Raw genomic sequence first — 144,179 nt, forward strand, 5'->3', positions numbered from 1 at the left:
GAAGAAGAATCGACTTCTTTGATCTTAGAACATCATTAACGTATGAAAAAAAAATTATACAATCGAAAGATATAGCACAAATTACACTATCATTGACTTTAAAACCATCAAAAACAACAAAAAAAATAGCCCTTTTCAATTCATCTAGGGGATGTTGTACCTGAAAGGAAGAAATTTTGGCGGAAAGAAAATTTGGCGGATTTGGCGGAAATCCGCCAAATTAAGTTTCCGCCAAAATTTATTTTTTCCTCCATCCGCCAAATTCCAAATTTAATTTATTTCGTACGTTCACCAAATTCGTGCTTTTTAAAGCCCGAAAACAGGTTTTTTTGCTCATTTAATAACGCTTTTGGCCAAAAATATCCTTCAGCCGCCAAATTAAATTCCCGTCAAATTTAATCTATCCAGCTATCCGCCAAATTAAATTCCCTATGAAAAAGCTTTTTCAGCAATCCGCGAAATTAAATTCCCGCCAAAATTTCTTCCTTTAAGGTACTTCAAACCCGTTCTTCAAATCTGCGAATTTCTTACCAACCAAATAATTTTTCGAATGGCTGCCACTGCCTGCCACTACTAGATATGGACCCTTGTGTGGAGCAAAGTATAGTTCCAGCTCTTCATGAGGGAGGAGTCACTTGCCCTAGCACCCTTATTTTGTATCTACATGCCCTACGCACCCCTGCGCCATAATATCTTCACGTGCCTAAATATTTTCGCGCGCCTTTAATTTTTTCACACTTATATGGAACTGGTAAAGAGGAAGCAAATAATAAGGCTCGTAGGGCGCGTAAGACACGGAGAAAAATGAGGTTGCAGAGGCGCGTGATTTAGCAGTCCACAAGTGAGTAACATTTCTAACTTCCCATCGTTGTTTTCAAGTATTAGATGTTTACAAAGTATAAATTAGTATTACACTGGTTATTCTTGTGGAAAATAGCAAATAGCACCCTGCTCCGCAAGACTAACAAGTCGTTATTATTGCGGAAGATAGCAAAATAGGACCCTCCGCAAGACTAACAAATCGTTATTCTTGCGGAAGATAGCAAAATAGGACCCTCTGTAAGACTAACAGTAACAAATTGGTGTTGCACTCATCGTTATTCTTGCGGAAGATAGCAAATAGTACCCTCTGCAAGACTAACAAATCGTTATTCTTGTGGAAGATAGCAAAATAGGACCCTCCGCAAGACTAACAAATCGTTATTCTTGTGGAAGATAGCAAAATAGGACCCTCTGTAAGACTAACAGTAACAAATTGGTGTTGCACTCATCGTTATTCTTGCGGAAGATAGCAAATAGTACCCTCTGCAAGACTAACAAATCGTTATTCTTGTGGAAGATAGCAAAATAGGACCCTCTGTAAGACTAACAGTAACAAATTGGTGTTGCACTCATCGTTATTCTTGCGGAAGATAGCAAATAGTACCCTCTGCAAGACTAACAAGTCGTTATTATTGTGGAAGATAGCAAAATAGGACCCTCTGTAAGACTAACAGTAACAAATTGGTGTTGCACTCATCGTTATTCTTGCGGAAGATAGCAAATAGTACCCTCTGCAAGACTAACAAATCGTTATTCTTGTGGAAGATAGCAAAATAGGACCCTCTGTAAGACTAACAGTAACAAATTGGTGTTGCACTCATCGTTATTCTTGCGGAAGATAGCAAATAGTACCCTCTGCAAGACTAACAAATCGTTATTCTTGCGGAAGATAGCAAAATAGGACCCTCTGTAAGACTAACAGTAACAAATTGGTGTTGCACTCATCGTTACTCTTGCGGAAGATAGCAAAATAGGACCCTCCTCAAGACTAACAACTCGGTGTTGCACCCTCCGCAAGACTAACAACTGGGAGGGTCCGGATTTTTCGAAAAATGCAAAGACAGCGGACCAGTAACGACTCTGGGAGAGGATAATTACAAGGTCTCAAAAGAAGGTTGTCTATTGCTCATTCCGACATCGACTTATAATCTGACTGAAATTCGAGCCGTTACTAGCAACCCTGCGGGGCCCAAGGCGCCGAGTATGCACCCGGCACAGTGACAAGCCGTTACTAGCAACCCTGACCCTACCTAACTGTTAGTTAATCAATTCCAAACAACAAAACCCCTGGAAAATTTAAAATGTCGGAATGACCGATAGACAACCTTCTTTTGAGACCTTGTAATTATCCTTTTCCAACGACTCTCGAGGGATGGCAGATCCACAATAATATTTTAAAGACCAGATCTAATTAATTAGATTAAATCGAGGACGAATAAAATGAAAGAGAGGCTCCCACGATGTCCCTCCCAACGACTTCTTGAGCGAAGGGCGCCGCCCCGACCCCCGACAACTTCCAAAAGTCAGCGACTTGACCCACGACAACCTTCGAAAGTCGGTGACCCGACCCACGACGACTAAGTCCGGCCGGACCGACATATTATGAGCCGAACCCCCCTCCTCAAACAAGATGGCGGAGAAGTTGTGAGCAGTGAGGTTTTGTAATTTGCTGCGATTTGTCTTCTTTTTAATATAATTTAATGTCAAACTTGGCTTCAGTATCTGGTACCAGAGCTAGTGGCGGTAGTAGTACTGATGGTATTGGACTATGTTTAAGTTTCTTCTCTTTAAGGTGTAATGTAGATGTAAAGTAGTGTACAATCGAGTTAGCTATATAGCTCTCGAGGCTAAATCAATAACAATGGACCATATTCAAGAAAATTTTTGTTACCCCCGTCGGACAGAAAATCTTTTTTAAATTTCTTCTAGCCTCAAAAATATTTTTTTCCACTCTGGGTTAGACTTAGGCGGTCATCGAAAAAATGCTCTGTTCGCGTCGCAACGGGTGTTAAAAATGCATGCGGGCGGACGCCAGTTTGCACTTCATGGCACTTTTGCTCGAGATCTCGAGTGCAGCACCCGTCGAAAGTCAAGTGCAAGTGCAAAAAGTCCCTTCACCAAGTGCCAGGTGCAGCAAGTTTTTAACTGTCAAGTGCACAACATTCCGAAATTCTAGACACTTCAAGTGTAGGTGCACTTCGTCGGGTGAAACACTGACTTCAAAAAATTGCTGGGTGCTGCACTTGAAAACAGATGACCAGATTAGTTCCAGGCTAGCGCTAGCGCAGCGCGCGCATGGAGACGCTGAACACACACATATTATTGAACGCGCATTCCCGCCCAAATTTCATCAGTGCCGCCCTTCCACTGCACCGCCCACTATCTGGATGGCGCCAGCTTTCAATGCACCTCTATCAGACTAAAATCGCATCAAAACAACTCAATCTCGGTACCAAAATAAAAAATTTTTTTTTTTAATGGCGGAAAGCCAAGTCGAGAAAACAAGCGATGAAAATGTATGTAAAGTTTGCTTAAAAGGACTAATTGATGAGGTGCAACGATGTGAAAAATGCCGAAATCTCTTTCATTTTGATTGTTGTGAGACAGCTCGAGAGACACTTGACCACGATGAAGAAGAGAGAGTGCAGCATATTTGTTTTTTGTGTCTTGACACAGAACCAGAACCAGAAGAAACCCAAGAAAACTTAGTACAAACACAAGAAAAACATGGTAAGTCTACTTACATTTTGTACTCTTAACACTTTTTTTGCATCCTTCTCAACAATTTTCAACTCTTAGAAAAGAGTTCTGAATAGCACTTCTGTACACTTTTAGAGTAAACATGAAAGTGAGTGGAATAAACAGGGAATAAAAAGCTCATTATATGTAGATCCGCTTGTTATATTTTACACCCTTTTTCTCAAAAAAATAATTGAACACTTGGCTACTTTTTTTACCTCAATTATAAGGTTTTACATTTTTGCAATTATTTTGGAGTATCATTTCATTTCACTGCTTTTCACCCCCCCCCCCCATTATATGATTATAATGAAATTTTCCTGTGAGTGCCAAAACTTTCATTTTCTTAAAAGATTTCTGCAAAATCTACACAGTTTTAATAAATACATGTAAATTGTATAAATCGAGATGAGCATGATCATTCACCCTTGCGATTCTTGATTTTTTTTTACAAATTTGAACTTTAATAGGGGAGGGGGTTTACTAAAGGGGAACTCAAGTACATAGTTTGTCATTTCATTTTTTCGCTGATTTTTAAACGTATAAAAAGTAAGATTATTTCATTTTCATTTAAGATTTTTCATGGAAATTCTCTGCACTGTAAAGGTCCGATTTTGGAAGGCAAATTTTGGGCTGAACGTATGGTCGTTCTCAGATCGAGTACCCCCCTGGGGGGTAAAACAGACCATTAATTTCTAGCAAAATCATCAATACTCTTCTGTGCTTAATTGTAGGGGGGTCGAACAAAATTTTTTTTCTAGCGTAGTTGGATCAATGGCTTATACAAATTATTTCAATTATTTTTTGAAATAGAGCATTTTTTCGGTCAAAAAATGGTCAAACTTTGGCAATTTTCCCCAAAAACGGAAAATGACCCCCTACAATTAAGCACAGAGTATTGAGGAATTTGGCAGTTTTTGACTTTATCGTCACATCAGTCACAACTTTAGGCTGGGTATCTCGATTTTGGTCTTGTGTTTCTCATAAAAAATAATTCTTGAAATAAATTGGGTACTCAAAACCCTTTAATAAATAATATTCAAAAAGTAAAATAAAAAAGGTTCAAAACTTAATTTACCCGATTCCTAACACTTTATACAGTACTCGGCTAGCATTTAGGACAATATTTTGAATTCTGAGATGCGTCTTAAAGTGCCCATGAGAAATGTTAGATAGATATTAATACGACTTTTCTACGCTTCAAGGCGTAGACTTCTCTTCTTCACAGGCTGACGAAAAAACTGAACCCGTGAAAAAGAAAGCAAGACGATCAAATTCTGTTAAAGTTGAAGGTAATTAAATTTATCAAAACATTGCTATTCAAGTTCCTTGCTCTGAACAACTTTGGTATTGACGAGAAGAAGTGCTGTTTCTTGTTTTAGAGATACAAATATCTGACGCCATTCTGTATAGGTAAACTCGATCCAATCCCTTTCATGGCGCTTTTAGGATTGATAGGAGTATTCATTCCTTCTTCTGCATGTCCCATGCATGTATTCTTTTTTGCAAGAAGTTAAAAAAATTTTCTTCTAGAATGGAATAAACTCATGAATGGAAAGAAGAATGAGAGAAAAGGAGCCTCTGGAGCCTCTTTACCGACTTCTACGTCGTCAAAACCAACATCTGCGTCGTCAAAACAGAACTCTACATCATCAAAACCTAAGAAGTAGTTTACATGTCTAAAATGTGGAGTGACTTTAGCGCGGGGAGGTGAATCATACAAGAAAAGACATTTTAGACGTTCTCCTTCCATGGGACACGTCTCATTGGATGGATTTGGCGATGGAAAGCTTGAGAGAGTCGTCAAAGTCATCTGAATTTCTCAAGAGGCTCATCAGCAGATCCAATCGCTTCAACACTTTTTTTCGGAGTGGCAAAGGACACGAGGAGTACCAAGGACTATCAGAATCACTTAGATTAAAGTCATTGGAAGTTGTAAGCTTTTCGACAACACGCTTTTTTTCGTCAGCCTTTGAACAATGGGAAAAAATCTTCATTTCTTATCCAGCTCTCATTGAAACGTACAATCGATTCCGTGCCAGTGATGATGATTCTGAGTAAATCACATTCCAGGTAATTTTGAGGAAGCAGATTCATTTACTTGACAGTGATTGTCTCAGAGAAAAGCTGATTCAACTCTATATCGATTGTTTTTTCTGCATCAATTCAGCCCCAAAAAAACGAGGAAAATGGGGAGGCTTTAACCCCATACCACTTAGCCTCCCCACTTAACAAATTATACTTTTACACTTGGAAGACCGCTGTTTGGTTTGAAAGGCTGATCTCAATCTTAACATCGATGGAAAACAAGCTGGAAAATATTGCGATAGAAGATTTCGTTTTTGGCTCAAACTTCCCAAACTTGTCAGAGCATTGGAGTGATATCACATGTTACGAACAAGATGTTGATGAAGAGGAAAAGGAAGGAAAATTCAAGCTGAAGGATCTTCTACTCGGTGGAACAATTGTTGAAGAGAAAGAGATAAGTCCTGAAGGAAACGAGCCAGGTAATTACCAGTTTTCAACTTGTGTTCTTACCATTACATTACTTACCATTCATTCCTCTAACTTTCAGACGGTGGGAAAAGCGAAACCTTTTATATGGCGAAGAAAACCACTGAAAAATTTTAATTTACATCCTAAAGTAACATTTTTTAAACTGTAAATTGTATAGGAAAACAATATCATTCATTGGAAAATTTTATTTCATAATTTGAAGCTAAGGGGCTATTTGTAGCCTGAAAGTAGAATATTACAATCTAAATCTTTATGATGAGGCCTTTTCATTATTTTATTAGATCAACCGACAAACAAGACAAAAGGAAAGAAGAAAAAGAAGAAAGACAAGAAATATACATGGAAAAGCCGAGATTCAGATATGTGTATCGATGATCTAAAGGTTCTCATCAGCGATGCAAAGAAATTACTGGAAGATCGCTTCAATAATTCTGTTTGTAAAGAAGTTCATGACTTGGTTCAAATTTTTGATTTAGAGAAGACAATCTCTCTCTTATCGAACTTTAAAGTTTCCGGCCTTAAAATAATGGCTTCTCGTTCAGCGAGAACTAAATGGGAACGTACGGGGATCGTTTTCTCACATTTTACAGCAGCATATGAACAAGCATTTATTTTTTATTTATACATTATTAGTTAGATGTTTGTACTCAGCTAACTCCGAAATCGGACCAATTCAGTGAAATTTATCGGTAGGTATAGATTATACCCACAACCTACACCACTTCCAGGGGTATATTATCACCGAGTTTCCTCATGGATCTTGAAATGTAAAAATCTTGGTTTGCTTATTTCAGATGCTTTTTCAGAAGTTGAAATCGATGAACTTTTGAAGAAACACAACATGATTCTCAAAGATCAAGAGTATGCTTTTTCACTTTCGTGAAAGGAATGTAGTTTTTTTCAATTTTCCCCGAACATTTATTTATACTCATCATTGTCCAGCTTTCCAATCAACAAAAATGTGAGAGCTCAGCTGAAGTACGTAATTCAGTTCGGTTGCTTGTCATTTCACATCCGAGACTTTCCATAGACTGGGAGTCGTTTATAATCCGTGTAATACGGATGTTATATGATAATACAAACCTTAAAAATAGCCCGGGAAAAAATAGGTCAAACCTTGACACTTAAGGGCTAGAAAACACATCACAGAGTCCTTCGGGCTAGTAGGCGTGCGTTCGTTTGAAAAGTTTTCCGTATTTCGGTAGGAAATTCCACCGAGACATTACAATAGAATCTCAGCGCTCGACCAACAAGAAAGCTTTTGCGACTTTTCGAAAACATAGACAACAATATTTTTTGTCATATCCACCTGTTTTTTGCATGAAGCTCAAAGCATGTCATCTAGCCCCTTGAGCTTTACAGAAATCTGTGGAAGACACTCCGTTTCTTGTATGTGAATGAGTTGGACGACATGAGCGGACACGCCTTTTTACAGAAATAGTCGATTCCGTTTCCATTATGATTATAGAAAGCGACAATCAGAGAGGACGAATCTTCAGACTGTGAACAACTAATGAAAAGAAGTAATTTTCTCTTACACGTTTTTTTAACGAACAAAACTAGTCTTTATAAGACATGGTTTTGTGGGTCTAAAACACTCAATGTCTTAGGAAAATGGATAAAAATGCTAACAAAATGGTGAAAAATAGAACACGTTTAGAACATTGTAGGCTTGCAACTCCAATATTTTGGATGTTCTTATAAAAAGGCATGTATTTCATTTTTTTGGACACGGTAATTGATCGAAAATAATACAGCTTCAATTCGAGTAGTGCATTGGTTATAAACCGATACGAGGACGGCTAAAGCCTGCGTACTGTATTCTTGATGGCTGGAACAAATTGTCAAAAGGAAGTTATAGAGAGCATTTTGGGTTGATGATTTTATATTTTCAAAATGAAAATTATTTGATGTTTAGACGCGTTGACGTTTGATGGCTTGTTCAAAGTCTTCATTTTCATCATCACTATCGCATACTCAACATTTAACAAAGATTTTCTCTTCATTCCTTTTGAGCTGTTTGATTCAACACCGTTCAGGGTTTTAGTGACAATGTCGGTTAGTGTGAAAACGTGTTGGTTTAGCTCTTTCCTACTGAATAAACGTCTGTTGAGATTTTCAATTTGATGAGCTGGTCAGCCAAATCATTAAAGGCTTTGTCATCTACTCTTTTGAAGACCGTTGCTTCACTATTATCACCTATAGATTTTATCTTTATTTAATCGTTCATGTTTGGCGTTTCACTTTGATAGCAGCACGAGCCTCAGTAAAAGGTTGAGATTTGAGAACGGCGTTCTTGTATGAAGCTTTCAGAACACGATGGTACAACTTCAAATTGATTCGAGAACGTCCAGTGTTCAACTTCTTGATGTTTGAATTCTCCAATGCAAATGCCATTGCACGAGGATTCTTGGATTTTCCGATTTGATGAAATTCCATCTCGGGATTCAAATTTTGAATGCAAATCAACAAACTGATTTGCGTTTTATTGGTGAAAACTTTTGCACGTGTAGATTTCAACCTTTGTCTCAGAATCAATCTTGAACAAAGATTTCCTCAAAACATTCGAACTTTCACCAAAGACTTTCATTTTACTCAAAATACACATTTTTGCAAACTTTCTCGCGACTGCTTTCGACAGAAAATATTCAAAATAACTTCGAATTCAATTTGACGTCAAATATTTATTTCATTTGAAGCACAATGACGTTGATTTAATATTGTAATACAAAGTTTCGTTACACCTTTTAGTCTGTCACTGCAATGAGACCTCTGTCTTTGCTCATTAATTGCTTTGGCTGATAACACATTTTCCATGAATATCTACAATGGCCGAAACATATTGAGATTTTTTTTGAGATTTTAAAAGTTTTTTAGAATCCCAAAGTTCAGGATAAAGTAGCGATTTCAGCATTTACTTTAGGCGTACAAACTTTCGCGAGGTTTTTACGACATTTAATTCGCGAATTCGAGGAAAAAAGTTTTCGCGAGCATAAACTTTCGTGAATCGTTGGATAAAAAATGAGAACTTTCGAATAAAAATTGTCTTAAAAGTGAAAAATACTCCTTAAATCCTCCTTACTCGCTAAAGACGGTTGCTCTTCGACTTAAAATAACATTAAAGGATAATGATATGCCGAAAATTTTTATTTATTACGATTTCGAGGTTCGCGAGCATAAATTCTGTTAAGAATTTTTAAAAAATTGCGAAAAAGGCCAAAATTTCGCGTTTTCAAGTTTCTGCTTGCGAAAGTTTGTACGCCGGTTACTTTATTTTATTGAATATTTAGATTTTTCTTCTATTTGCTTCTAGGCTTCACTTAGCCCTAGAGCATTTACTAGTTCTTTGATCCTGAGATCCTAAGGTATTGTGTGTAATTTCAAAACTTTGATACTTCAAGTTAAAGCACGGAATTCCTATTTTCCTCGAATATTACGACCATGAGTGTACTTTGCTCGGCAATAGGCGAATCGGATCGCGTACGAAAATTTACATTCCCTAAAAGACTTTAGTGAAATTTGAAAGCTGATATGAAAATTAAAATGGGTCAGCAAAAGATTGGTTCAGAGATTCCTCAATATATTTTAAAATTTTGAATTTTCTCTTAGAATCAAGACATCCGACAACGACAGTTGGAACAGCAAAACCAACTAATACCAACACCAGTATCAATAAGAATAACCAAGCCATAGCATCCTCGTCTACTCAGACATCATTGATGATCCTACTCCTTCACCAAGTCAAGGGGTTCAAGCGTTTCGGTTGATTCTGTATGTTCATACATTTAAAAAAAATTTGTACTGTCTATTATGTACGCATCCAAAGGATATAAATCATGTCAATAGGTAGCCTGTACCACCCAGCCCACAGGTGTTTTTATATTTTGAAAAAACTTGTCGCGTTATCTTTTCAGTCAGCGAAGAAGAGTTTGGTACAGGCTAGTCAATAGGACCCAAGACAGATTTTCCATCCCATTTGGTTTACAGAAGAATAGAATTCGGTTAAATTCTTTGCATACGTTTTTCTATACGTTATAAGAATCAGCAAACTCATTTTTTTCACTCAGCTTAGAAATCACAAAATGCTTTTTTTCTTTACTTTTAAAATGCAATAAAGATGACTAAAAGTTTCTCATTCAGATTAATGTCAATTCTCAATTTGTTCTTATAAAAAGCTAGTTTGTAGGTATGAAGACATTCTTTTACACTACCGACAGCCTTCAGAATCACCAAGAAAAACAACCAGTATCTCAATGTATTGATGACGATCCTGATGGAGACACACAAGATGAATCAATGATTGCTCCAAAACTGAGTCCTATCAAAAACAAAAGACCTGTAAAGTAAACGTTTTGATAGTCATTACTATATCCAACAGGGTTTATTAGGGTAATTTAAATTCAAGAGTAAGGAAAAAATGCCTAAAATTTAGGACCCTTATCATAATTTTTCCTTTCATTGTAACCTTGAGGGGGAAACTAGACCATTTTTATAACTCTTAGTGGAATGTTTGAAGTTCCAAGAGGCACCCTAAGAATAGCATATAGCCATAACACTCCATTTACCAAAGTGCCTCCCTCCTCTGGACTTTGTCTGAGTGTCCTGGAGATCGGTGGTTGATGGATGTTGAAAAAACGGGGCATCTTATATAAACCTAGATGGAGCTACTCTCTCCCTGGTTGAAACAAACCAATGCGTGATGTTAGTAGGCCACTGTCTCGCATCCTCGTCTCCCGCCATGCCAGTTGTTTGTTCTAATTGAACAGACTAACTTTTAGTATTCCCGATAAGAAAATAAGGACCATGACCTATCTCTATAGTACCATGAAATCTAATACTAATATTAATTATTGATTTCTGAATATAATTATAAAATATCATTTCGTAGAGGTAATAGACCTGTGAAATATAATTCCATGAGTAATTCTTTTAGAGGGGGTTGGGTGAACGAATTAGAGTACTGCAGCGCAGACAACAATCGGATTTGACCTTTTGGAAGCACATAATAACAGTAAGGCTTCTTTTGAAACTTGTTATAAACTGTTATGCTCTTCATGACCCGGGGAGGAGAGCTATGCACAATATTGTGCTGGAATGTGGGTGGTAAAGGGTAGACTTTTTTACTTCCCCAAGTCTCTCTAAGGGTTACAAAAACAAAACAAAAAATAAAAAAAAGTCATAATATTATCTGGACGGACTGGGATTTCCCCTTTTCGGTGCTCTTCAGGGATACAAAAACCATTAAATCTAAAAGATCTCTAAAGATAGGCAATTTTTCGAAATTATCCCTCTAGGGGTCACTTTTTCGCCGACATTCTTCAATCCAAGTGCTCCCTCGTTTTTATGAAAACTATATCGCGGGTAGAAATTTCTGAAACCACGCTGTGCATTTTGTTGCAACCAACTTGTCTCGCGTACATAGAATCAAAGGTGTCTGGGAATATTAAAAGAGGAATTCCTACAATCATAAGGAACTCTTTTAACTTGTAAAGGAAAAACAATATCCTACTCGACACTTGATCAGCTAAGGTTTATCAAAAAACAAGACAAATATATCTATTGAAACTTTTGGAGAGTACAACCAGCGTAGTTGTATATTAGCATTATTATATACCTGTAGGCAAAAACAGCCATGATAATTCCTGATATACCATGGCTATTATACCACGGTAGAATTTTTTTTTCAAATTTTGCTTTCAAAGTTTGAGTTTTTTTGTTGCTCTTGTTGTTGCTCATTAAAATAAATCTATTGTCAATTTCATAAGCAAATTTTATGGAATCAAGTAATTAAGAAATCATTAAAAAAGAAAACATTCGAACGTTCGATTATGGTAGTGTTTTAAGTGAAACGTTCCCGCTATTGACATAATTAATGTTTCATTTTTGCCTCTAGTATATAATAAACATATATTCCATAGGTTTTCGTTGGTTATTGGATTTATTAACCCTCGGTGATGTATTCAACTCGGCGGCTTCGCCTCGTTGATATTATACATCACCTCGGGTTAATAAATCTCAATAACCAACTTTTACCCATTGAATATCTGCTTAGTATACCCCCGAAAATAACTTTATAGTTTTGCTAAATGACTGCTTTTGCCCCTTGGCCGCCGACTTCAATTTTAGGTGAGCCAAAAGAGCTAAACACTGTTTACTGCCAAATGTTCCAGGGCTGGTTCAAGCATTTGTTTTAACAAAGTAGCGGCCGTAGCATAAAAGTAGGGCATCTGGCTACGGCGCGCAAGGTCGTGGGTTCGACCCCTAAGATTCCCAAAATGGTACGTGGTGCCTCTCTGCTTGATGCTCAACACACAGATATCTGTAAAGCCCGAAGTTTTCGGAGCGTGAGATAAAAAAAAGTAGGCGGCAAATGCTATTTCGCATCTCTCAAACCAGTGAAATTGCTTGTCGTCACGTGATTTCTTTGTAGGGAATCCTACCAAAACTTGCTTCACTTTTCAAGGCCGCGGATCTAGCCCTTCGGGCTTTACAGATATGTGGCTCAACACCTAAAGAGACGATCAAGGGTAAGTGGAGAAATCCATGGAAAGGAGTGGCGCCCTCCCCTACCTTCGGGTAGACATGTAGAGAAAAGGGAACCTTCGGGTTGCTCTCGACTGCTATCGCAAACTTACTTTACTTAATTCAATAAATAATCTGTTTCACTTTTTACTACAAAAAAGAGAATGAAAGCCGAACCGTTGAAGAAACATTTCAAACACAAGTTCTATATCCGTTCAAAGCTCATATGGTATCACAGCTATCTCTTGTAGTATGAAAGACGATATTGAAGTAACTCTCCTCATACCTGATGATATGTTCAAAGATATGGGAATAAATGAACGATCCAAGTTGGCCGTCCATCCCCCATGGTAAGTATAATAGCAAGTTTATGTATTTGCATTTTTGAGGACAGTAGAGTGACTAAAGCGATTTGGAATAAAACCACAGTTTGAACCGCAAATCGAGGACAGTAAAAGTGCTGATTTACCGTCGTCCTCAGTCAATCAGGATCTAGTTAAATAGGAAGCTAACTGTTTCCGTCACAGGCAAAGTCCGTGGGCAAAGACTCTCTAAAAAGAGAGTAGCCTCGATACCTACATCACATTTATTTCCGTCGCAGAAAAAAAACACTGAATTGATACATAAACTCGGAAATGTCGAAGAGATTGTGGTAAATTTTAGTAGTCGAAGACATTGAAATAGTTGGTAAAGCTTCATTAGAGTTTTGGAAGTTATAAATCGACTGCCTAGTTAAAATATCTGTATTCGGTAACGTCCTATGTGATTCCAAGCAAATAAAGAGGACTGTATTTTTCTATTAAATTTCACAAGATGTTTCTTATATAACTTCAAATTTCAACTAAATAAAAACGCTAACTTCACAACAAAAAAACATGCTTTATATACTAATTGTCACGTGACTTCATCAATTATTCACACTCCCCCGGCCAGTGGTACGGCGTTTCGTAACCGTTTCTTTCTTGAAAGTTTCTACGGGATAAAGTTTATTCACGGGGCGAGTAATCAAAGTTCTAGTCTTTCCAACAAATATCTTAGCACCACGAGTACCAATCAGTTCTCTTACGCGACCGAGTCGCCATTTGTGTCGTGGTTGTTTGTCGTCGTAAATTAAAACTACGTCATTAACGCGAATTAACTGTCCTCTAGGTCGATTTTGTATGGTGTATTGACGTAAGGTGTTCAAATATTCCTTTCGCCAACGATTCCAGAAATGATCAATCACAGTTTGAAGATACTTGTGACGTTTCGACAGTTCAATTTCGTCATTCAAATTTACTACGTTTTCGTTTGTATTTCGTAGACTCAACTTTCGACCAAATAATAAATGATTAGGCGTCAATGGTTCCTCTAAATCATCATCGTCGAGTTCATTCAAAGGACGCGAATTTACAATGTTTTCAGTTTCTGCAAGGACAGTTTGGAATTCAGTAAAACTAAGGCAGGCGTTGCCAATAGTTTTCTTTAGACAACGTTTAACAGTTTGTACAAGTCTTTCAAACATTCCTCCATGCCACGGAGCCTCGGCAATGTTGAAACTCCAATCAATATTACGTGAAGTGGCGAAGGATTGCACTTCTTGAGCAATGAACATAGTCCCGTTATCACTCAAGACTTTCTGAGGGCATCCTCGTCTAGCAATAAAACGAATAAGGCTAGAAACGAATGCTGTAGCTGTTGCATCTTGGACAAGATCAAGTACCACACCTCTAGTAGTAGCGCAGGTGTATAGTGCAGTGTAGGATTTGTAGAGTTCATCTTCTAATTCGTCTTCAATGTAAACGTTCTTACAAAGGATAGGACCGAAATAATCAACACCAGTACCACTGAAGGGTACATCGTCTCTCAAACGAAGCTTTGGAAGGTCAGCTTCTTCTGGATAACGATAATGTCTAGGGTTGAACTTTTTACAAGGGCACGGATATTTTGCGAGAACGCCTCTTACGAAGCTACGACCGCGCGTAATCCAAAAACGATTTCTAATTTCAGCAAGTGTTTGTCGAGCACCGAGGTGTTGTACTATATATGACAATCAATTGTAATCAATTCAGCGAGTTTGTGTTCTCTGTTTATAACAATAGGAGATCTGGTTTCGTATGGAATATCTGCGTTTTTAATACGGTCATTTGTACGTAATAGACCTTTTGTATCGAGGGTAACGTTCAAGCATTTTTCTAACTGTTGTCGGTCTTCTTGATCAATTATTGTCTGGTTTTCTTTGATCCATCGAAACTCCGCCTCTCGTATCTCGTCAACATTCAGTTCTGACGTCATAACTCTTTCTTCTTTAGGTACTCGAATATTTCTCAAAAATCTCAAAACATAAGCTGTTATTCTGTACAGCTTTTGTAAACACGAGAACTTCTCAATAACAATAACTTTTCCAATTGAATGGTGTACCTCATTAATATTAATGAGAACAGATTTCTTCTCCTCTCTCTCAAACTCAATCAGGGAATCCTCTCCCAGGGAAGGAAGATTCTTTTCGTGTAAAGTTTTCTCAATGTTCTCCAACAGGAAAGATGGCCCTTGCCACCATAAATCGTCGTGAACGGAATTCTCTTTGCGTGTCGTCAAATCAGCAGGATTGTCGTCCGTACTGCAGTAATTCCACAAAGATGGCGAAACAAATTTACGAATTTTGTTAACTCGATTTTCAACAAAAGTTTTAAACTCTTTGTGAATAGCTTTGATCCAACTAAGTGTGATCATTGAATCACTCCAACAAAAATAGCCATCAATAAACATTTCTCTCGATAACGACGAATAAACATTTTCAATTAAAGTTGATAAATAAAATTTCCAAGTAACTCTTTTCGTGGAATCGTAAACTCTTGCTTTTTCAATGGAACGACTCGCGATTTCGACGTAACAAATTAATAATAACATTCTCACATTTGGTAACTCCTTTAATATATACACAACAGCCATAAGCTAAATCAGCAGCATCGGAGAAACCGTGTAAATAAATCTTCTCAATCGGGTCATCAATCGAGCAACCAGTAAAATAATATCTATTCACAACAATAGCTGGAATATTCATAAAACTTTGAACAACTTTCAACCACTTTGTACAAATTTCGTTTGGGAGTGTTTCATCCCAGCCAACATTCAATAAACAAATTTCACGAAAAAGCAATTTCAAGCCAATAGTCAATGGCTGAACGAAACCAATTGGATCGTAGATTCCAGCAATAATTTTCAAAATTTCTCTCTTTGTTGGCATTTCTTCTTTGACGTTCTCGAATAGTCCTTTGACGGACAAAATCAATTTGTCGTCAAGTTCATTCCAGACAATACCAAGAACTTTACTATTTTGTAAATCGGTTTGTGTAATTTACGATGCGCGATCCAACGATTCACGATGCACGATCCATGCATGATTTATGTCGATTTATGTTAATTATTTTAATCATGCACAAATAAGTTTTCATAATGCTAGCTACAAACATCATATAACAATAACGAAAAAAAATTAAAAAAAGAAGGGGAAATAATTTATCATAATCAGAATGATTAAAATAACTTATATCTTCTGTGTAGAAAAACCAAAAATTGATAGCGAGAGTTTGTTTTTAAAATGAAAGAAAAAGCCTTGACTTGACGTCATAGAAAAGTTTTGGCGCGAAAAATTTATTAAAAGAAAACTCATTTTTGTACGTTTATTATTTTTTTAAGAACAGTGAATAAGGTAAATAAGGAATCATTGGCTACATTACTTTTGGCATGTTCTTATAAAAGCCTTTTACCAACAGAATGACAACTGGTGTTTTCATTTATTTGATTTTTTCTCGGTTTGATGATCAAGTTAATTCATTTTATTTGATCTTTCTCAAAAAAGGTGAGTTTATACACGCGCTAAACGTCTTCCCCTACTTTACCACAACATTGTAGATTTTTGTTTATAACCCTGTCTCAATCCAATGCATTTGGTTGGTTTAATCGGAGAAACGTTTTTTTTTTAAGAAAGAAAGCAAAAAAGTTACAATATATTCAATTCAAAGCATGGGCATGTTTTGATTTGATTTGATTGTTGAGGTTAAAATTTATACACGCATACTTTACATTGATTCTCCAGGAATACAAAAGAAGGAATTAAAATATGTGATTACTAAAACCTATAAATGCATAATTAGAATAATTAGCATAATATATGCATGGATCGTGCATCGCGCATCGTGAATCGTTGGATCGTGCATCGTAAATTACACAAACCGTTTGTAAATCTTCGTTTTTGTATTCTACTTTTTCTTTCTTATTTATTTCATTTTTCTTATTTATTTCTTTTTCTTCTTTCTCATTTATTATTTCTCTTAGTTCTTGACTGTTCGTGCGCCACTTTCTCAGAGGAAAGCTCGCTTCCATAAATCTCAATTTGAATTTCTTGTACAAATCGAGACCATTTTCAACACTACTAGTTCCGGTGTTTAAATCATCAACGTAGAAATGATCACGGACCTTTCTACTGAACTCAGGATCAAGTTGCTCATATTTCTTGGCAACTTTTCTCACACACCCATTTAGTAAAAATTGCGAACTTGTAACACCCCAGATAATACGAGTAAAACGAAATGTTTGAATTTCTGGAAATTTAGCATAAGGATTTTTGTACCATAAAAATCTCATAAAATCACGATGTGCAGGATCAATTTCAATCTGGGTGTATGCTTTTTCAATATCAGCACACATAGCAATGGGATGTGAACGAAAATTTAATAACGAGTCAAATAACAAAGGGTTTAAGCACGGACCCTTGTACAAAACATCATTAAGACTGACGCCGTCACGATACACGCTTTTTTTTTTATAAGAATGGTGTTTTTTCATTTCATCATGGATATTCTTAACTTTTTGGCAAAAATCATCCATAAATATTCTTACAGTATTCTTAGGTTAAGATCGAAATTGGCAATCTACAGGTTAAAATGCATTAAAAATGGCATTCTTAGGTTCAGTTGCTAAATTTCATGATGGTGATATTCTTACCATATTCTTAATTTTTTGGCCATTTTCATCATGGACATTCTTATAAAGTGTATTCTTATAAAAAAAAAAGCGTGTACTTAGCACTTGCATCAAACACGACCCTGACTTTGGTTGTAATTTTGTCAGGTCTCACCACTTCTCGATGTGGTAGATACGTCACCATGCCGGGCTCGCCTGGGTCATCGTCAGGTACGGGCTCGATCACCCCTTTACTCAATTGATCATCAAAAACAGCACTATACTGTTCAAAAAGTTCTGGATTCTTTCCAATACGATTGTGTAACGAGTCTAAGCGTTTCTTGCTCAGTAAATAATGGTCGGGTAGCGAAGATTGCGAATCTTTGAACGGAAGTTTTACGACAAACCTTCCTTCAGCAAAATCGATCTCGTCGTTAAACTTGTCATAAACGGAGCGTTCATTCTCCTTGATACCGATAGTTTCTAAATCCCAAAAGTTTTTCACTTCCTCTGACAGGAGTTTATCTTCACGAGTTTCACAGACAATTTTCATAACGTGGGTTGACACAACATTGGTACTACTTTCTGGAAATTTCATTGGGCCACTCAAAACGTACCCAAATAACGATTTCAATAAAGTCAATCCACTTTTATCTTTCTTAACATCACCTGTCATAAGCTCCCAATAATAATCTCCTCCTATCAATACGTCAATAGATTTCTCCACAGTTTTGTCATTCTCAGCAAGGGTATATTGCTTCAAATGCGGAAATTCCTCTAAAACAGATCCTATATCTTGTCCGCTGACGGGGGCACAGATTGTTGGTACAGCAAAAGCTTTGATTTTGACGGTGGAATCTCCTTTCAAACTCAATTCATACTCTTTCACGGAGGAAATTTTCTCTTTCGACGAACCAAAAGTTTTTACACACATGTTTACTTTGCGAATGGGCGATAAATTCAAATCTTTAACAACTTTCTCAGTAATGTAGGTTTGCTGAGCACCGGAGTCAAACAGTACACGAACTCCACGAGCTTTATTATCACTTTCTGCAATTCCGTTGGCGGTTTGCAATAAAACAGTTCCTGAATCATCAACTAAATTTTGACTTTTCTCAATAATAACAGCAGTTTGTAATTCTGTGAGGGAGAGTGTTTCATCATTTTTCTCCTCACTTTTCTCGTCAGTTTTTTCTCCTTTTGTGTTTGTTTGTTGACATAAAGCGGTAGGGTGATTCCCCGAGGTCCCACATTTGTAGCATTTGATCGTAGTTTTACACTCCTTTTTCGAGTGTCCCGGTTTCAAACAATTAAAACAACAATGGTTTTTCTTCAAAATTTCTCTGCGAGCACTATTTGTCGTAACAATAGTACATTGATCACTGTAATGATCTGTGCATTGGCAAAATCTGCAAAACTTTTTTCTTTGTTGTGCACCTCCAAAGTTCATCGAGGAGCGTTTTTTCGAATTCGAATTTTCTGCTTCGGGACCTTTCAAATAATCAAAGTTTTCTCTTGCTAGAATTTCCTCATTAATAGCTTTCAAAAATTCAGTTATGTCCCAAGTGTTACTTCCAAGAGTTCTACTGAGATGTAAACGAACGACATTTGGTAATTTCTCTAAAACAATAGGTATCAACATCGGACCCAAAGTTTCTTTCTCAATTCCGGTTGATTTTAACGCACGGACGTTGCTTTCGACTGTGTCATACAATTTTCGAAGTTCTTTAGCTGAGCCGTTACTTGGCTTTTCTAATTTAATCAGTTTATTCATAAGACTCGAACGGATGAGTTGCGAATTTCCATAACGTTCAGTTAGGAGTTGCCAGGCTTTATCATAATTTTCTCCACTAAGTGGAAGTCCTTGAATTGCTTGCTGAGCTTCATCTCGAACGTAACTTTGCAAATACGTGAATTTTTCAATGTCAGACAGTTTCGAATTTTCGTGGATGGTCGCAGTAAACGTGTCTCTAAACGAATTCCATTCTAACGGGTCTCCTTTGAATTTCGGGATTTCGATTTTCGGCAAGCGGACACCGTCGTTCTTTCTTTCGATGATCGGTTGTTGTACTCTGGCAGCGATTGTACCCGTAGCGATCGGCGTGACGTTTACGTTAGCGTAAGGTGCTTCAAGTTTTCGTTCTAATCGTTTAAGTTTTGAAACGTACTTCTGTACTTTCAGTTCAAATTCAGTGTTGGCATTCAGTTCATCAGCCATTTCCTCGTCGTCAGACAGGAGCTCCAAAATTTTCTCGTCAAGTTTCTTAATCGTGTCGTGCTTACTTTGTATCGTGATGATATTGCTATTCAGTTCATCCATTACATCGTACCGTTGTGTTTCGGTGAGCGTATCAAAATTCGGGTTGTCGAACTTGGCAAACAATTTACTAGCGTTCAGTCGGTAAGCGTTTCTGCTTTTCTTCAATTTGGCAAGGTCAGCCATATTTTCAAAATCAAATCAACAATCACGTGTAATCAAAATCAATCAAATCAAATCTCAAATATCTGCGATCGGTAACAAATCCAAAATCAAATCAAAATTTCAATATCCGAACCGCGTATCAAAAATCAAATCAATTCCAATAAATCAAATCTCATAACAACAACAAATCAATTCCAATATCCGGGTCGGTCAGGACCATGTGATTCCAAGCAAATAAAGAGGACTGTATTTTTCTATTAAATTTCACAAGTTTTTTTCTTATATAACTTCAAATTTCAACTAAATAAAAACGCTAACTTCACAACAAAAAACATGCTTTATATACTAATTGTCACGTGACTTCATCAATTATTCACATCCTACATTATCTCATAGCATGTCCTACATGTTTTTTTTTTTATAAGCAAGTGTCTGTCCCTATGTCAGGCTCGCATTATGCTTAGCATTCTATTGTTCTCAAACAATAGAGGCATTGTTTAGGTACCAAAAACTGAGCCTGCATATGCTTATAAACGTTATGCTTATAAAAGAAAAAACATGTATATTTATTCCCAGTGAAGACGGTACGCCTCAAGTTGTTTCCACTCGATCAATGACACAGGGAATGACACAGGGGTGTATTGAATGAGAAGAATTTGCGTTTTAGCTTATTGTAACGATCCTTTATAGTTCGTTCTGTTTATTCCAGGTCAATCCTTTGTGCAAAAGAAAGTTCAAATCTTACGTTACTAAACGTCAGAAGAATCATTGTTTTGACAACAAATTCTTCTATACAATGGACAAAGGCCAACCAAGGTATTGCAAATTTATTCTAAGTCCAGTATCTTCTTTTAGCCTACATACTGGGTTCTATTTAAGAAATTTTGAAATTCCTTATTAAATTTAATTCTTTTCGCCTTCCACCAAAGAAAGAAATATTACTTTTCTTGTAAGACTACTTGTTGTTTTTCTGTGTCAACGAAACAATAACATCCACAAACGACTCAATTCTTGTCAATTCCAACCAATTACTATATCCACGGATTTCTGTTAAGTCCGAAGGGCTAGACGGCGTGCTTTAAGCTTTTTCCAAGCAAAAAATAAAGTTAATATCGCAAAAAATATTGTCGCTGTTGTTTTCGAAGACCCGCGAAGATTCTGATTGGTCAAGGAATGAAATACTATTGTAATGCCACGTGACCTAGGTAGGATTTCCTACCGAACCACGGCACACTTTTCAGCCAAAGCACTCTATCTAGACCTTCTGACTTTACTTAAATCTGTGACTATATCACTAAATTATTGATCAGTCACTAAATTCAACTCTTTTTACTTTTTAGATATTTTCGATTATTACAAAGAGCAACGATTGAAAACAGACGAGCTCATCTATCAAAATGAGGTATGTTGTCTGAGAATTTCAACCAACATGGTAAATGGTAAAAGTGATTTGACGTGGGTTTTAGTGAGAGGTCATTTATTTACGAAAAGTTGAAAATGGAAATCCGCTTATAGAGTTTCTTGTAGTTTTATTTATTTTTTTCTCAAGGGGCCATCCATATAGTACGTACCCAGTGAAGGGGAGAGAGGGTTTAGCAAAAGCGTACGTCTATTGTTTAAATAATGTCATTTCTATTGTTCTCTGCGTACAAGGGGGAGGGGGTGTCAAATATTTGGAAAACTTTAGCGTACTATATATATGGACGGCCCCCAAAAGCACTTCTTTTGGATATAAATACTAAAAGATATTATAAGTTTTTCGTTTTCTTATAAAGTTATAGTTTATAGTTATAGAGCCCAGAGGCACTCCCGGTACTCTATAAAACAATTTTAACGGTTAAGATGTAAAAACACTTTATTTTTTCAAATCAAAGCTAAACAGAGCTAAATACCTTGACCAACATTACAACTTGGTCAAGTTGAACATTTACAAGAATTTTTGTCATTGGATTGGTCGTTAACTATTCAAACAAAAACTTTTATTATATTTTTCTAAAGAACGCGTCATCTCTATTGTTTGAATAACCAATTATGTGAGCATCTTGTAAAAACTTCAATACAACTGACTTAGTCATTTCAACCCGATTGTCTAACCCTAAATTGTCCAAAAAAAATGGTTTCCTTCACTAGCCTGGAAAAATCTCGTAAGTCGACGTTTAAAGCATCAATTTCGGTTAATAAAGGCGTAAAAGTTATTGGTTTGAATTTTTTAATTAGAGTATAAAATTTCAGGTGAAACGTTTGGTCGGGATAAAAAAAACTGGGTCAATCTTCGTCCGGTGATGAAAAATTGGGAATTTTTTTCGACGGGGAAAAGTTTCGTCACCCTCTCAAAACCTCACTGTCAACGGCAATTTTTTTCCTGTTGTAAGGTAATAGAAATAGTAATGAGCTCTATCGTAGCTGGGAAAATTCACTTACTTTCAGGATGAAAATGGTGTAAATGTGGAACGTGATTTATTGGAAATCGATCTTGAAGAAGAAATTGAACAACAACAAACAGAAAAACCAACAAATACCATACTCGACAAACAAATCCCAAAGATACATAGTTTCACAAAAGAATCTCCCGTCATTGGTTGCGTTCAAAGAGTTTTCTTAGAGAGTGTGACCACACATGAGGACTTATTTGTCAACAGTTTACGGAAGAAACATTCTCAAGATGAAGAATGTCATAACGAGAAAGTTTGGTAAGAACACAGATATCTTATATGCAACACTAGATAGAGCTACTCCATTTTTTCAAAGCCAAGGTTGCTGAACTGAAGCAAAATAAACCATCATCTTTGCTGAAAGTAGACCATAGTAGAAGCCTTGGTTTTCACTGTTGAAACCTTTTTTTGACTATACAATAATTGGAAAACTTCAAGGATCGCGAATTATCTTGATTCAGATACGATAGGAAAAGCTCTATGCAGTGTTTTATATAAGATATCTGTGGGTAAGAACCATTAATCTCAAACTCTTTCTACGCCATGATGTTTTCTTTTCGGAATAGAATTTTGAAATCAAAACGTTCGAAAATTTAATTTAGAATGGCACAGAATGGGAAAAAATAAAGCTGACTGGATTAGTTAATTTGTTAGCTGCAATAGTGATTAAGTTAAGGCGGGAGGGTACTAGGGTTGCGAGCTGACGGGGTGTGTCGCCCGACTTTCGACCCTCGGACCCTTAGCGGGACTAAAAAGGAGGAAAAAAAGGAAAGATTATATGAATTTTACGACCCTTTGGGACAAATTTGACTAAATTTCGATCTTTTTTGGGCAACAAGTTGAAATCTTCGTATTTAAGGGCTGCACATACCCGTACCCTTCACTTGTCTAGTCCCCCCCATGGGACTTAAAGGTTTTGTTTTGATTGAAAGGTCTGATGATGCTGACATAAACAAGACGACTTTCAAGTCGAAAATTTCGCATAATATACTCGAACATCAACGATGAAGACGCTATGCATTTTGAATGAAGCGTTACAGAAAATATACACAATGTATTGTACACACAGGTCATATAGATACCCGTTTTTTTTTTAATGAAAAATCTCGATCCATTAAAAAAAAGATTCCTTCAAAAATGCGACTAAAGAATTCCATTCTATAAAGCGTAAACAAAATCTTTCAATTCAGAATAATTCAGAGAACTGCAATATACTTGAGAAAAATAATTTCAATTTTTTTTGAAAATGAAGAAGAAAAAATGAACTTTTCATTCTTTGATGCTAGAAACCTCGTTTTGTGCTTTGAAGGAACTTGTGATAAAGACTTCTTTCACTTTCACATTGTACTTTTCCAGAAAAAAATTGAATATGGGGGGGGGTGGAGGGTATAACATTTTTTGGAAAGCCGCCCCCTCCCCCTGGACATTGTGACTTTTGATCCCCCGGACAACAGGTCTAACCCCCCCCCGACCCGGACAAGCATCAGTTGATCCCATCGAGAGCAAGTTTACCCCCCCCCCAGGACAACACTACCCCCCTCCAGACACTATATCCTCCACCCTCATATACGGTCATTTTCTGGAAGAGCCAATTAAAGGCAAAAAGCAGTTGAGTAGTTGAGCTCTAGCTTCTGGACTAGAAAATTGCAGGGTAAAAACTAGCCAACTTTAAGCTTTAAAGAAATAATACTCCTTGAGATTAAACTTTGACTCCTTCATAACTGCTTTAAACTGCATCCCATTAAACAAACCCTTCCCAATCAATATCTTGTCGTTTATCCCGTGGAAAATATATAGAGGAAAGAATCCAGAAAAGTAGTGCGGAAATGGGAATCTTATACAAACAACGGTACCATGATTCAAAATGAAAATCCTAATTAGCAAAAGGTGTATCAAGATCGGTGAAGTTTGATTGAAGCTCGATTAGTTTGATTTATTACCTTGTTGCCCATTCTTTTTACATTCCCAGGGCTAACTAGCAGACACCCACACTAAAGCTTAAAGAGCAAGCCAATATCTATCATCCCATCGGGAAGGAAAAGCTGGAACTTTTACTACCAAACTCATCTAACACCAATCAAACTTCATCGGATAAAAAACTGTCATCATTAACGAGGGACTACTGTACATTGTGCGGTGGTGTATGGTGGGCTGGATCTAAATGTCCTTTGTACGGCGGTGAAAATAGGTTAATTTGAAATCTGCTGTACTGTACACCCCACCTTACCCACCGTAAATCACCGCCGTACAATGACAATGTACGGCAGTGTCTTGGCAGGGTCGTTTCAACTATTATACAAAAATGATTGCTGAATTTCAATTGACAAAAAAAAATTAAAAAAAATAGAAATTTGTTTTGAAATTTTGCTGCTTTGATTGGTTAGTCATTTGATGATGGCTATGCTATGCAAGACCCGACTTCAGTTCACGGTACTTGCTAAAACTGACTGTTTGTCACAACTGGTTTCACTATTAACACATAACTATCTGGTGAAAAAAGGAAAAAAATATCATACCTATGTGCTGTTTGTAGTTTTGGTGAAGAAGAGAAGAGAGGGTTAATATAATGTTGTTGTTCTGGAAAATTAACTCTTTTTGTACTACTTACTGAGCATCATCAATTTGTTGGTGCATTCACTAACTACACAAATATAAAATACTTAGTAGTAAACAAATATTAAACCTCTTTAAACACTCTACAAAAGACCAGAAAACATGATAAAAATTTATACAGCAGCATCAAGTTTCAAAAGCATGTGCAATCAAGCAGCCATTAAAAAGTTCTCACGATGAATGATGTTTACAAAGGCTTGGTTACACTTCTTGCACTAGCGTATTTTATTTATTAAGAAAAGCCCTGTTTTTTATCACTTTTTATCTTTGTGAGTGAGTCCACCTTTAGAATATTGGCCGTAGTACGCCCGCAGCCAAACGCCCACGCCATAATTTGCGCCCCAAAAAATGTCTCGCCACATACATACACGGAAGCCTATCGTAATACTTTCGCTAAGCGAAATTAAAAAAGCAACAAAAAAACAAGCGCGACAAGATTAGAAAAAGGATTTGAAAAAACAAACATTCCTCAAACAAAGGGACTTTTACTGATTCTCTTTCGAATGTTTTTATGTTTATGATAAATAGAACATTTTCTAACTTATAATCAAAACATTCGATTGTAAATTTGCTCGAAATTAACTTTGCTATTTTTTTGTTTACAAAAGCAATAGAATGTGAGGTATAAATGTGAGGTCACATCTCGAAACAACTTTCGATCTTTCACTTGTTGTGGCGTAAAAAAGTAGCTTTAATTTATCTGACTCAGCATGAAGACACTGCCTAAAATAAGCTCCTTTTATTCCCGTAGAAAATCTTTAAAGGAAATTCTTTCAGAATTTTTTATTGGACCTACCCCGGTGGGATGGAGGTCCTATAAATTAACCTTTGTCCGTTCGTCCGTTCGTTTGTTCGTTCGTTCGTTCGTTCGTTCGTTCGTTCGTTCGTTCGTTCGTTCGTTATTAGCTTTCCTCGTGATTGGCTCATTAGTTTTTTCTGTTTTTTTGCACAAAGATGTGTAACTATAAACCCTCGAATGTGATGGAGCCCGATTTTCGAAAAAAATTTTTTTGGGGCAAATTTGGGCCAAAAAACGGCTAAAAAACGAGTTTTTTGGACTTTGTGAAAAATTGGATCATTAACTTTTTCTGATTTTTTGCATGAAAGTAGGGTACCATCATAGGTAAAATATGGCTCAAGCAGATTTTTTCAAAGAAAATTTTTTGGCTCAAAAAACGCATGTTTATCTATAAGAATCACTATTAATAAGCATACATCAATGTTCTTAGCCAAATTACTCAATTTTTTGATAAGATAGATGTTTTTTTTACTCACAAAGTCTTGAATATGAAAGAATATTTCAAGAGCATGAAATTTTGGTTTCTAAACGTTTTTTTTATAAGAAACAAACAAATAATTTTGATAGATCGTCACTATTTGTGTTCTGAATGATTGTTTAATGGTCACGCTCACGTAGATATCAATTATATATGTGTTAAATGCATAACCAGGTAGGTCCATAAAAGTATCACTTGTTACAATTTAATCGAAGTGCACTATTAATAATCAAGGTGGTTGTCACTTAAAATACGAAATTCCAGCTGAGGGGGTCAATTCTTTAAATTCGATTTACTCAGATACTCGACATAGACTGAAGCAAACCGCAGCATACACCATCACATCATTAGCGTCAATCCTTTCTTGTTCCAGAAATATAACAGTTGAACCTTATTCAGACTATAGGCTTTTTAAAGGATGTTTTTTAAAGAAAAAGGTCCCCTTGCTTCAGGCTTAGAAGATTTTGGTACAATTTGAGCTAGCTGTCGTGCAGGGTTATTCCTAGAAACTGTCAACCATGATTGGAGAAATTCTGTCTCTGTGGGTGCTATGAAATGGTCATAGGTCGCGACGCTCCTAGATCCCTAATGGTTGTATCCAGTCAAAAATAAGCGTGACATAACGTACCTTTTCCTCTGGAAAGGCTGTATATTATTAATTTTTGTTAACCGGTTACTTTTTCAAAGCCGGGCTACACGGCCTTTTGCGCAATGCAATTGGTTCTTTTTGTATGACGACGGGCCTACACTGTCCAGAGTTGCCCGTCGTTAGGAAAATTCATTTTGACGTCACTTTTTCAAAGGAAAAATGAACAATTTTTTTTTTCACTTTAAAAACGTATTCCAACTATAAATTTGAATATAAATAAAACCATATATAAAACACTCCTATAACAATCATATAACTCCGGAGGCTTTCCCGGCACGCTATAAAATAAATTTTTCATAAAAAATATACGACTAGTCTAGTCACCGTTTTAGACAAATTCTAGATATATGTACTCCTATTTTTTTTCCATAAATATTTCAATGTTGTCAATTTTGTAATAATGCTCTTTTATTGTTTGGGGATCCCCGTAAACAGAGGATTGCCGATCTCAGTAATTCGAACGCCAACTTTGCGTTTACCCATTGTCCCATTATGGATCTTTCAATGTCTCTTTTTTCAGAGAGTTTATTTATAAGCACTGTAATGGCTTTTGAAGTTTCGTGCCCAAAATCTCCATATGGAGTAAAAATTAGGGGTGTGAATGAGCCGTGCTCAACTTCGACTACCCGTCTTCCATAACTTCTCTTCTTCTCTTTTTCGTTGGCTCGAAAGACTTTGTCTAGGTCCCTGTTAACGTGATTGAAAATGGATTGAAAATCCTTACATCAAAGAATGCACGCTCTCCGCGTTGCCAAAAACCTCGAACACTCAAGTTGAGTCTTGCTTCATCGCTTGTAATTCCCATCAACTGCTCGCCTGTGAGCTCCTGAAGGTGAGGTTCGACCTCAACATCTTTAGAAATCCCTCTAGCGAGCTCTGCTATTAAATCTCGAACACCATTATGCCTTGCAATCATGTATCCCCTTTGTGGCAAGACAGGGCATGGTCGACGTCAAATGGTTTACCACAAGCGCATATAGTTGGCAGGAACTTGTGTGGCCATCTGTACCTCAAGGCGATTGCGTGGTGGATGTTTTGGATGCTTTGTGATGTTAAACTTCTTGAATTTTCGTATTAATGAACGCACGCGACTGAGAATATCGGCAGTCCTAAACCTCCAAGTTTTGGTGAAAGGCTTAATAGCTTACGCTCATTTTCAGTCAAATTTTTCCCCAACATATCATCGGCAGCAAATTTTGGTCGATCATTTGGTCCAGCAACTTCAATTCGTTTGTGAAGTCAGGGATGACTCGTATGAAGTAGTTGAGTTTGTGTACCCACCCATGTGTGAAGCACTCGAGTACACAGCTTGAGGTTCAGCTTTTGCGATCTCTGACAAGGTGTTTATTTCAGAGATCCATTTCTCGACCAGTTCTCTCTTGTATGCATGAATCCCTTCTTGATTGCCGATGAAGCCTCCCAGATATCTTCTACCAGATGAGGTGATCTTTAGATTGGTGTTTGCAAACATCACTTTGGCTTCCTCCAGCTTTTCGTCTTTCACCACCAACCATGATTTGGAAGCCTTTGGAAAGTATCCAAACAATGGACCTGTTTGTTCAATCCTGGCCCACCATTTCTGAAGACTGGGAAGAGAACCAGCACCACTAAGATCGTCTGCGAAAGCTGCTTGTTTGGTATCACTATCGTCTACGATGAGTGGAAGCATCGGAACAACTCCTAATAGCTAATGGGTCACCTTGTGTTGTGCCTTCTGCAGACGAAATTTCTTGATTGCTGCCCGAAATGAATAATCTTGATGCAGTATGGTAGCAATTCTTTACGTACGTCGACATCGGTGGGCAGATATACTTGATGTTGTGAAGCAATACTTTTCGATTCAGTGAATTGAATGCGTTTTCTGCATCAACGAGGAGTATTCATGATATGCACCATTGCAATGCCTTCCATTCCACCCAATAGCTGATTGGTTCAAAGTGACGTATTCCGTATTGACTGATTTTACGTCACTTATTACAACCAATGAGCGATTGGTTCCGTGATGTAATGTCAGAAGACATTGCAGTGGTGCATATCATGAATTGCATCAGTTTCTTGCTCCTCAAAGATATCTTTCATGCTATGTACTGCTGTGGAAAATGAACAATGCGTTGACATCATTTCTCTCATTTTTTATTTCTGACGTCAGAAATTAGAACAATTTTTGATCTCTTTTCGCTTGTTTTTTTCGCTTTATTTCGCTATTTTTCCTGGATATAGCGCGAAAAATTAATCGAAGCTGAAGGAAACGGTTAACAAAAACAATAATGACCGGTTTTTTCGGGCTGTACTGAAAATACTCAAAATACAACCCTCACTAACCGGTCATTATTGTATTAAAAATGCAACTTTCATCTGATTTTTAGCGTGAAACTAATGTTACAAGGGCAAGAAAACGAATTAATTATGGTTCAATTATCTTTGGAGAGAGATGAGATGAAGTAAGGTTTCGGTGATGTATATTTTGATTAATTCATTTAACTTAATTCATTTTTTATATTTTATATTTTAAGGCTTTGCGCATTCGGTTTTTTTCTAGGAAAATGGACAAAAATGCCCACAAAATGGTGAAAATACAAGCATGTTAAGAACATATTCGGACTTGAAATTCAAAAATTAAGAACATCCGGAGGCTTAAAAAATTATCGATATTCTTATAAAAAAACTTATTATCCGACGCGCGTAAATAGCGACATTTGATTCGCTTCTTTGCTGTCCAATATTTTCGAATATATAGCTTCCATGGAGGCTACATATTTCAAAAATTGACGTCACACAACGAGTTCAATGACAATTGAGCATCTTCTTTTTGACGTTACGTCACAAAGTAAAAATAAGACTTTTAAATAAAAAACTACCAAGAAACCAAAATATATACAAAAATATATTTATATATATTATATATAAATATATTTATAAATATATAAAAAAATATATACAGAATGACCATTAAAATGTTATTTAAATTATAATCTACATTCGTATCAAAAGTATGGCACTAAAGGCAATTACCAAGAAACCAGATTTACGAGCATATAAATCGGAATTATGTTTGAAAACGAGAAATGTTTTAGCGATGAGCGGATAATAAACCATTTATTTGGACGCAGTCTCATCCAATATGAAAAATATTGGGCTACGAGTAAAGATATCTTATCTCGCACGCCCAATATTTTTGCATATTGGATTCGACTTTGTCCAATAACTGCTTAGTGTATTTCCCGTCATCGCTATTTTTAGATGAACACAAATGGGTTCTTCTTATTCGATTCGAGCTTTAGTGTGTCCCAATTCATAATACATTCTGAAGATTTTTAAAATGTCTAGGCTATAATAGGCTTTTCGTTTCCAGGGGGCTCTCTCCTCATAAACTGACATCAATAATCACTTTCCAGGCCCTTTTTCACAAAATTTCATTTTCCAGGGGTGTTGACCCCTAACTTCCAGGGGATAGTTTGTTATCCAAAATTTCCAGGGGGGTCAGTGAAAAAGTTCTTCAATACCCCTGTACATTTTTTTTGGAATAGCCCAATGACCGCTTGTCTTTTCACCGTTTTCAATTTTGTTTATCTCCATTGTCAATAGGTCCTATTTGTTTGAAAATCTACTGATTTTTTAGACAATGTTCAGACGTTACGGTTTCGTATCGCTCTGGTATGGCATTTGTCACGGATAAGAATACTGATTTCGGAATGTATCGCAAAATCGAAACGGAGCAGTTCCGTTCCGATGAAAATAGTGCTGGATGAGCGAAACCGTTTCAACCTGTTTTGCTTTATTCTTTACTCTTCTTTTTTGACGTTTCAAATTTTGACGTTCACACAGTGTTTCGGAATCGTTTCGTTTCGGAGCGCGATACAAAACTGTAACGTCTGAATATGGTCTTAAACTCTCAATACGTATTCAGTTTACTATTCACTGGAGCCTCTGTTATGTTTCCAGATCAATAGAATACCTATGCAAGCTTGAAGGGAAGATAATGGAATTTCACAATCTCATTTTTTTGAAAAGCATTTCTTATAGACGGTAAGTACATATTTTGTAATGAGAAGTGGGATTATTTTTTTGATGAAATCTTATCCTTATCAAAATAACAATATTTTTCGCTCAATTTACTGAATGGTCCGCCTCAGCACTTGTCATTTACAAAAATGATAAGTAGATATATTCTCTCAACCTCGGTTCCAGATCAATAGCCATCATATGATGAGCATACTTTCAAATTCAAATTCAAAAATGATTTATTTGCCTGCATGATTTAAACTGAATCATACAATATGTGAAAATTACAATATAATTAGGTTGGGGAGCAGGCCAGGCTCTGGCCATCCATATAGAGATTACCAGACTAATCAATGGGATGACTACCTGGTTGCAAGTATATGTTTGGGATTTTAATAATAGGAGAGGGACTATTACACAACAACATGAGTAGCGATAGAACAAAAAGGAACAAAAAAAGTATGCTATTTAACAATTAGTACTGTAAAAATGAAAAATAAAAATTTTAACCAGTTTTTCAAATAAGTCTCAACTTAAAAAAAAAGGAAAGGTTCTCAAAGTTGAAGTACAGGTAAGGACATAATCAGAGTTAGCTGTGTAGGAGATTATCGGCTCTTTACAGCAGATACAGAGACAGTGAACTTAGGTCTTCTTTTGAGTGCAATATTAGTTGGTTTCAATTGAATATCTGGTATTTTACGACTTTACGCCATAATTCAAGGTGTTAGCTTTGGGGCGTTCTAGGAGCTTCAGGTTCATATTTCTTGTTTGATATGCATGAGAAAAGACTTTGAAATCAAGGGATTCCTGTAGTACTGGTGGAGAGATTATGTTAATAGTTTGGTGTACAAGTATTGATGTTACACTTGAACACAGTTTGGAGCGATTGTAGGTATACCAGTGTTTTAAAGTTTTTCCGTCCCTTCAGTTAACAATACCTTATAAACCTTACTTTCTATTTCATAAATTTTATCTGACTTTCTGAAAAAAGTATATTGTCTCATAGAGATGCTTCTTTGAAGTCGATGGTAAAAATGTTTATTGATTGCTTTGAAGATAGTCAACAATCCATCAAGTCACAGGTATACGTTTTTTTATTATAAGAACATCCAAAATTTTTGAAGCTTTCGGATGTTCTTTTAACTTTTTGAGTTTTTAAGCCTAAAAATGTTCTTAAATGTTCTTATTTCCCCAATTTGTGAGTTTTTTTGTTCATTTTCCTAAGAAATCGGGTGTTTTAGAGTCCGCAAAGCCTTAAAATTTTCTTAATTCGTTCTTAAGTTTTTTGCCGTCGAAGCCTCATGTTCTTATAAAAAAGTGTATATCGTACAGGTGGCAAGTTGAAAATTTCACTCAAAATTATTCTTACAGGATTTGCCGATCATTTCAAAATCTACTCTGATGTTATTCACTTTTTTTCAATATTGACACTTTGAGTTTCTTTCAGATACTCTCTGGTTCTTTTCAGATAGTCTTGCTGTTCTTCAGAGTAATTCAGCTGGCTTTTTGCTTTATTTCTAATCTAATATTTTTCTAAAGAAGCTTCCCATTGAATAATCATTGCCTTCGTGCGTCCACAGAAGGCATCTCTTCTCTCTTTCTCTGAGTCTGAAAGCCCAACCGTCCGGTTCAAAGATCGAGAAAGCTAACTTTCACTGACACAGTCAGTAGGGACACCGGGTTTCATTATAGTGACCTGGAGACTGCCATGCGCGACCGCGATTCTTGGCGCTGGAGGGTGGAATCCATCATCTTGACCGCGGTTGAATAAACTATTTTTCAGTAATGTATACTAGTAATTTTCCTGGAGACTGCCATGCGCGACCGCAATTCTTGACCCTAGAGGGTAGAATCCATCATCCCGACCGCGGTTTAATAAACTATTTTTCAGTAATATATACTAGTAATTTTCAATCCAATAGACCGATTCGCAGTTTTCCGTTACCAGTGGCAACCAAATCTGTGTTTATGGTTTAAAGAAAGATGATACCCTGGAAAAATGCTTCAAAATATCAAATGCATCGGAATTCGGTAAAGTAATCAAACACCGCAACCGCCCCCTCCCCCAGCGGTTGATTTTTTTGTGGGGACGCCGAAATACGAGGGGTGTAAAATGGAGCCTTCGATTACTATTTTCGTTGCCCCTTTACTTTTTACACTAGCAGTTTTCAGCCAAAAAGAAAAAAACATCCATATATGTTTGATAAGGAGGCGCCGAAATGAACTTTCGAAGATTGCCTCCACAGTGCACCCCAATTTTTGGTCCACCCACGCTTGGTACTGATCATAAACGATTGATTTGACAGTATCATGACCATAATATGTTTAGTGGAAAAGATTTGATATCGTAAAAATCCTCATACATAGTGCCAGTTTCATTAAGGGCTTATACAGTTGACTATCTGAAATTTGATTTTCAAGGGGTATTGGATTTTTATCGAATAAGGGATCGTATTGTGTAGTAGAGCGTCATTTATGAGAGTTTCTTGTTGAAAGGGACTTCCAATATTATCGGAAAATGGAGCGTATGGAGTAGTAGACCGTTGAATTAGAGAGCGTCAACTGTCATTCTTCATTCTTTTCAATGCATTTCGATAATTGCAGATTTTGATACACGAATTTTCGTTTCGATAGGTATCTCTCATATCATAAGCAAGCCACCTAGCGAGGAGACAACAATAGATCGAACAACCATAGACATTCGGTTATTAACAATCGTCAATAAAAGCATCATCGCAGCAAATGAAACCCCTAATAACCAACAAGAAGTTTCACCAAGACAAGACAATACACTACATCTTAAAGATGCCGTTCTTTTCGCTATCAACCTCGCTGGAGATCTGGTGACTATTTCGTTTCAATCCTCCTGTTTTGTACCCAAGCATTTTGTTGCAGCCATTATGGAAGGAAAAGAGAATGATTTTGTACCGTTGCATTTGAAAGATGTTAAAACAAAAGGTTACTTATGTTTTAAAGTCCACTCTCTTTAAGTGTGCACTCTATTTCGCTTTTGGGCTTTTCCAGAAAAAATTTTTACCCCCACTGTTGAGGATGTTGATTTTTCGAAGTATCGAACCCTCTGGATATCCTACTTTATAAGTAAAAAGACCCCCTGGATATCCACTCTTATTAAAGATATGCTCAACCCCCTGGATATCGTATTTTTTACTTGAAAAGACACTTTACCGCCTGGGTATCTGCTCTCTTGTAGATATCTAACCCCCTGGATATTCACTTTTGAACAAAAATTGTTAACCCCTGGATACCAAATATCCTCAACAGGGGTGGGGGGGAGGCACAGACTATTTCTGGAAAAGCCCAATTACGCTGACATGGTAACAACGAAGAGTGCATTCTTAAAGCGAATAGACTTTTAGTTGGTGCATCTTTTTCCAAATTTTTGCCGCAATTTTGGCGAAAAATAATTGCAAAAATAAAAGCAAACCACCTTCTCATTGTACAGTTTTGCATTTTAAAGGTTTTGTTTTTGAATAAAAGTGATATCGTTTGCTTACTCATCACTTTCAATTCACAAACTTTTTCACATTGAATTGACACGGATGTGGAGCAAGATTGGTCAGAAAAATGAACAGACATTTTTTTGCTCAACATAATATAACAATAGGCAGACACTGTCCTGATATGAAATATGTGTCTGATATGAAACGGAAAACTTATGTAAAACTAAAACCTTTAATTACTTTTCAGAAAAGAATCATTACATAGCTGATGGATTTTCACGATTGTTTTTATTGACACCACCCGCACATCAGAATGACAACAATAATAAGCTACAAGTAATTTCTTGATTTTCTTTTCACCAAGAGACATGTTTTTTTTGTAAGAACAAACTATATAAGAACATAAGGCTTTATGGCAAAAAATGTTAAGAACAAGCTAAGAACATTTTAAGGCTTGCCGGACTAAAAAAAAAGCCAATTTCTTAGAAAAACGGACAAAAGTTCATAAAAAAACGTGTATTGACAGGGTTGGGTACATGATACATTCATAAGGTTTTTATGTGTTCTACCTGGTTCTACAGAAAAATCACCGTCCGTTTTTTTCCAATAAATTGTAGATTTGAAACAACTTGCCCTAAATTTACCACTACTGACAAACCGGGTTATTTTCGAAGAAAGATCTACCTAATTGAATATTAGGAATGCAGATGTCTCATCATTGAGCCTCGTCGAGTCGGATACCCACTAGTTCTATGGATGGATGGTTGATACTACATTATATTGACGTCTATAACGATATATGAAGGTCGAAAGAAACAACTCTGTCTATCCTTCTTTGCATTGCAAATGAAACGTTTGAAAATCGAATGTAAAACAGAAAATGATATGACGCGGACTAGCTGACTTCAAAAAATGGAAACACTATTCAGTGTGTTAAGATTTATGATTTATGTGTTTAATAAAATATGTGGCTCTGAAATTTTTTTCAACTCGAACCAAGAACCACGAGTCAGCAGCAAAAATACCAATATATAATAACTTTTTCTAACAGAATTCATGATATGCACCATTGCAATGTCTTCTACGGACCCAACAGCTGATTGGTTGAAAGTATTGACTGATTTTACGTCACTTAAAAGCCAATCAGCTATTGGGTCCGTGATGAAATGTCAGAAGGCATTTCAATGGTGCATATCATTAATATAAAAGTATAAATCTTGAATTTGAACTATGTGAACTCACTATAATGCTGGTGCTGGATACTTTTACCAAAGAATTTCTTTTTCAGGCTTTTTACATGAAATGTTCATGTTCGTTTCTCTTGCTGAAGAACCTTGCTGTACCGTATCAATTGCCAAAACTGAATGAACATTCGAAAGAAGGTGAACTGGTCAAAATAACAGGTTTGTTGCGGTGTATATCTCCTTTTTGGGTGTATAACAAAATGTGATGGATTTAATTTTCAGGTTTTATAATTATTATATTTTCAAATGTTTCAATAAATTTTTGGGGACCATTTTATAAAAACATCAAACTAAAACCTCAACTCCATTAATTTTCGCGCGCCTTTTAGCGCATAATACGTGTGCGAAAATAAAAGGCGCGCTAAATAGTCCTATGAACGTGTAGAAATTTCATCTTAGGGGTCTTTCACTAAAATGGGACCTCCCTTTCATGGTAAATATGCCTCTGGGATGTAAGATCTAGCTTGTATACACACTGAAAGTGAGTAAAGCTCACTTTAAATCGTCAGAAACACTCAGAAAATAATCCAGAAATTGCAAGATGCGCGAAAATTAAAGGATGCGCAAATATTCTATTTTACGAGCTGCGCGAAAATTAAAGGCGCAAAAATTGGAGGCGCGAAAATAAAAGGCGCACGGAAATTAATGGAATTAAGGTAAAGCGAAGTATTTTTGAGTGAATTCTTAGTGGGCTATTCTACAAAGATTTTCCACGATTTTATTGGTGCCAAAGCTCACTAGTTGTTATATAAGTTATTGAAAACCGCTACTAAGGAAGATTAGGTTCGAGTTTACCGGGAGATTGCTGACGTCAAATATCTGACGTCATCGTGTCAACTCTCTCACACATTTACAGACATTTTTTTTATACTATGCATTGTTAACCGGTTACTTTTTCAAAGCGGGCTACACGGCTTTTTGCGCAATGCAATTGGTTCTTTTTGTATGACGACGGGCCTGCACTGTCTAGAGTTGACCGTTGTTAGGAAAATTCATTGTGACGTCACTTTTTCAAAGGAAAATGAACAATGCGTTGACATCATTTCTCTCAGTTTTTATTTCTGACGTCAGAAATTATAACAAATTTTGATATTAAATATGTACTAGTTATCGCATGACTTTGAGTGCAATACGAGAAACATTTTACGAGTTCCGAGATTTTTCCGTAATATTTTTCCGAGCCTTTAGGCACCCCGCTGATTTTTGTTCAAAAGTGGATATCCAGGGGGTTAAATATTTACAAGGGAGCGAATATCCAGCGGTTAAAGTGTCTTTTCAAGTAAAAAATACGATATCCAGGGGTAAACATCTTTATAAGAGAGGACATCCAGAGGGTTCGATACTTCGAAAAATCAATATCCTCAACAGTGGGAGGTAAATTTTTCCTGGAAAAGCCTAACACAAGAATGAAGAACAAGCGTCTTTGATTTTATCCAGGGAAAGAAGGTCTAATCAGGTATATGTCTCACTTACAAATCAAACTTGATATTGTTACTAAACTTCAATTGTACACCATTTGAATTTCATCGGTATTTAGAATCTTTAATGCCGTTGATATCGGAAAAATCTATGTTGTAAAAATTTGTGACCACTTGTTTCTTGGGTATATACTCTTTTACACACCCCTGTCTCACAGCCCCGGTGAAGCTTTCCCCAACAGTGGATAGAAATTTCTACCGGAAATAATGAGGATAAAAATTCTATTGTTCCAAGATTATTATAAAATCCAGTGGGGGTGGTTTTGGAGTGCAATTTTTAAACATGGTATTTCAAATGGGGATGAAATCAAAATGAATTTACTATTGGGGCTGAAATTATTGGGTATTTTTCCCACCGGGGACGAAATCTTTGCAAAATTTTCCTGTGGGCCCAAGCGGGTGTGATTGATTGATTGATTGATTGATTGATTGATTGATTGATTGATTGATTGATTGATTGATTGATTGATTGATTGATTGATTGATTGATTGATTGATTGATTGATTGATTGATTGATTGATTGATTGATTGATTGATTGATTGATTGATTGATTGATTGATTGATTGATTGATTGATTGATTGATTGATTGATTGATTGATTGATTGATTGATTGATTGATTGATTGATTGATTGATTGATTGATTGATTGATTGATTGATGATTGATTGATTGATTGATTGATTGATGATTGATTGATTGATGATTGATTGATTGATTGATTGATTGATTGATTGATGATTGATTGATTGCTTGATTGATTGATTGATTGATTGATTGATTGATTGATTGATTGATTGATTGATTGATTGATTGATTGATTGATTGATTGATTGATTGATTGATTGATTGATTGATTGATTGATTGATTGATCGATTGATCGATTGATCGATCGACTGATTGACTGATCGACTGATCGACTGATCGACTGATCGACTGATCAATTTAGCTAATAAAGTTTATGAAATTTGTTGGCTCAAAAAACGCATGTTTATCTATAAGAATCACTATTGATACGCATACATCAATGTTCTTAGCCAAATTACTCAATTTTTTGATGAGATAGATGTTTTTTTGCTCCCAAAGTCTTGAATATGAAAGAATATTCCAAGAGCATGAAATTTTGGTTTTTAAACGTATTTTTTTATAAGAAACAAACGACTAATTTTAATAGATCATCACTATTTGTGTTCTGAATGATTGTTCAATGGTCACGCTCACGTAGATATCAATTATATATGTGTTAAATGCATAACTAGGTAGGTCCATAAAAGTATCACTTGTTTTATCTTTTTTTATCTTTTTTATACATTGCCATCTAATTTGCTGAGGGCCCCTTTTTAATTTTCTCCATCATCGCAAAGCATTGCTACTGATGAAGGGGTGCCTTCTTATACGTGACCTATCTGTATTATGTTTACTGACTGTAATCGGACGACATTGTATGGTAAGGTGGTGGGAAGATTTTTCATTTCCTCCTCTGAAAAATTAATGTAAATCTTTTTCATTAAAGGCTTAGGGACAAGAGAAGTTTTTTTCGAGTTGGTGCAATGCAACATGCTCCATCTCACCAACACAAGAGAAAAGTGCGTGTTTCATGGGACAAAAAGTGAGGGAAATACCCAAAAGACACGCTGATTTTGTCCCTGGGACAAAAGTAAGAGAAACACTAATGTTATTAAAAGAAAAATGGGGTGGAGCGTTTCAGGTTGGTGGGATGGAGCATGTTGCATTGCACCAAACGCGAAAAAAACTTCTCGTGTCCCCAAGCCTTAACTGACGAAGCAATTAAGTGAGGAACGAGGAGTTAAAAACTATTACATGTATTTCATTTATATAAAAATGTTCTTTATAAGAATATTCATGATTGGCCAAAAAACTAAGACTATACTAAGAATATCACCATCATGTCATTTGGCAACAGAACCTAAGAATGTCATTTTTAGCGCATTTTTACTAGTATTATTTCCAATTATTCCCCGGTAATACTCAAAACTGTTCCAATATTAGGTAGAATTTGGATCGTAGCCTAAGAATATCTTAAGAACATTTTAAGATGATTTTCCAAAAGTTAACAATATCCATGTGCACGGTGAAATGGAAAACACAATTCATTTAAATGAAGAGTGTACTTTATTTAGTCTACACAAAAATTTACAGCCGCTTGAAGTTCAAAAACATACCGACGTCAGTACGATCAAGACAAGAGTTAACGTCAAATCACAGTAGAGCTGACAGTTAGTTGATCTTAAAGCAGCTGTGTTTCTTTGTGTGTTTTAGTCAGAGAGTTGTTGTAATACATTTTTTTGCTCAGAATTTTATATGCTCTTTCAGATGGTACCAATCATTTTTGTTTATTTTGAAATCAGCTTTTTTACTACCCCTTATTTTCCCTTGCAGTTTTGCTTATGGCGTCACTATTTTTGTCATAAAAAGTTTTCCCGGGCCTAATCCGTGTCCTCCCTCTCAAAAATATATTTTAATATACTGTTCTTTGGAATAGAATAAAAATGGTTAGGTCGTAGAAGATATGTCACGGAACTCCAGGCTTGGCCCCCTACTATAGCGCGTGTTTTTTCGCAAATAAAATTTTTACAATTGTAGTCAAGCATACACTACTGGGTCAGAAACCGTTCGATTCGGACACACGAACGCTTTTCCATGCGTGACGAACGGGTCACCCGTTCGTGACGAATGCTTATGATTTTTTTTAATAAAAGCGTTCGTCACGAACGGGAAACCGTTTGTGACGAACGGTTTTTATAGAAAACCGTTCGTGAAGAACGCTTTAAAAACTTCAAGATATAAAACCATACGCGAAGAATGCTTTTCCGTTTACCGCGAATGCTTTTGAACAATCGTTTAAAATCGCTCGTCACAAACGGTTGTAAGTTTTTAAAAATGTGTGCTGAATGGCTCTTCTTAACAATTGTCAAAATTGTCGTCCTTAAAGGTATTCTATAGGAATAAAAGGAGCCTTTTTTATGCAGTCTTTATGCTGAGCCAGATAAATCAAAGCTACTTTTTTACGCAACGATATCCTGTAAACAAGTGAAAGATCAAAATTTGTTTCGAGATGTGACCTCGCATTCTTTTGCTTTCGTAAACAAAAAAAACTAAGTTGATTTCGAGCAAATTTACAATCGAATGTTTTGATTATACATAAGATAGAAAACGTTCTATTTATTATAAACATAAAAAGATTCGAAAGAGTATCAGTAAAAGTCTGAGGAATGAGGAAGTGTTTTTTTATTCAATGTATTTTCATTTTTTCAAAACCTTTTTTTAATCTTGTCACACTTGTTTTTACTACATCCGCATCATCAGACCTTTCAATCAAAACAAAACCTTTAACAGAGGTTTTCCTCACATTGACTGTTTTTAAAGTTTAATGATGATAAAAATAATTTGATTTTTCTTTGACTTTAAACGGAGTCACTGAGACAGGGGTGTATAAGGAACGTTTAATAATAATTAAAATCATTTGATTATTCTTTGACTTCAGTCGGAGTCACTGAGACAGGGTTGTAAGGAAAGTTTAATCTACTAAGGATGAAAATCATTTCATTTTATTTTGACTTCAAACGGGGTCACTGAGACATGGTGTAAAGAAAGTTTCTTTGATACTGATGAAAATCATTTGACTTTTCTTTAACTTTTTACATTATTTGATCGGGTTCTTCGATTTGGGAGGGCTTGGCTTTTAGGCTATAATTTCAGCCACGTTGTAGGCTGTACACATCCCTTCTGATATGAGTTGTTATAGGAGATGCCGTATCGTCTGGAATGTCGGTGAACAACCCTTGTCGAAGTTCAAGGTAAGAAAAAAGAGCTAATCCTCTGTGGAAATTCACTTTATAGCATATTTCATTTCATCAAGGATTTCATCGATACTTAACATGTCATTTCTGCTCTCTGTGAAGAAAAGGAAGACAACGCAGTGTCATTTTATCAAGATAAAAAAGACCGCCATTCTTGGGCAACATTTTCTCTCCTTTTTTGCAACATTTAAAAGAAAAAGAAGACATTCTAATGCTTATTACGTGATAGCAATCTCCCACGCTCTAAGAAAAGATCTGATTTTCATTTTTACAATTTATATAACCTTTTCTTAAAATTAAAGAAGGACGGAAGTAGAAAAACGTGCAAGTTTTCGTACTAAACGCTAGTGACGAACGCTAGCTTCTTAAAACGCTCGTTGCATAAACGAGTCGAATTCTACGTTTATAACGAACGCTTTGGAAAAGAAAGTCGCTCGGAAAGCATTAGTAATAGTCATTGCATTGTTTTTCTAAAGATTTTCGTGTTCGAATGTTTTTCAATATGTACAAATTAAAACATTCGAAACTAGAGAACGTAAATTTAGAACGGGATCTCTCCTTCAAAAATGGTGGGGACTGATAACTTTTCACCATCTTTTGTTTTTGGAGAACAAATCTTACATAAACCCCTGTCTCTTACTCTATTCTTTATCGAATGCTTTCTCCGTAACTTTTATGAGTACATGTTTTTTTATAAGTATTGCGCTTATAAGCATATCTAGGCTCATGAGTTTTTCAGAATTTGTTTGCTTTTGGCTGGATTTTCGAAATTTCTCTAAAATTTTGCTTAGGATATAAGCATCCTTCAAAGCATTTTTCAGCTTTGTAAATCTCTCGATCTAAGCATTTCCGAGCCAGCTTTTGGATTTTTGTATGCTTATAAAAAATTAATTGTATTTCTAAGATCGCTTTTATTGAATCGCTTTTTTCGAATCGCTTTCTTTGCAACTTTTAAGAGTGTTTCAAAGATCACTTTTATCAAATCGCTTCATTTGTAACTTTTAAGAGTGTTTCTAAGATCATTTTTATCAAATCGCTTTTTTCGAAACTTTTAAGAGTGTTTCAAAGATCACTTTTATCAAATCGCTTCATTTGTAACTTTTAAGAGTGTTTCTAAGATCACTTTTATCAAATCGCTTTCTTCGTAACTTTTAAGAGTGTTTCAAATATCACTTTTATCAAATCGCTTTTTTCGAAACATTTAAGAGTGTTTCTAAGATCACTTTTATCAAATCACTTTCTTCGTAACTTTTAAGAGTGTTTCAAATATCACTTTTATCAAATCGCTTTTTTCGAAACTTTTAAGGGTGTTTTCTAAGATCACTTTTATCAAATCACTTTCTTCGTAACTTTTAAGAGTGTTTCAAATATCACTTTTATCAAATCGCTTTTTTCGAAACTTTTAAGAGTGTTTCAAATATCACTTTTATCAAATCGCTTTCTTCGTAACTTTTAAGGGTGTTTTCTAAGATAACTTTTATCAAATCGCTTTTTTCGAAACATTTTTAAGAGTGTTTCTAAGATCACTTTTATCAAATCGCTTCATTTGTAACTTTTAAGAGTGTTTCTAAGATCACTTTTATCAAATCGCTTTCTTCGTAACTTTTAAGAGTGTTTCAAATATCACTTTTATCAAATCGCTTTTTTCGAAACATTTAAGGGTGTTTTCTAAGATCACTTTTATCAAATCACTTTCTTCGTAACTTTTAAGAGTGTTTCAAATATCACTTTTATCAAATCGCTTTTTTCGAAACTTTTAAGGGTGTTTTCTAAGATCACTTTTATCAAATCACTTTCTTCGTAACTTTTAAGAGTGTTTCAAATATCACTTTTATCAAATCGCTTTTTTCGAAACTTTAAAGAGTGTTTCAAATATCACTTTTATCAAATCGCTTTCTTCGTAACTTTTAAGGGTGTTTTCTAAGATAACTTTTATCAAATCGCTTTTTTCGAAACATTTTTAAGAGTGTTTCTAAGATCACTTTTATCAAATCGCTTTTTTCGAAACTTTTAAGAGTGTTTCAAAGATCACTTTTATCAAATCGCTTCATTTGTAACTTTTAACCCTTTGAGTGCCAGGGTCCTTTTTTTCTAAGTTTTTTTAAAAAAATCGCTAGTTCAAACTTTAAGGGCTTATATCTCCTGATCTAGAATGAATTAGAAGCTCGTATATGGCTCGTTGGATAGCTTAGAGTCTCCTCTTTCTTTTGGGCGCCTTCGGCGCCGCCCGATTTAGGAAGGGCGTGGTGGGCGGCGGCCAAGGGGGGGGGGTAGGTTAGGGAATAAAGCAGTCAGGCCCGCTGCGCGGACCTGACTGAACTGATGGAAAGGTGCCCAGTGGTAAAACTTCAAATCAATTCACTAGAAGACAGAATAAAGTAAAACAGGGCCAAATTTGGAGGTTCTTGGATCACTCGTTGACCAAAAATAGTCAAAAAACGGTCAGAATCTCAAAAAAGTGAATTTTTGTCAATTTTTTGCATTTTTTTGACTTTTTTGCTTAAAATCTCGCTGGAAAGACTCATTTTTGAATTTTTTTTTGCTTGACCATAAAGGACAATCTAATTCCTACGAGTTCGACCAAAAATAACGATTTCTAACTCAAACTGGGCATTACAGGAGGGCTTCGCCCTCCTATATAGCCCATGTCGTATATATACGACATCGGCACTTAAAGGGTTAAACAAAGTGAAAAAAAAAAAATTGAAAATGTGATTTTTTGGTGTTTTTCAGCATTTTTGAGTGAGTTTAGGCCAAAAATTGAGAAATTTAAGAAAAAAAATAATTTTTGTAATTTTTCTTTAACCCTTTGAGTGCCAGGGTCCTTTTTTTCTAAGTTTTTTTAAAAAAATCGCTAGTTCAAACTTTAAGGGCTTATATCTCCTGATCTAGAATGAATTAGAAGCTCGTATATGGCTCGTTGGATAGCTTAGAGTCTCCTCTTTCTTTTGGGCGCCTTCGGCGCCGCCCGATTTAGGAAGGGCGTGGTGGGCGGCGGCCAAGGGGGGGGGGGGTAGGTTAGGGAAATAAAGCAGTCAGGCCCGCTGCGCGGACCTGACTGAACTGATGGAAGGTGCCCAGTGGTAAAACTTCAAATCAATTCACTAGAAGACAGAATAAAGTAAAACAGGGCCAAATTTGGAGGTTCTTGGATCACTCGTTGACCAAAAATAGTCAAAAAACGGTCAGAATCTCAAAAAAGTGAATTTTTGTCAATTTTTTGCATTTTTTTGACTTTTTTGCTTAAAATCTCGCTGGAAAGACTCATTTTTGAATTTTTTTTTGCTTGACCATAAAGGACAATCTAATTCCTACGAGTTCGACCAAAAATAACGATTTCTAACTCAAACTGGGCATTACAGGAGGGCTTCGCCCTCCTATATAGCCCATGTCGTATATATACGACATCGGCACTTAAAGGGTTAAGAGTGTTTCAAATATCACTTTTATCAAATCGCTTTTTTCGAAACTTTTAAGGGTGTTTCAAATATCACTTTTATCAAATAGGTTTTTTCGTAACTTTTAAGAGTGTTACAAAGATCACTTTTATCAAATCGCTTTCTTCGTAACTTTTAAGGGTGTTTCAAATATCACTTTTATCAAATCGCTTTTTTCGAAACTTTTAAGGGTGTTTTCTAAGATCACTTTTATCAAATCACTTTCTTCGTAACTTTTAAGAGTGTTTCAAATATCACTTTTATCAAATCGCTTTTTTCGAAACTTTAAGGGTGTTTTCTAAGATCACTTTTATCAAATCACTTTCTTCGTAACTTTTAAGAGTGTTTCAAATATCACTTTTATCAAATCGCTTTTTTCGAAACTTTAAAGAGTGTTTCAAATATCACTTTTATCAAATCGCTTTCTTCGTAACTTTTAAGGGTGTTTTCTAAGATAACTTTTATCAAATCGCTTTTTTCGAAACATTTTTAAGAGTGTTTCTAAGATCACTTTTATCAAATCGCTTTTTTCGAAACTTTTAAGAGTGTTTCAAAGATCACTTTTATCAAATCGCTTCATTTGTAACTTTTAAGAGTGTTTCAAATATCACTTTTATCAAATCGCTTTTTTCGAAACTTTTAAGGGTGTTTCAAATATCACTTTTATCAAATAGGTTTTTTCGTAACTTTTAAGGGTGTTTCAAATATCACTTTTATCAAATAGGTTTTTTCGTAACTTTTAAGAGTGTTACAAAGATCACTTTTATCAAATCGCTTTCTTCGTAACTTTTAAGGGTGTTTCAAATATCACTTTTATCAAATCGCTTTTTTCGAAACTTTTAAGGGTGTTTTCTAAGATCACTTTTATCAAATCACTTTCTTCGTAACTTTTAAGAGTGTTTCAAATATCACTTTTATCAAATCGCTTTTTTCGAAACTTTTAAGGGTGTTTTCTAAGATCACTTTTATCAAATCACTTTCTTCGTAACTTTTAAGAGTGTTTCAAATATCACTTTTATCAAATCGCTTTTTTCGAAACTTTAAAGAGTGTTTCAAATATCACTTTTATCAAATCGCTTTCTTCGTAACTTTTAAGGGTGTTTTCTAAGATAACTTTTATCAAATCGCTTTTTTCGAAACATTTTTAAGAGTGTTTCTAAGATCACTTTTATCAAATCGCTTTTTTCGAAACTTTTAAGAGTGTTTCAAAGATCACTTTTATCAAATCGCTTCATTTGTAACTTTTAAGAGTGTTTCAAATATCACTTTTATCAAATCGCTTTTTTCGAAACTTTTAAGGGTGTTTCAAATATCACTTTTATCAAATAGGTTTTTTCGTAACTTTTAAGAGTGTTACAAAGATCACTTTTATCAAATCGCTTTCTTCGTAACTTTTAAGGGTGTTTCAAATATCACTTTTATCAAATCGCTTTTTTCGAAACTTTTAAGGGTGTTTTCTAAGATCACTTTTATCAAATCACTTTCTTCGTAACTTTTAAGAGTGTTTCAAATATCACTTTTATCAAATCGCTTTTTCGAAACTTTTAAGGGTGTTTTCTAAGATCACTTTTATCAAATCACTTTCTTCGTAACTTTTAAGAGTGTTTCAAATATCACTTTTATCAAATCGCTTTTTTCGAAACTTTTAAGAGTGTTTCAAATATCACTTTTATCAAATCGCTTTCTTCGTAACTTTTAAGGGTGTTTTCTAAGATAACTTTTATCAAATCGCTTTTTTCGAAACATTTTTAAGAGTGTTTCTAAGATCACTTTTATCAAATCGCTTTTTTCGAAACTTTTAAGAGTGTTTCAAAGATCACTTTTATCAAATCGCTTCATTTGTAACTTTTAAGAGTGTTTCTAAGATCATTTTTATCAAATCGCTTTTTTCGAAACTTTTAAGAGTGTTTCAAAGATCACTTTTATCAAATCGCTTCATTTGTAACTTTTAAGAGTGTTTCTAAGATCACTTTTATCAAATCGCTTTCTTCGTAACTTTTAAGAGTGTTTCAAATATCACTTTTATCAAATCGCTTTTTAAATATCACTTTTATCAAATCGGTTTTTTCGTAACTTTTAAGAGTGTTTCTAAGATCACTTTTATCAAATCACTTTCTTCGAAACTTTTAAGAGTGTTTCAAATATCACTTTTATCAAAGTCCGATTGCAGCCCTGCATTGTCGAAAATAATAACAAAGAATTTCAATGAGTGGAACAGGGCTATATATACCAAACTTAATTTTTTATTAGGTTATTCCGATACAGGTGTTCTCTAAAAGATCGTTCGTGGTGAGACAGGGGTATCTTCAAAGTTTTTCTTTTAACTACTTAGATATTCTGGTTTTGACTTTCTGGACGGAAGGAAGATTTGATTTGGACTTGAAAAGAAAAGTTACAAATGATTTTTACTTAAAGTTTCCTTATACCTTATCGACCCCGAACAGTTTTTTAAAGCAATTTTGCTGCAAATTTTTAATGACTTTTATTTCAATTTTGACCTCTTCTATAAAGTTGTCCTTTTGAAAAAAACATTAATGAAAGAAGTAACTCAATAAGTAAATTCATTCCCCGTTCCATAAATCCAAGTACATGCTAAGTAAATTTTCTTAGAAATCTTTCCCATTAAAATCCATTCGTTGCGTTTGTGACGAACGGTTTTTTGAATAATTCTTTAAAAGCATTCGCGGCAAACGGAAAAGCACTCTTCGCGTACGGTTTCATTTCTCAAATTTTTGTAAGCGTTCTTCACGAACGCTTTTCTTTTTAAGCCGTTCGTCACAAACGGGTTAAAAAGAAAAAGCGTTCGTCGCGAACGGTCGCAATCAAACTTTTTTGTAGGGCGTTCGCGAAGGATGCAAAAGCATTCGTCGCGAACGGTTAACCCGTTCGTCACGAATGGAAAAGCGTTCGTGTGTCCGAATCGAACGGTTTCTGACCCAGTAGTGATAATATGAACCCTGAATCTTTAATGGAAAGAAACTTAAATGAAGGGGGTACATAATAGATTGTACAAGCTAGCATGTGTAACGTACAAATTAATATATTGCAAAATTTGATCTGATACGGCTAAATCTCATGTTTTGTGAAAAGTGAGATCCCAATCAAAAATAAACCCCTGTTTTGTGACATTTTTATTGTCAGCCACTAAATTGACCATAATTTTATCTTTAACTTTAACAAATTAGCTATCCATTGCATAAAGGGCGAATTTTTGTGGCTTACTTAAAGTGGAGTTACAAGCAAATGAAGTGTGGGCAAAAAATGTGATATAATGGTCATGTGGCTTACCCTACCAAGAAATTCTGAAGGCTGAGTTCTCAATAATGGAAACAGTCAGAAATATACTTTCTTTTCAGCATTGCCAGTAGGGGCTAAATTTTTCTTTCACTGCACTGATTTGTGCCTTACAGTTTGTTAAGTGGCCAAAAATGGGGCTTACGAAAGGGAAATGTAGGTGAATAGGTGAATATAGGTGAATAGGTGAAATTTTATGTCTCCCATTTTTTAAGCTTTTGGCACTAAATCATTAGTAAAAAATTACAAAAATTTTGTTGTAAGTACAATTTTGTGGCTTACAAAGTCAAAAATTATCGAAAAATCTTCTTTCAAGTTTTAAGAAAGTCACATTCTAAGATCTCTTATTTCATTTGTGTGGCTTACATTTCTAAAAAAGATACAAATATTGAGTTGAAGCCATATTTCTAGCCCAATTAACGAAAAAAGAATTTTTATTCATAATGTCTTAGTATTTCCCACAACATTGTAACATTTCAAGACTTATCGATTAAGACTTCATCAGCTATGACAAAAAGTCGTACACTGAGCACACTATTTTTAATTCGTGACCTTTAAGTAAGGTTATTAGCACTGTGGTCTCACAAACTAGATATTTGGTTTGGTTCGTTTGATTGACGATTCTTGATGGGGCGAACACGGCGAAGCAAGCGTTTACAAGCAAGTCTGAACCCTGCATCTTTCCACACATAAATGAAAGGGTTGAAGCAAGAATTGGACAAAGCAGCATACGCAACGAACAAATTTGTATACTGTAAAACCTCTACCGATACAGCGCTAGGCATTGATCCTTGAACAAGCAATAGCCCTTGGAAGAATAATGAAGGGACAAAAGCTGCCAAGTAGAAGGCAATCAAGATCAACACTTTATTGACCAGTTTTTGTTCCTGCTCATGCCTTTTCCTCTCTGCAACTTGATTGGGCCTGTTCGAAAGGAGTTTCCCACTCTGTCGAAATGCTTTCCAAACGAAATAATAGCTACAACATAAGATTATCACGGATACAATTATAAGCAACTGGCCACCAAATATGTAAACTACGGGATAGAAATTGCTGCTTATTCCGAATATCAGAGTTATGAACCAAATCAGGCCGATGATGATGTTGATTTTCTGATCGGTCAAAATATCATGATATTGAGCGTGTTTTGTGATGGAGACATATCGTTCATATGCAATGAACATTATTGAACATGTTGAACAGGTAATAAACCACAGTCCCGTTAAGAAATAACCTTTGATGAGATGGCAGGTTGTCATATCTCCGTCTTGAGGAAAGTTTATTAACCATATAGTCCATGGGAGGCTCACATAACCAACCAAACAATCACTCAAAGCGAGAGACGTTAAAATTTTATTCGATTTTGATCGTTGTGAAGGTTGCCAAAGAACAATGAGACAAAACGTATTCCCAAAAGCTGCAATAATACATGAAAGTGTATAGAAAATGGTTGCAATTATTTGTATTGTTGATGGCAGCATATAGAAGGAAAAAGCAGGACAAATCATATCGCTTTATGGCTGCTAGTATCCAGTGTTATTACAGTAGTATCGGTAAATTTCTTTATAGTTATTGACTTTCTATTTTGAAGCAATAGTCGAGCAATTATCTCTTTGAGATGGGTCGGTTGAAAACGTCGGGTACCTCAGTTGGCATCCAAATTTGCTTGCCTAAGAACTATAAATAAAAATTGTTCTAGCCTGTTCCATCGTGTTCTATGACTCAAATAGGCGAAAAAACAGTAGAAAAAGTAATAGAAAATAGTTCCTATACACGTTTTTTTTATATAAGGAACACGTGTTTATAAGGAACTCGAGGCTGAAAATGGTCCAAAAAATAAGGAACTGTTTAGGAACTGCTCAGGCTGAGAATAAGAAAACAAGTTTTAAGGAACAGGAAGAGACGGTTATCAAACCTTAGCAGGTATGTAAATAAGGAACTCGATAAGGAACTTTGAGGCTTAAATTCTCTGTAAAAATAAGGAACTCCAGGCTCAGAGCAAAGTTAAGGTTCCTTATAAAAAAAAACGTGTAAGGAAAAAAAAGAAAACTCGGTTTTGTTGCGTGGCATTATATTTATGAGATATCATCTGCAACAATTTGAAAATGATATGGGATGACTTGTATTTTGAAGCAATACATCATATTTCTATAGCAAAACATCATAAAGTTTCTGTCTTTCGCATTATTACAGAACATTATGTCACCTCATTACTTCGTTCTGGATTTTACAAATTATATATTTTTCGGGTCTTCAGATTATTCTAAGTACCCAAATAGATACCCAAATTTGGGTACCAAATAGGGTACCCAACGTTTTCAACCGACCCCTTTAAAGTCGTTGTAATGGACTTCTTTCTAAATTAATTGAGTGTCAAAATAATAAAGAAAAACAGGTTTCTTAAAAAATTCAAATGAAATAATTTAATCGAAAAACAATATCCCACTAGAACTGTTACTCAAACTCAAACTTAAAAACACATGTGAAAAAATATATGGGTTGTAATTCAACGGTTGGGGAATCTTTCGGGCGGGAATTCACCAGGGGGGGGGTTGTCCAAGAATCGAGTTATGGTGTATGGACCTCCATTTAGAGGTTCGTGGTTCGAATCTCTGCTCATTTCAATGTTCCTTTCAGTTCATAGATAGCCAAGTCAATTGACGGTGGTCCCCGTGAAAACGATCGAAAGACTGTCTAACTTTCTTGATTGCAGGTCTATCCACGTAAAATATCTACTCTTTCTATATATCTATTTATTTCGAAATCCTGGCGATTTTTAATGTTTTCCTTTTTTCCTACTTATTAAATACGAAGACGACGTATTCCCTATGAGTTTCGGACAATTCCACTAAGAACTTTATTTTCTGCCTCATTAAAATTTTTTACTACTTTAAAAAGCTTATTAAAGCGTTCTCACATCTACGACCGGTGGTAGGAAACCCTTTTTGATCATTCATCTCAAAACTTCAATTAAAAATATCAAAAATGATTTTTCAACCGAAAATAGAATTCGTCTCCATAATAAAGAACAATTAGCACTCGCTTTTCAAACAGATTTTTTATAAGAACAATCAGACTAAAAAATAAGAACAATTCGAGAATAATGCTGAGCCTGGATGGCTGAATTTTCAAGAAAAATAACTGTCAAATAATTAGTAAAAAATGGGTAAATTGGATTACTATTAGAACAATTTTTGGCCCAAAGTGCCAAACAATTAGAACAGCGGAGTCTCGTCAAAAATTTACTGGTTCTTATGAAAAAATTGTACATCTCTAAAAAAAAACTCATTGAAAAGTGCACTCTACTCATTTACACCTTGCACCTTTTTCTAACATTAGGCCCAAACACCTTTTTTTTAAGAACATCCAAAATATTTGAAGCCTTGGCATGTTCTTAACTTTTTGGCAGACGTCTCTTTCTACTTCTGGTAAAATTGGAGTAAATATGATGGATTTGTCTAAAGCCTTTGACTGTTTGCCTCATGATCTTCTAATCGCAAAACTTCACGCTTATGGACTTGGACGTAAAAACCTTACTGTTATTAATAGCTATCTTTCAAATAGGAAACACAGAGTCAAAGTGGGATCATCTTAGAGTAATTTGCTACCTTTGGTATTTGGAGTGCCACAAGGATCTGTTTTAGGTCCAATTCTTTTCAATTTTTTTGTTAGTGATTTGTTTTACTTTGTAAATGAAGATGACCTCTGTAACTTCGCCGATGATAATACTTCTCACAAATGTACTTCTTCCTTGCAAGAAGTCATTGAAGCTTTGTATTTAGACTTGGAAATCATTCTCACCTGGTTTGAACTAAACTCTCTTGTTGCGAACCCGGAGAAGTTTCAGATATTATTTCAAGGTACAAAAAACGCAAATATATCTTGACATTTTACATCTTTTGAGAATGTTAAACTTCTTGGTGTAACCATCGACAGTGTTTTATCATTTTATCCTCATATTCAGGAACTATGTAACAAAGCCTCTCATAAAACTAAAACTATCCTCAGAATTAGATCATATCTAAACCAAGAGCAGGCAGACTTAATATTTAACCCTTTAACTGCCCATGTCGGCATTATGCCGACATGAGCATTTTTGATTTCTTTGCCGATGTCGGGATTTGCCGACATGGGCACTTTCCATTTCTTTGCCGATGTCGGGATTTGCCGACATCGGCATTTTCCATTCCTTTGCCCAAAAATTTAACACTTCTACAAAGATTTTGTATTAGATGGTTTGAAATGAAAAGAGATAATAGTTAAAAGCTTTTCTATGTTGAAAAATAACTATTCAACAATGTTCAACTCAAAATTATAGTCCTTGGCTGATACTTCATATATTATTCAGAAAATGAAGTCAAAATCGCTACCTTTTTCCCATGTCGGCATATGCCAACATCTGGCAAATAGGCCGAAGCTTCTTTTTTTCCCGTGGCAAATAGGTCGAACCTTTTTTTTCCCGTGGCAAATAGGTCGAACCTTAAAAAATACGACGGGCAGTTAAAGGGTTAATAGTTTTATATTATCTACTTTTAAATATTGCCCTCTCATTTGGATGTTTTGCAGTAAGATGGCCCATAATCTTTTGACTGAAGCTCATTACAGAGCCCTTAGGGCTAAGCAAAATCTTCTCCATCTTGATTATGATGAGCTTTTGGTCCATTCATACTCAAAATCTCCTACTCATGCTTGTGGAAGTTTATAAGAGTGTCAACAATATTGGAAATAAATTAGGCTGGAACCATTGTGAAATCATCCAGCGTGATACTGAGAACGATGATGAGGATGTGGATTCCCCACATGCTCCAAAACTCAGAAGATTGAAACATCAGACCAAATGAGATTAAAACATCAGACCAAATGAGATTAAAACATCAGACCAAGTGAGATTAAAACATCAGACCAAATAAGATTAAAATATCAGACTCAGTAAAGAGCTTTAAAACCAAAATTTTGAAAGCAAAAATATATTGTTTTTGCAAACTGTGTTCAATATTTTAATGATCTTAATATTTTAATTTTGATGATATTATTTACTATTCAGTAAATATTAGATTGTCATGTTTGTTTTAATTATTCTTTTTCTACTATTTTGTTTCGTACCAACGATAAATAAAGAATAAATTAAAAAGAAAAAATAACTTTTTGAATTTCAAGCATAAAAATGTTCTTAACATGTTCTTATTTCCGCCATTTTTTAGTATTTTTGACCATTTTCCTTAAAAAGTCGGTGAGTCTGCGAAGCCTGAAAATTTTCTTAACTTGTTCTTAACATTTTGGCCATCGAACTTATATTCTTATATAGTTTGTTCTTATAAAAAAACGTGTAGTTTACTTAAACAGCTGAAAACTATTTCAGTTTTCCGATTAATATATTCTGAATTTTTGAGCCCGACGTAAATCGAATACGTAGAGAATTCCCCTCTCACGTTGTTAACAGCGAGTTGTATCCATAGATTTATAAAGCCCGAAGGGCTAGATGTCGTACTTTTGCTGAAAAGTGTGCCGTGGTTAGGTAGTAAATCCTACCTAGGTCACGTGACATCACAATAGAATTTCAGCGCTTGACCAATCAAAAGCTACGCGGATTTTCGAAAACAATAGAAACTATATTTCTTGCGATATTCACTTTTTTTGCCTGCGATGGCTTAAAGCACACCTAGCTCTTTGGGCTTTTATATATCTATGATTGTTTTTCTGCGCCGGAGACGGTTAGCTTGTCTAGATCCTGACTGACTGAGGAAGACGGTAAATCAGCACTTTCGTCCTGCGGGTTATTCCAAATCGCTTCAGTCAATCTGCCGTTCTCAAAAGTGCAAATAGATAAATTCGCAAACTCACCAATTACTACCTTTCTATGATCGTTATCGTGGAAGCCAATTCGGACCCTAACTTGTAATTTGTTTAATATTGATGATTGAAAAAAATGCCAATTTATTTATTGAAACTTAAGCTGTAAATAAAATGAAGGGATGTCTGTCTGTCTGTCTGTCTGTCTGTCTGTCTGTCTGTCTGTCTGTCTGTCTGTCTGTCTGTCTGTCTGTCTGTCTGTCTGTCTGTCTGTCTGTCTGTCTGTCTGTCTGTCTGTCTGTCTGTCTGTCTGTCTGTCTGTCTGTCTGTCTGTCTGTCTGTCTGTCTGTCTGTCTGTCTGTCTGTCTGTCTGTCTGTCTGTCTCCCAGTGATTTAATTATTTCAATTTTACAGTGATTTGAAAACGTGAAAACCTACTTCCCACATGAAGAGAATATAAAATCGGTCCCTCTTTTTAAGCTTTATACGCAGAGTAAGGCATATGTTTTTGTTGTAGGTAAAATATCAGAAAATGAAAAATTGTGAAATTTTCTTTATTACTAAAAGCTGTAACTTAGAGGTGTAAATGGTGTAGCGTATAAAGAAATAGGTCCCACCCACACTGTACGAGTGAAGGTTCACAATAAAAAATTACACGTCTTTTTATAAGAAAAAAACTATATGAGAATAAACAGGAATAAAGGGCTCTTCGATGAACAAAATATTATAGTTGAGAACATTTTAAGGCTTTGTGGATGGTGAAATTAAGAACATTCAAGAACATTTCAAGGCTTGAAATTCAAAAAGTTGAGAAGATTTTGGTATATGTTCTTATAAAAAAAACATTTAGGTCCTACAACGTACTAATCGAAGGCTCGCAACAAAAAGTTAAGAAATAAATACTATTTTTTGGTGAAAAGTGATAAAAGTTTTTTTATTTCAATTCTACTACTTTTCAACTATAGGGCTTTTCCAGAAATAGTCCGTGCCCCCCCCCCCTGTCGACGATATCGAATATCGATATCGAATTTTTAACGATTTCTGTTCAAAAGTGGATATTCAGGTGGTTAAATATCTACAAGGGAGCGGATATCCAGGGGGTAAAGTGTCTTTTCAAGTAAAAATACGATATCCAGGGGTAAACATCTTTAAAAGAGAGGATATCCAGGGGGTAGAGCATGTTTTTAAGAGTGGATATCTAGTCTTTACTAATAAAGTAGGATATCCAGGGGGTTCAATACTTCGAAAAATCAATATCCTCAACAGTGGGGGTAAAAATTTGAAAATCCCATTGTTATTTAACAAATCAATTTCATCAAACCAAAGCTTTGGTTTTAATGTTCGTGTACCAAAAATACATTTTACGACGACTGATCTTGTTAGAGCAAATGAAATTTTTGTTCGAATCCAATTTTTGAATTGAGAATATTATACATTTACTGTTTACAGACATTTTGCGTCATTCATTTATTATAAGAACATTTTAAGAATAGTTTAGGGCTTCACGCACTGTAAAACACCAAATTTCTTAAAGAGATCGCACAAGAAATACTCACAGAAAGGTGAAAATAAAAACATGTTAAGAACTTTCATGCTTAAATTTCACAAGGTTAAGAATGCATCCTAAAGCTTCTTCATCAACAAAGAACCGACGCTCTGAGTAATAGATTATTGATTTTGTGACCGATCTTTTGACTATTGGTGATGTCTTGATTTGAAACCAGGAAAATTAAGAACAGCTTTAGCCTAGGATAACTTTTCTTACAAACTAGCTTGTATCTCTTAACTTTTTAGGGCGTGTTTGTGGAATAGATGAAAAGACAGCGCTATTTTGGATCACATGCACTCAATGTGGGTGTAATGAACTTGATCATGTTGAAAGGTAAATCATATCTTGTATATATCTCGATGTGAAGATGTGAAACGTAAAAGGAACCATCAAATTTGTTCGTTATTTGATCGGTTAGAATGTAAAATAATGATTATAAAGGTATAATGTTGGTTTTTTTAACATGGTTTTCAATAACCTATCGGTTATTTGCACTGACCTTTTTATATTCCTGGACCAAGCTTTATCCGCCATCTTTGATCGAAGATTTTTTTGAATTGGTACCCGTAAAGGAGCCATTGTAGTGTTAAAAATTAACGTCTAACGGCGCTACATCATCAAAAAGTATTCCAAGGAACGTAGAGCTAGCGCTCTCGACGTATCTTCACCGCTTTTGATTAGTGCCGCCATTAGGGTACCCATTTTCAAAAAAACTCCGATCAAAGATTTAGCTTGGCACCGGAATTGAGAAACTTGGTCCAGGGTATATAAAAGTCGGTGGTTATTTGAGAACATCGCCACCTTTTACGCCGGCTTTCAATAAGTCACTGTTCAAGTAGCTCGGTAAATAACACCGAAACCTGTAAAACCTCTAAATAGGCTTCAAGATAGTAGATATTGACTTTAATTTACATTTTGTGAATGCATTCTTCGGTTTAATTCAAATTTAATTGAAAATCAATATTTCGTGAAAATTTGGATGGAATTCAAAAGTATGGATAATTTTCAAGCTCCTAATCACATATCAGTCGCCTTAAGTAGAGTAAACCGCCACTATTAGGGTTAACTAGCTATTGGGCTAAGCTAACTTTTATTGTTTTCAGAAATTTGCTGTTATGTTTTTACTATTAAGTTTTAGTCTGCATAATTTCCTCTCTTTTTTGTCCCAAGGAATTATTATTACTGCAAAGATTGCAAAGCGAACGTTGCATGCGAAATCAAAATTCAACTGGATGTCTTTCTTTATAATTCATCTATGCCAAACGACAGTATACTTTGTAAGGTAAGTAGTGCCATTTGGCTGGTTTTTGGACCTACCCCGCCGGTGGGGCGGAGGTCCTATAAATCAACCTCGTTCGTTCGTTCGTTCGTTCGTTCGTTCGTTCGTTCGTTCGTTCGTTCGTTTCGTTCGTTCGTTCGTTCGTTCGTTCGTTCGTTCGTTCGTTCGTTCGTTCGTTCGTTCGTTCGTTCGTTCGTTCGTTCGTTCGTTCGTTCGTTCGTCGTTCGTTCGTTCGTTCGTTCGTTCGTTCGTTCGTTCGTTCGTTCGTTCGTTCGTTCGTTCGTTCGTTCGTTCGTTCGTTCGTTCGTTCGTTCGTTCGTTCGTTCGTTCGTTCGTTCGTTCGCTCGCTCGCTCGCTCGTTATTAGCTTTCCTCGTGATTGTCTCATTAGTTTTTTCTGATTTTTTGCACAAAGATGTGTAACTATAAGCCCTCGAATGTCACGGTGCCTGATTTTCGCGAGAAAAAAAAAATTAGGGCAAATTTTGGCCAAAAAACGGCTAAAAAACGGTTTTTTTGGACTTTGTGAAAAATTGGATCCTTAACCCTATTAGCCCCAAGCTTTTTTGACTTTTGTATCCCCAGGGGGGGTTAGAATCTACCACCCTCAATTATTTTCGATCTAGAAGAGCTATGGCCATGAAATTTGGTACAGATGTTCTCCATCATGATACAATTTTCCAGGAAGAAAAAAAAAATTGATGACGTCATTCAAAAACTGATGGCGTCATCACAAAATTTCCACCTGTCGGAAAAAAGCCCAAATATATGGTTTACAAAAATGTTTATTACAGTCGAACCAATAAAGATATTTCGATTCTGTTTGAAGATTCTGAAAGGTAAAAGACTGTTCTTTAACATAATTGCCGGCTTCACAATTTCCATGAAGATTTTTTCTTAAAATCTATGCTGAAGATGAGTAAAATTTTCAAAATTTGATGACGTCATAAATGATGACGTCATCATTTTCAAAAATTTTCTTTAGATTTTTAAAATTTGTATTATCAATGCCTATCACGTATCAAAATTTGAAAATGATTGAATAAATAGTTTAGAAGTTATCAGCACTTTAAAATTTTGAGTTTTAAGGATTTTAGTTGGGTTTTATGTCATGTTTCACAATAAAGTCATAAAACCTGATCTGGACAACCTATGACCCTAAAATTTTGTACAAGTACTCTTAATAAGATTTTATTAAAAGTCAGAAAGTTTCAAGTCCTTTGAAAAACTTTTCTCCGAGATATAAACAAAAGAACTCCAGCGTGGTAGATTCTACCCCCCCCCCCTGGGGCTAATAGGGTTAACTTTTTCTGATTTTTTGCATGAAAGTAAGGTAACATCATAGGTAAATGGCTCAAGCAGATTTTTTCCAAAAAAATTTGTTGGCTCAAAAAACGCATGTTTACGGTACAACTTCGGGAAAAGTGGATTAAAATATTTGATTGAACCAACAAAACTATGTGCAGGTTCAAACTGGAATATTTAGAACATTAAGCTAAAGCAAGACGAACATCCTGTCCTAGTTGTCAAGTTATTTGCCCGAAACGCTCAAGCTTAATTGGGTGGTTTTCTAAAAATATCAATATTTTTATTCTACCGTATTATTTTTTAAGTGCAACAAGAAAATTTACACATCGTAACACGACTTCTAACAAGGTTATTTTTATCTTGCTTTTTTCAAAAAATATTTGATAAAATTTGATATTTTTTATCAGCGCGATTTTGTGGCAGAAACAAGCCACAGTAGTTTATTGCTCTTTTCTTCTAACAAAGATAAAAACTATAAAATACACCACAAAAAAACTAACAATCTCAACTTTAATTGATTTTCCATGTATGCTCTTAGAGAGTCCTCTCTACTTTTAAAGTGCATATTTAAATTTAATAGAGAAAGAAAAATGACTGGAAATAAGAGAGATGGATTCAGCTACAAAAAATGGCTTAAAAATCGTAAAATAACTACTAGAACCTTTTACTATATGTCTTTCGTAGATGGTATCGAGTATACATTAACATTTGCTACTTTATTCGTATACTTGAGAGATTTCCTGAAAGTTAGTGGAAGTGATTTGGATATGTTTTACAGCCGTATTTCTGGATTATACCTTTTATCGGCCATCCTCTCAGCGCTGATTGTCGGTAAAATGTTCGATAAAATTCGCCGTGCGCGTCTTATGTTATGTATCATTACTTTGGTTTCAATTATTGGAAACGTTTTATACACGATACCAAAATCGCCATACTTTCTACTTATCGGGCGAGTACTGGCGGGGATGGGCGATTCCTATAATCCGATTATCTTGTCCGAATTAACCCGATCCTACCCACCGGAAGAAGTTCTGGCGCAATTAACAGCTATTTCGTGTGCTTTTATGCTTGGCTGTATGATAGGCCCCTGTATCAATTTCATTTTCATCAGAGCGGACTTTTGGTTCCTTGGTGTTCATATTAAATACGCAAATGGAACGAGCTTGTTGGTTTGTTTCATGTATATCATATCGTTTTTCCTAATATTCTTCTTTGTAACTGACTTGTCGAGACATTTTGATTTGAAAGAAGCTATTCAAAATTTGGACGGCAAAGAGCTTGAAAGTTTTGCAAATGGGAATCAAGATAATGATGAAAAAACTAAGAAATGCTATGAAGAAAGTTCTCTGATTCAAATGAAATCAGGAAAGCAAACACACGATGATTCAATTGAAGAATGCCATGATGCGACAACGCCCTTGTTAGTGGAAGCAAAAACGTTATCGTTATCGAAATCGACCATAGGACAGCCTATAAACGAATCTGGGGAAACTTGCCCCGTGCTTGATAAAAGGATGCATACACTCAATGAAACTGGAGCCATCGACGCCAGGTTTGCGACAATAGGACAACCTACTGACGACTCCGATGAAACTCATCACGAACTTGATAAATCCACCCATATCCAATCACACGGAACCGAAAACACAGCTATCGACACCATGTTTATATTACGTAAACTATTCACCAATTTCGATTTGGCTTTAATATTCGCAATGTCTTTTGTTGTATCTTTTGCACTCGTTACCTGTGATCTCTGGATACCTTTAGCATGTCTCAAACTCTTGCATTGGGATAACTTGGAGGTAAATATCGTGTTAATAGCTGAGGGAGCAGTCTCTTTGATTTTTATAGTTGTATTAATCTATAAAGAACCAAAGGACGAGAAATTATATTATCTGGGCTTGATATCATGGATGTGCATGATAATATTGTATGGGATTTTCATGTTCTTTAAATTGGATCAGGGAAATTTCATTTGGCTTGATTCTACATTATGGCTGGTTGAAACACTCTGTACTAGTGTTATGTATATGGGGGAAGAACTATTCCTTATTGGCTCTCTTGCCAAGATGGTACCTTCAAATGTCCAAGCATTTGCGCAAGGTGTTCGTTTGATTTTCTCCCGCTTTGGTGCCGCTCTTGGGTTGTTTACCGCTGCCTTTACATTTCATCGTCTGGAGTATTTTTGTCCGATTCTTTTCGGTGTAGCTATTTTGTTGGCTCTGCTTTTAGTTGTTAGGAGAAAATATTTTTGTAATCCTGTTCAAATTTTCTAGGTTTATATTTTTATATTTACGCACACGTAAAAGTCGTTTGGTTGCTCGTTAACATAGAGACTTGTCTATAGAGTTCTGCGATTCAGACTAAGTAGAGTTTTTAACACTGTAAACACCTACTCTTCTGCTTACTCCTCTCTGGGCTGCAATCCGTTTTCAAATTTTATCCAGCCTCTTAAATTACTCATCATCATCATCCTTCGATCTAGGTCCAAGAGGACCTAGGTCGGAAACAAACAATAGCCCTCTCTCCACAGTTCACGATCAAAGGATATGTTCCGAGTTCTAGCGTTTCCAGAGAGACATCAAATTTGATGTAATGAGCTATAATGATGCAAAGTTGGAAATCTCAATTTTTGTGGTTCTTATCATTATTTCCTTTTATGAATCGATCTACCACTTATTATTTACAGTATCAGTATCGCTTATCAGTTATTTGATTGGAAATAAATTCAGAGGTTACACAGTATCATAACAGCAAAATTCTCAGCAATACTTTTTTATTTTACACGTTTTTTTATTCTTAGAAGAACCAGTAAATTTGGGCTCAGGATTCTTGATTTTTATTCATTTTCTTTTTTATTTAACATATCTCGAGTTCCGTATTGTACAATGCGTGTAATTATCCCTATTAAAATACTTAAAATAAATGAATAAATGATATTTAAAAAAATTTTTGGACCTACCTCCGGGTGCCCCGGTGGAGGTCCTATGAATTAACCCGTGTCCGTTCGTTCGTTCGTTCGTCCGTCCGTCCGTCCGTCCGTCCGTCCGTCCGTCCGTCCGTCTGTTACCAGCTTTTCTCAGGATTGGCTCATTAGTTTTTTTTGATTTTTGGCACATTGATGCAAAATGGTAATGCCCAAAATGTGACGGAGCCCGATTTTCGAAAAAAAATCATTTCCGGCCGCCGGAAAAACCGGTTTTTTGGCATTTTCACAAGATTTCATCATTAGTTTTTTCTGATTTTTTGCAAAAAGATGCGTATTAGCAATGCCCAAAACTTGGCCGAGTCCGATTTTTGAGAAAAAATCTTTTCCGGTCGAAAATGCCGGAAATATGCCGGAAATCGCCATTTTTGCAGATTTTCATCGGACTTTTTCCTTATATTTCCTTGTTTTTTCACACAAAAACATTATTAATAGCAATGCCCACCATGTAGGATGGTTCAATCGTCAATAGAACTGAGTTTTGAAGCCGGAACTTTCTAAAAATCGCCGGAGCAGCCCATTTTCGCCGGAAAAACGGTATTTCTTGATTTTCTCGATCTGTATTTTACATTTTTTTATGAAATTTTGCACACTGATGCAAAATGATAATACCTAAAATGTGACGAAGCCCGATTTTCGAAAAACATTTTTTTCCGGCCAAAAAAGGCAGAAATATGCCGGAAATACTGTTTTTTTGACATTAGCGAGGTTAAGCAAGAAGCTATCTATTACGTACGGAATCTATTACGTGAATTTTTAGACTGGATCCGAGGCGTTTTAGCCTGATTCCTAAAGCTTCACGGCATAGAAAAAAAAGTGGTTAAGCAAAAAGGCGATCTATGACGTATGACGTAATGTTTATTTTTCCGTATCTCACTTTCGGCCCCAACTTATAAAATTTTAGTTTTCTTTCTTTGGTTTGGTCTATAAAATCCCCTTACTTTCAATCTTAATCTACTTAGTTTTTTCCCAAGACAAATGTTTTCACAAAAATTAAAACTAGACAAGCATAGTCAGAGTTTTCTCTATATTACTTTTACTATTTTTATTCAACATTTTTATAAACAAAAAATATGTCTATGAATTAACATTTCAATGAATTCTTAACATTGCAATAAAAATATATAATTTCATAATTTCATTCCTAGTTTACATAGGTACCAATAAAAAATTACTGCTTTATTTATAAACAAAAAAATAATCTGTAAGAGCATAGTGTACAGTCTGTCATCCTTTTATTTAGCTGCATTTCTATACGAATGCTTCACCATTAGCTTTGCAAATTGAATTTTGAAGCCGGAACTATTTAAAAATTTCCGGAACAACCTATTTTCACTGGAAAGACAGTATTTCTTGAATTTCTCGAGCTGTACTTTATATTTTTTTATGAAATATTTCACACTGGTGCAAAATGACAATACCTGAAGTGTGACGGAGCTCGATTTTCGAAAAACATTTTTTTCCGGCCGAAAATGCCGGGAATATGCTGGAAAAACCGGTTTTTGACATTTCCTCGAATTTTCATCTTTTGTTTTTTCTGATATTTTGCAGAGAGATGCGTATTCGCAATGCTCAAAACATGGCCGAGTTCGATTTTTGAGAAAAATTTCTTCCGGTAGAAAATGCCGGAAATCGCCGTTTTTGCAGATTTTTTCCTTATGTTTCCAATTTTTTTTCACACAAAAACATCATTGATAACAATGCTCACCATCAAGCATGATTCAATTGTCAATAAAACTGATTTTTGCGACCAGAACTTTCTATTTATTTTTTCCTTACAACCCTTTCCTCTCCCTCCATCAACAATCAATGGTGAATTTTTTGCGTTATGCATTTTCGCTAAACACTATTATTTTCTGACTGATTTTTTTCATTTTTCTCCTCGCATTGCTATCTAATTTTCATCATCAGGTAGGTCCATTCAGCATCTAGCTTGTTGTTTATAAAACAAATTTTTCGTGAAAAATCAACCAAAATACAAGCAATTGTCGCAGAAATTATAGAATAAGCTAGACGTAAGTTGTGAAAAAAGACTCGATATGAGAAATTTTGAAAGCAAGATAAAACAAGACGACTCAGAGTAGAAAATTTCGCACAGTGTTTGATTATTCATAGATGAAATAATCATTTTAAACAACTAGGGTTAGAGAATGTCAGGTCAGACATGAGAAAAGCTGGCTCTAACAGAAGTAAGTTACCCCTACAGAGACGAGGTGAAAAAGTGTCTCTAAGAACAATTAAAAAAAAAGTTTAACCTTCTAGAGATTTTGTGACCTTTCAAGTTTCGTAACTTGAATAATTCAGAGACTTGGGAAGGTCAAAAACCAAACCTTAGCATCAGTACATACCTGGCACCTATTAATGTCTAAGTACTCCCTCCTCCTTTACCATTAAAAGAATGCAATAAATAGAACGAGGCTAGAGCTAGAGCTTTATTGCCAACTAAATGTGAACTGTCCCAGCGTGGCCAAGTTACATAAATAAATATCTTTGACAAAGATATATACAAAAATTTACAAAAATACAAAAATGTTTACACCTTGTAGATAAATCGAATCGAAACCAAATATCAAAACATATCAAAAAGCTCAAACTATATATTTTTCTATTTTGGTCATTTTTGCTATTTTCAATATTTTAGCCCACAAGGCTGTATATACAGTAACTTTTTATCTTAGAGAGGTACGTAAGATTTGTGCAGAGATTTGAAATCCTCAATGTTGAAATATGCTATAGTTTCACGTCATCACAAGCAAAAAGTAACAATCCTCACTTTACTCATCTTCTTTCCTTTTTGGACCTACCCCGGTGGAGGTTCTATAAATTAACCTTTGTCCGTTCGTCCGTTCGTCCGTTCGTTCGTTAGTTATTAGCTTTCCTCATGATTGGCTCGTTAGTTTTTTCTGATTTTTTGCACAAAGATGCATAACTATAAACCCTCGAATGTGACGGAGCCCGATTTTCAAAAAAAAAATTTTTGGGGCAAATTTGGGCCAAAAAACGGCTAAAAAACGGGTTTTTTGGACTTTGTGAAAAATTAGGTCGTTAATTTTTTCAGATTTTTTGCATGAAAGTAGGGTATCGTCGTAGGTGAAAATTGGCTTAAGCAGATTTTTGCAAAAAAATTTTGTTGGCTCAAAAAACGCATGTTTATCTATAAGAATCACTATTAATAAGCATACATCGATGTTCTTAGTCAAATAACTCAATTTTTTTATGAGATAGATGTTTTTTTCTCAGGAGGGCTTACTTTTAAAGAATATGTGTGTTTCGACATGAAATTTTGGTTGCTTGGCGTGTTTTTATAGAAAAACTGGCCAAATTTGATATTTTTTTATAAGCACATTATCAATTACTTAGGTATTAGCTTTTCTCGAGATTGGCTCTTTCATTCTTTACGATTTTTTGCACAAAGATGCATAACTATAAACCCTCGAATGCGACGGAGCCCGATTTTTGGAAAATAATTTTTGGGCAAATTTGGGCCAAAAAACGGCTAAAAATGTGTTTTTTGGACTTTGTGAAAAATTGGATCATTAATTTTTTCTGATTTTTTGCAGGAAAGTAAGGTACCATCATAGGTAGTAGATGGTTCAAACAGATTTTTGCAAAAAAAGATTTGTTGGCTCAAAAAACGCATGTTTATCTATAAGAATCACTATTAATAAGCATACATCAATGTTCTTAAAATTACTGAATTTTTTGATGACATATGTTTTTTTGCTCTCGAACTCTTGAATATGAAAGAATATTTCAAGAGCATGAAATTTTGGTTTCTAAACGTGTTTTTTATAAGAAACAAACAACTAATTTTAATAGATCGTCACTATTTGTGTTCTGAATGATTGTTTAATGGTCACGCTTATGTAGATATCAATTATAAATGTGTTAAATGCATAACCAGGTAGGTCCATAAAAGTATCACTTGTTCTTCATAGTTTCTTAATATTTCAAAAACTTTTAGTCATATTTTAGATTGTTCACCTCTAATATATCTTTCCAAACAAGTATAACTTTCTACTTTAGCATAACTTGGTGCTGAGAATTTGTTTGAAAGGTAAAGAATCTACATACTTTTGGGAGGACAGACTTTAATGACAGATACAATATACGTATGCTATCTCAATAAAGCAAAATTAAACACATTCAACTTTGGCAGGCATTTAATTTTGATGATGCCTTGAAAAATAAATATAAAAAGAGTTTGATTTTAGACCATTGAGGGCTATTTTTGGCAAAATATTGCTATTAGATAAGAAAAATTACTGTTTGAAAGCTTGAAAAACACAAATTTGAAAAACTACATGAAATATTCTAAATTTGGTGAAAATTATAAAAAGCTTTAAAAGCTTAAACTTTGTTGCTGCTGTTATTTGACTTGTTTATCCATATCATTGAGACGTGGAGTTACACAATTTTGATTGACTTTACAGTAGGAAATCAATTTCGAGCAGGTCGATCAAATTAGATAACAATCTTGTCATTGTTTCCCTCACTCACATCCATTTGGGTTGACCCGGGTGAAGGCTCATTCACTTTCCAAGTGAACCGTTGCCAGCGGGAATCGAAACCTTTGAATCCTGTGTAGTATTCAAAGTTAATGACCACTATCCCACGAAGCGCCCATCCAACATGCCAGACTCTCCCATTCGATACAATCGATATCTTTTTCCAATCGATTACTAATCGATAAATAATTGATGGATCGGATATCGATTGTTTTTGATAATCGATAGGCAATAGATAATCAAGATTTTACGGGAAGCTTTTGATTGGCTATCAATTGATCGATTTTCCATCGATTTACTCTAAAGATGTTCGATATTGTTCACAATCAATCGACAGCCAATCGATGAAAAACCAATCTATCATCAGTTAGAATAGTCTCGATTACCTATCAATTATCATTGAAATCAATCGATATCCAATCAATCGGTTGGTTAGTGATTAGTCATCGATTGGAAATAGTTATCTAGAGTGGGAGAGTCTGGAAACTGACACACCTCGCCTACCTACCGTGAAATCGGGTAACTTGCATCAGTGGAGGGAAACTTGCATAGTCATCACATGACTGACCAATCAAAGCAACAAAATTTCAAAACAAATGAACTACGCAGCTCCGCTCGCAGCTCTACTCTATCATTTTTGCTTTGATTTAACGTTGTATTTTAATGACCAGATGGGTCATTCATTTGAGGGCTATGATCAGTGGATGCAAACATGCATACACTATGCATGTTTGCATCCACTGATCTGATGCAAGTTAAATACCCGATCTCACGGTTAGCTAACCAAAGGTATATATAAAACTTTTATCCCTTTTATACATTGGCATCCCCTGCCATAAATTTCTCTGTGAAATACTTAGTAAATGATAATGTCTTACAACACAACTTAATCAAATATCAACAAATAATTCTACCTGTAAAAATGAAGATCACACCTGTCTGTTTTCTGTGTTGTTGTCTGTGTAGTGATTTTCAAGAACAGCTCTTTAATTGTAAGATTCATATCACTTTAATGGTGCATTTACTAACCACACAAGCATAAAATACTATGCTAAAAGAAAAATTCTTTAACCTTTCCAGCGCGCAACTTTTTAAATTTTCACGCTGTCAGCGCGCAACATTTTTTCAGAAAATAGACATGTTCAGTTATTTTATCATAACTCAAGAACTAGGAATTTTTAGAAAAAAAGTAAGGTATCTCTGAAAAGCTAATTAAATTCTACAACTTTTAGACCAGGTACCAATCCAAATAGAATATTCCAACAAAAATGGTAGCATCACGTAAACCACAGTTTGTTTTCACGTTTTGCGGTAATGTCACTTTTTCTGCAAAAAAAATCACGATTTTCGGCTAAAAAAATCCAATACATACAATTTTGAAGTATTTTGATGATAATCTGTTTCTAGAAGCAGCTACAACATCAAAAATGGTGTAAAAGTATTTCCCAACTATCTAAGCAACACTTTCAGTCAGTATTCTTAGCTCCTGAAGCTTTTGAAGGGTATCGGCTTCCGTGAAACTAGATGGCATAGTCGGCGACAGTTGCAAAGTTTCCAAAAACCGTAAGCCTTTTGAGGCAAACTCATTGCTATCAAATCTGGTCTCTTTTGACCATAAGGGATGCTAAATGTCATCATAATAATTCCATGTGGCTGTTATGTGGTTCCTGCTATCATTTTGATCCATATAAGCTGTAATCAGGACATCGTTATGAGCCAAGAATTTCGGGGATCGATCGACCGTCGCTGGTGCGTGGAGAGGAGTGAAAGAAGTAGTGCAATTCAACATAAATCCAGGCTTTTCAGATTCTTTGGTGCTCCTTTGAAATATATGAGTCGCAGAAAACACTTTTGCATTGGATTTGTCAACTTTCCATGCTCCAACCTGAAGAAAAAGTAAAAAGTACTGTAAGTTTGGGTCGACCCGCCTATGGTTTGTCGAGAAAAGTGATCAAAATGACAAATAAATGGAATTTTTATGCTAAAAACAAAACAAAAAAATATAAGATATACTTACTGGATGTTTTGCCATTATAAAAACAATGTTTCCATGAAGAAAAGTGGCCTAAACCAGTCAAAAAATCCAAGAACTTTAGCAGTAAGTTTGAAAAACCCATTTCTTGGTCGCCATCTTGATTCAGTGTTTTTCTCTACTTTTTCTACGAAATCTGCTGCCTCACCACGTGATCAAAACATTACATCACCATATATCAAAAGAAAGCTTAGAACCTCTACTTTCCGTTTCTCTTTACTTCTACGGCTAGCAAAGAAGCCAATGGGAGAAATATAGCTTAGAAGATCACTATGTCAAAAAGACGACTATACACGTCTGCCGGAACGTATGCTCGACGTGTATACACGTCTGCCGGGCTGAAAAGGTTAAGTACTCTAAAAACACTAAAAACATGACAAAAATACTAAAAACCAAAGCAAGTCTGACAGCATGCTGAAATCCGCCATTAAAAAAAAACGAGCAATGTTTACGAATGCTTGGTTACGCCTACCTAGCACTTGCGGACTGGAATCATTAAATTTTATCTTAGCAAGTGAGTCCATATTTCAGAATTTTCGAGAATGTTCTAGAAGTTTCAACTACACGCTTTTTTTTTATAAGAATGGTGTTTTTTCATTTCATCATGGATATTCTTAACTTTTTGGCGAAAATCATCGAAAAATATTCTTACGGTATTCTTAGGTTAAGATCGAAATTGGCAATCCACAGGTTAAAATGCATTAAAAATGGCATTCTTAGGTTCAGTTGCTAAATTCCATGATGGCAATATTCTTACCATATTCTTAATTTTTTGGCCATTTTCATTATGGACATTCTTATAAAGTGTATTCTTATAAAAAAAAAAGCGTGTACTTTCGTTTTCTAATTTTTTTTCTGCACCGCCGCGAAAGCCTATCGTAATACTTTCGCTATGCGAAATTAACTAGAGAGGGCCTTAAGAAAATTATTCGAATTTAGCCCTAGTAAATACATAAAAAACTACTATATACTAAATATAGTAACCTAGCATAATCTAAATATTAGTCTATGTAGGGAAGCGTTTTTGGACCTACCTGGAGGTCCTATAAATTAACCTGTGTTCGTCCGTCCGTTCGTCTGTTACCAGTTTTTCTCAGGATTGAATCATAGGTATCTTTTTATTTTCGGTAAAAAGTGCAAAACTGTGGTGACCAAAATGTGAAAGAGCCCGATTTTCGAAAAAAAAGGTTTTTTAAGACTTTGTGAAAAATTGGATCATTCAAAAAACATATTTTTCCGGCCGAAAATGCCTGAAATATGCCGGAAAAACTGTTTTTTTGCCATTTTCTCGAGATTTTATTATTAGTTTTTTCTGATTTTTTGCTCAAAGATGCGTATTAACAATGCCCAAAACATGGCCGAGTCCGATTTTTGAGAAAAAAAAATTTCCGTTGCCGGAAAACGCTGTTTTTCTGGATTTTCATTAGACTTTTTCCTTATAATTAGTTGTTTTTTCATTCAATAACATTATTAATAGCAATGTCGACCGGAAAAACAAATTTCTCAAAAATCGAACTCGGCCATGTTTTGAGCATTGCGAATTTTTTTTCCGGTTGAAAATGCCGGAAGTCGCCGTATTTGCAGATTTTCATTAGATCTTTTCCTTGTATTTCTATGTTTTTCACTCAAAAACATTATTGATAACAATTGCATTATGCATTTTCACTAAACGCTATATTTTCTCACTGATTTTTTTCTCCTCACATTGCTATCTAACTTTCGTCATCAGGTAGGTCCATTCAGCATCTAGCTTGTTACCTATAAATCAAATCATATTGAATTGCTACTGCCAAGGGAGATTTAGATAATTTGAAATAACTAGGAGTAATTATATAAATCTTATATGAAGCCTTCAGCTGAAACAAAATGATAGCTTTTTTCTGAAAAAAAGGAAGACAATTTTTTGTGCCTTATCTGTCACTCTGATCAGTAGTTCGCATAAGTTTGTTTTTATTTTTTTCCCGTCAAAAGTCACGTGATATTCTTATCTCGATCACTCCGACTCGCTTGGAAACTCCCCTATGCACCCTAAAAGTAATCGAGTTTTAGAAAAACAAAAACAAACCGTGTTATATGGTGGCGGATTGTCCCTTTAAGATGAAAATGTCACGGTGTACGGTGGGCATTGGTTTGAGTTTTCTAGAAACACTTTTATCTGGCACCCAGATGGTGAAATTTTCATCCGACACGCTAAAGCTCTGAAGATCGGGAAAATTTTCAACATCTGGAAGGTTTAGATTTAGGAGGTCTGGTACCCAGCCCTCGTTTTTGGGGATTGGCGGATCCAACCGAAATATTTTTACCTTTACGTGCAAGGGTTGTTTTTTCTAGAAACCTTATTATTAAGCTAGCTTTTTTATTTCTTTTTCAATAGTATTGATAGTTTCTCCCAATAGCTTTCATTATAAATTTTTGGACCTACCTCCGGGTACCCCGGTGGAGGTCCTATGAATTAACCGTTGTCTGTTCGTCCGTTCGTTCATTCGTTCGTCTGTTTGTCTGTTACCAGCTTTTCTCCCGAGATTAGCTCATTAGTTTTTTTCTGATTTTTGGCACAAAGATGCAAAATGGCAATGGCCAAAATGTGACGGAGCCCGATTTTCGAAAAAAAAAATTCCGGAAAAACTGGTTTTTTTCACGAGATTTTATCATTAGTTTTTCTGATTTTTTGCTCAAAGATGTGTAGTAACAATGCCCAAAACATTGCCGAGTCCGATTTTTGAGAAAAAAAATTTTCCGGCGGAAAATGCCGGAAACATGCCGGAAATCGCCGTTTTTCTATATTTTTATTTTACTTTTTCCTTATAATTGGTTGTTTTCATTCAAAAACATTATTAATAGCAATGCCCACCATCAAGCATGTTTCAATTTTTAATAAAATTGATTTTTGAAGCTGGAACTATTAAAAAATTGCCGGAACAACCTATTTTCGCCGGAAAGACAGTATTTCTTGAATTTCTCGAGCTGTACTTTATATTATTTTATGAAATTTTGCACACTGATGACAATACGTGACAGAGCCCATTTTTCGAAAAACATTTTTTCCGGCCGAAAATGTCGGAAATATGCCGGAAAAACCGGTTTTGCAATTGTCAATAAAACTGATTTTTGCAACCAGAACTTTCTATTTATTTTTTCCCTACAACCCTTCCCTCTCCCCCCCCCCATCAACAATCAATGATGAATTTATTGCGTTATGCATTTTCGCTAAACGCTGTAATTTCTGACTGATTTTTTTCATTTTTCTCCTCGCATTGCTTTCTAACTTTCATCATCAGGTAGGTCCAATCAACATTTAGCTTGTTTTGAATAAAATTCACGTCTTTTTAAGAGAACATTCAAAATTTTTGAAGTTTTGGAATGCTCTTAACTTTTTCAGCTTTGAGCATTAAAAATGTTATTTTTTTTATTTTTTTTATTTTTTGTCGATATCCTAAGAAATTAGGTGTTATTATATATTTTGTTTTTACAAAAGAACGTGTGAAGCAGAAACAATTGATAAATCTTTTGATGCATGACAAAAATTATCTTCGACAAAAGTTTTTCCAAACGTTCGCGATGAAGAAAAGAGGGTTGGATATTCGACTAAATTGTTTCTTATCAAAATTATCCCGGACTCAAGGTGATTGCACCTTTTGGCTTCAATACTTTTTGATTGGAAAAAAAGATTAGGTCATAAAATTGTAGCGCACACTCAAAAGAAAAGTTGACTACATTTCAACTTTTTTCAACCGTTTCGTCAGATCTCGCTAATGGAATTGTTTTATTTTTCTTTTGACCAATAGAGTGGAAGCTTTTGCTCGAAAAAGTGCGATCGCAGTGCGCGCAATTGGAAACTTGCCTTAAAGTTGAATCCCAACTATTTTTCCATCAATAAGGTCCTCATTTGTTTAAACTTTTTCTCTGTTTAGCTATTGGATGACAGTATAACCGAACTACTTCCAATGAAGGATATGGAAAAAGAAAATTTCAATGTAAGTGTTTATTTCCATGTTATTTTAAAGGCGACAGTCAACTATATAAGAGGTGGCTTTTTTATCTGTCATCATTGTCTCTCTATTCGATTGCCAACCTCTTGAAAAATATGTATCATTTTTGGACACAGTTTATAAAAATTCAAGGTAAAGGTAGAGCATCTGGCTACGGTGTTCAAGGTTGTGGGTTCAACCCCTAGCCGGGTCATACAAAAGACTTTAGCTTGATGCTCAGAAATTAAAGAGCAGGAAAAGGGTAATTTGATATCGTCTTTTTTGACGTTTTTTGACTGTTTTTATAATGCCTTTTGACTTTATGCTTCCATATCTCGATAACTACTTTTCCAAAATTAAAAAATGATACATCAAAATTTAAGTTTCCCTTTCCTCTTTACAATGAAAAGAGAATTTAGTTAAAATTCAATTTCTTTCGGACACAGTTACCCTCCAAACTCTTTCGTGGGTCACCCGGTATCATTTTATCAAAAGTTACAGAAACAGCCTTTTCTGTCCCGTACTTACAATGATTTTACTTCAATTATCACATATAGTGGAGTCACCCTAAGTCGAACCCGCATCAGGAACACAAATTTGTTCGAGTTACGAAATTTCGAGTTAAAGAGTAACAGGTTTGTAAGGCTTTGTCTTAACTAAAGTGGCAAAAAAACTTGTTCGAGTTAAAGAGACATTCGAGTAATAGATGTTCGAGTTGTAGAGGTTCGAGTTATAGAGACTCCAATGAACAAAAGACTTTTAAAATTTCTTAGAAATACTGTTGACAAGTATAAGTATATCCTGAATTTAATAGTCCAGTAATGCTAATGGGTATGTAATGAATGATCATTTTTTCCTCATATATCTTCAACACTGCCAATCCGGAAATCAATTTGTTTATCCTTATCGGTTATGTAGCACTCTCCACGTTGACCGAATATCGTCCCAATCCAAAAAAGAGCCGTGTAGCTTACGATCTGACGATGTCGCATCAAAAGCCATTCTCCCGTGCAAGACTCTATTATTATCGAATACTAACATATCCCCTGGCGCCATTTTATATTGAAATTGGTAGTGTTTGTCTCGGAGCATGGCTGAGAGTTTGTAATACGCTTCATATATTCGCTGTATATTTTCTGCCGGAGCGTTGATGAAATCTCGGACTGGATTGTTGTAAGCTATGTGGACGAATTTTCCGTTCTTGTCAAGTCTGAAAAAGAAATTTGAAAAGTTTGCAGAGTGAAATTGGTGTGTCCGGAAAAAAACGGAAGAGCTCTTATATAAAGAATCTGCACTTAACTTAAGAGAAGAAATTTTGGCGGAAAGAAATTTACATTTATATGCAATTCGCCAAAATTAATTCTTGTCAAATTTAAATTTCTTTCACGCTAGTCTCTAATTCTCCTAAAAAAACCTGTTTTTCATCCTTTTTATAAGCTTAAATATTCAACGTTCGCTCAAATTAATTATCGTCAAATTTAAATTTCTTTCACACTAGTCTCTATTTCTCCTAAAAAAAACCTGTTTTTCATCCTTTTTATAAGCTTAAATATTCAACGTTCGCCAAAATTAATTATCGTCAAATTTAGAAATTTTATTTAGTCGTCAAAATAAATTCCGCCGAAATTTTGCGAATGGGCTTCTTCGCCAAAATCTCTTCGCGCCAAGATTTCTTTCTCTTAAGGTATTCTGACTTTCGTGGAGTGATCACAGTAACATTAAACTTGTTTTTTGAATGTGAAAATGTTCTCAACTTTTTAACGTCTCTACAACCATTCTCATACACTGCATTTTTAGATGAAAGAAAACCCATTAGAAGCGTGCCTGCTTTGTATACCCTAAATACCCTATACCAGATCTTCTAAGTAATTTAGAAAATATGTTCAACGGAAAAGTACTATAAAATCTCTACCGACTGTGAAGTTTCATTTTTGATGTGTTAAGTGAAAAAAAATCAACAATAAATGCTTACTCGATAATAGGTCTCTCAAATCGCAGATCAAATTCACCGTAGAAGTCCGTTCCCTCGTCATTGAATCTGAAATTTGTCGTTGTCAGCAAATGATAATCTTCAGGAGAATTTTCTTTGAGGTCTTCAACGACTTTCATTGCGTCCACAAGAAGACTTGCACCGTCTGATTCACCTCCACTTGATTGGCGAATGCAATGTAGAAGTTGAACCTACAACCATTGTCATGATATTTGAGAAAAAAGGGACAAAATATATTGGGAATTTTAGTTAATTCTTTGTTTTCAGCAATTTAAAGTTCGGGCGAAAAAGAGGATATTGTGAGAGGATATTGCAGAAATAAATGAATTTAGTAGAAAATGTTCTTTCTTGTTACTTACGCCTGGTCGATAGTCGTAGTAAGGAAGATCTGTGTGCATTGGAAGCGCACTTCCTGTGTATGCCAAGTTGCTAGGTGATGGTTTGGATTCAACAGTGTTAGTCGGTCTGTGAAATAAAAACAAAGAGGTTTACCCTTCAAGCGTTTACTTTAATGGAAATAATTTTTGTGGTTATCAAATTTTGCTTTGGAGCTTTGACATATTTTCACGGATGACAGCTAAATCTGTGAAATGTGCGATTTTTTTTGGTCCCCACCAAAATTAATCCCATTAAAGTACTACTTTATATCCATCTACTCTCGGGTACCTAATAGCCGGGGAGTTGAAATAAGTGGGGGGGGGTTGGAAAAAATCTCAAAACTTAATAAGCGGGGGGTTGGAATAAAAATGTCCTTGGTGGAAAATTTTTGAAAAGGAGGCTAATACAGCTGAATTAGGACAAAAAAGGGAACTTTCAAAAACATTTTCGCAAAAATTAATAAGCAGGGGGGGGGGTTGGAATAAGAATGTCCTGGGTGGAAAATTTTTTGAAAATTAATAGCGGGGGGGGGGGGGTGGCTATTAAGTACCCGAGAGTATCGTATTAGTTCGAATAAACCCCCGGCGTTTATTATATATTTATTGTATATATTTATTATTTTATATTATATTTTTTTGGATTTTAGAAGGGGTGTTTACTCGAATAGGGCGTTTAAAAGCAGAGGGCATTGATTGCATAATCTTTAAATAAGGTTAATTTGATAGAGTTATCGGAAACCTTGTTCAAGATTAGTTTGAATAGTGAAGGGGTACAATTACTAACATATACCGGGTGCACCAAAAAAAAGTATACAACTTTGTCGAGATATTGTGAGCTTCAGGATTTAATTTTTTTGTTCATTCTTTTTTTATTGTATAGAGGATGCTCTAACTTGAATTTTGAGCTATCATACATTAAATTTGAAAAAGTAGTTCGGAAGTTATTACCAAAAAACTGACTTTTTTTCCATGTCGAAATTTCAAAAAATCATTAAAAACAGCGAGCAAACTTTTCTCTTGACACTTACCTTCTTTACACATAAAAATACCAAAAAAATGCAACTGTGTTCATCAAAACTTACGGAATTTAATAGTATGGTAAAACAAGCTATTCCCACGTGGGATAATATTTTTGGAAAGGCTAAAAAATCTTTTTAGAAATCTCCAAGAGAGGTTTTGATGCTATGTGTGTGTGCTATGTGAGAAAACCTTTGAAAAAATAGATCACCATTTCTAGACTAGTTGCTCAAAGAACTTGGGTCTGCATTGAGTTTGCTGGTGTTGGAAATGTTCATGACGTGCAAATAAGATGAAGAAAATGTTGGCAAAATATAAGATAAGAGAAAAAGGAATAAAAAAAACAATGAAGTTGTGTTTTTGTCATTTTGTCTTATTTATAGCGTGATTGCTGTTTTTAATGATTTTTTGATATTTCGACATGAAAAAAAAGTCAGTTTTTTGGAAATAACTTTCGAACTACTTTTTCAAACTTAATGTATGATAGCTCAAAATTTAAGTTAGAGCATCCTCTATATAATAAAAACAGAATGAACGAGAAATTTAAATCCTGAAGCTCACAATATCTCGACAAAGTTGTATACTTTTTTTTGGTGCACCCGGTATCTAAATTTTTCTCCATTTAGTTCTCCCTAACAGCTACTTGTTTAAACGCCCCTCGTAAGGGGGGGGGGAAGCGTTTGTTCGAGGGGCGTTTATTTCGGGGTTTTTTCCTTTACGGAGGGGTGTTTATTCTAAGGGGGTGTTAAAAAGAAGGGGCGTTTATTCAAAGAAACATGGTGTCTATCTTTTTATAAAGTATTCTATTGGACTGCAGGTATCTACACGCTGTATATTGCTTATGTTGCTTGTATGTGAGTAGTTTGCCGTTTTGTATAATTGATAAAACCATTCCAATTCTACTTACCCATAATTTACGTGTCTCACAATGGATAGACACATTAAATCTGCCATCTTTTGTAACACTGATAACTCCAAAGGTGCATTTCTGACAATACTCAAACCATATCTTAAAAGATTTTCCAAGTGTCCCTTCAAAGCTTTTTCATCGCTTTCGATTTCATGAAAATCAACAAACGGAGTATTTTCACGGATTTCTATTGAAGTCCAAGAAACTCGTTGAACTGTATCTAAACCAGTCCGATCATTGATTTGTTCTCCTTTTCGAGATAGAAATCGGGATTTCAGCCATTTTGCTGTGAATCGACTTTGGTGTCCATCAGGCCACGTGACCTCGACAACGTCATCGCTTGCTTCATAAGTGACGTCATCGATTGTGATTCCTAAATCTACAGCAGCGACTGTATCCAGTTTCCGGGATTTCGTAAACGGATGAAAACATTCGGGACATTGGCAGTGATCTCTCAAAAACAGATGTGGGTATAGGTTTTCTTTCCCGTTTTCCCACTGCACTTTTAACAGCCTGGTGCTTTTATCATCTTCGATTCTAGAAATACTTTTCGCCAGAATAAACGATGTGCTGCTGAAAGGCTGCTTCTGGCCATAGATTGCACTTTGAAGATTCCTCAAAATAGCTCTTTTCATTAATCTAGCCATTCTTAACTTTAATAAGTACGAACTAACCAACTAATTTGACCCTTCATGAAAAAGTCATACTTTAATTCTTAGAGTGCATCAACAAATGATTAAAAAATTTTAATCTGCACTAACAACAGGCTAAACGAGAAATAAAAACAAGTATTTTTTCCAATGTAAACCGACGTTTGCTACTTATATATGAAAACTCTTTACAATTGGCAAATTTTGAGTTTGTTTTCAATTTAAAGCCTTATCAACTGAGTTAGTTACATCTCGTTATTTGACTGTGCAGTACTTGTAGTATCTTCAAAAGAAAAACATTGTTATTTCCCAGCCATTTATTTCTTTAAATTTTAGAAGTGTCCTTATCCATGGATGTATGATTTAAAGAAACTGGAGAAGTATGCTATTGTAACCAACTCGCCCTACGATTAAAAAAGTTACGATGTATGTATGCTGGACAATAATCTCATATATCGTGCATTTTAAATGAGCTCTTTTATTCATTGGTAAAATTTTATTGGGTCATTGAAGCTTTAAAAATTAGTTGAAACGAGATTCATTGTTTCTGACATCAGTTTAAGAAAATATTTGGACTAAAAAAAGGCCTGAAAATTTGATAATCCCTCGTCAATTAATAAGAGTTTTCGATCAATGTTTTCTTTAAGGTGAACTCTATTGCTTGATACTTTCCTCCGAAATTCTCCAACGACTTTATGTCTACAAATTGAGTCTGAAATTGTGTGTGCTTATAAATAACTTTTCATTTTCTGGCTTGAGAAAATATCTTTTCAAAACAAAATTGAACGGATAACGAAATGGAACATAAACTTGTGTCGTGTACGAAGTTTTATTCAATTTTCGTATATTAAAAGGCTAGAATCTTCAATACTGATAATTAGATTGTTCAGAGCAAACTTGAGTTCTACTAAAAAGTCTTATTTCATCGAGCGAACTTAAAATTTCTTTTGATACATTTTATAAAAGAAATCAAAAGACTTTAACGACCAATTACCGACACATTCAACTCCTGTTTTTCTTTATACCTCCATGCCTTATCAAGGTTAAAATTTCAAGTAGACAAGTCACGCGAAAAATTGAAGGTCTATATTCGGCTCAAGATAAAGTCGTTTGATTCAGACTTCTTCATTGCTCATCTTCATTTTCCGAAGCTCTACTCATGGTTGGTTTATCGAGCACTCTTTGAATATGATTTCACCTCTTTTGATTGATATTTGCTGAATTAAGAATTTTTGTCTATTATTATATAAAATTTTACTAATCCCTATTCCTAGGTTGAACAACTGTTCTAAGCTCACACCGAATCTTTCATATAATAAAGGAACGGGCAATACAGTCATTCCGAAAATCATTTTGTTTATTCGTGTCGGCTATGTAAAACTCTCCACGTTGACCGAATATCGTCCCAATCCAAATAACAGCCGTTCAGCATACGATCTGCCGTTGTTGGATCAAAAGCTGTCCTCCCGTGCATGAGTCTCTTATTATCGAATACTAACATATCCCCTGGTGCCATTTTATATTGAAATTGGTAGTGTTTGTCTCGGAGCATGGCTGAGAGTTTGTAATACGCTTCATATATTCGCTGTATATTTTCTGCCGGAGCGTTGATGAAATCTCGGACTACATTGTTGTAAGCCATGTGAACAAATTTTCCGTTCTTGTCAAGTCTGAAAAGAAGTTTGAAAAGTTTGCAGAGTGAAATGTGTGTCCGGAAAAAAAGCAGAAGAGCTCTGATTTAAAAAATCTGCACTTATTCTGATTAGCGTGGAGTGATCACAGTAACATTAAACTTCTTTCTTGAACGTAAAAATGTTCAATTGTTTAACGTCTCTACAATCATTCACATCACTACATTTTTAGGTGAAAGAAAAAGCATTAGAACTGCCTGCTTTGTATACCCTAAGAAACTAATATCTTTTAGGTAATTCTGAAAGAAGATAGTACCAGATATTCTAAGTAATATGAAAAATATATTTCAACGGAAAAAAGTAGTATCAAATTTTTACCCGTTATTATTCTTTGATGTGTTAATTAAAAAAAAATCAACAATTAAAGCTTACCCAATAGTAGGTCTCTCAAATTGAAGATCGAATTCACCGTAGAGGTCAGTCCCCTCGTCATTGAATCTGAAATTTGTTGTCGTCAGCAAATGATAATCTTCAGGAGAATTTCCTTTGAGGTCTTCAACGACTTTCATGGCGTCCACAAGAAGACTTGCACCGTCTGATTCAGATCCACTTGATTGGCGAATGCAATGTAGAAGTTGAACCTACAAGCATTGTCATGGTATTTGAGATAAAAAGGGAATTCCCTGCAAAATTTCAAAGTTTTCTAACTTACTCCTAGAATATGATAGTTTAAGTCTTAGTTTTAACATAAGTCTTAAGATCACAAGATCCAAAAACTCTAAAAAGGCCTGAATTGACCCTGAAGCCACTTTAACCCCTCCGAAATCGAAATATATAATGAAAGTAAATCTCCATTGAATTTCTTTAAATTCTGATAACACTAAAGAGATTATCAGATGGTATTGCCATAATTGAGATATTTCAGTACTGAACCTACAGGAAATAACGAACTGTATTTTTCTTTACCCAAAACTTTATTAATATTCAGGCACGACGGAAGCTTTTTATATCTGGTACGGCGAATGAGGAAATTTAAGCGATTTTATAGCGATTTGACCGACGAAGAGGAAAACTTCGGGTATTTTTGTGAAAATCTGGTACGGCGGCCGCCGTACCTGCCGTACCCGTTGCGTCGTGCCTGATATTTCTATTGGAAAGAGCCCAGAATTTGAAATTTTAAAGCCAAATATCCTGACACAGACTCGTCAGTTAACAAAACTTCTTGGAGAATCACGTTTTCCCACCTATAAGAACAGGTCCCGGGGGAGGCACTCAAGGTAAATGACCTACCAGACGTTCGGCCCTTAAGGGTAGGTTTTTCATAGTTCAGCTAGTGCACTGTAAGGGTAGGAAATTACAAAACTGCACTGAACTGCACTGTAAGGGTAGGAAATTGTGATAAAAGGCCAATTTTGGAGGAAAAATTCCACATTTTCTTGGAAAGTTGCAAAAGTTTTCGCCCTTACGGCACGGGCGAGAAATTTTGAAAAAGTGCACTGTAAGGGTACGATTTTTCATGGAAATTCACTGCACTGTAAGGGTCCGATTTTAGAAGCCAAATTTTGGGCCGAACGTATGGTCGTTTTCAGATCGAGTGCCCCCCCCCGGGGAACAGGTACCCTTAAAATCTCAGACCATCTGATTATCCCTTTGAAAAAAGTATGTTATGTGATTACGACATTATGTAAACCTTTCTGGGCTTTTTTACCTAATACGTCACTTACAACCAATCAGATGTTGGAATAGTGATGTAATTCTGAGAGGATATTGCAGAGATACATTTTAGATTGAGTAGAAAATGTTTTTCTTGTTACTTACGCCTGGTTGATAGTCGTAAAAAGGAAGATCTGTGTGCATTGGTAGCGCACTTCCTGTGTATGCCAAGTTGCTAGGTGATGGTTTGGATTCAACAGTGAAAAACGGTCTGTGAAATAAAAACAGAGAGCTTTACCCATTAAGCGCTTACTTTAATGGGAATAATTTCGCTGTTGAACTTATTTTCGTGGATGACACCTAAATCAATTTTTTTGAATTTTAGAAGGAGTGTTTATTCGAGGGGGCGTTTAAACGCGTTTATTATCAGCATGAAAAATATGAGCAATCTAATTGGTTAAAAACGCGTACATAAATGCTTAGCCTGGGAATCCAAGCTCATAATTTTAGAAAAAACAAAAAATACCTCACCTCACAAAGTTCTAAAATTATAGAGCTTGGTGCAGGTAGATTAGTCTGACACAGAATGTTATAAACAGTCTGTGTATGAACCCTTGTTGACAGACTTTCTGAACTTTGGAAACCCAGGCAAACACACATAATCAACTTACCATAAAAACTCTTTCAAAAGCTCTAAAGACTTTCAAAACTACTAAAAACCACATCAAAACATCAGCCACATGTATTTAGACATCCAGCCAACAGCCATTTTGTTTTTAAATGAATCTATATGTTTTCATTTTCATTTGTTTTCCTTTTTTCTGCAGAGTCAGCTTTTTCCATAAATTATGCGTGCGCATCGAAATTATCAAAATGCGCGCGAAAGTACTGCTAAGTAATACGCCGAGAGCTGGCCAATCAGGCCGAACCTGCATTGCAGGGAAAAATCTCCCTGCAGGCGAGTTACCTGCGCCAAGCGTTAAACCAGCAGCCAAAATATCATAAACTAGACTGTGAAAAAAGTTTAACGCTTGGATTCCCAGGCTAATAAATGCTGTATTTCATATTGTACCGTACAAATACAAGCTGATACAAGACTGCGTTCAAAAAAGAAGTCTGGTAAGCGAGAGATCATATTTTGTACTTACTTTTGTATCTTCAAGGATTTATTATACACTGGATATACAAGTCCGCAGTAATGATATTATTGTTCACTCTCCTTCCCTCATTAAATGATTTTTCGAAGCATTTTTATTGCATTTCTTATTAAAAATCACTCATCCAATTCCCAAAAGAGACTTAAAAATTTCCTGTGAGAGTCAGATTCTTCCACTTAATTTCTAATTATAAGTCGTTATGACGTTTCAAGCTGTGAGAAAGATGCAAAAGAAGTGTTGTGTATAAGAAATTGAATGTTGACACCGGATATTTTCAAACTTTAACCACAAAAAAAACCACCTTGCCACCACGTGCCTCCAAAAGATTTTCATACCACAGTGACACCAAGAAGCTCAAGTCTAATGTTTGTTACTTTTAGCTCTTGTGGTAACAGTTTGGAAAGATATTCCCAATTGAATATCTCGTGTTACTATAAGCATTTTGTTTGATCTTTCTTGTCTAATGATGTTTTTCTCACATTAGATTTCACAAATGTATCCGGCTTGGTATTCTAGCCTTACTTTTAAAGTTTTTTCCCTGCAAAGGTACGAAAAGAAAACGCTAGAGAACTTTTTTAAAATGAGATTAATAAACATTTTTCAAAATCAGATACATTTGAGCCGCCATGACAGTTGTCCTTTGCGGACATAGCTGGAACACCAATTGTTTTCTAAAACAAAGAAAATACAATGGTCGCTCTCCACCGTTTTATGAGTCATATATCCAGTGTCTCTTATAATTCCTTGGTATCTTATCCCAAAATTTATTCTAAGGAATGTTTTCTTTTCTACTCTCAATACTCAGAAAAGTTTTTAAAAATTGTTTTGATATTTTAATGACCATTCGAATCATTTACGAAAAGTCGACTGTTTTGATGTCGATTTCACCAAAATACAGGAAGTAAAAAAAAAACACAAAGAAAGAGACACAAATGGAGCAACACATTCTCACACTTATTTCTACCATATGTGTAGATATGTAAACATCCGTAAATCTACCATATGTGTAGATATTAGAATCCGTCAATCTACCATATGTGTAGATATCGTAAATCTACCATATGTGTAGATACGGTAAATGCTTAACATAAAGAGTTATGCGCATGCGTAATGTTAACACCACATGTAGTTAAATAGCGTGATGAACAAAAAGGAATGAATCGCTAGGGGTGGTACAGTCACTTTTTGGTCGGGGTTGTGGAGGGCAAAATATGTCGTTTCGTTCTTTGATAGTTAGGGTTAGGGTTTGAAATATGTCGTTCTTTGGATAGTTAGGGTTAAGGTTTGTCATCGTTCTTTTTGTTTCGTTCTTTGATAGTTAGGTTTCGGGTTTGAAATATGTCGTTCTTTGATAATTAGGGTTAAGGTTTGTCGTTCTTTTTGTCGCTTTTTAATAGTTATTTGTCGTTCTTTTTAGATTGTCTGGATAGTATTTACCGTAACTACCAATATGGTAGATTTATGGATTTTTACATATCTACACATATGGTAGATTTACGATATCTACGCATATGGTAGATTTACGGATTCTAATATCTACACATATGGTAGATTTACGGATGTTTACATATCTACACATATGGTAGAAATAAGTGCGAGATTGGCCTGAATGGAGAGGGAAAAGTTTGTTGATATTTTTCAAGTTGACAATAAACCAGTTATCACACTTTTCTCGTACAATATAGGATATATTTTTCTCGTTCAGAGTTTTCTATATTTTCCTCACCTAAAGACTCGGAAAATTATGACGTAATTTCTGAACTCGATATCTATCTTTTTATAAAGTATTCTATTGGAATGGAGGTATCTAGACGCTCTCTATTGCTTATGTTGCTTGTATGTGAGTAGTTTGCCGTTTTGTATAATTGATAAAACCATTTTATTTCCACTTACCCATAATTCGTGTGTCTCACAATGGATAAGCACATTAAATCTGCCATCTTTTGTAACACTGATAACTCCAAAGGTGCATTTCTGACAATACTTAAGCCATATCTTAAAAGATTTTCCAAGTGTCCCTTCAAAGCTTTTTCATCGCTTTCGATTTCATGAAAATCAACAAACGGAGTATTTTCACGGATTTCCATTGAAGTCCAAGAAACTCGTTGAACTGAATCTAAACCAGTTCGATCATTGATTTGTTCTCCTTTCCGAGATAGAAATCGGGATTTCAGCCATTCTGCCGTGAATCGACTTTTGTGTCCATCAGGCCACGTGACCTCGACAACGTCATCGCTTGCGTCATAAGCGAAGTCATCGATTGTGATTCCTAAATCTACAGCAGCGACTGTATCCAGTTTCCGGGATTTTGTAAACGGATGAAAACATTCGGGACATTGGCAGTGATCTCTCAAAAAGAGATATGGGTATAGGTTTTCTTTCCCGTTTTCCCATTGTACTTTTAACAGCCTTGTGCTTTTATCATCTTCGATTCTAGAAATACTTTTCGCCAGAAAATACGATGCGCTGCTTAAAGGCTGCTTCTGGCCATATATTGCACTTTGAAGATTCCTCAAAATAGATCTTTTCATCAATCTAGCCATTCTTAACTTTAATAAGTACGAACTAACCAACTAATTTGACCCTTCATGAATACACTCTAAGAGTGTATCAACAAATGATTAAAATATTTTTGATGTATTTTTTTCCTGCAGGATTGTTGATTTTTTTTTTTTGCACCACTAACAACAGGTTAAACGAGAAATAAAAACAAGTATTTTTGCCATGTAAACCGACCCTTGTTTCTTACAATTTACAGCCTTATCAACTTAAGTTAATTTCTGCCTAGTTATTTGACTTCTTGACAAAAGTGTATTGCAGTATCTTCAAAAGAAAAACATTGTTATTTCCCAGCTATTTATTTGTTTATTTTAGAAGTGTCCTTAACAAGGATGAAATTTCAATTAGACATGTCACGTGAAAAATTGAAGGTCTATATTCCGCTCAAGATAACGCCGTTTGATTCAGACGGGAGTTATACTTTTTACAATGTACTTAATAACACCCCTTCTCACAGACCCACTGGAAACCCTTCCCACTGGAAACATTGGTCAAAATATTGTCCCTAGTGGAAAATTATACTCCAATTTTTGGCCCAGCTGAAAATAATCAGATAAGCAAATCCTTACTGCAAAAACTTGTGCTATTTTTTCCATCTCCGCTGAATTTTCTGGTTCGAAAACAATGGATATTAAGTCCCTAGCCATAAAAAATATGGGTATATCAATCCCCATCGAGTTTTGTTTTGTTATTTTTACCCCCCCCCCCCCCACTGGCTGATAAATTCCCACCGGGTCTGTGAGAAACAATGTTTTCACTAGCAAACCAAAAGCAAGAAAATCCCTTTTGAAAACTGACGTTAGAAAATTTAGGAATCTACAGTGCGATCTAGGGATCTAAAGAGTTTATGTATCGGATAGTAATATCGAGGACAGCGGTAAGTGAAGTCTAGGGTCAAGCTGGAGTTTTTACAAGGTTTTCGATGATTCGATTGATCGTTGAATCTTGAGACAAAGGATTTTATTGCTTTTTCTAAAGAACGCGTCATCTCTATTATTTCAAATAACCAATGAACAAAACATCTTATAAAAACTCCAGCTCATCCCGAAGTCTACGTTGATGTACGGCTAGTAAATATTTGATTATGTCTACCGTTGATTTTCAGCTACATCGACTTTAAATAGTTACTAGCCAGTTATTTTACTCATTGCTAAAAGTGTGCTGTCTGCAAAAGAAAAACATTTGATATTTCCCAACGATTGTTTAGTTTAGAAGCGTCCTCTTGCGAAATTAAATCACAATTATACGGTACATTTGAAGCAAAAGGTCGAAGGTCTTGGGGGAGGGGGTACTTGATCTAAAAATGACCGTAAGCTCGGTTCTATTTAATCTTAAAACAGATAATCCATTCCACGCACATCACGTTCTGCTCTAAAGGAATATGGCGAATGCGACGATCTGACCTGGTTGTTCTAAACTACGTTGCCTTTTGTTTAAAAACGAAAGCGAAAGCGACTGGGTTCAAATGTTCATTCATTTTTTATGTTAATTTATTGCTTATGTTAATGATTGACAGTTGATTGTGTCAGATTGTTTGACTTATTGATTGTTTAGCATATCAGCGTGCTCAAAAGGTCATTTAATATTCATCCCAAATCTGGTTGAAAAAGATCGAGGTAGTGCCAACCTTGGGTAGATTATGTATTGTATTGTCAGGGAAGGGTTCCACGTCAAAATAGCTTTTTTTACTGTGTACATAATAAATAAATTTCTAAGTACGGTATACCTTAAGCTTTTATTCAATTTGCTTTCCAAGAAAGTAACCCTTTAATTTTTACAAACTTTCAAAACTATATTAAAAGGGTTTAGTGGAGAGAAAGTAACATGTTAGGGAGGAAAAAACGAATTTTTAAGAGGTACAGTGGTGCAGTAATGGGCATAAAGTTGTTTTTTTTTTTAATGCCTTGTGAGGGGACCACCTTTTTTGCTTTTAGTTTGTTTTTTAATTTCTCCCATACGTACACCTCCATCATTTGTGAAATTAACCGACTGGTACACATTTTTATAAGCAACTTGAGGTCAGGTTTAGCATTCTAGCTCATTTTCTGAAAAATAAGCTTTGACTACCCCTGATATTATACCATATTTGTGCTTTTTGGGCCAAAGGCTATTTTTTGCCATGGTTAGAATATCTCACTTTTTACACCCTTACAATGCACTTTGGGAAGCCTGAAAAACGTATTGTTCCTTAAAAAGCTTTTACTTTACGACATAGTGAAAAAAGGCCCTCGAGCTTTAGCAGCCTGGTTGATAATAAAAGAAATGTCTAACAAAAACTGGCTTATAAAAAACAACTGACTCAGAACCATACATTAACAAAGCACAAACTCTCTCTTTTTTCTCTACAGGGTTTCGACTTCCGTTGCATCTTGGGTAAGAAGCTTATCAGTAAATTGTTCTTTGTCGTATCAGTGACCCGTAACTACGGACGTAAACGGAGCAAGCTGTTCAGGTTGAAAGAATGTTCTCCGTGCACGTGTTATTAAAGACCACGAACTTGCAGTAAGACGGTTTTACATGGGTTTCAGTGTTTTGATTTTGTACGGGCGGACTGATCTGGGCGGGTAATTACGCTTGATTATTGGAGGCAAAAAGACTTACGATTTATATGGAGGTAAATGAATATCAATCAAATTTTTGATAACTGGAAGAGAATACGAGTCTCTTCGAAATTTATGATAAACTATTACATACATACATAGTCTGAATCGCAGACCTCTACAAAACTCCAGGTAGTATAGGTCTGCTTAATGATCTACCAACCGCTTTCTGATTCGGTTTTTTTTTTATTCGATGTATTTTACAAAATCTTGGTGAGTTAATAATTAGATTGACATTGATGTGCGCGCAAAAACGATCGTTTCGAACGTTTTCAATGGAATGTTTACATTCGAAATTCGAATCCTAGACCAGAAAGATAAAAAAAACAATCTGATGCGCGCATTTTGTACAGTCTGTAAATTTATTTTTGACTTTTGCTTTTATAAGATATCTGGTCTGTAAATCTATCAAAACTTTTCCTTCAGCTCTTCGGTCGAAGCTCAAAAATACAAATATGAACAAAAAAGTGAAAGAAAACAACCAAAAACACTGCAATCTCTTCAAAAGAATTGAAGCTAAGTACATGAAAAAGATAAACACAAAGGCCACACACAGTATCGAAAAGTGAAATGCCAAAGTTAAAGAACAGTTTTTTGTTTGTTTAAACATTTAACACTCCTTTTTGTAGTAATGTCAGAAATATTCAATATAGCCCCAAAATGTGCTGTATATACATAACTAAAATACCTTGAAATAATCTGCAACATATCTGTAGAACTGACAAAACAATTATCTGGAGCCAAAGTGATCAACGAATCCAGTTTGTTAAAAAATTATACACTCATACAAGTCCAAATTCGAGCATTTAAATGTAGTTTTGTGAAGCAAAAATTTGTTGGTGCACACAGAAGATACATCAGGTCACTTAAATTCAATAAATCTAATTTCTAATCTTTTACAAAATCTCCACATTAAACAAGAAAGGAGGAAGAAAAAGAAGCAAACTTCCTTCCGGCTACTTTTTTTTCGAAATCTAAATATATTTTCCAATCTATGATTTGGTGTCTCACAGAAAATGTAAACATTACGTTATGTTATATTTGTAGACACTCGCCAGGTAAAAATGTCTTTAGCCGTATATCGGCTAAAGGCGGCAAATCTCTGGACAAAGGAAATATCACTTGTTAAGCATCCTCTATAAGGAGCACGAATCTGTTAGTGGATGACAGCAGCCTACTGCCAATTATATCTGGATACATTTTGATTTGAATTTTGTGTTGCAGGCTCAAAATTAAAAATTTGGTTTAATGGCTAAATAACATTTACTGTAGAAGGAATGACATTGATTGTGAAAGAATGTGTGTCTACACAATTGCAACACCATTTCTGTTCTTCCATCGTCGAAAGCATCTCATAAAATTTTCATTCATGAAAATGTAAACAATAGAGTCACTTATACCATCTAAACAAAACCAAACGAAGTGATACCGAAAGCCTGCAGTTTCCACGACAGCTCGAAACATATGTGGCATTGTTCCGAAGATGAAAAATGAAGCACATATGATGAAAGGTGTGAAAAATTTAGTTTTCCGATTTCTATACAATGAGTCCCTCGTAATTTGTGTTGCATGGCGATATTTAATATAAATGTATATGTATATAGATACAAAGACGACATTTGTTAATAAAACACCTGCGGTAGCGGTCCACTGGGACACGATCTTGACCGTTAAGGTTTCAGTCAGATTAAGAGCTAAAGAAACTATGAAAAATAGAACAAAAGCAATCCAGGATGCAGCAACCATGTGAGTTCGTTTGAGGAAAACCCAAGTTGATTCATAGCGTAAATGCAACCAAATGGCAAAGAATCTTTGTAATGTCAATAATATCATTGAACTGTACATTGGGATGAAGAATGCAGCTGTTATTCCGTAAAAGTATTTTTCATAATTAGGATACTCGATTTCCATTACAATACGAATTGTTTGGTACACACTCAATGATAATAAAGAAATCGATAAGCTGAAAATTTCAATGTTTTCTGCGAGGTTCAGATTTGTTTTGATCAAAACATAAATTCCAAAAGAATGCAGAGAGATGACAAGAAATGCCAAACAAATGCACGTTATACAAAGCCAGTCACAGTGAGCCATTGATTGAGTATTCTTTGATAGCAATACTAGACTTGAACCTTATTTGCCGAAACCCTGCGTCAACTGATTCTTGCTTTAACTTAAATTATTGCAAAGACTCTCCAAATCGGAAGTTTCATCTCATTTTACGATGAAACTTGCGCAACTTGGAAAGGGAAGTAAATGAATTAGGTCAAAAATTAGCCTCAAATTAAGTAAAACTTCATTCTATTGGAGAGAACTCAAGAAAGCTATTAAATATTCTATGAAAAAAAGAATGAATAAAACTATATAAATAATCTATAAATCAAACCTGTCCTTTTGGTCAAAATTTCCCAGAAAAAGTACAACGTTTGAAGCTGCAATTAACTTGGGTCTGTATATAATAGAAGAACCTCATCCGGATATAATAATCCTCCTACGCCTGAATCTTATTGGAAGTAAAGGTTTTGAACAATGCGGACAATCAAGACACTGCTACTGTGCATGCGCAGACGTTGAACGATAAGCAGCAACAAAAAGGCATTGTTTTAAAACTTGCAATTTTAATTAAAAAAATCTTGAATATTTCTGTACCATTTTCAAGGGTCAAAGGACAGAAGAAATTTCAAGAACCTTCGTTCCGCTGGAAACGTAAGAACATAAAAACAAAGCGTATAAGAACACACAGCTTTTCTTTCAATGCTTCGAATTTAAAACCATTATTCAAAAACACGTAGGGATTTTTCGTACAAATTTCGATGACGTTAATCTCCCGTTATTAATATTTATTTCAACGTTAAAAAAACTAATTTTTAGCCATGTTGACAAAGAGATGCTTAGGTTAGAATAAAAAAAGGATAGACTTTACTAGATCAACCATTGATTTTAAAGCCACAAAGGGGTTAGGGGGGATTCTTTAACTTTTCTCAGGCAAGAAAAGTGAGACCGTATGTAAGATGCGCTCGTAAAATGTTGCTCTTTCTTTGTTTTCAAGCGGCATATTTTTCGAAATAAATTTATTTTCAATTTGGCGTTTGTTTGAAAACCACGCGTTTTGGATAGGAATTTCAGATCTAGCTACTTCGGGGATTTGAAATCAATGAGATCAACTTAAATCTTCCACAAAAGATGAAGCTTGACTTCTTTCATACTTGGTGCAAGAACACACATTTATTAAAATACTTCTTCAGAGCCTTGATAGTACACACACAAGTACACTCCAAGTATATTTAACGTCTCCTGGAATAAACATCCGTTGAAAGCGAGGTTATGGTAAATTAAACCACCAGCCTTTTCAAGGACCATCATAAAGTATCGTACGAAATACGGTGGCCATTCGTAAAGGAATAAAGAACTTTTTTCCTGTAATGGTCGTCACCTTGCAACCTGGACACTGTAGGACCCTCTCCCGAACCATAAAATGATCTCGTACGAGATGTCCATTCGTATAAAAGTAAAGAAGAGCATATCACTATCTGTTACTTTAATCGTAGATATTTTAGCGAGATAAATTTTAGCGTATATTAGCGAGTCAGGAAAATCTTGATTTTTTTGGATTTATTTGAGCGAATCACGATTTCAAACAATTTCGCGTGGATAAATTTGAGCGATCTGTCGATTCGGCGCGTTTTAGCGAGATTTATTTGAGCGAAAATAGGGAAAACTCGCTAAAACGCTAAAATTATTCTCGCTAAAATTTCTACGATTAAAGTAGCATTCGGAAATGTACTGTCCCTTTAAAGTAAAATCAAGGTTTCGTACGATATGGTCATTCGTACATGATTAAAGAAGAGTATGTAATTAAGTCATCACCTGGCAACCCTGACATTTTATGGCGAATACTGAGAGACCAGAGACCAACTTTCAACAGCTCGAAGACAATGGTTGCAAATCAATTGCTTTTCTCAAGACGTTGTTATGGTTAACAGGGCTTAATAGAGAGAGATAATGATTTTTCAAAAGCTCATGATTTTGGCTTGAAGCTAGATTAAAAAAAAGTCACTTGTTTGTTTTCACACACGAAGATTGGTGAACTGCAGAGAGTAGAATTGCTGAGAGAAAGTAGAATTTTGGGCATTGAAATTTTTTCATAGTTGTGCCAAAAATTTGAAAAAAGCTGGTAACACGAACGGAGATGGGATAATTTAAAGGACCTCAGTGGTAGGTCCAAAATCCAAAAATAAATTAAAGAATAACAAATTGAATAATGATTTTTGAGATGAAAATCTTCAGCTCATTTCCGAGGAGTAACCCAAGAAGAATTTCCAGGGGGTCTAAAGAAGTGTTTTTCATTTTTCCAGGGGGTGAAAACTTATTCTAAAATTTCCAGAGAGATAAAAGATTGATTTTAGTTTAAGTTATAAAAAGAACTTTTCCAAGGCTTTCTTTGCAAATTTTCCGGGAGGTGTCCACACACTACCAAAATTTTTAGAATTGAAAAGGGTGGACGAACCTTGTATGGATTTTTAAAGGAAAAGCCCACCCCAAAACCAGACATTTAAAGCAATGTGACTTTAAAAGCCTCACAACGGCTTCCGTTGAAGCATATAAATATCAATGAGATGTTTCATGAACAGTTTGTTCCCTATGTCCATCTGGGATATGAGTAACATCTCTTGAAGCGTGAATGGTGTTTCTCTTTTGTCTTCCAAACAATTTCTTACAAAATTTCATGATTTTCTTATTCATGAAAATATGTGCGGTGGTGTGATTCTGCCCGCATCAGATTGTTTTTTATCTTTCTTCTGTTTTGTTTTTCTGGTCTAGGATTCGAATTTCGAATGTAAACATTCTATTGAAAACGTTCGAAACGATCGTTTTTGCGCGCACATCAATGTCAATCTATTTATTTAACTCGCCAAGATTCTGTAAAATACATCGAATTAAAAAAAAACGAATCGGAAAGCGGTTGGTAGATCATTAAGCAGACCTATACTACCTGGGGTTTTGTAGAGGTCTGCGATTCAGACTATGTATGTATGTGATAGTTTATATGGTAAGCCTATATACCTCTGAGAAAACATACTAAAATTTCTTTTTAAAGTCCTACCAGAGACTTCGTCAAAACAAACAAATCTGCTTGCCTCCAGCTAATGTTTTGGTCTTTTTGCCTCCAAAAAATCGGGTGGTAATTCACGTGAGTAAACAAATGACGTATCACGAAAGCCGTCTATCTGAATGTCCGAGAAATAGCGGTTGATTATTCTCGAATTCCGTAAGTTTTCCATCGGACTTGATTTTAGCTATCCTAAGCTAACCCGCATCAAGTCTTTTAATTCAAAAGAAGTATCGAATTTCTAACGTTGTTACGGACATGTTTTTTTTTGACTGTACCAAAATCAGGTTTTCGAAAATCGTGAAAATCACTTTATTTTAATTATTTCGTCATTCGCATGATGAATATTCCCAAAATTTTGATATGTATTGAGATTTGGGAAGGGCTAAAATGAGCTATTTGAAATTTCAAAATTCGGAGTATTTCAGGATTAAATAATCATGGAGTGTTTTGGATCATATCTCACTCCATGATTCATTATTCGGTCCTGAGGAGGTTTCTATGCATGCCTGGGGTAGCCTAAAATTATAAAATAGCCTGAGGAGTAATTTTCGGGGTGAGTTATGATCAAAACAATCATCACAACTTTTTTAATAATTTTTCACTCATTTTAACAATTCCTGTTTTCTTTAGTTTGTTCCTTTCTTATCAACTAAATAAAAATCTCAAATCACCTCCCCGATAGATAGACTTGTCAGGAAAATATATACGATTAGAATTAGCACCTAGATTTCAAAAATGATCAATTTGATCCCATTTCCTCCGGTTTTTTCCAAAAAAAAGAGGTCGATGTGAAAATTCAATCCTTTAGCTACATCCTGATATAAGTTTCGTATATAAATTGGACACGACAAAGGCCAAATATAGAGCCGACTTTATAAATCCGAAATAGACTATGATTTTTTTCATCCTGAAATACTTCGGATTCAACAAGCAATGTCTTAAGTTCCATAAAAGCTATTAAGATCGGACAAAGCTACTAATCTATTTTTTTATTTTTGAATAACGATAAGAAAGGGTTTAGCTGTCTCTGTTAGTGTCGATTTGAACCGGGTTGGTTGAAAATCGGCATTTTGGTACAGTCAAAAAAAACATGTCCTTGCACGCCTTTTTTTATAAGAATGGTGTAAATCCATTTTCATCGTGGACATTCTTATAAAGTGAATTTTTATAAAAACAGCGTGTATTGTCTCACAATTATATTTTATGTTTTGAGTTTGTACATACTATTTTACCTTAGTTGGTTATTTTTCTTCCAGAGAGTTAAAAACGAAAGTTTTTTAATTTGATCTGCACAAATTATCAATGAAATTCCGAAATCATTCTCTCGTCATCTATACAGAGACATCATAAGCTCAAGTAGACGGCCGACTTTCTATCCTGTATACCATATCGGCCAAAACTTAGTCGGCCTTAATTTTAGCCGGCCTTTATTATTAGTCGGCCCTAATTTTAGTCACCTCGTCAAAATTTAGTTACTAAGGGCCGACTAATTACTAAGTTTTGGCCATTTCTAAATTTTGAGTCGGCTCAAATTTTAGTCGGCCCAAATTTTTAGTCGGCCCTAATTTTAGTCACCAAGCCAAAATTTAGTCACTTTAGGGCCGACTAAGTTTTGGCCGATAAGGTATTCTAATTGTTAGAGTAGACAGAAAGAGGGCACAAAATTTGGTAGTGAAAATCTTTTTTTGAAAAAGTTTGAAAGAAGACATTGACGTCAAAAGAGGGCAATGCATTGACTTTAGACAGCCCACTTTATGCCAACTTTAATTCGCAATTAGAATAGTCAGGGCAAAAAGTGGACGGTCTAAACTAGAGCTTACAGATCTGTAATATAATGTCTCGTACGGGATCACCATGCCCAATAATCAGATGGTTTAGCATAATTATTCTGCATTTCTTGAAAAATGAAACATGGCCCATGCATACATAATAAAATTGACCGTGACAAGCCCGAAGACCACCTGAATCCTGACGACAGCGTTTTTTTGCTGACACCATCAGAATTTAAAAAAATCTCCAAATAATTGAGTGTTATTAACCGTCTCTCTTGAAAAGAGAGTTCTGTAAACCGACATTACGCATTAGATAATTGACACTTTTCTTATTTTGATCTTCTCCGATTCGGTTGTCAAATGTAAAATATCCTTTTTCAAGAGTACTGCTTAGAATTTCAAATTACTTTCCGAAAAAAAATCACAGCCTCTTAACAAAATGATCAACATTATTCTTAATCTTAGAGGTCTACATAAATTGACCCTTCTCAGGTAATTTTTCGGAAACAGTTTCCATTCCTCATACATCCAAAGAAGGGTATTTCGATGTAAAAATGAAAATCGATGTTACTTAAATTTTTGCCTATTTTGAGATTTTGGCTAAAAACCTATTTTTTCCGGCCATTATTGTGATGACGTCATAAAGCAAAACAAAATGAATATCTCAAGAACTAGTTAATTAAACTTCATAAAATTTTCACCAATGATAGACAATACCAAGGAGTATTCTGATTGCAAAAATATTTTAAAATTGTCTCTCATTCTGTTGGACGACCCTGTCGACGTCCCGGAATTTCCGGTGTTTTTTTTTTTTCAGATTCCGAAAAGTATTATTGAATTACGCCGGACACAACTGTCCCGTGTTTGCCGGTGTTACATTACAGGAATTCTTGGCACTGTACAATTGTGTCAAAGGAAATTTTTACACTAGATATACATACTGGTTCGCGCCCAGTGTTTAGGATTGTCCGGTGGTAAAAAGTTTTCTTATTCTCGATAGATGCACCGGAATATCGACAGGGTCGTTCTTGTGGTTAATTGGAAACATTATTTGAAGCCCAAACACGAGAGTTTCCAAAATCTTCTTCAAAAAGAGTTATAAAATATCAGAGGTATTTCCGGTATTTTCCGGTGTATTGTCAATTTTAATGGTAAGATTTTAGATTTTACGTGTATCCTTCAACCTTTTTGCCCTGCATTACATGATTTTAATCTCCTAGTTACGCGTCTGCCTCAGTGACTGAGGGAAATCTCTGATCAAAATCTTTTTAAACATTCAAGAAATTTTAACTCGCTTGCCAAAAGTCATGGCAAAATTCTTTTTTATACCTTAAAGTGTGTGGGTGGACGAACTAAAACCAGTGTTTTACCCCCTGGAAGTTTTGAAATAATTTTTCATCCCCTGGAAAAATAGAAAAACTTTCCTTAGAGCCCCTGGAAGCTCTTCTTGGATTACCCCCTGAAAAGTTTTGTCCACCCTCTGTATAGATATAAAGTGGAACGGCCCAACAATGAGGATTTTCCTGTGGTGATGAAATATTAGGCTGTTTAGTCTTTAGTCATTCTATAAAATAGGGGTTTCATCAATTTTCGATATTACGACGGCACGTAACCAGATTCTTGCAAAAGCATCCAGCGAGGACCTTTTCCAAACATCTGTTTCCCAGACAAAGGCTACCTGAAAAAAAACTGTCTTCCCTAAAAAATTTGATTTTTTTCCACGACTTCCTCAGTTAAAATGTTTGATCTTTTTTCCAAGCTTTTACTTGGTTTTTAGAGTTGACTATTCTCCTTAGATGCTTGATTTTAATTTCACCAACAGTGCAAAGGGTCAGACAGCTATATCATTAGAAATGGGATAACGCATAAAAACCTCACTTAAAAGTTGCAGTAATAGAAGCCACATGAAATTTAACACTTTTGAAACTGTATCTGATTTTAAGAGATTTATCATAAAGTATACATATGTCAGTGCCAGTCTAATGTAAGTTTTAAATAATTTTTCTTAGTTGACATTTTCACTGTACTGTGTTTTGCCTGTTAGATTTTCTTTCAGGACTTTCTTAACAATAAATGTGTCCAAACTTTCAAATTATTGACAGTTCTATGCTAAATAACAAAAGTCTATATAACATCCATACTGTAGTGCGACAAACTCATGATACAAATAGTGGATGAGCAGCAGTTATGAGCGTTTCATTATTATTTATCAATGAGTGTGCCAAGCTGGCACACAACGTTGTTTCAACGTTCATCTAACGTTATATGGACGTTATGAACATTAGATAAACGTTGAATCAACGCTGTGTGTCAGCTTGGTGTTGCTTTAATCTGAGTTAAATATTTTGGTAACATGGCATGGTCATGGTATTGGTGTGAATGGGCGAGAATATAAGTGATGATGTTAATGATATGTTGTTTGGGCTAGACGATGTTATCGTCCGTTACAGTGATAGGAAAGGCGGGGAAATATGGTGGTATGGCGTTATGGCGGTATACGGAAAAAAAAATCGGCGGGAGAGCTTCGAAGAAAGACTGGCAAAGTCTACCGACTGTAAACTCTTTTCGGCAAAAAAACCCGTTTGTGAATTTTCTTCGGCTTTGGGCTTATTTCTTAGATAGTGAATTGTCTTAGACTATAGCAAACACGTTTTTTTATAAGGAACACGTTTATAAGGAACTCGAGGCTGAAAATGGTTCAAAAAATAAGGAATTGTTAAGGAACTGCTCAGGCTGAGCATAAGTGGATTTGAAAATAATGTACCTTATTGGGACTAATTTGACCAAATTTTGATCTTTCAAGGGGCAAAAAGTTCAAAATTTCCTATGTAGTAAGGAACTCGATAAGGAACTTTGAGACTGAAATTCTCTGTAAAAATAAGGAACTCCAGGCTCAGAGCAAAGTTAAGGTTCCTTATAAAAAAAAACGTGTAGTCTATGTTTGGGCTTGTTTTCAGTGAAGAATCCTTGAAGAACGGAGTTAAAATCAAACAAATTTGCGCGTTATGGTGTTACGAGAGCTCCCTTAAGTGATTGTGAAATCTAATGCCCCCACACAGCGGTTTGCGTGAATGGGGTTTTTTGGTTGCGTGAATGCGTGAATTGAAAAAACTTGCGTAAACGTGAAAATCCAATTTTAGATTGCGTGAATGTTTGAATATGTGCTTTTTTTGTGTGGATTACGTGAATTTCCCTTGCAAATGTCCCCGAATTTCAAATGCTTTTTACCGATTCTTTCCGAATTATTTCCCGATTAAGATTTCCAGATTTTCTGAAAATCCGGTTCGCGTGAAAACTGGAGTGAAATTTGCGCGTGAATGCGTAATGAAGGAAATGAAGTGTAAGCGAAATTTCAACTTTTATCTTGGGGAGAGAGGATCCATAGTTTCAGGTATAACACGGTATCGACAAAGATTTTGCTGAAAGTGTTCACGGCACATATTTTATCAGTGGAATCCGTTTTTATTTTCAGGGTAAGAATGTCAATGATCCCCATCTAATCAATACTCTGCTAAGCTAATTACATAAAAATCTCATAGCGAACAATAAAAAATATTATGTTCTGTTATTGAAATTATAACATTCTCTGATTACCCAGCAGTCGCTAATCGGGGGTTTCTATGGCGATGGTTTGTTATTCTTTGATAAATATGGCTCCTTTTTTTATATGAGGTGTCGGTTTGTTGATAAATCGCGTTTTCAATATATGTTTTTGATGTGCTGTTAGAATTATCTTATTTTGTGTGTTTTAGTATTAAAAAAGATTTGGTGTGAGGAATAAAATGAACAATTTCTTTTCTTCATCTTTACACAGTAGAAGTTTTATTTGACAGTATTTGAGAGATTTTTTCATAAGACTAGGATGATGAAGTATTAGGATTATTTTGCCTGTGTTTTATTCATAGAGAAGAGATTGTATATGTTTTAAAGAGAAAACCTTGGGCGATAATCTTGGTCTGATTATTTTCTTTATCTTTTCAGCAATCCGCTTCCTTAAAAACCTTGAGCTTTCCCTTTTTCACTAATTTTGGCTTATGACCTTTGTTGACAAAATTGACAAAAAGATTTGTGAATTTTTCGACCCTTATTGGGACAAATTTGACCAATTTTGACCAAATTTCGAACCCCTAAACCCCCCCCCCCCTTAAATTTTCTAAACATCTATGAAATACAGTATTGATAGAACCTGATAGAACTTGAAAATTATGGTGTTTTCAAGTGGGTGTCTGAGTTCAATGATATAGACGTTTGTTTATAAAAACATCCAAAAATTTTGAAACTTTATGATGTTCTTAACTTTTGAAGTTGTTACTAACATGTTCTTAGTCTCGCCACTTTCTGAGTTTCTTTTCCATTTTTCTAAGAAATAAGGTGTATTAGAGTCCGCTGAGCCTAAAAATGTTCTTAACGTGTTCTTTTTTGAGCATTTTCTTCCATTTTCTTAAGAAATCGGGTGTTTTTGAGTCCTCAAATCTTAAAATATTCTTAACTTGGTTTTAAAATTTTGGCCATCGAAGCCTTAAAAAAAGCGTGTAAAATGTCCTCTATTTAACACCGGGACCGGGGAGATTTTCTTAAACTTGGCCGAAATAATTGTTTTGATTAATTCATCTTTACAGTCTTACAGTAGAAGTTTTAATTTACAGTTTTTGAGGGTTTTTTTTTTTGTAAAACTAAGATGAATAAGTGTGCATGTTATTTTGATTAATTCCGCGCCATTTTTTCAAACAATTCCAGCGTCATATTTTGAATCATCTTTCTCTCTTCTCAAGATTGAAATTGACGTCAAATATAAATTTTTTTCTTTAGATTATTCAAAACAAATATTTAAATCGTACTTAAAAGAAAAACATAATAAAAACAGAAGCAGATTATCTATCATGGACAGCAAAAAATACGATGGTGCTCCTTTTGGTACGCAAAAACAACGTTTTGAAGTCGCTGGTATACATCCCAAAAGAAGACCACCTGGCACGTTAACTCAAGTATGTTACGATAAAAAATCTATGTCGCCGATGAGTCGGAAATTGGGTCCCGGAACCTACAATATTGATAACGGATGCTTTGATAAAAAGAATGATGTATCTTCATCAGCGGACACAGGCTGGAGGCGTGCTTATGAAACCAGCCAAGAGGCTAAAATTCCTCACTTACTTTATAGGGAAGAATGGGAAAAAAAACAATTACAAAAATGTCAACTTGGTCCTGGAACCTATGACCTACCTGACGCTTTTGATGGTTTAATTAAAAAACCAGCCAGCAAACTTGGTATTTGTCAAACACGTGCCGAACGTTTTAGAACCGTTGCTAAGGATGTACCGGGCCCTGGAACATACGGAAAAGGCGGTATACCGCATGCTTTGATGGAGGAAAAACAATTAAAATCAGCAAGCACCATCGGTATGTTAGATTCAAGAGCATCTGGAAAACGACAATTACCAGATGTCGGATCCGCCTTATGTCCCGGACAGTACAATACTAAAAGCTTTATCGATGAGTTGAACGAACGCGTCATAAGCAAACGTGGACCATATGATCTGTTCACAGGTGATCGTAATAAACCAATCGCTGTTGGTCATTTGGCAGCACCTAATCGAGCTGATTTAGGGCCAGGCCAATACGAAGTGAAATCATTTCTTGATGATTTTAACAGTGAACATAAAAAACGTCATGGCAAATTCGGGAAAGTCAATCGCGCACCGGATGTGCCATCAGATCGTATTTACTGTAAAACCTTATCACAATGGCCGCGCAAGTTTGATGAACCGGGGCCTGGTACATATGATTTGAATAAACAGATAAAGAAGACGACGACTAATTCAAAACACCCGCCCTTCGGTTCATCGGCCGCGCGTAACGATAGTCGCTTGTTCTCAGGTGGTAACACGGTCGGCCCGGGCCGTTATCATTTGACCACGTGGAATTCCAAACAACATAAAAATGGAAATGAAAGTGCTTTTAAATCTAACACTAAACGCTGGGACGCTAGCCGTGATAAGTATTTGATGGAACGCGTACGGGCTAAGGATGTACAATCAAAAGATAAAATATTCTTGGTAGCATAAATTATTTTTCTAACAAACATATAATTTTAAATCTCTTAATTAATTTTTTTTTTTAAATAATATATTCATCTCTAAAATATTCAAAATTATATTTGTAGTTTCTTTTTAGCTTTTCCTCCTCTGTATTCCTAGATAATGACCAATTCAAATTAAAACTCCCCAAGTCAATTATATTTTCACCAGAAAACTTTTCTATAATTACCACGAAGTATCATACACACAGTCTTACAAAATTTCAAACAAGTTATTTCCCAAATAACGAATTCTTCACTTTATATCCTTTCCTCTCTTCAAGTTTTACGATACAGGGTACTTTCAATACTTTGAAAAAGATCCGTTCCACAAATGAAGAAACCGGAGAATCAACATCTTGTAGACATCTTAAAAATCTCTGGTTGCAATCGCAAGACGAGAGGGTGTAAGGGCGCCAATTCATAATACCGAAACGCCACCCGAACTTCTTGATTGACAGGGGACAAAGGTCATGTTGTTGACAACAGTAATCCGTATGTTCGTAACGCCCGAATTCAGACATGTCCTCGTCTTCGCCTATGCCGCAGTATTTGGTACCTGTAGAAAAAAGGGGATGATTTTTACAGTAATGATGAATATATGGTAGGTAATCATCAGGGCTGACGCGTTGATTTATACGACTTCCATTATTTTGGTCAAGCGCAGAATCTTCAAAATTTTGGACGAGGCCATTGGTCTGATACCTGCGATACCCGCGATTACCCGGAGAGGAAGCTAAAAAAATACAGTGGGGTGGATCTTTTACAAAAAAAGTCAATTTCCCATTGGGACTAAATTAGTATTTTTCCAACTGAAAATGATTTTTTCAATTTTGGCATAAATTTTCCAATGGGGTGCGGGTCCCACCGGATCCGTGATACAGGGTTGTGTAATAAAACAATCAAAAATAATTAATACCAAGAAACATGTAAAACTTACCCGGTAGAATCAAAGCATTAATGCAGATCAAAAATGTAAACAAAAGAAGCGAAATCATCCCTGATTTGATCCTAAAATTCCTCTTTTGTGATTAATATATATTTTCTCTGATAGCAAAATTTTAAAAATTTTCCTTTTTTTTTTCAAATTTCTGATATTTCTTTCGAAGTTCAAAAACTTTTACAAAACCATAATCTCTGTTTAAAAAAAAAAGAAGAAAAACAGTGTTCAGCAAATGTATATTCCCATACGGACAGTTTTTCTTCACTTCAAGTCAGTAGGAAACAGTCAAAGAAATATATATTTCGGTTTTGAATTATTCATTGTGTCATTTCTTTTTGTTATCAAGAACTTTCTTTTGACCAAGGTCGGATTAATTTTTGACAAATTGTCTGGAAGATGAAGAGGGGTAAGAAATAATGGATTACTGTACACGTTTGTTTTTTTTATAAGAAAATCCAAATTTTTTTGATTAATTGACTAATCTACGGTACTTTCCTATCTTCTATATTGATTTTCTGACTTTCTCAAGTGTTTCTAACTGTTATGTACAGTTGACGCTCTCTAATTCGACGTTCTACTATTCGATTGGCTACCTCATTCGATGCAATTTAAACTCTCCGTCAACAAGAAACTCTCATAAACGACGCTCCCTTATTCGATAAGCTCCCTTATTCGATGAAAATCCAATTCCCCTTGAAGATCGAATTAGAGAGCGTCAACTGTATGTATATTTCTGGAACCTTGATCGGAAAGTTCTTAAAAAAAACGAATTAAAAAATGCTCATTCTCAGCCTCAGCATGTTTCTTAGTTTTTAGCCATTCTGATCCTCATGTTTCTTAAAAGTGTGTTTCTTAAAAAAAAAACGTGTAAAGGAAAAAAGCTCAAAAAATGACGTCATCGATGACGTCATCGGCAATTAAAAAATCATCGAAATCGAAAAATTTTTGTTTCATTTGAAAGAGGACCTGCTTGGGAAAACAAAACATATTACTACGGTACGATGGCTCTGAGGGAGAATTTCCTCTCCATTTCACATTCTCTTTTCCTTTTAAAACAAACAATAGGTTCTATTGTTTAACAAAAGGAGAAGTGAATTTCAAAAGGAGAATTTTTTTCACCTTTTGTCAAAAGGAGAATTTTTTTCACCTTTTGTCAAAAGGAGAATTATTTTCACCTATTGTCAAAAAGAGAATTTTTTTCACCTTTTGTCAAAAGGAGAAATTTTTTCACCTTTTGTCAAAAGGAGAATTTTTTTCACCTTTTGTTCACCCTTTTGTCAATTTTTTTCAACTTTTGACAAAAAGAGAACTTTTTTCACCTTTTGTCAAAAGGAGAATTTTGTGGGTGGAAAATTTTCACAAAATTAATTAGCGGGGGGAGGCTATTAGGTACCCGAGAGTAGTCGTCATGCATTTTAACTTTAACCTTTTATCGTGAGAGGATGAGGAGAAGCTTAGTATTTCCCGTTGTCTTCGGACCATCTTTAATCTGGCGCTTGTACGAAAACCATGCGGACCGCGCAACTTATATAAAAAACAATTTGCTTCAAATTTTACATAGGAGATTCACTTCTATCATTCGGCTTTACTTTATTTTCCCTCCTCACTCTAGATGCGGTCCGTTTTGTTTCTGGGAAATCTAATAAAGGTTATCATGTCATGGTTATTAGCTAGTACTAGTATTTGAGTAAAAAACGGGAAGAAAGTGACGAAAATTCAAGTGATTAATTGATGCCAAAAATGATAAATTTTTCTATTAAAGAGAAAAATAATGTGTCCGGAGAAAAATGGACGAAAATTTATGTCACTTTGGATTTCTTTTGAATAAACGAAAAATTTCTAATACGTAATCATTAATTCAAATCCCATAAGGCAAAGACTTTTGAGGATCTTATTATACACTTTTGCCCGCTGTTTTACTGACAGACTGTACAAACAGCATGGCTGTAGTTGAACAGATATATTTTTCTGGGACACTATTGTAAGTACAAATCTAGTATGTCTGTACTGTAGCTCTGAATACCTTAAGGGATTAATTTTCGCGGGACTTATTTTCGCGAAGACGGGAATTCTAAATTTTCGCGAATCACTCCCTTTTTGACCGAATTTCTTTCATTTTCCAAAGGGTTCAGGCAAAAATCATGATTTCAAATTTTTTCGCGAGGATTATATTTTGCGAATTTCGCGAATCCAAAGGTTTTTAAAATTTTCGAGAGGATTAATTTTCGCGAATTTCGGAAAAACTCGCGAAATTCGCGAAATATAATCCCCAGAATAAAATCATACTGGTTTAAAATATTTCGCTCTCTCTTAGAGCATCTTCAGTTTTCTTGAATAACTAAGACGTTTAACAATTATATTTAACGACGCTAGAACGGCATTACAATGACTTCTTCAGTTTTTGACGTTTTTTTTTTTAGTTTGAAGTTTTTGAAATATAATCCCCGCGAAGATTAATCCCCATAAGGTATCAAACATGATTTTCTCATCTTATATTGATCCTTATCAGACGTGCAGCAGCCATTATAAAACTCTGAAATATACTCTTAAGGGTCGTTGGAAGAAGAATTTCACTATTAGAGTAATTAAGATCTGGAACCTATATCAAATTTTTGGGTAAAATCAGGCAAAAATTACCGCAAAAATCTTGGACAGCAAATTTTGAAAAAAAAAGACACTATACGGGTCGATGGGATGTACCCGTATACATAGGGTTCAAGACGGATTTAATCATCGTGGTTACATACTTTTTTCAACAAAAATAAAAATGTTTACTTCAGTAAACGTGTAAATATGCTAAAATCTTTTTCAAAAATCTACTTTACAACAGGAAGAATAAATAAATAGAAGAATGATAATGAACAAAATAAATATTTTCAGTTTTAGTACATGGTTTTTAAAATAATCCGTGTCATTATTACTTCGAATAAAGGTCTCTCCTAAAAGAAAACTTATAAACGCCTGCCTCCCTCTTTAGTCGAGGCGTTTATTTGGAACAAGCAGTTCTATATGAAGAGTGAGCATTTATGCTAAAAGAAATGAGGAAAAGCAAAAAGGTCCCTATTGGCACTATAAACGTGGGCTTTGATATGAATTATTCAATGAACGCCTCCATCTTTTAAACGCCCCCTTGAATAAACAAACTAAACACCCCTTCCAAAAATCAGAAGATTAATTCACGCATGGCGCGTTTATTCGAAGTGATACGGTATATCTAACAGAAGACAAATATGATTAAAAATATCTCACTTTTTGACTATTCATTTTGAGATTCTTTAGATGGATAATTCATGGTCACAAGACTTTTAATCTTGTACCAAAGCAAAGCAAAAATTGTGTAAAATGCTAGTAAAAATACTTAAAAAAATAAAAACAAAGCTTTCAAACATTGATCTGGATAAACAAATATGGGCAAAGTCACGAAAATCGCAAAGGTTTCTAGGTCTGAAAATTTTTTGAAAATTATGGGGACAGTTGATTCGGGGCATCATAGTAGGTATATAAAATACAGAAGAAAAAGTGACAACAAAACAAATGGAAGATCTACGAAAATATCAACGATATAAAAACTTTTTTAAAGATAACCCTGACTGTTGTTTTGTAGTGGAATTAGCATAAAAGACAGAAAAAATATAACCAACTGAAAATTTACTTAGACCTCACCTACAGAGTTATTGCGCCACAGGAAAAACCCCCACATATATCACTTGCGGTTAACAATCTTTCTTGGGATTTTCCATTTTCTCCAGGCAAAACCCTAAGGGTATTTTTTTCAGTGGGATTTTTCTGACCAATTATCACTTTTCTTATCTGAAAAATGCATAACTAAGCCCTCAAAAGTTAAGAGCAATTGTTTTTGGGTGGCTTTCTGTAAAAAAAAGGTTATTAGTTTTAAAAAGTTTAAAATACTCTATAAAAATCATATTTTATCGTTAAAAAAATAACAAAAGAAAAGTGGGCATAAACCGTTTAAACTATGTCCATTGGCCAGTCACTTGGTTGCAGTACTTGAGTAAAGTCACTTCGGAGCTCCATAAAATTGTTGTAGCTATTGGCAATTTCCAGCAAAGGACCGCAAGTATGTGATATAGGACGCCTGGCAAAGTCGCTTCCCTGATCAACCAAGGATACCTCGATTTTTTCGAACAAGATTATGTCCGCTCCTGACAGAAATTTAACAAATTTCTTGATTTGTGTTGTATCAAGTCCTTTAAGGAAGCGTTTAAGGAAACCGATGATTTCCCGATCCACATCATCTTTACAATTGTAAATTAATAATGCAATCAGTTTTTTACTTGTGGGTCTTGTTTTTTCGTAGATCATAGCTTCAACGTTTTCAGGGCTGGAAAATTCTTGGAGATGTTTTAAGATTGCAAACCTTCTTGAAAAAGCTGAGGCCATTATATGAGGCCTCTGAATGAGCTCCTGCTGAGCGATTTCAAAAATAATCCGATTAACATTGGACTTATTTACACGTGATCGGCATTTAAAAATATCGAGAAAATCGAGAAAATCATCTGACGAAAAAAACTCGTCTTCTGCGTTTGGGCTAAGGGCTAATTTGATAGTCTCCCGGTCACTCTCCGACAGGTATTGGTCGAATGATTGAAACATACATTGTCTACTGACATTATTAAATAGACAATAATTGATGAATGCAGTTGCAAGATAAGTTGGAAAATACTTAGTGTCTCTGTAACCTTTTACCAAAATCTTTCCCACGATTGACCAGTGGTCTTCAAAAAAGTCATGCCGGACGGACGGGACACGCATATTTTCGCCAATGCAAAATCCATCTGCTAACTCGATCCAAAAGCTCGTGTAGACATCTCTTGTAACACCAATGCCTTCGCCTGGTTCCACCTCTCCACGGTAATTAATGTACGCAAAAGTTATTTCAGTATCCTCTCCAATCTGATTAAATAAACACAAAATAACAACGTTAGTTTTGCCTGTTAAAATTTTCGTCAAGGACAAAAACTACTTTCGTCATTTACAGAACAATAGTAAAATACTACCTTATTTACTCTAATAAATGCACATTTAGAAAATCAGGGGGCATGGCGCTGCGAATAAAAAATCAGATGGACGAATGAAAATTAATAAAATTCATTTCATCATATCATTTTCTATCACTGGTCAAAATTCCAAGTTCTTAGCACTTTGCAATCAGGATATACAACTTTAAAGGTTGATTTTATTCAAATTTACAGACAAATTATAGATTCTGGTCTGTAAAATACCAACAAAGCAATTTATAGAATGAAATTATTAAACTTTGATTCGTATGATCATTTTCAAAGCACTGGTCAAAATCCAAGCATATGGCACTTATCAATAATGAGATATAACACAAAATAGACTAATCCATAATTTTGGCCATTTTTACGGTCAAAAAAATTGTTTCAGACACTTTTTAGAGAACCAACTCTGTCTTTGTGCAAAAATTCAGAAAAAAACCAATGAAGCAATTTTTCACAAAGTCTAAAAAAACCTATTTTTAGGCAGTTTTCTGCCCAAATTTGCTCCAAAAAATTTTTTTTCTTGAAAACATCACATTTTGGGTATCACTATTTTGCATCATTGTGCAAAAAAAACAGATAAAAATAATGAACCAATCCCAAGAAAAGCTGCTAACAGACGGACAAACGAACAGACATGGGTTAATTTAAAGGACCTCCGAGGTAGGTCCAAAAATTAAGAACCCAAATTTTTTATTTTTCAGATTTTTCTACTTTCTGAAACTTAAAGGAAAGAGTTTGAAGGCCAAAAATTGATGGCTGCTAATGGGAAAATGCCTAAAAATTTGTACAAACGCAAAAATGCAAATAAAAATGCAAATGATACTGAAAAAAAAGGCAGCTCGAGATAATTTAAGTTTTTTGCCAAAATTTACCCCTCAAAAAGTGACCAAAAAGCCAACATTTTAAGGAATTCAGTCAGTCAGCAATAAACTTTTATTTATATCTTTTGACTGAATAAACATTTTGAAAATATTTTTTCACAGTGACGATTTTCTAAGATCAAAGAATCACCACAATGAAAAAGGTTTTTGTAGAGCATTTCATTTTCAATTTTCATCTTCATTTTTGAACTTTTGTGAATTATTTTTATTTGGTAATCACTTATGAATACCTTTTCAACAAACACTAAATCGCAATCAAATTCAAATTCTATGAAAAATTACAGCCTTTTTTGTTTCCACTGCAGATTATTTTGATTATTTTTCATTGTTGATTGGAAAGATAGGAAAATCTAAAATTTCAATTTTTCAATTTCAAAATGGGCATAATTTCAAAAAATCTATCCAAATTTTGCTCTCAAACAGTTTCAATGGGCTGTAAATTCGGAAAAAGTTGTTTTTGGGAAATTCCAGGACATAAAAGTAGAAAGCTAAGTTGAAAAAATATACAGTGAAAACGAAAGACTTATTGATAGAATCTGAATTAATATGAAGATAGCGATTTTGTGCAAGTTAAAAATNAAAGATTAGTTAATCTTCCTTCGGTTTTATGCTTTTTTTGTTCGAGATGAGTCTTGAGATGAATTTTGAGATGTTGAACTTTGAGATGAACTTTGAGAGGTTTCAGAGGCTTGCAATGAATCTTTATTAATTTATTATTGAATTAATTTTCTGATCACGTTTTCCATTTTTTTTTAACTGAGAGGAATGAAATAAAAAAGATAAAAATGCAACTGTAAGTAGAAAGGAATAAAATCAGAGAAATTATTCTTGATATCCAAGTAAAAGAAATTAACCCCGACGCATCATTATGCATAAAAAGGGTTTAGGTCACATTCCAAAACAGAGATGATTCAAACTGAAAGACAAACAGCCGGTTGAAAAACAGTGCTAAACAGATGGAAACTTTTAGCTTGGTTTAAAAGGGACATACACAATTTTGGAATGTAATTTTGAGCTGAACATTGAACAATTAGATTCAGATTCAAAAGACTAGATTAAGGAAAATTAAAACACTACACCTCTGATTATACATCAACTTACAGTTAATAATCAGTATCTGATATATACAAATAGAACGCACCTGAAAAAACTTCCTTTAGAAATATTATATTCTTCAATACCCAAATCTCCCCCTTTAAAACTAAGGATGTTATTCAATGTGTTTTAACAGGTTTTTTACAATTCCTTCAGTTACTATTTAAGTAATGTGCATACATAATTGTTGACATAATTATCAAAAGTACTTCTCAAGAGTGATTTTCTATTTGTTGTAATAGAAATATGTAAAGGGCATCTAGGGCATCAGAAACATTGTAACGCATGGATTGGTACCCATTTGAAGTTATTGTAATTCTTGCAAATTCTTTGAATTCCTCAGACATGTCGGGTATATTGAATTCAGATGCTACATAGAGATCTTGTAACTCTTTCTGTTCAACATCAATGGAATAGCTTTGACTTTCTAACAGATGTGGCAAATAATTGTGTCTGGCCCCTCTGTTTTCGCTGTTCGATATTATTTGAACATTCCAATCATTCTTAATGGACTCTAGATCTTTACGAATCAAAGCCATAAAACAAAATCTGATGCATTCAACAATCACAGGATCATGTGCATATCAATCCAAATCAGTAAGGTCTTCAAAAAATCGTTTCCACCAACCAATCTTGTCTCTCTTGGGTATTGACCAATAAGCTTCAATTCTTTGGTTTTGGGGTGAAGTGATTATGCTAAATGAGTTAAGAGCTGTTTCTTCGTCAGTATCAAGATTTCTTATAGAGATATGGAATGGTTCTATCAAAGCATGTTCAGTTCCATCATCAACTTTAAGATAACGAGGACAGCCATAACTTGAAACAGCATCCAAGTAATACTTCCCAATGACTTCAGGAACTTTATTTGTTCGGCCTACTTCAAGCCAAATTATTTTACGAGAGTAACCATCAATACAACCATGAATGCTGAAACCGAAAGGTTTCAGCTTATCATGACCGTCCACATGCCAAACATAGTTTGGCCCGCGAGTAACATACTTCCGTCTATGTAGTCGGCGCTTTCTTCTCAAATCAACACCCTCCCTATCAAATTCTAAGATAAATTTTCTAACATCCTCACGACGACACACTATGCCATTATTGGTTAAAATTCTATGAATTCGGCGGTATCCTAACCCTTGAGAACTTCCATTGAGCTGATCCCTAACAGCTTGCCGAACTGTTTCCTCTGCATTTCTAACTGCTGCTAAAGCTCTTTTCTTCCATCCATTCTTTCTAAAAAAGTATTTCAATTTTGGAAGCGTTGTTGTCATTCCATTTCGGATTCTAAGCATCTCAACAATTTCTAAGTATGTAAATCCATCATCAAAGTATTGCTTGATAACATCTTTCAAAGTATCCATATTATGATTATTTTTAGTCTCCTTAGGTAAAGCATAAGATTTTAGACAAAAATTACCTCTAAATTTTATAAAACTGTTGACGGTGTATTTTAAGTCTCACAATAAAGGCCAAGTTTGGAAATGAACTTATCAATTATTATTTTTTTATTGCAAAGTTTTCAAGTTAAATTATGATTCTAAGTCTACTGTTCACGATAAGTGTGCACTATTTTTTGTTTTGTCTAAACTTTAATCCTATTCAATCATAATAAATTTTGTACTGTTGGAAAGACATTAATAAGTGGTACAGTTTGAACTAAATTTGGTTTTGAAAAATTTGAAAAATAAAGATGTAGATGAAAAAGAAAAAAATCAACAGTTAATACCCTAAACGCCATGTTTTCTATCAAGCAATACTATCTGTTTTTCACCTAGTACACGAGGTGTACTAACTGCATTTTGCTATTTTTCCAAATAGACGCACCATGGTAAGTTTCATAGGTCCTATGTACTAACTACTTGACCCCCCCCCCCATCAGGGGGAGGTGAAAATATTAAAAGTCAATTCTAGAAGAAGTTAATTTTTTCATATATTTTAAAACAATTCTTTATTTCAAATTATTCTACTCATTAATATCTTTCCAACAGGTACCAAATTTATTATGATCGAAGCAATCCTTAAAAAGTTATAGGGAAAACAAAAGTTTGTAAATCTATCATGATCATACCCAGACTGTGTCAATCGAACGAATCGAACGAATCGAACGAATCGAACGCCGAATCAATCGAACGCAATTGAACGCAATCGAATAATTGCAATTCGATTGTCGAACGCAATCGAATCGCAATCGAATATTAGTTATTACCCAGGATTTGCTGTTCGATTGCTTCGATTACGTTCGATTATATTCGATTACGTTCGATTGATTCAATTGTATTAGATTTTATTCGCTTTAGTATGGTACTTAAACGCTCGGCCGCCCACGCTAAGAAGCTCTAACAGAGTGATCCAATTTAATTTAATCGCAATCAAACTCATCGTACATAATCGTAATCGAACGAAATCGAAGATTAATCCAATGTAATTGACAATCAATCGAACCAATCTAACCTTAATCGAACGCAATCGAATATTACCCAGGAATCGGCCGTTCGATTGAGATTCGATTACGTTCGATTGGTTCGATTGCGATTTTTGTTCGAAGTTGTTCGATTGACACCGTCTGGTCATACATGAACAGTGGAAGAATGATGGAATTGGTGAAATGATTGTTTGTTGAAAACGGGCAGATTAATTTGCATTAGATTATTCATTGCACAATGATAATAAAAATGAAGAAAACAGTACTTAAGCTTTTTTATAAGAATAGTGCTGATATTCTTATAGACGTTATTTTTCTAAAAAAACGTGTATGGTGCAATTTTTTCTCTAGGCACCTGGGTCTAGAGATGAGCATGTTTAGTAGTATGGTAGCAGGAAGCAATTTGGGGAGGTGGTGGTCAGGTGCCCAGCAGACATTTTTCAGAAGGGCACCAAGAAGAAAAGTTTTCTGTAGGAAAATGAAAGGAATTCTCCTGAAAACGGCTAAAGCTGTAAAAATTAGATCTCTTATATATTCTTTTCAATATCAAATCAACAAATTTTAATTAGCACTCACCAGTTCCTCTAGCCTAGATATCCAAGCTCAAAATTTTAGAAAAAAACAAAAATTACCTCAACATACAAAGTAGTCTGGAGACCATACTCTGTTACAAAAATATTTCTATCCTGTTAAAATCCCAACAACTTCACTGAAATACAGAGTATGGAATTATTGACTTGATTCAAATCACTTCAAATCACAAAAGAAAAAACCGTTATTTTTTCAAAACAATTCAAAAGCTCGCGCCACTTCTTGAAACAATAGAGCTGTTTGACGTCATACTTTTGTTTATCAAATCATAACAAACAATAAGATATTAGCCAATCAAATTCTGCGATTAATTCTTGCATCTTGTATAATTCCCGGCTACTACTGTCTATACTTTGATATTTTTTTGAAACCACATAGACAGAGAAGTCGGGTCTCCCAGCTACATACAAAGTTCTAAAATTATAGAGCTTGGTCTCCCTCTAGAGAATGAAAGTGAAAACCCATGTTTCCTAGCCAACCCAGGGCAGCAAAACAGAAATTAATAAAAAGCAGTCTTACAAGATCTAAAACTATTTAAAAAATCCAAAGATTACACCAAAGTCCATAAAAAAGTTTGCATGCATTACCATGACCAACCATGTTTTCTTGGAAAATGAACTTGCCTCTGTTTTCTTCTTTTTCATGTTTTCATGTAACAGAAAGCCCTATCTTCACTAGCAACTGGAGGACTATCCTATTTTTGCTTTAGAATTACTCAACGCCATGTAGATTGGCCCTTACGGTTTTAGCAAAGTGAGCGCAAGCAAGCGGACTGCATTCTCTTAAAGAGAATGCAAATCGCTCTAGAGGGAGACCAGGCTGTAAACCACAGATATCTGTAAAGCCCGAAGGGCTAGATTTGCAGCTTTGTTCAAAAAGTGAAGCTCATCTTTGGAAGGATTTCCTACCAGAGTCACGTGACTAAAATATGCAATTTCACCGGTTTGAGAGATGTGAAATAGCGTATGCCGCCTAATTTTTTTGATCTCGCGCTCTGAAAACAATCAAAATGCTAGATCCTATCCATCGGCACGAAATTTAAAAAGTCAAATTTTAGCTTCACTTTTTTTTGCTGGAGAAAGCTTAAAGCCGCATATCTAGCCCTTCGGGCTTAGATATCTGTGCTGTAAACAAGAACATAAAAATATCAAAAACTAGACTGTGAAATAGTTTACAGCCTGGATATCCAGGTTTACAGTTCCTCTATCAAAACTGAGCAAAATATAAAGAGAATAGCCAAAAATGAAAGGTGCCGCCAAAAGGGGCAATTAGGGGTTGCCAACAGCAGAAATTCTATTTCTATTATGCTTACAACAGCATCAACCCAGCCACCATGCTACTGTACTGAGCATAAAGGAAGTGACTATATGTATTAGGTAAACACAGAAAATTGACAAAAAAATCCTAAAATTTGAATATAAAACCACTTTTACTATAAAACTCTTGCAAAACAATATAGAGGACTTTTAAATCAAACATAGTGAATTTTTGGACCTACCTCCGGGTACCCCAGTGGAGGTCATGTGAGCCCTCCCCCCTTAACCTGAAATTGAGAAAATACATTTTGGATAAAAATATTACAAGTCCAAGTGAAAATGTTCGTTTTCATAAGTTTTGACTGAAGTCAAGAATAACCCACACCCTCCCTCAGTGAGACTTTATCTGGCCCCTAACAATATTTATTATACTGTAGGCCCTTATTTTGTACTGTGTTTCCAGACCCTCCTCGAAATATTTCATAGCTTCAGCCAGGTTTCTAGCTCCCCCCCAACAAAGTAAGGTCCCCCAACAATTTAGCTCTCCCCAAAAAATTGCCTTGTGCTAGGTCCCCTAAGGTCCCCTAACACTTCAGCCAAAATATTTTGTTAATTTTAGCCCCCAGGTCCTTGAAAGGCCAAAATATTTCTTAACCTCCCACCCAAAAAAAAAAAGGTAAGGGGGGCAGAAGCTATGTATTTGTATAATCTTTGGGGTTGTTCAAATACCTCAAACAAATTTCAATCTTCTTCTGAAAGCCTAATAGCTGTAACATAACACAACTGCAAAGACACGTTCCTTCCATCTTGTTCTGTAACCACTGAAAAAAATCCAAACAACACATGATTGTCCACACACGTGTGTATTCCCTAAAGAATTCCCGTTTCCATTTCTTCAAAAGGTGAAGTGAAAAAAATTCACCTTTTGTGTTAAAAGGAGAAAAAAATTCACCTTTTGATTAAAAGGAGAAAAAAGTTCACCTTTTGTGTTAAAAGGAGAAAAAAATTCACCTTTTATGTTAAAAGGAGAAAAAAATTCACCTTTTGTGTTAAAAGGAGAAAAAAATTCACCTTTTATATTTCACTTCTCCTTTTCATTAAAAGGAAAGGAGAAATTTAAAAAAAGAGAATAAAACCGCTTTCAGAGCCATCGTACTACGGAAAACCTTGAATTTCACTTGATAGGAAATTATTCTGTAAAATGCGTTTGACTTGACTCTCAAGCTTTTTAAAAATTCCTGGGCGTGCCCGATCCTAACCTTTCGCAGGCAAATTCAATTAATTACAAATTTGCTGACAGGGGCTTACACGTTTTTTTTTAAGAAACACACTTTTAAGAAACATGAGGCTCAGAATGGCTAAAAACTAAAAAACATGTAAGAAACATGCTGAGGCTAAGAATGAGAAAATAGCATTTTTTAATTCGTTTTTTTTAAGAACTTTCCAATCAAGGTTTCAAAAAAGAAATATACATACATAACAGTTTAGAAACACTTGAGAAAGTCAGAAAATCAATATAGAAGACAGGAAAGTACCATAGATTAGTCAATTAGACTATTGTATTATCGACATGCGTCCTTTAAGCGTGACAAAGTTTAGAAACATGCAAGAAACATTTAAGGCTCAAAAGGCCGATTTCTTAAGAAACATTGAGGCTGCTTGGTAAAACTAGTTTCTTAAAAAAAAAACGTGTAATATCAGTTCTTAAGTGTATATCAGCTAACGCAGCGGGACCTACAGCTGGGTTACTTTAATGGGATAAATTTTGGCAGGGATTAAATTTCGCGAATTTCGAGTTTTTCCACGAAATTAAGTCCCAATACGAAATTTGGAAAAGGCCTTGTCCGCGAAATATTTCTAAACAAAACTCAGAAATGACAGAAAAATACTTTTGGAATGTTTATTGGCATCAAAGGGGCACAAATAATTCGTATTTCAGCAACCAGCATGCATGATTTGTCAGTAAAAACTACAAAAAATCGTGAAAATATTGTCACCTCATAGTGCCATCTGCGAGATTTAATCCCTGCGAATATTAGTCTCATCAAACTAATCATTCGGGGCCCGTACTTAAGTATGCCTTTAGGATATTATTTTTACCCAAATCCACAATATTTTCAGTCGATCCACCTTTATCATTCATTGAATCAACGACAAGCAAAACATAGCGTACCCCGCATATCAATCGTGAAACGACATGCATTTCTTTGGTATGAGCAGATAAAGTACCGGCTGGTCGCTTCGGAACAATCAAACCTGATTCATCAGTATAAAAACAAAGTCTACCACCGACGTATTCCGTATCGTCGTTCAGCGTGTACTGGACAGTCGGCGTTGTGGAAGGGCCATCTACTTGCCACGGCAAATAACTTTGAGTCGGCGACGTTCTTCTCAAAACAAGCTGATAATTTAACTCCGTTTCTGAATAGTAGTTTTTCAGTACAGATTCTGCTGTATGTGATCCAGTGACTCCGACAAGTGATCCGATCTGCAGAAGAATTTTAATATCCTGAAGAACTGTTTGGGGTTTGTTTTTCTTTGTTGTAAGGAGTGGATATGATCTGCGATTGCAATCAATTTCTGCCTTTGATTGTCATTGAAAATATACTCTCCAGTATGTATGGACCTAACACTTCAGATCCTCACATTTCATTCGTTTCTCTTTTAAAAGATATTCAGATATCTGAACACTACTGATATCACCTTTCATTAAAAACTCATTTTTTGGATAACTCACATCATGGTCTGAGAAGTTGGATATATTCAAACGAAGCACCAAATGTACAATAGGTTCTGGAGTTACATCATAAAACTCTAAATGTCTTGTTACATTCTATTGTTTGTTTACCTTGAAATATTAAACGTTGCTGGGCTGGTGGCACACCATCTTTATCTTGGATTTTCCCCTTGACCTCATCAACAGTATCACCAGGACTGACATCCAGTACAAAAGATATACCTGATAATTTTTTTGTTTATCGATGGTCTAAAATGATAAGAGCCGTTGTTAAAATTAATAAACCAGCTGCGGTGGAAGGTCGCCTGAATTAAAGAGCTGAAAAGTTTGAAAAAAGTAAAAGACGAAAAGCTTAACAGTGTAACACGTGATTTACGTCGGTCAGATATGACGGGAACCAAATGATGACATCACATCTCCTATTATTGGACTTGCAAAATTATGACAAATGGTCTTTGGAATTTGATCAATTATATTAATATTAATATATACAGTTCTTGTTGAAATTGATCAAACTATTTTTCACGCAGTTCCGGACGCAGATTGTGTTTTTCTAACCTTTTCTAACCTTGGCGCACGTTTTGACTGAATGATGGAATAGAATGAATGGCGATAACAGTTTATACATCTCTTATCAGACTTGCAGAAAGCGGACTGTAGAAAGTTATGAAAAATGGTTTCTAGAATTTAATGAATTATACCGACAAGTTACACAACATGCACACTCTCGTCACAACTTGCACAGTCATAACAAACAGATCCATCTGGTCTTCATGTAAAGCGATCGCCCAAATTCATAGACCAATCAAAAGGGAGTTTAAAGCAAAACTGGGGAAAAATGAGCTTCCCTGCATAGTTATGAATTTTAAGTTTTGCTGAAAAAATCTCTGAAATGACAATAGACATGGGCCCGAATTTTCTTGCAGTGATAGTGTAATAATGTGATGCCGGCCCAGGCCTTGGTCGACACCACACTATTATCGGGTGGAGGACTAGTTCGAACATCAAACAGAGAAGGGGAAACTGTACGTATTTCTGTGCTAGCTATATCTTACATTCAAATAAACTCTTACCTTACACACACGCCACAGAAACCCACCGCTCCATTTCAAATCCGAAACTAGACTCCCAGATCAGGCGATCTGAGCAAAGCAAAACAAGTTCATTCAACCGTAACGAGGGCGTTACGGGCGTGAAGGGTGGTTTCTGGGTGTAGTACAGAGGCTATAAAATCGCCTCTGTACACCCTCCCCGCCCTGTTAAACAGGTTGGGAGCGGTTTTTCCTAATACAATTCAAATAAATACCTGGGATGGCCAGGGCGTTTCCGTCTGAACCAGTACAATAGCAAATTCTATATAATAATCCTATAAATACTATGAAAATAAATATTAAATAATCTAAACTATATTCCTATAATCCACATAATATAACGTTAACTGTTTAAATAATAATTTTTTTGTAAGAACATATTTATCTTATGACCTAAGTAATATGAGGTATAATAAGGGAGGAGGGTGGACATTTTCCATTCCACATAACATAAACCATATCATTCCTATTCCACGGGGTCTCAACGACCCCAGAATAGTGTCCTTTTACGTGCCAAGGCTAGGATAGAAATTGTCTGTTGTCTATGGTGATGGCTGATTGAAAGTTAGGGCTGAAACCATGGTAGCGACTGTTGTTTTTCTCGTGGGATCGTTTTTGTTTTTTAAAACAGTTCATTTTTGTTGTGTTGTTCGGTATTGCGTTTCGCTAGTAATTGGAGGCATTTGATTGGTGGATTCCTTTCGACCAATCGTTGTGAATGTACGGGGAATGACGTGTCTTTGGCAGTAATATATTTTTCATTGTCTTTTTGGATACCATTGGATATGGAGCGACCCTGCAAACTAATTTTTCTTCAGTTAATGGGCGTTGAACGCCGTGTGGTCCTGTGCCACATGCCATGTCACCAACCTGGCGATCTGTCCAGGGTGTTTAAACGTTAAACCCTTCGACAATAAAAACGGATCCGTCACGGCTACCAGATGTTGTGGCCGAGTTTGGCGTGGTGCCGACGATTTCATTTGCTGCTATTGCGTCCCGGTGAGTGGTTTCTTTTCCCTCTTTTTCCTTCAGGGGGTTAATCCATCGTAGGTCCTTCTGGGTTGGTTTAAGGTTTAGTCTTCGTCTTGTTATTTCTGTTTCCTAGCCTGGCATCCAATCCATCCAACTTATTTAAATTACTTTCACGGCCCTCCTCCTTTTTACCTATATTAATAGACTTCACTCCCCCTCTAGGTTGGATTTAGTCGAGGCTGATAGACAAAGTACGTGTCTTATGGTTATCGCTTGCCTATGAATTTCCAGTCAGGCTTTATTCTATTTCTATAGAACCTATCTCTTTTTTTATATTCAGGTCGATCAATTTCTAAATCGCTGACGAATTTTACAGCTCAAATTGTCACTGCAAGGTAAGATTTTCGATGTGTTAGAGGCACACAAAAAAAAGGCTTCCCACAAAATAGATCTCTCTCAGTTACTGCCTATTTATATAAAATAATTCAAAATGCCGTTATATAAAAAATCTAATCCCTAGTGCCTGTGTTCCTGTCCCGATTATACCCTCGTTTCGTATCAAACGCGTAGGTAAAAAAATCGAATTTTAAGTTTCAAAAATTTTTTTTTTAGTACTAGCGCAAAATTTTCTCAAATTCCAATAAAATTTCTCTTTGGGATAAGAACACACGGCGTGTGAAGGATGAGGGTACGTGGCCGTATTCTGACTATCGAACGCAAAATTAAAAACCTCAAAAATTTTTTTTTTTCAAATTAGATTAAAGAAATAACTATACTTACACATATGTGTCCTTTCTGTTAGCTCCACCTTTGTGCTTCAAAAACTGCAAGTAATCGTAATTATTATTATATTTATAGGCAATGACTGCTCTGTATTTACTTATGTCGTTTTTCTTTTATTGTTCAGGTAACCGACGAAACGAAAGCAACGACTAATGTCCATTTTCGTTGGAGTGTGGTGCAGTCATATAAATCGCCTAATTATGTGGGCCCCAACCTCGCTGCAGACCCCAGTGAACAGCATTATAAAACTAAGACCATGATGATAGAGTTAGAAATTGAAAAGTTAGAATGGTTCTCATTTTCTGGTTCCTTAACGACGATCATGTTCAGGCTTTCTTTTCGAGTTGTTTTATTTTCTCCTTTCTTTTCCTTAGCTTTAGCTTTATTAGCATTCTTTTGTTCTGTTCTACGATTGAAGTCTACAATGAGGTTTGGGTCTAAAATATTTTCGCTTGGCTCCCAAGTAGCCTGCGACAAGGGATACCCTTGCCGTTTCACAAGATAACTCGTGATTCCAGATCGCTTTCTGGATTTCAGAATTCTTTCCACCCTATAAATCTGGTCTTCCTGTTCGATTTCAACTGTCGGATCTAGGACGTGCGGCATCTAAGGGGATGCAATCTAACGGGACGTTGCAAAATTCGTCCCTCTTTCGACCTCTTCGTCCGGTCTTTCCCTGGTAGGCCAACGTCCAAGATTCAGAAAAGGTCTTAAAAATGGTTTTAGGTTTAAACTCCCAAAAATTCGGTGAAAACTAGGTGCTGTAGGAGAATTCGTTTAACTAATTCGCTTCTTTCAGTCAATAAAAACGTTAACGGGTCCAAAATGCATTCAAAAACCGACTTGTACCATAGAATGAAATATCTTTTCACAAGTTCAAAATAATCATACTTATATACACACTTGATCATCGCTTGGTTTTCTTTTATCATCCTGTGAAAAAAATCATCTCTTGATTATCTAAAAAACACAGTTTTCATTTTTAAAACACTTGATTATCTTGACACCTTTGCATCTTCCAAATAACGGATAAACTCGGACTGTTTCGAATACTCAACTTTTGTACGGATTCCTGTGCATTCCTAGCATTTGCAGCTTTTGGCATAAAAATGTCAATTCTCATAACAAAACAACTTATCTTTCTGCAACTATTGCAAAATCTGCCTCAAAAAATTTAAATTCTCTCCCAAATGACATCATACACACTCTCGTAAATGTACGCTTCACTCACTCCAATAGTAATCCGTAAATAAACTACGTGATCACGTAAATAACATCTCACACTTTCGCAATTAGGCTACGCGCTCACTCAAATAATATCTCACACTCTCGCAAATAGGCTACGCGCTCACGAAAATAACATCTCACACTCTCGCAAACAGTCTACGCGCTCACTTAATTAACATATCAAACTCTCGCAAATAGACTATGCGCTCACTTAATTAACATCTCAAACTCTCGCAAATAGGCTACGCGCTCACGCAATTAATATCTCACACTCTCGCAAATGGGCTACGCGCTCACGCAAATAATATCTCACACTCTCAAATAGGCTACGCGCTCACTCAAATAATATCTCACACTCTCAAATAGGCTACGCGCTCACGCAAATAATATCTCACACTCTCGCAAATAGGATACGCGCTCACGCAAATAATATCTCACACTCTCGCAAATAGGATACGCGCTCATGAAAATAATATCTCACACTCTCGCACTCACAGATAAACTACGCGCCAAGTCGCTTAAATAAAATCTCAAAATCTCGCAGTTAAGCCACACGCTTTCTTTCTTAAAGAAAATATCACGATAAAAACTTGGCAAATCCAGGCAAATAAAATCTCTTGTTCGCGGAACTTTAAACGCTTGCAGTAAAATCGTAATATCTTGCCCAATAAAAAACAAAAAACGCTCGCGCTGAAAAAAATTGGCAATTCGCACGCGCGCGCAAAAAAAAATCCCATGATCTTGGACACAAGCGCAATTGCAAACGCAAACGCAAAAAAAAAAAATCAAATTCCATCACAAAGGCAATAGACCTTTTCATAAATTACGTCACGAACATCACTTGCCTCGTATTCAAACAATTTCTATAGTGATCATGTCCCTTGAGACATTAAATGATTATTTTATGAATAGAAAGTAGTTGTAATAAAATCCACTGGGAGTCAATTACCATGGCAAGAATTTCAAAACGAGGCAAGTGATGTTCGTGACGTAATTTATGAAAAGGTCTATTCTAACCTGCCTTTTAAACGATAGCAAACAGTAACACTTTAGACTGCTTGCTGAAATTCAAATATTTACTAAAATCAAAATCCATCCTTTTCAACAACAGGGCTATAAATGAGAGGTAGAAACCCCGACGGCTTCCATAGGATTCGTGCTAAGAAAATTTCTCATTCAGATTTGTTGAAACTTTTCAAACAAATTCTCTAAAGAATTGTTGTGACGAAAAAAACTTTGCAAATACAGCACGAACCATGCGAAAGGTACTTCTTTACTACTCATCATTCAAACTTAATTTCATTCAAAAATTGTTATCAATTTCGCATAGCGAAAGTATTACGATAGCCTTTCGTGTTGGTGTCCTCGGAAAAAAAATTAGAAAACGAAAGTATCTGAAACTTCTAGAGCATTCTCGAAGATTTTAAAATATGGACTCACTCGCTGAAATAAAACTTAATGATTCCACTCTGCAAGTGCTAGGTAGGTGGAACCAAGCATTTGTAAACATTGCTCGTTTTTTTAAATGGCGGATTTGATCATGCTGTCAGACTTGCTCACTGGATTTTTGTATTTTTATCATGTTTTCGGTGTTTTTAGAGTACTTAAAGAGGTTTATATTTCGTTTAGCATAGAATTTTATGTTTGTGTAGTTATTAAATACACCAATAAAGTGATGGGAATCTTACAATTAAAGAGTTGCTCTTGAACATCACTAGCTACACACAACAACAATACAGACAGGTATGATCTTCATTTTTACACGTAGAATTATTTGTTGATATTTGATTAAGTTGTATTGTAAAACAGATTATCATTTACTTAGTATTTCACAGAAGAATTTGTAGCAGAGGATGTCAATCTATAAGTGATAGAAGTTCACCATCCAGGATCCTTCCATTCTATAAGCCGGCAAAAACTAAGTGACACTTGTAAACTTAAGTTTCTTACCATTTTCCATCAAAAACAATCGAAAACATTACTACTTCCCAAAGCCGGAGACCAGAGCAAATGATCTTCCTTGATGAGGGCGCCCTTTTGGATCTATTGTTAACTCATTTAAAATGGTGGACAGAGTTGCCGAATGATATAGGCGCCCGCCGCTTCGAGGGTGGTTACGCCAAAACGCCCAATATGATCAGCCAACAGAAGGCGAGTTTGTTGCCGCGCGAGTTACGTCATACACTCCACCGTAGCGAAGGCACAAACAACATTTCGCAATTATAAGAATATCTTATGTGCTTAATTCTATTTGACTTTGAGAGCTTCATTGAAGATGAAAAAGTAGAAAGATAAGAAATGCGCTGGTTAATTTTGTTTAAATAGGTGTGTTCTATCATTGTTGAAAGTTAGGGAAATTTCTACCCGCGCTAAGATTTTTTACAGCCAATTAAAGGCACAGTCTGCTTATAATTACTATGTTTGCTATATCGTCTAGGCAAAAAGTGGTAAAAAAAGACGCAAACGTAATTTTTTTATGAGTGCAGTTATGATTTTTTTGATTGCGGCCGCGTACAGGAACTCGCCAAATGTTCCTGACTGAAGTTACTTTTTGCTAGCTAGCTAGGTAGGTGCGATGTGTTAAATGTCAATCGATGACTTATTGATTACCAACCGATTGATTGGATGTTGATTGATTTCGATATTGATGACTATTCTAACTGATAATATATTAGTTTTTTAATCGATTGATCAATCGAACATATTAGATTAAATCGATGGAACATCGATCACGTCAATTACAATTGATAACCAATCGAGCTTCCCGTAAAATCTTGATTAGGTATCGATTGTCTATCAATTTTCGAAATCAAACGATATTTAATCCATCGAGTATTTATCGATTAGTCATCGATTGGAAAAAGTTACCTTGGTTGCTACGCAGGTGTCAAAGTTTAGGATTCCCACTCACAGCGGTTCACTTGAAAAGTGTACGAACGAGCCTTCACCTGGTCAACACAAATGGATGCGAGGTTGTTGAAGTCTATATCAAAATCTTATATACTGGAAAATTTGTATCAACTTTGATAGAATACTGTACAATGGATTTGAGTTTTTATTGATCAGATATATAACTCAGAAGACAAACTTTTTTATACAGTGCCAGACTCTCACTCAAAACAATGGATTCATTTTCAATTGATGACACATCGATAACAAATCAATTGATTGGATATTGATTGGTTCTGGTAGCGTAAGTTGGTCTAATGTTGACATCCATTTTCTAATTCCGACATCCTTCTTTAGAGATAGGAATAATATTAATTGGAAGGTTGGGATCATTTATAGACAAAGGGTATTTTCCTCTCTGATCGCTAAGCAAAGAAAAATAGTTTCCATCAGCGATTCCGACCTTCCAATTATTCCTATCTTTAATGAAGGGGATGTTGAAATTAGAAGAGGGATGTTGACATCAGATGTCAGACCAACGTACAGTAATTGATAGGTATTTCGATAATGTTATGCTAATTATGACATTAAAAAAGGCTCGATTACATGAGTTGATCGATTATTCAATAATTGGCTCTAAGATGATCAATCCAGATTGATTATTCAACGGTTGCAAGCTCCATCGATCATTCAAATCCAATCAATGATCAATACTCAAAATTTTCTAATGGGCTTCATTACCTATCGAATATTGGAACAAATTGATTGGTTATTGATCAAAAAAAGAAATGGAAGTCAATCAAATTTGATTGACCTGCTCCGAAATCGATTTCCTACTAGTCAATCAATAAATTCTCAAAAAATATGTCCAATATTTTGCCAAAGATAGCCCTCAATGGCCAAATTAAACTCTTTTTATATTTATTTTTCAAGACATCAGCAAAATAAATGCCCGCCAAGGTTGATTGTGTTTGGTTTTGTTTTTTTGAGATATACATCTTGCAACGAAATTTGGCACGTGTCTTAGTTTCTGAAAGACGCTGCTTCACGCTAAAAATCAGCTCTGTAGTACTTTGCTGACGGGAGTTACGTAAGAAAAATGTAATTCGACGTAGTGCAAAAATACCAGTCTCCGTATTTCCACAACCATAAGTCTCACAACATGAAAATTTGCACAGGGAAGCCACTTTGTGATAAAAAATCACAAGCCGAATTTTAGACCAATACTACGACGTCATCGACAGTTACGTTGAAATTCTGAAAATTACTAATCTAGGGAATTCTCAAATAACTTTCGAAGCATTGTATATCTTAAAACGAAATTTGGCACGTATCTTAGTATCCGTAAGACTCTGCTTCATGCCAAAAATCAGCTCTTTAGTACTTTTTTGACGGGAGTTACATAAGAAAAACGTAAAATCACGTAGTCATCCTTTAACCGTTCACCACCAAAACTTAGAACTGCTCTTATTCAAAGAAAAATTCGAGCAACAAGCCCAAATTTCGTGTGAACCCGTAAGGTATATATGAAAGTCCTCTCTGAAAAAATTAAATCACCTACCCGACGTGGGAAGAAGATAGGTAAGAAAAACGTAATGTGACGTAGTGCAAAAGTACAAGTCTTCGTATCTCTGGAACGAATATGTTTCTCAACAAGAAATTTTGCACAAAGTAGCCCCTTCGGGACAAAAGCTCACATAAAAAATTTCAGACCAATATTACGACGTCTTCGGCAGTTACGTTGAAATTCCGCAAATTACTAATCTGCGGAATAACATTCCGCAAATCAATAACCTACGGAATTTTCAAATATTTCGAACCGTTAAATATCTTACAACAAAAGTTGGCACGTATGTTACTATCCAAAAGATCCTGCTTCATGCCAAAAATCAGCCTTGTGGTACCTTGTTGACAGGAGTTACGTAAGAAAAACGTAATCGGACGTAATGCAAAAATACCAGTCTCTGTATAACCCTAACCAATAGAAAAACGTTATGTGACGTAGTGAAAAAATACAAGTCTGCGTATCTATAGAACAAATAAATTTCTCAAGAAGAAAATTAGCCTGGGAATCCAAGCGTTAAACTTTTTTCACAGTCTAGTTTATGATATTTTTGCTGCTGGTTTAACGCTTGGCGCAGGTAACTCGCCTGCAGGGAGATTTTTCCCTGCAATGCAGGTTCGGCCTGATTGGCCAGCTTTCGGCGTATTACTTAGCAGTACTTTCGCGCGCATTTTGATTATTTCGATGCGCGCGCATAATTTATGGAAAAAGCTGACTCTGCAGAAAAAAGGAAAACAAATGAAAATGAAAACATAGATTCATTTCAAAACAAAATGGCTGTTGGCTGGAAGTCTAAATACATGTGGCTGATGTTTTTATTTGGTTTTTAGTAGCTTTGAAAGTCTTTATAGATTGTGGAGGAGTTTTATGGTAAGTTGATTATGTGTGTTTGCCTGGGTTTCCAAAGTTCAGAAACTCTGTCAACAAGGGTTCACACACAGACTGTTTATAACATTCTGTGTCAGACTAATCTACCTGCACCAAGCTCTATAATATTAGAACTTTGTGAGGTGAGGTATTTTTTGTTTTTTCTAAAATTATGAGCTTGGATTCCCAGGCTAGAAGAAAATCTGCACAAGATAGCCTCTTTTGATGACTGATGCGAATGTTTTACTTGATTCAAGTACTCAAATTTTCCTTTGACCTGAAGGTCTGAAGGAGTTGGAGAGGAAAACTTTTTAGATTGGATTCTAAAACTATCACACTACAGTTTGCGATGAAGAAGTCAAAATATATACTTCCAGTGATAGTGATAGTGATCTATTTTTGGCTTGTGTCCTGTGTTTGTCAGGAACGATGAAGTCTTGCAGAAACCGGTAAGTCTTTTAATATTTTAGATAACAGCTTGTATGAATGAATAAAATCATCCAGCTTCTTTTTATCCCAAATGGAATATGAAGCTTTTCTCCGTCGAAGAATTTCTATGGCCCAATTCCCAGGGAATAAAAACCCTCAATTTGTGTAACATAAAATAGGGTATTTACTATTTCTGAAGTTAAGAAAAATTACCAGAGAGTTGAGACAAGGTGAAGCGTGTGACGCTACAGATCAAATCTGTGTTTTGACTGGACTCACCAACCATTATGATTTTTAAAAATGTGTACAGTCTGTTTACCGCAACAACTCATGCTAAATTCAAAATCCCATGAGTGTGTTATTGTTTCCATCCTACTCCGCTTACTCTTCGTATAAAATTGTCTCTTTAATTAAACTTTTACTAAAAAATGAAAAATAGGGATGATTCACTCTTCATTCTTGAAAGATAATCTTTTTATGAAGAGAAGGTCATTTTGTTTTCTCTTTTCTGATCTAAACTGGTCTAAAAGTGTCTCGGGCATCTCGGGGTCTTTTGCCTTCATAAAGTATGAAAATGTCATCACTGAAAAATTCACCTCGCTGATCTGACCCGTACGTCAGCTCAGTACATTTACAAGGAAAAGCTAGTTAAGTTAGCAAGCTCTCGCAAGTGCCCTACTACATAATCGCTCTGCCTTTCATTTTCTCAGCAAAGGTCTGAAAAAGCAAATCAGACATGAAATGAAGAATGCAAGTGTGCCGTCAAATGCGAGCAATGCAGGATGCATTTCCCAACAGAGAAAAATGTAAAGATTGGCTCGGACATTGTTGTTAAACACCGGGAATACTACTATGGTCCTAATCCTGATGGTGGTCCACCAATCCTAACGTACGTCCTTGCAAGAAAATTTTACTGTGCAAAAAGAAAGTGCATCCTTCAACGATTCCCCTACTTTTGGAAAGGGATGATGTCAATCGATCCTGTTGACGAGAAAGCTTTATCAGGTTTTCGACAATCGTGAAAATCACTTTATTTTAATTATTTCGTCATTCGAATGATGAATTTTCCCAAAATTTTGATATGTATTGAAATTTGGGAAGGGCTTTAAAATGAGCTATTTGAAATTTCAAAATTCGGAGTATTTCAGGATTAATTAATCATGGAGTGTTTCTGATCATATCTCACTCCATGACTCATTATTCGGTCCTGATGAGGTTTCTATGCATTCCTGAGGTAGCCTAAAATCATAAAATAGCCTGAGGAGTAATTTTTTTAAAGGCCGGAGTGAGTTATGATCAAAACAATCATTAGACTTTTTTAATCATTTTTCACTCATTTTAACAATTCCTGTTTTCTTTAGTTCGTTCCTTTCTTATCAACTTAACAAAAATCTCAAATCACTTCCCCGATAGATAGACTTGTCAGGAGAATATATACGATTAGAATTAGCACCTAGATTTAAAAAATGATCAATTTGATCCCATTTTCCTCCGGTTTTTTCCAAAAAAAAAAGGTCGATGTGAAAATTCAATCCTTTAGCTACACCCTGATATAAGTTTCGTATATAAATTGGACACGACAAAGGCCAAATATAGAGCGATTAATCACTCGTAACAAAGGAGAAAATACAGTAATTTGCACTCGTCCTTCGGACTCGTGCAAATTACTATTTTCTCCTTTCTTACTCGTGATTAATCGTTAATTGCACTCCAAACCATACGATTACTAGTACTAATAGGATAGTGATTACATAATGTACATGATTAAAAAATTGAAAAGGTGCAAATAAAAGCTATTTCTCCGGAGGGACTGATTTATAGTTCTTTAGAATGAATCTGTTTGTATGCCTGCATTTAGAGACTAATTCAGTTTTTTTGTTCACTAGTTTGCGTTTGGAAGTGATAATGTGAAATTTTTCTGCCAAACAACCTTGAACACCCTTGGTGACAAATACGGTCGTTCGAAATCTGGTTTATACCGTGATGATGGTCTCAGTTGTTTTCTACGTTCGTTGGGTCTACCACCAGATAAAATCAGAAAGGACTTCATTGAACTCTTCAAACGTGAATTCGATTTAAAAATCACGATAGAATCGAACCTTCAAGTTGTACATTTCCTCGATATTACCTTTAACCTAAAAATGGAACTTATAAACCATATTCCAAACCGAACAACGATATAATGTACATTAACACAAACTCTAATCACCCACCAAATGTAATAAAATACATACCGTCTATGATCTCGGATCGAATTTCAAAAATTTTATCCAGTGAAAAAATCTTCAAAAAAGCAGCACCACAATATAACAATGCACTTACATCAAGCGGTTACAAAGAATCAATCACCTACAAAAAACGAACAAATAATCGCCCAAGATCAAGAAAACGAAAAATTATATGGTTTAATCCACCATTCAGTTTGAATGTCAAAACTAACGTTGCAAAAAGATTTCTTGCGATCGTCGATAAGAATTTCCCAAAAAACCACAAATTTCGAAAAATCTTGAACAGAAACACTTTGAAAGTTAGTTATAGTTGTCTACCAAACATTTCAAGAATAATTTCTTCACATAATAAGAAAGTGCTTTCAAACAATCAAAACCCAACAACTAACGACCCAGCGTGTAACTGTCGTAAGAATAATATCTGTCCACTTCAAGGAAATTGCCTTGAAAAAAACGTCATCTACCAATGTCACATCAAATCAACTATCAACGACCCGGGCAAATTTTACATTGGTCTCACTGGCAACACGTTCAAGGATCGTTGGAACACACACAAATACACACTGAGACACGAAGATGCTACAAGCCACACCCAGCTCTCAAACCACTATTGGGATTTGAAAAGATCAGGCGTCACTGACCCAATTCTCTCCTGGGAAATTATTGATCAAGCTGCATCATACAAAAATGGAACAAAAACGTGCAACCTTTGTTTGGGAGAAAAATTTCACATTATCACTTCCAAACGCAAACTAGGGAACAAAAAAACTGAATTAGTCTCTAAATGCAGGCATACAAACAGATTCATTCTAAAGAACCATAAATCAGTCCCTCCGGACAAATAGCTTTTATTTGCACCTTTTCAACTTTTTAATCATGTACATTATGTAATCACTATCCTATTATGTTTTATATTTTAGCGCTTTATTTAGATATTCCCTTTGGGACTAGGTATTTCGATTTCTACAAGTAGAATTTGTTCGTAGAAAATTTTTTATCCACATCTGATGATCGCCTTGTGCGTGAAACACAGTGTAATGTTTGTTTTTAATATTTGAAGAGAAATATAGGAAATGATTTAGCTCTACTTGTTATTGAGCACTATCTTCTGGGTTGGTCTAAAAAGCAGGGTAGCCAATGGGGTAGCCAATTGGGCTAGGTTATGGGGTAGCCTAGAAATCTAAGCAAGTTTGATTCAGTCACTTGGATAAATCTGATGGTTAAGTTGTGACTGAATAACTAGCTTAGGGACAGTAAAATCGGTAGCTTATCAACTGACAACAACGACAATTCAAATTTCGCGGCGAGGGATAACGTAAACTCACATAATTTGCATAATTATTCGTCGTTGACTTAATTCGTTTCATATCAAAAATATGAAATCACACCACACACAGAACATAATATCAAAACATTATTTAGAATTTTTTTATTTTGTCTTTTTTTCTATCTTCTGATTGGCTCTTATTGTAAGATTAGATAAACAAACTCTCCGTCTTGCAGTTTATGCGCTCCTTTTGTAAAATATAAAATGAAATTCTATTGTAAAGTGTGCCGATGGTAACCTGAGATCAGATTGTGGTTGTTTTCTGCCCACCACGCTGAAGCTCTAAAGGGATGGGTGAAAACATACAATCTGACGAATATGCAATCTCGAAATCGTAAGGACCGCGTTTGCCTAAATGGACTGGGGATGACAACAAATTTGCGTGATTGTGTTTATGAATAGGGCGCCGTATCAGTTTTTGACTTTCTGGTGCACAACAAGATTCTTGTTGTAAAATTTTCTGCGGGAGGACTATTTTCCTCAGATGTATAATTTTCAAGTGCCTTCAGAGGTTTACCGTGCACGTAAGAAAATTATGAACAGCTGTTATCAGGTTACAGACGGACGGACGGACGGATCTACCTCCGGGTAGATCCAAAAATTATTAGTTTTCTCAGACACTAATTTCGAGATTGGACCTTTTGCCTTAATGGCAGCGATATACTCTTTCAAATTTTATGTTAGATATTTTAAGAAAGGCTGACCCATGACAATTACCGGAGTTTGCAGCCGTCATTACGGCTGTTTTATTTTTTATTAACTCTGTTTTTTTTTTTAGATGCACCTTTTTAACATCGCAAGAAGATTACGTATCGAAAGCATCATGTCAAACAATCTGAAGAAGACAAGATTTTTATTTTGGTCGTTATTAATAGTATCTGTAGTGTGTGCCTTTGGAATGATATTCTATCTAAGCACTCATGAAAACACTCCACGCGTTAGAGCTTCTAAGGGACAAAACTCGGTCACGGAAAAATGGACAGACGGTACTAGATATTTAGACTTGTTTCTTAATTATCACGTGCTGAAAGATTTGAAAGGAATCCTGAGTTGAGTGATGTCATTAGGAAAATGGTCACTCGATTGAGCAAGATCAACTATGGCCAATCTAAGACGCAAAACCTTGGCAACAGTATCACCATCATTCTAAACGCTATCAATGAGATTTCAAGCATCGGGAATGTGCTAGCCCACATTGAAAACTTGCCTAATTGGAGTGAATCTACTAATATTCTTGTTGGCTTGAATCAATCAATCTACAATAAACATTCAAAAAGATTAACCAAGATTCAAGGTCTATTGCCCAACTTTAAACTTGAAATTTTAGATCTTGATCAAACTAATTCTTTGGCCAAAACTTTATTAAACCTTGTTATCAAAAGTCCTACCAAATATATTATGTTGACACGAAAGTTGGTGAAGATTAACAATAAATTCGACATTAAAGCTTTTCTGAATCCTTTAGTGAAAGGAGCTTCCGATGTTGTATCCGGATCGGTGAATTATCCTGACAACCATTGGAGTTCTGGATGTTATCAATCGAAACTGATCTGGAGCCAATACAAAACTGTATCCGGTCACGATGTGGCGAATCAACACCAAAGAGTTTTGTGCGATTATTTGAATGGACCCTTTGCAATAGACAGAGGCGTTCTGTTGGGTCATTTGGAAGCTAAAGCTAAGAGAAAATGTCCAGACGTTTTAGTTTATCCGGAAATCATATCGACAATGAGTAAGCAATTGAAAATTATGACGTCACACCTCTCAAGTGTTTTCGATATGGAGCCATGGCGTGATTTAGAGAATCTAAGTCGCAATGATTGGCTTGGATTCGCTACAAGAAATGGTATCTCGGAATTTTACGATGATACTCTCGATAAACATTTTGAATTCACTGATATCGAGGTTAAAGTGAAATGTGAAAAGAAGAATAAGAAAACTAACACTATGCTTGAACAAAGAGCTTGTATGAGGGACCTGCATTTCATGTTTATCGATACATTAAAGCTCTTCGATAAGTTAGGTTACCATTTTAACATCGAGGCCGGTTCAGGTCTGGGGGCTGTCAAACTGCAAGATAGTCTACCGTTGGATATAGATCAAGACCTATTATTCTGCAGTCAAAATTTCACGTCCCTTGAGAAACATGAAATGGAATGGAAAAAACTCGGCATGGCTTTTGATAAACAGCTAAACACAACGCCAAAATGCACGAGAAATGTTAATCTGTTTAAAGAAGTTACTTGTGACTACATTGGAATTTATAAAAAGAAATGGAATATAGAGTCTTTAGGCACGACCATTCTCCCATACGACTTATATAAGAATGTAGATCAAATTTCGGACATTATTCACATCGTGCAACCCTATTTAAAACATCCATTCCCAACGAGTCGGATCCAAGGGATCAATACTAAAATCCGAATGGGAGATTATTGGTCAGCCTTCAGACCGAACCCGGGGTATTATGTGCGCGGGCGGTACGGCCTTGATCAGTAGCGGCCTGGCTTAAATTTCTTGGTGGTGCAAACTATGAAATTGGCGCCCCTGGTATCTTTGTCCTTATTTGCGCCCTCCATCATTAAGTGAAAATATTAGGGAGGTTAAGTATCGAAGATAAATCAACGCGACGAACGAGACGGATTTTGACCCGCAATCTGCAGTAAACATGTGGACCTGCATGACCTGCATTTTCTAGAATCCAGGCTAAAGCAGCTCAAGACCAAAAAACCATGAAAATCTTCGTTGTTGAACAAGGTAGATATAACATCTGCTTTGCTACCCTTACAATCTTGTAGAGAAAAGGCCCGTTCGTTGCGTTGATTTATCTTCAATACTTAACCTCCCTAATAAACTGTAAGAGCAGTAACTGTTTGAAAGGGGACAAGCTGGAGTTTTTACAAGCTCTTATTTGATTTGGTTGGTCGTTAAGATGTAATAAAAGAATCTTATTACTTTTTCTAAAGAACGCGTCATCTCTATCACTTTAAATGACCAATTAGAGAAGTATCTTGTAAAAACTCCAAGGCATCTCTTTGAAAGTAACGCCCCTAATCTTTGAAATGGAAATTTTATACCTGGTAAGTCGATTTAGTCTATATTTTTGCTTTCTAAAACTCTTATCAGAAAAATAACCAGATAATCTTTAAACTTTTGCGCCGCTGGTCTTACTATACTCTCTATTAATGATCAATGGCTGAAAGAGGCCAAAAATTAAGAAGTTGGTAGGAAGGGTTCCTTGTAATTGTGGCACCGCAGGCAAAAAAATTTGGTTTAAAAAAGGTCAAACAGCTTAAAAGATCTTCTAAAACGGAGAAAGTTAGTCAGTATAAGGCCACAAAACCACAGCGAGAATCAACAAGTTTTGATCATTTTGGCAATCTCTCATTTTGGGGTGAGCATTCTCTTTAACCCCCTGGTGGATACACAACACTTCTCTACTTCTGATTCAATATTGATAGAAGTTTTGAAAAAATTTATGAGAGAAAGGATGCAAGAGGGTGAAATAAAGCGCCGCAGGCGAAAAAAATTAACATTATACTCATAGAAGACGCTATAAACGTGCCGAAGGGCGCCAAATTGCCCAATTAAACATCTAAAAGAATTTAGCGCCCCCTTAAAAAGCTCTTTTGGCGCCCTCTCAGATCTTTCTGGGTGGTGCACTGCACACCCTGCACCCCCTGCCAGGCCGCCACTGGCCTTGATGCCTTGAAACATGTATCGCATTGGAGACAACAAAAATCATCAGATAGAACCAGAGCGTGGACAACATACAAGACTAAGCCCAAATTTCAAGATTGTACTAAAGAAGGACATCATTTATGTATGAATCATTATTTGGCAGACGGAAATATTCAATTTCAACAGCCGTGGGCTTGAAAATTATTTTGATTATCTTAATATTAATGTTATATTAACTTTGTATTATGGGATAAGGGGGCGGGAGCGTGCAGTTTTGACGGTGTGACGGTATTAGCTCTCTAGTTTCGGTGTTTGACAAAAAAGACGATATCTCGTGGGTGACATAATATGAATTTTAGCAATTATTCCTGTTGGTGTAGCCCGGGGTAGCCACATAAAGGTTTTTAATAGACTGGATAGCGCTGATAAATGGGCCGGTGTAATTTGGCAGAGTCCATTTTTTAGCTTTGCTTGAGGTGGTAGCAAATACATGCCACTAGATCCAGTCCTTTTTGACGAAAAAACAAACAGAAAACTATGACTATTTTGTAAACTTTGATGGGATTTGATTGTTTCTTCGTTTATTATATATAACTCCAGATTGCATTACATTTTTGTGGGTTTTTGAGTGGTTTTTGGTGTTTGTGTTTATTGGGGGGGGGGACACCCCCCTTTATGTGATTGCTGTGTTTGTGACTTTGTGTTTCTGCTTGGCTTTTTGAAACTTTATGTCTATTGGTTTGTTGGTTCTTTTTCGCATAAAATTCTCATTTCTTGACAGAATGTTTGATTGATTTGATTTACACATTCAGAAAAATTCAAAAAAATAGAAAAAAACGTATAATTATAAAAATATTAGTCCTTTTATATGTCTCATCTTTATTTTATTTAGTATTTTCAAGACTTGCTCTCCTTGAGGTCAGATCTCTGATCTTCACCATTTATAATTATTTTTAATTTCGCATAGCGAAAGTATTACGATAGGCTTTCGCGGCGGCGGCGGTGCGGAAGAAAAATTAAAAAACGAAAGTAGTTGAAACTTCTAGAACATTCTCGAAAACTCTGAAATATGGACTCACTCGCTAAGATAAAATTGAATGATTCCCCTCTGCAAGTGTTAGGTAAGGCGTAACCAAGCATTCGTAAACATTGCTCTCTTAATTTTTTAATGGCGGATTTCAGTATGGGAAGCTGTCAGACTTGCTCTGTTTTTTGTATTTTTGTCATGTTTTTGGTGTTTTTAGAGTACTTAAAGAGGATTATTTTTCTTTTAGCAAAGTATTTTAAGTTTGTGTAGTTAGTAAATGCACCAATAAAGTGATATGAATCTTACAATTAAAGAACTGTCCTTGAAAATCACTACACACACAACACAACAACAACACAGACAACAGACAGGTATGATCTTCATTTTTACAGGTAGAATTATTTGTTGATATTTGATTAAGTTGTGTTGTAAGACAGATTATCATTTACTAAGTATTTCACAGAAAAATTTATGGCAGGGGATGCCAATGTGTATAAGTGATAAAAGTTTTATATATACCTTTTGTTTTGCTACCGTGAGATCGGGCTAATTGACCTTGCATCAGTGGAGGCAAACATGCATAGCCCTCAAATGAATGACCCGTCTGGTCATTAAAATACAAAGTTAAATCAAAACAAAAATGATAGAGTAGAGCTGTGTGCGGAGCTGCGTAGTTCATTTGTTTTGAAATTTTTGTTGTTATTTGATTGGTCAGTCATTTGATTGATGGCTATGCAAGTTTCCCTCCACTGATGCAAGTTACCCGACTTCACGGTAGGTAGGTGAGATGTGTCAGTTTCCAGATTCTCCCACTCTAGATAACTATTTCCAATCGATGACTACCGTAAGTAGTTGGGTTGGTCTAATCAGTGTAGACCTAAAGCTCTAAAACAGCATCTAATAACATGAAAACCAGAATATGATTCTTCAATGGGAATCAAAACTATAAAGTGCACTTACAAACATCAATTTGTCAGATCTAACAAAATTAATAACCGCACTGTCATCATTGACAATAAAACAAACGATTTTCTGTCAAGAGCCTGTAAACATTCCAACAACTTCCATCGAAATGATCTATCACAGCTCAGTCTACCATTTTTAGCGCGGTCCGAGGATTGAGCCGAGAACGCTCCGCGAACTCCTGCGCGGGTGAAAAACTTCAATCTGTCAATCATTTTCTCAAGCGAAGAGTACGCGAAGCGATTCTAGCTTTACGATAGTGCCGCGGGTCATCAATGGATAGTATTCAATTATCATTATCCCTTTATTTTCATTCCCAGAACTTTTGCAAAAAAAAGGAAAAATAGAAAAGTTGTATTTTCTACTGCTCTATTTACATACTGAATTTGAAAGATCTTCTATGTGGCGTTTTTTTGCAAACTTCAAAAAATGATTTTTGTCCCGCCTTTGCTGGACTTTGGCTTAAGTGCTTGAGTGCAGCATAGGGTACAAAGTCCAAACATGCGTTTCCCGTAATTTTTGTGTGAAGAGTTAGGTCTATACTGCTAATAACGACATCCCTCGTCTAAATTCTGACACCCTTCTTTAGAGAAAGGAATAATATGAAAGCTTGAATCACTGATTGAAAAATGGTTATTCCTCTCTGACCACTATATAAGCAAAGAAAAACAGTTTCAATCTTTCTATAAATCTCAGCTGGTAAAAAGGGTGTCGGAATTAGAGGAGGGGAGTCGACACATTAGACCAAGTTACGGTAATCGCTAACCAACCGATTGATTGGATACCGCTTGATTTCAATAATCATTGAATTGATAGCTAATCGAGACTATTCTAACTGATAATAGATTGGTTTTTCATCGATTGACTGTCGATTGATTGTGAACAATATCGAACATCTTTAGAGTAAATCGATGGAAAATCCATCAATTGATAGCCAATCAAAAGCTTCCCGTCAAATCTTGATTATAATTGCCTATCGATTATTAAAAACAATAGATATCCAATCCATCAATTATTTATCGATTAGTAATTGATTGGAAAAGGATATCGATTGTATCGAATGGGAGAGTCTTGCATGTTGGATGGGCGCTTCTTGGAATAGTGGTAATTAACCTTGAATACTACACAGGCTTCAAAGGTCTCGATTCCTGATGGCAACGGTTCACTTGGAAAGTGAATGAGCCTTCACCCGGGTCAACCTAAATGGATGTGAGTGAGGGAAACAATGACAAGATTGTTATCAAATTCTTCGACCTGCTCGAAATCAATTTTCTACTGTAAAGTCAATCAAAGAATTCTCAAAGATGTGTAACTCCACGTCTCAATGATATGGATGCAATGCAAATAACAGCAGTAACAAAGTTTTAGCTTTTAAAGGTAAAAAAACTTTTGCAGAAAGAAAATTGGTTTAAAAATTTCACTATAATTTCCACCAAATTTAAAATATTTCATGTAATTTCCAAATTTGTGCTTTTTCAAGCTTTCAAACAGTTATTTTTCTTATCTAATAGCAATATTTTGCCAAAAATAGCCCTCATGGTCTAATCAAACTCTTTTTATATATATTTAATTTTCAAGGCATCATCAAAATTAAATGCCTGCCACAGTTGATTGTGTTTGATTTTGTTTTATTGAGATAGCATATATTGTATAGTGTCTGTTGTCCCAAAAGTATGTAGATTCTTTACCTTTCAAACAAATTCTCAGCACCAAGTTATGTTAAAGTAGAAAGTTATACAGGAAAGATATATTAGAGGTGAACGAGGGTGAACAATCTAGTATGACTAAAAGTTTTTGAAATATTGAGAAACTATGAAGAAAAAGGAAAGAAGATGAGTAAAGTGAAGATTGTTACTTTTTGCTTGTGATGATGTGAAACTATAGTACATTTCAACATGGGGGATTTCAAATATCTGCACAAATTTCATGTACCTCTCTAAGATGAAAAGTTACTGTACAGCCTTGTGTGTTAAAATATTGAAAATAGCAAACATGACCAAAATAGCAGAATATAGAGTTTGAGCTTTTTGATATGTTTTGGTTTAATTTGGTTTAAATTCGATTTATCTACACAAGGTGTAAAATTTTTGTATTTTTGTAAATTTTTGTATATATCTTTGTCAGATTGATATTTATTTATTTGTCAACACAGGTCAGCTTATATACAATATACCGTATACAAACTATATACAATTTCATATATATTGGCAGTAAAAGCTGATGTGGACTGTATTCATGTGACTTTGCCACACTGGGACAGTTCACATTTAGGTGGCAATAAAGCTCTAGCTCTAGCCTCATTCTATTATCTGTTTATTGCATTCTTTTGATGGTAAAGGGGGAGGGAGTACTTAGACATTAATAGGTGCCAGGTATGTGCTGATGCTAAGGTTTGGTTTTTGACCTTCCCAAGTTTCTCTGCATTATTTAAGGTACAAAACTTGAAAAGTCAAAAAAATATCTCTAGAAGGTTAGAAATTATTTTAATATTGTTCTTAGAGTCACTTTTTCGACTTGTCTCTGTAAGGATAACTTTATTCTCTGTTAGAGCCAGTTTTTCTCAGGTCTGACCCTAGTACTCCCCCAGTCCCGGTCGTTTAAAATGATTATTTCATCTATGAATAATCAAACACTGTGCGAAATTTTCGACTCGGAGTCGTCTTGTTTATTTTTTATTTCGATTCTTTGCTGGTTGAAAAGATAACTGCAAGCATAATATGAAAATGCAGAAGAAATTAACTTTTGAACAATTGTTATAATTACCATTTTTTGGTCCAGCGCGCAGCAAAATGGACCTTTAAAAAGCAACTGATCAAAAAGATTTTGTCTTTGTCGGGGCCTGTGCGCGCTATAAATTAACAAGTCCAGGCTAAACCAACCGCCGATCTAGATATTTTGCCCGCTTACCCGCGCGATGTTTGACCTATGTTTTGGATTGAATTGGTAGTAGAGTCAAATTTCCCGGTTAGATTAAAGGGTTGTTTCAGGTAGGGTTAGGTAGGGTTAGGGTTTTAGCCCCCGGGTAGAGTTTGGAGTAAATACCATGTTTATAACCAACTTTGAACCCCTTAATGCAGTTGTGACTCGATGGCCGAGTGGTTAAGGTGCTGGCGTTCTAATCATAGGTACTTTGTATATACAGGGTGTCCCTAGTTAAAGTATCGAGTTTGAACATGCGATTGAGTAGAAAGTTTTATGTGCGTGTTCACAAAATTATATTTTAAGCTCTCCCTCTTTTTTCTTTGTCATTACGATTAATTTATACGTTGTAACTACCTTTTGTAATAAGCCTGTGTGATGGAGAACGTTCTTATATTTTAGCGATAACACACACAAACTTTTCTACTCAATCGCATGTTCAAACTCGATACTTTAATTAGGGACACCCTGTAGTGGGTTCGAATCCCACGGTCTCATCATCGGTCCTTTTCATAAATTTCTAAGGGTTGTAAAAAATATACAATGAAGATTCGTACTTAACATCAGATTTTGGTCGCTTCATATCAGCATTCCAGAAAATTGGTCATTAAACTTTTTGTCCTCCAAGAGAGGGGTAGACCTCTCTTGGCTTAATGACCAATTAAGCGAAAAAGACAGCGGCTGCGTTTAGACCAACTGGCATTTGTAATTTGGCATTTGCTCATGAGGGATTCGATTTTAATAGCTTTTCCATTGTGTTTTCTGTCATGGCATTTAAGGAATCGTCTTTTTAGAGTCATTACTGAAAAGGTGATTCCCTCAAGTTCAACTTTGACAGATCAAACAATGAAAAGCATGGAATTTCTCAAAAACTGCAGTCATTAAGACTGAAACTTTTTGCCGTAGGGCTAGGCTATGGCAAATCTTGCAAATTTTACAATCTAAAGAAAGAACTGAATAAAAAACGTGCAAATACTTTAAAAAATCAAAAATGTCATTTTTTCTCTTTGTTTTGGTTCCTTTGTTTGATTTGAAATGCCAGAAAAGGGGATTCCTTTGCTCAAAATGGCATTTCAAATGCCAACGAAATGCCAACACGCTGGCATCATTAGGCATTTGACAAACCGAACAATTGCGTGGAACAATAGAATTCAAAAGAATACTGCAAGCAATTACAAATGCCAGGCTGGTCTAAACCATTGAGTTTCAAGCCGAAGGCTAGAGGTCAATCTCTAACCTTTCTCAGGCAAGAAAAATTGAAGCCTTAAAATATGCGCCGTATTTTTGATGACGGATTGAATCTAGCAATTCCTTTGTTTTCGAGTGATATATTTTTCAAAATGAAGCGGTAAATTTTAGTTTCAATCTGTCATTTGTGTAAAAACCAGGCGGGTCGCTCAAGGCCGCGCAACTTTGGTAGGATTTGTTGGCTTCAAATCCTACCAAGGAGATTGACCTCTAGCCTTCGGCTTGAAACTCAATGGTCTAAACGCAACCAGCATAAATAAATTGGTTGCCATAAAAGTATCAGAATGTGCAGAGGGATTCTTTTGTAAAAAATTGGTCATATGGGAAAAGTGTTTTCTTTCTCGATAGAGTTGAAAAGCAAACTTTCATCTATATTGATTTGATACAAAAGACGAGGAATCTTGTCACAGAAAATGTTCATTAAAAGTTGTAATTCTAAATCCCTTGATATGCGAGTTGATGATTTTTAATAAAATTTTCTTCAAATTCAAAGGGTTGTAAACGCTTTGACAACTGTTTTGGGAGTCAGTAATGTTTTCCTACCAATTTTCTTTGTATCAGCTAATCGATTTTCGCCAGACAGTCTCAGTGAAAAAGCACCCATGATGTGTAATATAAATTCTAAGAAGATTTTCACACTGAAGTGATTAACATCCAAAATTCTATAAAAATTAAGTTACTGTACGATTATCAAAACCTCAACGCACGTAAAAACGCACCTCTCACACACAAGACATTCACTCCCGTCTCGCAGTGTTAAATTGATTTCTATGTACAATCTTAACTTTTTCTCCTCATCTGTACACAAAATTCCAAATGTTACAAATGACTACTTTTTCTTGGAGACAATTGGATTATTTTTACCAAACCCTATAATAGTTAAAGATTGTAGTAAAAAAAGATGATTTTGATTACTTTTATATGTGGAAAAGTCAATGTGTATAGCACAGTAGGGAACTTTAGACGTATCCCAGCTAGCACGGAGCGCTCTTTTACCGTTTATTAACCACTGACCCCATTACATAGTGCCAAATTAGGGGAATAGGATTATACCTTTTTTTAATCGTTTTTTTACTCAAAATCTATGCAGTTTTTTTTTAATTATTTTTAGTTTCACTGCATATACAAAGTATTGTTTATTTATTAAGACTTTTAGTTTAGTGCGTGCTATCATGTCAAGTTCTTTGAAGGAGAGTAAAGAAAAAGGTTTTTTGCGTGTTACTTCAAAAATATAAATCGAGGGTAAGTTTTTTTGCCAGTAAAACAGCGAACATTGGATATTTAATATTATTCGATTATTTTTTCAGTTTCAATTATTTGTCTCTAAGAATGTTAGGGGTCTCTTCAAGTTTTTACTAGTCTAAGAATGTTAATACTTAACTCTCTGTACCAACACACACTGTTTATTCATTATCCTAGCGCTTAGCTTTTAACAACCCCTTCTCACAGACCCAGTAGGATTTTTCCAGCCATTGGGGGCAAAAATAACGGACCAAAAGTCAATGGGATTGATATTCCGATGTCTTTTATGGCTGGGGATTTGAATTCCATTGTTTTTGAACCAGAATATTTAGCGGTGATAGGAATATATAGCCCAATATTTTGCAGTGAGGATTTACTTATCAGATTATTTTCAGCGGGGCCAAAAATTAGAGCATAATTTTCTACTGGAGATGATATTTTGGCTAAATTTTTCAGTGGGTCTGTGGAGAAGGGGTGTCTTTTATATGGTACGTCTTAAGCTTCCTCGTGGGGGGGGGGCGTACAGTTTTTCGGAATTGCGGAAATCAACCCCTTTTTCTTCGGAATTTCGGAAATCAGGTAAAATTCCTTCTGTATTTCGGAATTCTGAAATTGTTTCGGTATCGGAAATCCATGAACTCTTGCTTCGAAATTTCGGTATTATAAAGTTTTTATCCCCTTTTTTCGTGAAAAATTAGCCACAACGAGGAAAAATACCCAAAAAAATCGGTATTGGAATTGCAAGTATTTTTTTACGGAATTTCGGAAATGTTCTCAAAATTATTCGATATTTCGGAAATCGCAAACCCTGTACGCCCTACCCTGAGTATCAGAGGTTAAGTTTTTAAAGAATATATTAACCTCTGAAGACCAATAATAGAAATTTTATCGCGCATGTGTCAATCTAATCACTGTAGAAAAAATTCAAAGATGAAGAGCAAATATTACCTTATTAATGGTCGTGTTCACACTGCAGACCTTCCTTAATTAAATCCATTATCAACAAACAAAGAGATTTATGATAAATGAATACACTGGTTTATCACAGTTCTTTGTACCTTCACGAAATCTTTTTGTAACAAATAATTGATTTTGCTTAAGTTTTGAGATTAATCGTCCTCAAGCATTAACAACACTGATTCATATGATTCAATTTTTACATTTGTTCTCTCTTTTTTTAGCCTTTCTGTTTTGTTCTTTCAACTCCAAGAATTTTTTTGTTATTAATTTCGCCTTAGCGAAAGTATTACAATAGGCATGGTGCGGCGATATCGGAAGAAAATTTTGAAAACGAAAGTACTTGATACGGTGGACGAACTCACTAAAATCAATTTACAAATTACACGCTCGTATAACCACGGAAGGTTTTCTTTGGATTACGTCATTATATCTTTGAGTCTTTAGCTTCACAGTTTTGATTTTTCTTTATTTTCTTATAAGCATATACTTTATAAGAATCAAATCAATAACTCTTGTAAAGCGGTGAAATACCTTTCGGTAATCAGTTCTTACAAAGTAAACAAGGGACGGCACACAATATGAACATATTTATTTTTCTTATAAGCATATACTTTATAAGAATCAAATCAATAACTCTTGATAGACGGTGATATACCTTTCGGTAATTAGTTCTTACAAAGTAAACAAGGGACGGCGCACAATATGAGCATATTTATTTTTCTTATAAGCATTTACTTTATAAGAATCAAATCATCAATAGCTCTTGATAGACGGTGATATACCTTCCGGTAATTAGTTCTTACAAAGTAAACAAGGGACGGCGCACAATATGAGCATATTCATTTTTCTTATAAGCATTTACTTTATAAGAATCAAATCAATAACTCTTGATAGATGGTGATATACCTTTCGGTACTTAGTTCTTACAAAGTAAACAAGGGATGGCGTGCAATAAGAGCATATCAATTTTTTATAAGCATATACTTTATGAGAATTTTTAAAAATTAAACAGCAATTGTTCTTAAATTGGTCTTATTTTTTTAGCGATTTTAAGCCTCGTTGTTCTTGTTGTAAAATTGTTTCATCAAGGCTCGATGTAAAGTAGATTTCAGATTAGCTTCATCTACTTCTTGTTTTTCCCATGTAGTTCAAACTCTTGGCGAAATTTTCGACTTCAAGTCGTCTTGTTTGGATTTTAAACATTCTTTTTCAAAATGGCGAACTCGCCAAAAAAATTATCAAAAAGCAAAGTTCAGCTAAAAGTAGACTCACAGTTTCTTAATGAAACCCCATGGGGGTAGTAATTCTATTGTTCTTAGGTAAAAAAGTCCAGTGGGGATAGTTCCAATGGAGATGTAAACAAGGTCAACTTTTTGGTGGGGCTGAAGATTTAGAGTATTTTTTACACCGGAGACAAAACTTTGGCCAAACTTTCCAATATGGCGTTTTTGTGAAACAGGGGTGTTGAAAGTTATTATTGAGTTTCACAAAGGATTTTTCCTGAATCAGCACATTTTACAACATTTTGCGGTCAGCAAAAATTTAACCCCATTATCAAAGATTCTCTACTTCGGACGCAAACTATCCCCTTGCTGCAAGTAGGTTCTAAACAATTTCTGTCAGGCTTGCAAAAATCACGCTTTCAACAAGCTGATTTTTGATCACATCTATCGTTGCCCCCCCCCCCCCCACAAAAGATAAGATTGGAAATCCGCTTGTTGTATGACAAAAGGGCATTTCCTGAGAGAGCTATTCAGTGACACAAATCAGAAATTAATTTTATTACAAACAGATCCCGGGGGGACTGGGCAAAAAGTTGTTGTTCTAATTGTAGAGGACCCACCTGTTGTAGGATTTTGACTCGAAGAAAGCTAAAATTGAGGTGTTTGATGGTTGACACTTTTAGGTTTCTTAACTTTTCGATCCCTTAAATCTTTTAAAGTTTATCCTAACAAGAAATGTTTACAATATCTTTAGCCAGAATTTTTCTTTCGCTTTTTCTTTTTCTGTGACTTCTGTGTTTTTTTTTCTCACAAAAATGTGTTTTTTCGTTGCAAGTTTATTCCCTTAATTCATTCCATCTTGATTCTTAAAATTCTATTCCAAAGAAATTTGATTTGTGCATCAAAAAACCGAGTAGTAGACCCTAACCTCGATTCCTACACGATGATTTGCGATTAACTTTGAAATGAAATGTACCTTCGCTCGGCTATTAAAAAGCAAATCATCAGACAGAAAATTAAGAAGCCTTTCGGTGACTGATAGCCGAAATACATTCTGGGTAAGAGCGTGGAAAACGCATGCTTTGTTCCATAGTGGTTCACCCCAGGGTAATACACTCGCTCAGCTATATGTCAGTATGTCACAAGCTGTAGGGCAATATAAACTACAGATCTAACAAGACGACCTCCTAAAACACTAAATAAAGGACTGTTCATTCTTTATCAAGCGAGGTCAGTCATAATAAAATCAATAAGACATTTTTTCGTTTCTGTTTTCTTTAGATACCAGAAAAAGTATCAAGATTCAAGTAATAGGAGACTGTGCATATCACCACCATGTTACACCTACTCCGTCGAAGAAATTCAATCTTTATCTGCATTTGTCTTTTTGGTGTGCTCGCCTTCCGTAGTTTGTTTGCATCAATCAAAATACAAAGCTCGAAATTATCAGTAACTGAATATCCAAACAAGCTTAACTTAAACAACCTTCTTCATCCCAACGGTAAACATGTAAAACTGGACAGCATAAAAACTGTCATCAATTCGGACATAAAAAACGAGAACCTAAAACTCGAACGAATTGGGAAGAGCACTAACAGCCCTAAACTAAAGATCTCTGCTAAGACCACCAACAAACTAAATGAGGAAATATCAATTGTTCAAGGGCAAGAAAATGGTAACAAAACATCCGAGGAAGAAGATCCTAGATTTAAGATGGTTCATCCAACGGTAAATACAACTACAGCAACATCTGTGAAACCTAAAATTGAACCAGTAAAGACACCGGTGAAACCTGTAAGTAAGGCACAAATTCTAATGAAAGTTGGGAACCTTGTTGGGGACAAAACGTTACATTTCTGTCCGTTAATTTTCATCAATTTCATGCGAAATAATGACCCAAAACTGAATGAACCAGAGCTTTCGAGCTATAAAAAAGTCATGTGCAAAATACAAAAAGGACAGCAATGCTAAACCGAAAATCTTCAAGGTCCCTTAAAAGTTAATAAGACAATTTTAAGTATGGAATGGATTCAAAAAAATGAACTTTCATTTGTTAACAGAGGTGGGTGGTACATGCCTACAGGATGCAATAGTGGTACTCGTACGGCTATTATAATTCCGTTTCGGAACCGCGAACAACATCTCCCCGTAATGTTACGTCAGTTACACGACGTGTTACGCCGTCAACAAATTCATTACCGTATTTTTGTGATCGAACAATCAGACGAACATCCATTCAACCGTGGTAAAATACGTAATATTGGTTTCAAAGAAGCGTTACGTTATTTCCCGTATACATGCTTCGTTTTCCATGACGTAGATCTTGTTCTAGAGAATGATCGTATCTTTTACGACTGTCGTCAATCTCCTGCGCATATGTCGGTAGCAGTGGAAACGTTAGGTTATATGCCTCTTCAATATGAACATTTTGGAGGAGTTGTGTCAACAACGAAAGCACACTTTGAACTTGCAAATGGTTACTCGAATATATTTTGGCAATGGGGTGGCGAAGACGATAATGTATCTCATCGGTTACGTAAAAATGGTTTGAAAATACATAGACAACCAAAAAATGTTGCTGGATACAAAATGTTAAGTCATACACCAGCTAAACGTGAAGTGCAATTAGCACGGAAAATGTTATATCGGATGGCCAAAAGTCACCTTCTTTTCTTTCCTATCTCTTATCCTATTTTTCTCTTTTCTGACTGTCTGAGTTTCTGAGACTTAGTTTCTCATTTCTGACTGAGTTTTCATACCTGTCAATCATTTGTCCATCAATTTCGACCAGTCTAATGTTCGCACCGAGCGGGATTCTAACCACCACCAAAGAAAGATCATCAGATTCGGAAGCCAGCGCTCTATCCGTTGAGCCATCGCTGCACAGCAAAAAACGTAATTCATAACATATTATACCGAACTGGCAAAGACGGGGGTAATGTTATTATAATATGGGTAAAAGTACCCCTTTTTTAAACCTGACTGAAATTCGAGCCGTTACTAGCAACCCTGCGGGGCCCAAGGCGCCGAGTATGCACCCGGCACAGTGACAAGCCGTTACTAGCAATCCTGACCTAAGCAATTCCAAACAACAAAACCCCCGGAAAGGTGACTATCAGCGATCCGTGGATAAAAAAATAAAATAAAAAAATGAAGGTGACTTTTGGCAATCCGATCTAAGAGCATCCAATTAGCACGCACTGTTTTCTTGACAGAAGCGACTAAATATGGTGATATCGATGGTTTGAATTCGTTAAATTATCGTCTTTTAAATCGAATCGATGAATTGCTATTTACTAGAATTCAAGTAGATGTTCTGAAAAAAGTTTTTTAGGTATTTATTATTACAAGGTTCTCTCAAGAGTTACCTAAATAGAACAAAAACTCTTATGTATTTTTTCCGATTTTCTTTAATATTGTATAGGCTTATCGTAAACATGAAAAATATGAGCAATCTGGCTAAAAACGCGTACATAAATGCTGTATTTGGTGTATTTCATATTTTCCACGGAAATATACTAGACTGCGTTCAGTATAAAGGGTCTGGCCCGAAGAGGGGGTACTAGGTTTGCGAGGTGACGGGTTTTTCCGAGCCAAAAATGGAAAGTTGACCCTATTGTGAGAGTTCTGTTAAAATTTTGGGTGATTTTTCTCAAAGTTTGGTCAATATTTTCGAAAATCGTGCACCTTTAAGAGGGAAACTCTCTATTTTAGTGATTTTGATACTCTTTGAGAGACAAACCTATGAATTTGTACCCTTTTCTAGTCTGGCAAAAATAGGGTTTGACCTAGAAGGAAATCCCGCTTAAGCTTGCTAGTGGTGCCGTTAAAAGAGGAAATTTATAACGATTAACATACTTAGAACCTGGAGATAAGGCTTTTAGCTATAATTGATTTTTATTAAAGATTTTTCTTGAATCAGCAAAAATTTAACCCAATTATCAAAGATTCTCTACTTCGGGCGCAAACTACCCTCTTGCTCCAA

At 35.4% G+C, this 144,179-nt stretch overlaps 5 protein-coding genes across 6 annotated transcripts; 3 read left to right on the forward strand and 2 right to left on the reverse strand.

Moving 5' to 3' along the window:
• Positions 1 to 12,766: 12,766 nt before the first annotated feature.
• LOC136824347 (uncharacterized) lies at positions 12,767 to 85,726 on the forward strand. The gene is made up of 15 exons (XM_067080502.1): positions 12,767 to 12,950; positions 20,676 to 20,782; positions 21,307 to 21,368; positions 22,394 to 22,656; positions 29,304 to 29,378; positions 30,880 to 30,963; positions 31,946 to 32,021; positions 32,862 to 32,970; positions 33,574 to 33,897; positions 34,648 to 34,736; positions 35,689 to 35,803; positions 55,260 to 55,347; positions 56,185 to 56,296; positions 71,041 to 71,103; positions 85,390 to 85,726. Exons 1-15 carry the CDS (start codon positions 12,853 to 12,855, stop codon positions 85,525 to 85,527), a joined length of 1,803 nt encoding a protein of 600 aa, XP_066936603.1. The 5' UTR covers positions 12,767 to 12,852; the 3' UTR covers positions 85,528 to 85,726.
• On the forward strand, positions 58,155 to 60,156 carry LOC136824335 (uncharacterized). Its single transcript, XM_067080491.1, has one exon. The coding sequence runs from the start codon at positions 58,191 to 58,193 to the stop codon at positions 59,877 to 59,879; it is 1,689 nt and encodes a 562-aa protein (XP_066936592.1). The 5' UTR covers positions 58,155 to 58,190; the 3' UTR covers positions 59,880 to 60,156.
• Positions 71,802 to 83,128, reverse strand: LOC136824355 (gamma-butyrobetaine dioxygenase-like). Of its 2 annotated transcripts, none has more exons than XM_067080519.1 (4): positions 82,376 to 83,128; positions 79,491 to 79,596; positions 78,105 to 78,313; positions 71,802 to 72,307 (listed from the first exon to the last, which is right to left on the reverse strand). In XM_067080519.1, exons 1-4 carry the CDS (start codon positions 83,023 to 83,025, stop codon positions 72,001 to 72,003), a joined length of 1,272 nt encoding a protein of 423 aa, XP_066936620.1. In that variant the 5' UTR covers positions 83,026 to 83,128; the 3' UTR covers positions 71,802 to 72,000. The 2 variants fall into 2 exon arrangements, with proteins under 2 accessions (XP_066936620.1, XP_066936614.1); XM_067080513.1 differs by lacking the exon at positions 71,802 to 72,307 and adding an exon at positions 77,376 to 77,711 and having other exon boundaries at positions 82,376 to 83,125.
• On the reverse strand, positions 73,066 to 76,260 carry LOC136824290 (gamma-butyrobetaine dioxygenase-like). The gene is made up of 3 exons (XM_067080457.1): positions 75,389 to 76,260; positions 73,447 to 73,552; positions 73,066 to 73,278 (listed from the first exon to the last, which is right to left on the reverse strand). Exons 1-3 carry the CDS (start codon positions 76,036 to 76,038, stop codon positions 73,066 to 73,068), a joined length of 969 nt encoding a protein of 322 aa, XP_066936558.1. The 5' UTR covers positions 76,039 to 76,260.
• Positions 85,727 to 97,314: 11,588 nt separating the features above from the next.
• LOC136824369 (ciliary microtubule-associated protein 2-like) lies at positions 97,315 to 98,677 on the forward strand. Its single transcript, XM_067080523.1, has one exon. The coding sequence runs from the start codon at positions 97,407 to 97,409 to the stop codon at positions 98,589 to 98,591; it is 1,185 nt and encodes a 394-aa protein (XP_066936624.1). The 5' UTR covers positions 97,315 to 97,406; the 3' UTR covers positions 98,592 to 98,677.
• Positions 98,678 to 144,179: the final 45,502 nt, after the last annotated feature.

This window comes from Clytia hemisphaerica, unplaced genomic scaffold (genome assembly GCF_902728285.1).
Source record: "Clytia hemisphaerica strain Z4C2 unplaced genomic scaffold, Clytia hemisphaerica genome assembly, whole genome shotgun sequence".
Lineage (NCBI taxonomy): Eukaryota > Metazoa > Cnidaria > Hydrozoa > Leptothecata > Clytiidae > Clytia > Clytia hemisphaerica.

Coding starts and splice junctions, on each gene's coding strand:
- LOC136824347 (XM_067080502.1), top strand. CDS start 12,853: ATGAAAGACGATATTGAAGTAACTCTCCTCATACCTGATGATATGTTC. Junction 12,951..20,675: donor TTGGCCGTCCATCCCCCATG/GTAAGTATAATA, acceptor TGTTTATTCCAG/GTCAATCCTTTGTGCAAAAG. Junction 56,297..71,040: donor ACGACAGTATACTTTGTAAG/GTAAGTAGTGCC, acceptor TTCTCTGTTTAG/CTATTGGATGACAGTATAAC.
- LOC136824335 (XM_067080491.1), top strand. CDS start 58,191: ATGACTGGAAATAAGAGAGATGGATTCAGCTACAAAAAATGGCTTAAA.
- LOC136824290 (XM_067080457.1), bottom strand. CDS start 76,038: ATGGCTAGATTAATGAAAAGAGCTATTTTGAGGAATCTTCAAAGTGCA. Junction 73,553..75,388: donor GTGAGACACGTAAATTATGG/GTAAGTAGAATT, acceptor TTTATTTCACAG/ACCGACTAACACTGTTGAAT. Junction 73,279..73,446: donor ACTACGACTATCGACCAGGC/GTAAGTAACAAG, acceptor CAATGGTTGTAG/GTTCAACTTCTACATTGCAT.
- LOC136824355 (XM_067080513.1), bottom strand. CDS start 83,025: ATGGCTAGATTGATGAAAAGATCTATTTTGAGGAATCTTCAAAGTGCA. Junction 78,314..79,490: donor TTTACGACTATCAACCAGGC/GTAAGTAACAAG, acceptor CAATGCTTGTAG/GTTCAACTTCTACATTGCAT. Junction 77,712..78,104: donor TTTGAGAGACCTACTATTGG/GTAAGCTTTAAT, acceptor ACTTCTTTTCAG/ACTTGACAAGAACGGAAAAT.
- LOC136824369 (XM_067080523.1), top strand. CDS start 97,407: ATGGACAGCAAAAAATACGATGGTGCTCCTTTTGGTACGCAAAAACAA.